The sequence below is a fragment of the Euprymna scolopes genome, chromosome 12 (assembly GCF_053919585.1).
Source record: "Euprymna scolopes isolate OS-2025 chromosome 12, ASM5391958v1, whole genome shotgun sequence".
Classification (NCBI taxonomy): domain Eukaryota; kingdom Metazoa; phylum Mollusca; class Cephalopoda; order Sepiida; family Sepiolidae; genus Euprymna; species Euprymna scolopes.
Window position 1 is genome coordinate 130,274,143 of NC_136493.1, and position 144,179 is coordinate 130,418,321.

The 144,179-nt window shown below is 36.2% G+C and overlaps 1 protein-coding gene and 1 pseudogene across 1 annotated transcript; both read right to left on the minus strand.

Moving 5' to 3' along the window:
• Positions 1-26,029: 26,029 nt before the first annotated feature.
• Positions 26,030-93,462, minus strand: LOC145291478 (small ribosomal subunit protein uS9m-like). Its single transcript, XM_080137360.1, has 14 exons — positions 93,307-93,462; positions 77,857-77,989; positions 74,768-74,871; positions 72,654-72,716; positions 68,556-68,586; positions 65,395-65,474; positions 62,440-62,525; positions 57,623-57,698; positions 55,422-55,547; positions 42,097-42,139; positions 39,880-39,985; positions 34,812-34,981; positions 29,820-29,898; positions 26,030-26,109 (listed from the first exon to the last, which is right to left on the minus strand). The coding sequence occupies exons 1-14, from the start codon at positions 93,397-93,399 to the stop codon at positions 26,097-26,099; spliced, it is 1,203 nt and encodes a 400-aa protein (XP_079993486.1). The 5' UTR covers positions 93,400-93,462; the 3' UTR covers positions 26,030-26,096.
• Positions 76,628-76,764, minus strand: LOC145291754 (U2 spliceosomal RNA; annotated as a pseudogene).
• Positions 93,463-144,179: the final 50,717 nt, after the last annotated feature.

Here is a 144,179-nt window from a genome sequence, read left to right on the forward strand (position 1 = left end):
GATGGCAAGGTCATGTTCACAGTCTCCTGGGAATCAGACGGAGTAACGATGACTGATTTCCTGGTAAACGATACTACAATTATAGGAGTCTATGATGTTTCACTTTTGGGGGAAATGAAAAGAGAAGATATCAAAATCTCAAGGTCGAGTTCAGCAAAGATATCTTCCTCCTGCAAGATAATGCTCCAGTCCACAACGCGCATGTGACTAGATCAGAAGCAAGCGTGCATGGCTATAACATCCTATCTCATCTTGCCTACTCTCTTGACTTCTCACCCTCCGACTTTCGCAGCCATAAAGTTGTTTTTAGAAAGGAAAGCGTTTCCCAAATGATGTAGCCTTGATTTTAGGAGTCACATCGTGATTGTAAGGCCAAAAAAAACAGTCTCCAGAACTGCATTAAAGATGTAAGAAATGCGTAATCCTAGATAATTCCTATACACTCGTCTATCTGAAACCACTGTCATTAATTTTCCCACTCTTTATCTGTGCCTAAATCAAAACGTAGATTCCATGAACAAAACTTCTTTCTTAGAAGTGCACGCCTGTGGAACTCTCTTCCGTTTGTCTGTTTCCCACCTGACTACAACTTGGATGTCTTCAAGTCCAACATAAACAAATTCCTGATGAATCGCCCCCTTAAGTAAGACACTTTATCAAATTTCCAATACTAACGGTTACTACGATACTATCCCATTGATTACTGTACACGCATTAACCCTTATCCTCGAATGGCTTCCGGGCCTTGATAAGTGGTGACATCCATGTAAAAAAAAAAGAATGACTAATAACTGCCAAGCTTTGTTGCTCTATTGCTATGAGACGTAGGTCAGGGGCATTGTTCCTATATACTTGCCTCCCCACGAGGGTAGATTTAGACACAATGTCAGTTTTTAATGTGGGTAAAATCCAGGGTCTCAAAGTGGGGCACTCTGGATATGAACAAAAATTAAAATTGTCTCAGTTACGAAGGATTTCTTTTCCACTGACAGAGGAAAGAAAAAGTGAAATGTAACATCAGAACAGATACTACACTGTGATCTTGGCCCGAAGGTCGGGGCATTGTTTAGTCAAAACAAATTTTGGTAATCAGATGATTTCCTGACGTGATCATTTTATCTGAAATGTTATATGCAGTATTTCAAAAATTATGAGAATATGATATACTGAACGTATTGGCGTTAAAACTAAATTAGTTTGGTGTATGAAATAGAGGTAAGGGCGTTTTTTACCGAATAAACAAGCCGACATATTGACAGATTTCTAATATGATTATCTGTTTTTCGAATTGATCTAAAATTCGGAACGGATAATAGACTATTGGAATATTGAAATGTCTAACAAATCTTTTTTTATAGATCTAACGTTAAAAACTTGCGAAAACAAAATATTTGTTGTGAAACAAATATTTTCAATAAATATTTTAATTCTCTTAAATACATCATTTTTATTTATTTATTTATTTATTTTATTATTTATTTGCGGACTTTTACCTTCATCTTTTATAGTTGTCGTCCTTTAACGACGTTTCGGCCAACTATTCCTCTTTCCTATTCCTTTTTCCTATTCTTTCGTCAGGTTGACATATCCCACATTCCGTTTCAATCTTTACATTAACTAGTATTGACTCGCAAAACGGTATGAAAAGAAACTGGAATCTTAGGAAGATTTCCATCATTCCAGTAATAATAGGAGCAACCGGACTCATGAAAAATAATTTTAAAAACTCTTCCGGTTAACTAAGTGTAAGAGTGATACAAACAATTGCACGTAAAGGGCGATTAGAATTTGAAAAAGATCTACCGGTTGGAATGTATGAAATAGCGAGTGAATGTTTGGTATTCGGTAGGATGCACCATACTTGATTAGAACAAACTGGCTACGTCAGTATCATGGTGTGTTTACGTCCGTAAATTAGACGGCAAAATAATAGGTCTTCCTATTTCTATACTAGCACAGCCCGGCATTGCCCGGTCGTAAAATATGCTTAAATATGATATTTTGATTAATGTAGATTTCGTATTTATTATTATACTAGCGGGGGGTACCCGGCGTTTCCCGGGTGTTTGGAGGTGTGTGTGTGTGTGTGTGTGTGTATGTGTGTGTGTGTGTGTGTATGTGTGTTGGGGGTTAGATCAAAACAAACCTGTTTAAAAAAAAAAAAAAACGTTGGCGGGGTGTTTGGAGGTGTAAAAGAAAGAAGGTTTAGTAGAAAGGTAGGCTTGAACCCCGAACCTTTGATGCGGAGGTGGAAAGGAAATGAAAAAAAAAACCTGCGACCTAACCATCTCGACCACGGAAATAGATGAACTGAAAAGTGTGTTAAATTGGCGTTAATAAACCGAAATTAACAGGTGCGAGAACGTTAAGTCGCGTGATGTTTGTCCTAGTTTTGCGCTGGAAGCCAGTTTCTGTTTTCCCCGCTACGCGGCGATCAAAAAATATCTCGAAAATAGCTTGTAAAAGTCGGGTAAATTAACGATAGCTGCGACCAGAGTTCCTTAGTCGTATATATTATTATTTAGACAGCATATAAAAAGTTTTAAGAAGGAGCGAGCCAACCGAGAATCACGACCAAAAAAGCCTTTTGTAGACATACACAAAAAGCGAACACATATACATACATGCATACATACATACACACACACATTTTCGCTTTTATATATATAGATTATATTAAACCCAATATATAGTAATGATTTTTTTAGATTATATTAAACCCAATACATCGTAATTATTTTTTTTTTAAATGATTTTAATTATTCATGCGCCACTACCGGGAATTGAAACTAAAGCGTTTAACTTACGATATACTTTTTTCTTTGATGTTAATGTCTGGGTTATGAAGACATCTTTGCTGCAAGACTAAAAATTAAAACATGAACCAATAGCTATTATGCTACGCGTGCATATTCGTAAGGCCGTCGTTTGACCTTCACCTGGCAAATTCCATTTTTTTTTTATCTTCACACTTATACATCGATTTTCGCCGACTAAAACCCAAATATGAAGTTTCGCATGGTTTCGAATACCTTATATATGAAGTTTCATATCCGTAGACCAAAAACTGACAGAGGAGTTTGGTAGGCAATTTTTTTTAACAAATATGTATACGCATACATAAATATATATAGAAAAAGGTTTGTGTTTCTATAACCTTTTTATGCAAATATTACGCAAATATAAATCATGTAGAATATCTGCATGAATATAATTACGCGTAATAGTAAACTAAAGATGATTATCCCATAAGAAAACCGAAAAAAAAACTAATAGGAAATTAATTCAAATGAATGTTTAAAAGAATATGCAAATTAGTTAGATCTTCTGCAGGTTAATTCAATTCCACGACCCATATATAATAAAGTTGCATTTTCTTTTTAAATAAATAGAAAAAAGCGTTGAGTTCGGCTGTGTTTTCGTTTTGCTGCTGTCCAGAGACCGGCTGCCGGTCCCTGTTGGGCGGGTGAGCCTTGTTTTTATTTTTCTGCCTCCCCGCGAGGCCATTATTGACTGTCTTGTTTACAAATTATTTCAGGTTGTCTCTTTTTCCGACTCGACCGGTCTGCGTCTGAGGTGGTTGTTCGAAGTCATATCCAACGGAAACTTCAGCCGGGCCAACTGGGAAGAAGACGCAGAGGAGGAGGGTAACTTGGCCGGGCTCCGGTAGTGCAGACATGTCTAGCCCGGGGTCCGGTTCCCAGAAGGGGCTTCGGCCACCTCTGAGCACAGGGTTAGGCCTTGGAAAAAAAAAAAATTCTACCGCCACGTGGTCCGAGTTCCGACCCCCCCGCCTAGCCCGGTTTCTGGCGTTCGTGTCCCCGACACGCCCGCCGGTTCAGGCCCAGTAGACAGACCACTAGGATGGATTAGTGTTGACCCCCGCACAAAACTCGGTGTTGTCCCCCGCACCGCTAATTTAGGGGAATCGTTTGCGTTAGGCAGCGACTCTCACGTAACTAGTCGTACTGCTGTTCCCGGCAGTAATAGTAGTAGCAGTAGATTTAGGCCAGCTGAAAGAGGTGTTCCGACTCGGTGGAATCACCCGAGGAAGAGGGCTTTAACTGTCAGCCCTCCCGCCCATGGGAGAACGGACCCCCTAGGGTCGGGAATTAAACCAGCAACCTCTGGAGATATCTCAATATGGAGAAGCACCGAGTCGGTACAGACGTTTTCGAACGGGTTGCCAGACGACATGCCAGACGACAGGGAAGAGGCCATTAACATGTTAACGCTTTTAGACGAACAGTTGAACGCCGCGAAGCAAGCCGACATAGAATTTAGTAGCAGCGACAGTAGCGCTGATGAATGCAACAGACAAGAACTGCTACTACGACAAGCGAGAAAGTCGCGTCAACGAGAAAGAAAGGGGGCTGCTCAGACTGAAAGAGAGAATGGGGCAGCTAGTGCCACAGCCACAAAAGAACCGGCACTGACCCCTAAACCGTCGTCCCCAAGGGAGAAGCCGGGAGAGTGGCCGACGTTGCCAGGGAGTTCACAAACAATAGACTCGTCCGGTTCTATTATTGCCCCGGGACAGAAATCACCGCTGTTAACAGTGTCACAGACGATAATATCAACACCGCAGACGGCCGCGGCGGCAGTGGTAAAAGACTGGGGCCCCCAGTCGCAACTAACTCCCGGGGATTACCGCCGGTTATTCGATACAAAATATAAGGATTTGACCGACGGAAATGTTATTAGAGTAGAACCGAAAACTATGAAAGAACTTTCAAAGAGAATAATATCGTTAGTCTCCATAGACACAAAGAAACGAGCGCTAACCGGTGTGCCGAAAGACGACATGGCGAAAATTCTGGGGGAATTAAATATCCCCGCAACCTATATCTGCCGTAGAAGCTATGCAGTGTGGGATTTACTACTGCCCAAAGAGGAAGACGCCGCCAATATTTTCAAATCGGAACACACGTGGCGACATATTCGACTTAAGCCGGAATATTTAAGTAAGACGCGGACGAACGTGTCTATTTTGGGAGTCCCCTGTATTCTCGGCCCTGAGCAATTAGGGGCCTTTATGAGTCAATATGGGGACGTAGAGTCCGTCATTCCTGTCCGTGGTCCCCGTAACCTTATGGTAGGGGACTACAACCTAAAAATGCGTGTTGACAAGGAAGGATTACAAAACATCCCCCCCATGCTCAGGTGCGACATATGGTCGATGAGCATTATAGTAGAAGGTCGCAGGCCCCACTGTTGGAATTGTCAACAGCAGGGCCATATGGCACGGGAATGTCCGAAAAGAAACCCACAGACAGTAGTAGTAGTAGCAAAGCCGGCGGCAGTGGTACCAGCAGCCCCTGAGAAGCTAACCGGAGGGGGCAAAGAAGCAACAACGTCGGACGGCTGGACTACAGTGGTAAAGAAGAATGGCAGAACCACCAAGACCCCCTCCACAAGAGAGGAGCCCCCTGAGGTACAAGGTCAGCCGGTTCCCACAGTGTCGTCAACGGTCTCTTCCACCAACGTTACCACTAAAGAAGTTGTTAGCGGCCAGAAAAGAATGCATCCGGTCTCCTCGTCTGACTCAGAAGGGGAGCACGATAAGGAAACGGCTACTGTGATAGAGTACCAAGTGCCGAAAAAGGAAACTAAAAAGAAGGCGAGAAAAAACAAGGAGGCAGGGTCCCGTTCCCCGTCCCCTATGAATGTAGAGAAGACTGTCTCTACGGTGCAGCCACCCAAAACCCCTACCCTAACCTCATCGGCTGAACCAAAATCCCCATCCCTTTTCGATACCCCCCCAACCGGTGCCCGCTCGTTGTCCCAGGAGAAGCCGGCGACAAAAACCAACAGCGGTAGAAGAGCCGCCTCTGTATCTCCTGCAAGGAGTGAAAAGACGAAAAAGCTCCCCTACCTTCCTGGAGACCGGATTTGCGAAGTAGACCCCCTTCACGCTGACACGTATATAACGCAGCGCCATAGGGGCCTGATTAAGCCGCTTAGAGAAATGAAAATAATCGATGGGAAAAGTGTTACCAACCCTAAAAACTTCCCAGACGCCCCCCTAGTCATGACCTTTGTGCGCCATACAAAAACTGGACGCACGAAGGCCATGTGGAATATGATCGACGACGCCAGGGGGGCGATTCCAGATTTAAAGTTGGTGGAAGAGAGGCATGACTCCCTCGATCAGCTGGCGCCGAGATGCGAAGGTAGGGTTCCTATTTACGTCCACCCTTGTTTGTATAGGGCCCTTAAATTAACGTTTCCCCTGGATGTCGGAGGTATTGCGCGAGACGGACGAGTAACGTCCGAGTTGCTTTCGGGCAACCTCGCCCAGTCCTGCGGCACCCTTTCTAGCAAAGACTTTAGGTCGGTGGTTGCGGATATCTAGACACAATGGCCACGTCCTTGAGCTTGTGTAGTTTGAACGTTAGGGGCATGAGGTGCCGAAGCAAAGCCGCTAGGGTACTGAGGGACCTCATGTCGATGAATATAGATGTGGCTGCGTTACAAAAGACTCACTACGATTGCGTTGACGATCATCAGGTGCTGGAGGAGCATTATGATGTCTTTTCAACATACGGTGATAGTCAAAGTAGGGGGGTTTCTTTGTTGGTTAGGCGCACCCTTTCTGCAACGGTTAGCGTTGTTCACGCGGATGCTGATGGTAGACTGATCGTGGCCGATGTTGCCGTGGCAAATAGAGCGTTTCGAGTCGTCGTGGTGTATGCGCCCAATTGCGTACGGGAGCGGGTTTCCTTTTTCCGGCGGTTGGAGGTGTTTCTCGGGGGTTCGGAACGGTTAATACTAGTGGGTGATTGGAATGCCATCCTTGACCCCAGGGCAGATAAGGTGGGCGGGACTAGCGGGACGGATGGGTGTGAAACCAGTCTGTCGGACCTGATGGCTAGATGCGATCTGGTAGACAGGTATCGGGTGGATCACCCGGGGCGGGAGACGTGGACGTGGCTCTCTAGCAGGCCTTCCGCTTCAAGTACTTACTTGGATCGGTTGTTAGTTAGAAGAGGCAACATAGAATACATATCTTGTCCCACGTTCCACTGATTAGGCCACTCTGACCACAAACTACTTGTGGCCAGGTTAGACTTAGATAGCAACCCCAAGCTAGCTGGGTACTGGAAGTTAAATACCTCCCTACTGGAGATAGGTGACTTTCGGGAAAGGCTAACTAAACACATACAGAAGGGATTAGTGGGGGCGGTTACCGGGAGTAAGTGGTGGGTAAACGCCAAATCTAGCATTAGAGACTTCTCTGTCAAATATGGCCAACGCCTCGCGCTAGATAGGGCCAAGGCAGAGAAGCGTCTAGAGGATAGACTATCCCGGGCGGTGGCTGGGGGGGATTCCCTAGAAATAGGGTTAGCTAAGGCGGACCTGAGTCGTTTGGCTAGCGAGCGATATCAGGGCCAGGTAGTTAGGGTTAGAATTAAAAAGATGCCCAACGAAGCTGTGAATGTTGACAAAGCCGAACGAGTCTTTTCGCTCGGGCGCAAATCGGATAACTACATTCGTAAAATTCAGAGCCCGGAAGGGGACTCCTTAGTGTCGGCTCGGGGGATTTGCGAGCGGTTTTGAGTGCACTTTGAAGATCTCTTTGCGCAGCTGTCCAGGCTCCGCGTCCAGGAGTTTGGCAACTATTTGGCTGGCTCGCCCTGCCTGGAGGCGGCCCGAGCGGCTGGTTGCGATGGTCGGGTTACAGAGTGTGAGGTCATAGCTGCTATGAAGCAGGTCGCCTATAACAGATCACCAGGACTGGATGGACTACCCTACGAACTTTACTTGAGGATGTCGCACATGTTTGTTCCGATTCTGACGGGTGTGTTTAACCACTGGTTTGACACGGGATCTATCCCGAGTCAGGTTACCAAAGGAGTGGTCACACTTCTGAAGAAGAACGACACACATGTTGGGGGGATAGATGATTTTAGGCCAATCACGTTGCTGAATACGGATTTAAAAATCCTGGCCCGAGTGCTGGCGAATCGTTTGCAAATTGTTATCGCTGACTTGGTCGAACCGGATCAGAATTACGCTGTGAAGGGAAGATCAATTCAAAATAATTTGCATTTGATACGTACAGCCATAGAAAATTTAGAAGACGACACTGAAGCCGCACTGATTAATTTGGATCAGTCCAAGGCGTTTAATAGGGTGGATCATCGTTTCCTGATGGCTGTTTTAGAGACCGCCGGATTTGGATCCGGCTTCTGCAGATGGATTTCCATTTTGTACGCTCGGCCGACGGCAGTTGTGCAAGTCAACGGGGTGCGGTCGGCGCCGTTCGCGGTTTCTCGGTCGGTGCGACAGGGGTGTCCGTTGTCGCCCTTGCTGTATGTCCTCGCGCTGGAACCATTCCTTAGGAAAGTGAGGACCAGGGTGGCTGGACCGGCCCTGCGCGGAATTGCTCTTCCTGGCGGTGCGCGAGCCAGGGTTTCCGCGTTTGCCGATGATGTCACCGTATTTGTTTCGAGCGTCGTTGATATTATTCCGGTGATTAAGGCTCTCAAGCGTTATGAACAAGTTACAGGGGCCGTAGTCAATCTCAGCAAATCCGTTGGCCTGAGGTTGGCCGCTTGGCGGAGCTCGAATGCTTTGCCTGGCGCATTTGTCTGGACGGATGGCCCGGTCCGTATTCTGGGTGTTTGGTTTGGACCCGGTCTATGTCTAGATAAGAACTGGTCGGAAGTACAGAGCAAGGTCGAAGCGTCTGTCAGGGTTTGGCTTCGAAGGGGATTGTCCCTTAAAGGTAGGGCGGAGGCATGCGCCACTTATGTGTTTCCGCTGATCCTTTACCGATTGGCTGTACTTCCTCTGCCTGCGGTCCGCATGGCGGCCTTAACGCGTGCGCTTTTCTTACTGTTGTGGAATGAGCGACGGCCGCTTGTCCGTAGACAGGTCTGCACTCAACGTCTTGAAGATGGGGGCCTGGGGATGCCTGACCTGGCTAGCCACAAAAATGCCGAAAGGTTGGCGTTCCTGGGTAGAACTCTGATTGAGGAGTCTGATTGGGGTCCCGCGGTCGGTGCAGCTTTTCCCGACCTTATCCCCAATCATTTAATTGAATGCCAAAGAAGGCCGAGAGGGCAATCAAGATTCTTCAACGAATGCCGAAATGTGCTTAGAGCGATGCCAGGGTCCTTGGACCTTGCACAGCCTAGAAGGGCATTATATCGGGGATTAGTGGTGGGGACCGCTTCGGACCCGCTTGGGGAGCGGCTGCAGCTGTCGGAGGGGGAGGTTCGCTCTCTGTGGAATTGGGCGCCAGGCCGGGGATACCTTAACAATTCCGAATTTTCCCTGACCTAGCGATTGGTTAGAAACGCTCTACCCCTCAATGACATATTGTTTAGAATTGGTATGGTATTTAGTCCCTTTTGTCCATGGTGCGACGAAGATAGCTTAGAAACCGTAGAACATGCTTTTTATACTTGTTCCAAGCTCCGTGAATTCTGGGAGTATGTCAGTGAGGTCACGGCTCGCATCGTCCCCGATCAGGTGACAATCCTGGATTTAGCATCCGTTGTCTACAACGCAGATCCCTTGTGGCCTAGGGAGGAACGAATGGTGTTCCTAGCGACCTTGGCCGTAGCTAGACTGGTAGTGTGGGTTTCACGCATAGAGATAGGGCGTGGGGGGGAGCCACCTTCTCATCGGGATCTGATTTTGTATTTTAAACACCAACTTAAAATCAAAATCAGATGCGATAGAAGGAGGTTATCTCGCTCACAGTTTAGTAGGAGGTGGATTCACACCGCTAGTTTATGTGCGTTTGTACGAAACAAGCTTGAGTACGTGTTCCCTGCCTAGGCATGGCACACGCCGACCGTAAAAGCAACCCCCAGACCAGATCAAGATAATCCCGTAGTGGATCAGTCCCTTAGCTAGTTGGTATAAATGAGTTCCATGTCCCCAATTTTTATTTTTAGGTGTTAGGATACCTCCAAAGAAGCCCAGTCCTGATTAATTTATTTTAGTCCCAACCCGTCCCGATGTTATTTTTCTTGGAGGTCACCGAATATCCCTTTCCCCCCCCCATTTATTTTGTCCGTAGCTGTGCCCACTCCCTCTTAGGAAGTGCTCCCTTGTTTTCGGCCGATACCGGAAAACAGGAAGCATTTCAAAATCAAATAGGTAAGGGTGGGTCAATACTAACACATTCACCGTTTAACGTTTTATTTGGTTCATTTATTTTTTATTACTGTTATTTTTCTTTATTTTGGGGTGTTTTTAAGGCTCTCATTATCCCCGCCCATCATCCGCATATATCATACACATCACAATTTCATCCGCATATATCATACACATCACAATTTCCATTTTGTCATTATTTCATTGTAAATATAAAGTCAAAAAAAAAAAAAAAAAAAGCCATTGTATATAATTTTATTGTTAAAAAAAAAAAAAAAAAAAAAAAAAAATTGTACATATTGTCATCTGGGGCTTTAAGTAGATCCAACCCCTAGAGTGAATGCGGTATTGTGGTGATTGCAACTAGTGATAGGGAATAGACAAGTGGACGACCCCCGACACCCATCTTCCCCCCCACACCCTTTTTGGCCTCATGCCACATTTAAAAAGAATTAGTTGCCTGTTTTATATAATTTTAACCCTAAAATTCTGTAAAATTTGTGATTTTTCTTCTTAAATAAATATTTAAATAAATAGAAAAAAGGATTTTAAATATAAATCTCAATACACAAAAAAACGCAAATTTATAGGAGTATAAATTATTCATGCAGATAAGGAGGTGACGGTGGCTAAGTGGTTAACTACACGGACTGACAACCTGGGTACGCCACGTAAGAATCCAGTTAGTTCAACAGAGTCAGTTAGAAACATTCACGTGGCCCCTCTCCATAGTTATCTGATGTTCTTCCTAGAAGTCTTTTCCCTAAGATCTCACCACTTATCAAGATCAAAAGGCCACTCGTGGATAAGAGTTAAATGAGTGCCAGGTGGACGGTAAGATAACATCTTTGTGATTGGTAATGACGGAGGCTACTCGAGGGTAAGGGCTAATGTGTTTATTGTAGTCATTGAGACATTTATGCAATAATCGTTTGTAGTAATTTGGTATAATTAGATTATTTAAAAGGGCGGCTGAACAAGAACTTGTTTACGTTGGACTTGAAGATAATGATATTGTAGTCAACTGAAAAGCAAACCAGCGGAAGAGTTCCACAGGCATGTAGTTCTAGAGAAGAAGAAGAGGCTGCTAGGAGTTCCCAAGCACCTGCCCCTTTTACTCCTGTTTTAAAAGCGCACTTTTCACAGGAATTTATTACATGCCTGTTCCCCACCAAGTCGGTGTTCATTACTATATTTTCTTGTGTTTTGTTTTGTTTTGTTTTTCACTTGAGCCCATAGTCCTGGAAAAGGTTCTCTGCATGTCACAGCTTCAATCTATGGTACCCTCCCGGCAAAACGTTTGCAACAAATACACGCCTAGCTACAATAACTGTCAATAAACTACATGCTTGGCACTTTTGGCCAAATCTGTTCCGGCAGATACTACAAGCAAAGACCATATGTGGGGGAAACCCCACATATAAGACCTTGGTCAATGTAGGGGCAACCCTTCATACCAATTGTCACTATCCAGCTCCCCTACTTCCCGGGGAGTTGGTCCCCATTTCCCCTTCACTCCTCACTTTAAAAATCGGCCTTGTGCCTAATTTGCTCAGTGGGGGAGAAAATAAATACCATCTGTTCCGGCAGATGCTGCAAGCTATGACTAGCTATGACTAGCAAAGACCAGATGTGGGGGCAACCTCACATGCCTGACCTTAAACCAGCTCCCATTTCCCACCTCTCGGGAGCTGGTCCCCTTTTTCCCTTCCTCCTCCCTTCACTCCTCACATTAAAAATTGGCCTTGTGCCTAATTTGCTCGGTGGGGGAGCAAATAAATACCATCTGTTCCGGCAGATACTGCAGCTATGACTAGCTATGACTAGCAAAGACCAGATGTGGGGGCAACCCCACATGCCTGACCTTTAACCAGCTCCCATTTCCCACCTCTCGGCAGCTGGTCCCCTTTTTCCCTTCCCCCTCCCTTCACTCCTCACATTAAAAATTGGCCTTGTGCCTAATTTGCTCGGTGGGGGAGCAAATAAATACCATCTGTTCCGGCAGATGCTGCAAGTTATGACTAGCTATGACTAGCTATGACTAGCAAAGACCAGATGTGGGGGCAACCTCACATGCCTGACCTTTAACCAGCTCCCATTTCCCACCTCTCGGGAGCTGGTCCCCTTTTTCCCTTCCCCCTCTCTTCACTCCTCACATTAAAAATCGGCCTTGTGCCTAATTTGCTCGGTGGGGGAGCAAATAAATACCATCTGTTCCGGCAGATACTGCAGCTATGACTAGCTATGACTAGCAAAGACCAGATGTGGGGGCAACCCCACATGCCTGACCTTTAACCAGCTCCCATTTCCCACCTCTCGGGAGCTGGTCCCCTTTTTCCCTTACTCCTCCCTTCACTCCTCACATTAAAAATTGGCCTTGTGCCTAATTTTCTCGGTGAGGGAGCAAATAAATACCATCTGTTCCGGCAGATACTGCAAGCAAAGACCATATGTGGGGGCGACCCCACATATAAGACCTTGGTCAATGTAGGGGCAACCCTTCATACCAATTGTCACTATCCAACTCCCCTACTCCCCGGGGAGTTGGTCCCCATTTCCCCTTCACTCCTCACATTAAAAATCGGCCTTGTGCCTAATTTGCTCGGTGGGGGAGCAAATAAATACCATCTGTTCCGGCAGATACTGCAAGCTATGACTAGTATGACTAGCTAGGACTAGCTATGACTAGCAAAGACCAGATGTGGGGGCAACCCCACATGCCTGACCTTTAACCAGCTCCCATTTCCCACCTCTCGGGAGCTGGTCCCCTTTTTCCCTTCCCCCTCCCTTCACACCTCACATAAAAAATCGGCCTTGTGCCTAATTTGCTTGGTGGGGGAGCAAATAAATACCATCTGTTCCGGCAGATGCTGCAAGCTATGACTAGCTATAACTAGCTATGACTAGCAAAGACCAGATGTAGGGGCAACCCCACATGCCTGACCATTAACCAGCTCCCATTTCCCACCTCTCGGGAGCTGGTCCCCTTTTTCCCTTCCCCCTCCCTTCACTCCTCACATTAAAAATCGGCCTTGTGCCTAATTTGCTCGGTGGGGGAGCAAATAAACACCATCTGTTCCAGCAGATGCTGCAAGCTATGACTAGCTATGACTAGCTATGACTAGCAAAGATCAGATGTGGGGGCAACCCCACATGCCTGACCTTTAACCAGCTCCCATTTTCCACCTCTCGGGAGCTGGTCCCCTTTTTCCCTTCCCCCTCCCTTCACTCCTCACATTAAAAATCGGCCTTGTGCCTAATTTGCTCGGTGGGGGAGCAAATAAATACCATCTGTTCCAGCAGATGCTGCAAGCTATGACTAGCAAAGACCAGCTATGACTAGCAAAGACCAGATGTGGGGGCAACCCCACATGCCTGACCTTTAACCAGCTCCCATTTCCCACCTCTCGGGAGCTGGTCCCCTTTTCCCCTTCCCCCTCCCTGCACTCCTCACATTAAAAATCGGCCTTGTGCCTAATTTGCTCGGTGGGGGAGCAAATAAATACCATCTGTTCTTCAGATGCTGCAAGCTATGACTAGCAAAGACCAGCTATGACTAGCAAAGACCAGATGTGGGGGCAACCCCACATGCCTGACCTTTAACCAGCTCCCATTTCCCACCTCTCGGGAGCTGGTCCCCTTTTTCCCTTCCCCCTCCCTTCACTCCTCACATGAAAAATTAGCCTTGTGCCTAATTTGCTCGGTGGGGGAGCAAATAAATACCATCTGTTCTTCAGATGCTGCAAACTATGACTAGCAAAGACCAGCTATGACTAGCAAAGACCAGATGTGGGGGCAACCCCACATGCCTGACCTTTAACCAGCTCCCATTTCCCACCTCTCGTGAGCTGGTCCCCTTTTTCCATTCCCCCTCCCTTCACTCCTCACATTAAAAATCGGCCTTGTGCCTAATTTGCAAAGTTTCTCTTCTAGAATTGCCTGTCTATAAAACACAATACCCTGGGGGAACTTCCCAGCTGACTAAAACATGGTCGTTTTCAAATCTAATATAAGAAAGTTCTTTTGAGCCGTTCTCTTAAATAATTAAACCCTACCCAAGTTCCGCAATTACTGATCATTTAAGTGATGTCTCACAATCCATCCGACACTCATTAAACTTATCCTTGAGTGGCTAGTGGGTCGTGATAAATGATAATCCCCTAGTAAAATATTTTAACAAATTAAGCATGTGTGTGTTTTTGTTGTTTCTTTTTCACTAGTGCGTTACCATTTCTCAAGGTCAAAACTCGTTCTAGGTTAAGGATTATTGGAATGAATGTATTGTCAGTTTAAATGATGAAGAATATTATGAGAGGATTCAAATAGATTAATAGAATGAACAAAGTTAGATTACGTATGAGAACAGATTATGTCAAGTAATTTTGCCATCTGAAACATGAGAGGCCGATGAACATCCCAACTAATTCAAATTTCAAAATCACTTATTCAGATCATATATATATATATATTTCAAAATATGTTTATTAACACAAACATTTCTACATAAATAATTAATATTGAAAGTAAAATGCTTTTTAGGTATAAAATAAATGAAATTAATGAATATGAAATTGAATGTATGTTTAAATGAATGGGAAAAGAAAATGAATGGATGTTAACTTAATCTAATTTAGAAAATATATGAATTTTTGTGCATATTCAGATTGGAACTTATAACGATAAACAAAAAGGAAGAAAAACTTTTATATTATAAATATTTGTCATGGAGATTGTATATTCCAAAAATCACAAAAATTGATCAGGCAGCTTTTTTTATATTTATGAAAATCAAATTTGTCGTTTTTGTATTTGTATGTTTGTTTGTTTGTTTTTTGCCGATACGTGACAGACGAGCACATATTTTTGTAGAGAGTGTAATAAGGGGAGGTAATCAGTGATTATTTTGGCAGTTTCAACGTGTATTAGGTTTGTCTGCTCTTGTCTACAGATTTGTTGAACGCTTTTTTCACCCTCATCGAAACAGAGTAAAATTGAATTTACTTGAATATAAAAAAAAAAAACTTGATCAAATTACGTGATTTTTTGGAATTTTTCATCTTCGTCCTATGACTGGTACATTTTCTTTAATTTTAAATGTCGCCATGAATGTCAATCTAGATAAGCACCTGGTTTTTCACATATAATAAATTAAATTTTTAAAAATGTAATTAAAATAATTCGCAAGTGATTAAATAAATGAACATGAGCAGGGGAGTGATTCAAATTAAATTAACGAACATAACGAGGCAGAGATCTTCAAATTAAGTTTCACCGTTTTCTTCCGTTGACTTTCAAAACAGGAACTTGTTTGGGTCGGTAAAGACGCGAAATATCTCTCAATTTAAACGTAACCAATGCGTTTCTAGAAATGCGTATGGGTATCTTAAAGAAGATAAATCTATTTAATCTATGCGTTTATCGCTGAAAAATGTTATTTAAAAGGTGAATGTGACAGTTTGACTGAGAAAGCAGGTATTTCTTTTTTACTGTAAACAACAAAATAAAACAGAAAATTAAACAAAATACTTCTAGAAACCCAATAAATATTAATTAGATGGGTTTCTACTAGTACGTTCTTTAATTTCCTATTTTCGAGCGATTATAGAGATTTCAAACATATGACTCTCTCATATCAGACATCTTTTTGTTCTCACACTTGGTACTATGTATTTTTCGAACTGAATAAACACGTTAAAATAAGTTAAAATACAATCAAAATTATCCAGTTAGGTAAAAGAGTAACTTGACTTGCCTTTAATACCTTTGTTATATAATATATATATATATATATATATATATATATATATATATATATATATATATATATATATATATATATATATTCTTTCATTCTGTTTTGTAGAATTGACTGACAAAGTCTCCCATCGACATGCAAGGACACCGCTGAAATCACTGGAGCAAAAGCAATCATTAAATCGATCCTTTCAATCGTGCTCACAGGAGGAGAAAATTACTACTGCTCATCTCATGATATCAAAACAAAACCATGCGACAGGAACCACGGTATTTGTGAAATGGCCCCCAGCTGGCTCTCATCAATTGTGTCCATAATTTCCCCCACACAAACAATCACAGAATAGCATGTACCCCATACCTTATGTGTATATCATTTGCTAGTGAAGGTGGACTCGTCTTTCATTAAGGAGTTTTCACTGATTAAGAAGTGGAAGGGGCATAATCTTTTCGCTCAGGAATGACCCTCTAATTAGAGGTTCCTAACTAGAGCAGGCAATCAATCGATTTCATTAATAAAAATGAACGATTTGGCAATTATAGTAAGGGAGGGTAGGACATTTGTTTATCTTCATTTAATCCCGGACAACATCACGTCTCCCTGCATGTATATATATATATATATATATATATATATATATATATATATATATATATATAGGTATGCGGGTATACATAGCGGGGAGGTGAAGGCCTATCACTTGTATAGTTCCAGGTCACCCTTGGCAAGATGTAGTACCTATTACCCTCCCTCTCAAGTTCTGAAGGGTTACTATACTGTGAGAACTAGATATATATGTATATATATGCATGTTTGCTTGCTTATGTATGTGTGTATACGTACAGCTGCCAGAGAGGTTAAACTCTGTGACAATAAAACGTGCACACCCTGCAGCTGCTCAGTCATTTTACTATTTCGGTTTGTCACTGTGCAATCAGTGGTAAGGTTCGAGAGGGTACAATACGTGTAGCACAAGCATGTTGTGTTGCAGTCATGTGCAGATATCTTTCTTTCCAAAAGTTCTATGGTGAAAGGTGAGTGGTGACATGCAAAGGCTTGGTGGGCTGGAAATGCATAGCTGCAAATTTACACATAGTCAGTGATTTATCTATCATCGTCAACTAAATCGTTTATAGGGTGGAAGCAACTCCGGTGGATGATCTGGTGTCTGAGCAGCAACTCCGGTGGATGATCTGGTGTCCGAGCAGCATTCTCTAAGGATACACTGCTCACCCATGAACTTGGGGAGGGTCTAGAAAAGGTGACCTAAACATTGGAATAGGAATAACTTTACTGTTGCTGCATGGAATGTGAGAATTTTGTTAGATGTCCTAGATAGTAAAAGACATAACCGCAGAACAGCTACTGTTGTAAGAGAGCTTGCTAGGTACAAAACATATATTGCAGCGTTGTCTGAAACACGCATGTGTGACGAAGGTTAATTGATGGAAGTGGGTTTGGGGTACACTTCATTTATCAGGGCTAAAGCGAGAAGTTGGGATTGGCTTTGCAGTGCGGCCTGATTTAGTAAGGAGGATTGAACAGTCTAGCTGTGTAAGTGACAGAATCGTGATAATCTGCCTCCCTCTTGCACACGGTTGGTATATGACGATTTTATCTGTATATGCTCCTACCATGGGTCATGGCGAAGACATCATCACGGCATTTCACCAATATCTCAGCCGTACTGTTTCTTCTATTCCTTTATCTGAAAAGATCTTACTCAGGGTGATTTAAATGCAAGGGTGGGTAAAGATTGCCATACCTAGGACTCCTTCGGCCAGTTTGGTATGGGTAAAGTCAACAGTAATGGTTGGCATCTTCTCCATATATGCACTCTGTTTGACCTTGCTATCTGTAACACTTTCTTCAGCCACAAGGAGTCCATTGTTTTCTTGGCCCATCCTCATTCAAAACAAGGTCACTTGATTTATTACATTATTTCCACAATGGCAGAATTGCAATCTGTAGTGTGCATGTTATGCATGGAGCTGAATGCAGCACAGATCACTTTTTGGTACATGGGAAGCTGAAACTCTGTATAAGGAGGAAGTGTAGGTAAGGTGGTGTTAAGATTCCCAGTCGGGTTGATGTATCCAAACTGGATGATCCAATTGTACGTGAAAAACTTCAATTCGTAGTTAATTCTACTGTTTTCAATGGATCATGGATGCATTTTAAAAATACACTCTATGATATAAGAGTAGATGTTCTTGGTTTCTGTAAATCTAAATTCAGATGTCTTTCGATTGTAAATACTCTAAATGCATGTATCATTTGCTTAAAAAAGCATTCAGTCCTCAATCATTGTCAGTATATCACCCTACTTTCGAATGATGGAAATACTTTTATAAAGGATCCCAACAAGCTTCTCTTCCATTGGACGGAGCATTACTCTGATCTCCTTGACAACCCCTCGGATGTTGCTGAAGATACCATCAATAGATTTTTACCACAACAGAAGCTGATCCATGAAATGTCTGAGATCCCATCTGAGAACGAAATCAGACATGCAATCAAGGAAGTAAATATTCGGAAGGCTCCAGAACTTGATATTATTCCTGTGGAAGTCCTCTTACATGGGGGTGATAAGCTTGTTCGTGAAATTCTTCATCTTATTACAGATGTCTGGAATGGTATCCCGTCCATCAGGACTGGGTTGATGCAATTCTCATATCATTGTATAAGACTGTGCGAGTTATCATGAAGATAATAGACTTCGTGGTTTAGTGGGGGATGCCCTTTTCTCTACCCTGCAACCTCTCTCCCACAGAAGAGACGTTGCGAGCCTATCCTTGTTTTATCGTTATTTTCATGACAGGTGCTCGTCTGAGCTCCAATCTCTGGTCCCCCCTCGCCAATCTTTCACGAAAAACACCCATCTAGCTGAATTCACTGTGAAAAATTTCCCCCACTCTATATCTGTGCCTAAATCAAAACGCGGATTCCATAAACAAAGCTTCTTTCTTAGAACTGCACGCCTGTGGAACTCTGTTCCGTCTGTCTGCTTCCCTCCGGACTACAACTTGGATGTCTTCAAGTCCAACGTTAACAAATTCCTAATGAATCGCCCCCTTAAGTAAACACTTCATCAAATCTCCACACTAACGTAATGTACTTGCAATAACCCTTATCTATGAGTGGCTTCCGGGCCTTGATAAGTGGTGATCACTGTGTAAAAAAAAAAAAAAAAAAAAAAAGATAAGTTTGTTGGAAGCAAAGTATTTTCCAAAGTATATTTGTTTGCCTGTCATTTCAGAAAGTCAAAGTGGTTTTCGTCCGAGCAGAGCAACTATGGACATTATTTTCTCTGTCCAGCTGTGTTTTGCTTTATCAGGTTTTTGTTGATCTGACCAAGGCATTTGATACGATGAATAGAAATGCCCTATGGACAATTCTAGGAAGGTTGGGATGTCCACCTCTATTTATACCGTTACTCAAGGAACTCCACACTAATATGAAGGCTTGCCTAGACTTCAATGGATGTCTATCAGAACCCATCTCAGTTGACAATGTCGTAAAGCAGGGTGATATACTAGCACCTACATGTTTTTCTATTTATTTCGTAACTATGCTTTCTTATGCCTTTTATGATTGTTTTTTTTTTGGTGTTTATTTGAGTTTCAGAACCACAGGTAAAGTCTTTGATCTTTGTCATTTTCATGCTTTTACAAGGATTTTCAGCACCTGGTTCGTGAATTGCTCTATGCAGATGACACTGATCAAGGCGAGGAGGATATGCAGAGTTTTGTGGATTTGTTTTCACACGCCCGTACATCTTTTGGCCTTACCATTAGCCTTAAAAAAAACTAAGGTCATGTCCACACCTCCACTCGGTAGTTTGTATGTGGAACCAAATATTTTCGTCAACAACCAGAGGCTTGCTGTGGTTGGCATTTATTTCGATAGCACTCTTGCCAGAGATGGATGCTGAGGTCAACTACAGTAAACAGTGTGCCACTAAGGCTTTTGGTAGCTTAGAAAGACGAGTATTGTCTGACAGAGGTATAATCCTTTGTACAAAGAAGTCCATCAATCTTGTATTTTTCCATCCTTATTTTACTCTTCTGAGGCCTGAACAACTTATGGTAGACACATAAAGGTTATGGAAAGAGTACACCAGAAATTTCTAAGGCACATTCTGAGCATCAGGTGGAACCCTTTAACATGGATATCCTCATATGAGCTGACATGCCATGCATTAAAAAATTGATAATGCATAATCAGATGAGGTGGGCTGGACATTTAACAAGGATGGATGATGAGAGATTATCAAAGGCCTGTTTTATGGCGAAATTATACAAGGAAAGCGTCCGCAATACAAACCAAAGAAACACTTCAAGGACAACATCAAGGGTAATCTAAAAGCTCTGGGTATCGACGTGTCTAGCTGGAAGAGTGCCTCCAGTGATCGTGAAAATGGCACTCCATGGTTTATCACTTATAGCTTTTAGAAGAAAAAATATGACTATGCAAAAATTAAGCATGATATCCGGAAGAAAAATCTGTCAGAGGCTTTTGTGCTGAACCATGTTTGTGATTTATGCAGTAAAATCACTTTATATGGGGCCTGTCTAGCTAGTCATAAGCGATCACATGGGAATAACTCTGTCTTGGATGAGGAAAACACTACGGAGCACAGATGTTCTATTTTCTCTATCGCCTGCAAATAAAGAGGAAGTCTGAAGCATCATATGAATGTCCACAGTGAAGCAGTACCGGTTGGCGTCCCTCAATCTCAGCATAAGTGTGACCTCTGCAACAAACTGTGTAAGAGTAGAGCTGGTCTGAAGAGTCACATTCGATTCAACAGAAGATAGAAACTGCATCTTGATCACATCTCCACATGTATATACGTATGTGTAAATAATTTAAATAATACAAATAAAAAGAAAGTATAAAATAAATGAAATAAAATTACAAAAGTACAATAAAAATGATAATGGAAATGGATAAATTATCTACAATAAAGAAAAGAAAAGATGGTCTTCTTCTGCCAAGAAGTAACAATCACGATATATATATATATATATATATATATATATATATAACTGCTTCATTTAATCACATAAATTAATATACGAACATATAAATTTATGCATAAACTTTAAGTATTTACTTTAACAGTGCTCAATACGTAAGTAGAGCTAAGTAGTAAGTTATAAAATATATATGGTGATTAAGCTACACAGAATATTCCGCATTTCATCCACGCTAGGATTCATCAGGCTTAGGCATAATCCTGATGAATCCTAGCGTGGATGAAACGCGAAATATTCTGTGTAGCTTAATCGCCATATATATTTTATAACTTACTATATATATATATATATAAACTTCATGCCGTTTCCTATGGAAAATAACTGGGTCGATTTTTAAATTTCATGCAAATGTATTTTATGTGCCTAAAAGTGTTCTTAGATAGATGTTGTATCGAAATACATCCGATAAGTATCAAAAATAGATCGATAATTGAATAAATTCAATTAAAGAAGAAACAGTTAAATTTTGATTAAAGTTAACAATTTTATACAACTTAACATTACAAGTACATTCGAGAAGTTTTATCACTGCACAAGAAGAAGAGACTAGCATGTAAAAATCAACTATAAGTTCTTACATAAGACAGAGGTGCCTTTTTTTAGATGTAGCTTACTTGGACATGGATCAAACATTTTAATTTGATTTTATCCCAAAACAATGAATGTTAAGGGGGTCAAAATTGGAGTCGAAGTTTTTAAAAATTTTACCTCTGCGGTCTCTACCAAATTACTCAGCCAACTTTTGCTCTAAACATTTGAAATTTTACATCAAGTGTATTCAGACATAGGGCAAGTTTTCTAATTGGGTTTTGGCCGAAATTTTAGCTGCCAAGGGGGTCAAAGTTCAAAAGATTTTACCTTTGCGGTCTCTAGTTATTCAGCCAATTTTGGGTCTAAACATTTGAAAGTTTGCATAAAGGATATTCAGACATGCAGCAAGCTTTTTAATCAGTTTTTGGGCGAAATTTTGGCTGCCGAGAGGTCAAAGTTGAAAGAGTTGACCTTTGCAGACTCTACCAAACTCCTCTGCCAATCTTAGGTCTAAACACTTGAAATTTTAGATGTAGATTACCTGAACATGAGTCAAACTTTTTAATATATATATAAAGTTATGAATAGTACATAGAGCCCAAGCAAAGTCAGGTTGAACTGCTAGTATATATATATATATATATATATATATATATATATATATATTGAATTACCATTAATTTTTAAAAGACCCATTCTGGATTTTTCCTGTTCTGGATTATGTCATCTTTCCCATTTGATTTTTAACATATCCTTGTTCTTCCTTTTTTCCGTTTCTTTTGTCCTCAATCTCTTTGAGTCCCTTTAAACTGTCACAACCTGTTGAATGACTTTTTATGCAAATATGATAAACTTCATATTGCTTGTTTCCTGTGATGCATTAATTTGCAAAATTTATTGTATATTTTGCAAACCGCTTCCTTCTGACGAGAAGATTTGCATTCTTCAAAACTCCATGGAATAAGATTTTTCTTGTATTATTTGTACTGCTTGTCAGATAATTAAAATGTTGTATATTTTCCTTATAACTTTATAAGATTTTTTGAAAATTTGAATAAATGTTCTTTCTTTTCCAGTTTTAACAATTAGTCCTTTACTTTTCCATGTGTAAGCTTAACCATGAAACATTTACTGCTCGCATTTTTCTATTGTAATCCATCGTTTTTCCAGGCTTCCGATAAATTCACTTGTTCTTTGCTAAATTTCAGTCTTATTTTTTTTTGCCCCCATAAACACATATGTAATAACAATGTGAGGCACTAGTCTGCTTTCAATAAAATACCCCCAATTATCTCCCTTTCATGCTTTCATTCTCTCTGTTTCACTTGTTATTTCTCTTTCCGCGACAGCAGTAAATTAGTAGCAATAGTAGTCGTTAAAGCGATGTGGCTGCTATAGAAACCAGTCATAAAAAAAAAACGTTGCTCGCCTCCTTACATATTTTTACGATTTTGAATACTAGAAAATTCATCATAACTTTTGTTTTACTGAACGAAAATTGAAAATTTATTTTTCACAATATAGCTGAGAAAGTCATCTCTAAACTGTTATAATTGCTTGAAATTTGGTCGAAAAATGAGTGAGCGGTGAAGCTTTAAAGCAGTTCTAAATGACTAAAGCTGCCATTTAACACTCACATTACACAGCCATTGTATCATTTTAGAAATATATCATTTTTATACATCTATCTACTTATATATAAAAGGTACTTCGTCTCTGTGTGTCTGTGTGTTCATTCCTTATAGACTCCCAAATGACTTGGCCAATTTTTATGAAATTTCACACAAATGTACTTTATGCATCTGGGACTGTTCTTACATAGGTTTTATACTAGAATACATCTGATAAGGATCAAAAATCGATAATCGAAAAAATCCCGTTGAAGGAACAGTCCAATTTTGATCAAAGTTAACACTTTTATGCATCCTAACATCACAAATATATTTGAGAAGTTTTATCACCACACAAACAGAAGGGCCTTACGTTTAAAATCAACAATAAGTTCTTTCATAAGACAGGGTGTGTTCGAAATGAATGTTTTTGTTTTGAACACAATTGAAGCATAAAATTTTTTAATTGTAATTCAAGTCATTAAATAAAAATAATTTTATAAAATCAACAGTAGGTTCTCTACAGTGCAATATAAACCAAAATGTATTGTGGACCACGTCACTTTGGAGAGGCATATGAAATTTCCTCCTGGTGCACTGCAGTGGTTCACAACTAGAACAGGCAAACAATTGATTTGATTGACGAATGTAGAACTTCGCTGATTCCAATGACAATAAAAATATTGGAAGTGTGAAATATTTGTTCATCCTCATTCAATCCCAGGTAATTTCGGGTCTCCCTGCTGGTAAATTTTTAAATACTATTTTTTAAACACAGTAGTAATAGAATAAAGGCAAAAGTGATGTTAAATGAACAGAAAAACAGAATCCCCCGATTGGGTTTTGTAGAACACTTATGCCTATCTCTCTTTTCTTTTTATATGGGAGTCACCACCAATCAAGGCCTAAAGGACACTCGAGGATAAGTGTTAATGAGTATAATGTGGTCAGTGAGACAACAGCGGAATGATCGGTAGTGGTGGAAATTGGATAGAATTTAATTATTGAAGAGAACGGCTCAACAAGAAATTGTTTATATTAGACTTGAAAATGCCTAGAGCTGCTTTCCAGCTGGTTACAATATTGTAGCCAGCTGGAAAGCAGCTCTAGGCACGTAGTTCTAGGAAAGAAACTTTGTTCATGGAATTTGCTTTTAAAGTTAAGCACAGATAGTGAGGGAAATTGTAGTAGTTGTAGTTAGACGAATGTTTGCTGTGAGTGTTTTGCAGAGGAGGACCATAGATTGAAGTTCCTACGAGGAAAACAAAGCTAGAACAGAGATAGACTTGCAACGTTGCTTCTGCGAGAAAGAGATTGCAATAAGAAAAAGACATTACCTACTTGGTTTCAAAGTCAGTTTTGCATACTGTCAAGTAAAGAAAGGTTGCTCGCAGCAGTTTCTCGCCAGATGTGGCAACAGTACTCCATCTTAGAAAGTATTTAGCTTTTGTGAAAATAGAAGATTGAGTCAGGTGTGAGATACCTTCTGGAGCAGTAGAATGATCCAACCATTTTTCCAGTGACCTTGGCATTACAACCCTTTTACAATTGGAGACTTGAGTATCATTCTCCTTTAATTAATATAAATAAAACAGTAGATGTAAGTATGTGTGAGTGTAAATATTTAACTGATAAACTCTTAAACTACTAATCACATAACACTTAAATTAACAGGAAATGGTAATCATGCAGCAAGGATGGTTTATAACAAGAAAAATCTTTACTTGAATGGATGAATAATGTGCACAGAAATATGTTGGCAAGTTATAATGCAAAATGCTCATTTCAACTTGCCAACATAATTTTACACATGCACAAATTCAATTATAGCTAGTAGTTAAATTTTAAATCTTTTTATCTATCTGTCGGATTAACTCGAACATTAGGGAATGCGACTGAAGTGCTAAATGTTTTGGTTTTGATTCTAGCTGATGGCACCCATTTTTTTAACTTTCGAAATCAGTACTATATATAAGTACTATATATATATATATACATATATATATACATATATATATACACATACATACATACATACATACATACATATACACATACATATATATATACATATACACATACATACATACATATACACATACATACATACATATACATATATATATATACATATACACATACATACATACATATACACATACATACATACATATACATATATATATATACATATACACATACATACATACATATACATATATATATATACATATACACATACATACATACATATACACATACATACATACATATACACATACATATATATATATATACATATACACATACATACATACATATACACATACATACATACATATACACATACATACATAATACATATACACATACATACATAATACATATACACATACATACATAATACATATACACATACATACATACATATACACATACATACATACATACATATACACATACATACATACATATACACATACATACATATATATATATATATATATATATATTTCAATAGAGAATTGGCTTTGTAAACAAAGATACAAAATCTGTGTGAATTAAAATATATTTAAGAATAAAGAATAAAATACGTATAAATACGTTTGAAGCCAAAAACTGCAACGCAAAATTTTTTATAAAATAAACGAGTGTTTATTTTTTAAGAAATATATTTCAGAGTAAGACTCTTTTGTCAATATATTTTTTTCCTCTTTTTCTTCGACATGATGTAGAGTGGAAGATAGTTCGATGAAGAGTTCACGTGATGTTAACTGCGGGTTTTTTATGAAGCCGGATAGGTGACGCGTGGTCGCGCATTTGGAACATCTGGGTAGTTTTTTTTTTTTGTTTATATCCGTTTGAAGCACTGAGTGAAATTTGAAGAATAAAATACGTCCTAGCAAGGTCAGGCATCTCTCGCTAGTATCAAACAAAATAATTTAAAAAAGAACAAAAATAAAAACAAAATACAAATATTTCAGACTAAATTTTATTTCTTCAAACATTAAAAAAAAATATCTTTATTCTATACAAAAGCAGTTTTCACCTCTTTTTCCTGGAAAAAAAAAAACAAAAAACAAACATTAATAGGATCAAAAAGTGCTAATCATATTTTAAGACATCAAAATAAAATAAAAGATAAACAGATTATTTTTATTAAAAATAGTATTTTTTTTAGCATGTTCTTTTTGTTTGTGTTTTTTTTTTAGAAAATAAGACAAATACTTGGCCTTTTGGCTAGGAATAAAGTGTAGTATCTGTTCTGATGCTACATTTCACTTTTTCTCTCCTCAGTCAGTGGAGGAGGAATCCTTCATGACTGAGACCATTTTTATTTCTGTTTCTATCAAGAGTGCCCCTTTTTGGGGAGCTGGATTTTCCCCACATTAAAAACTGATGTCTAACTCTGCTCTTGTGGGGAGGTAAGCAAATACGAATACTGGGATTGACTTTTGATTCTTTAATACAATACCCTTAGTCGACCTTAGTCGCCGACAATAATTCAATTCAAACAAAGGAATGAAATAAACTAACTTAAAATAGACACATTAGTTTCATTGTCAAAAATGGAGATCATATTTTTGTCTACATCGAAGAATAAAAAATGGGGCTAAGATGAATTTAAATCAAATAAAAAAATGACCAAATTCCCACTGAGGTTCTTAAACTTTTAGTTTTACAGTCCAAATAGTTTTTGTTTATTTTTTTTAATGAATCCCCACTTATCAAGGCCAAAAGCCACTCAATAATGAAGGCTTATGAGATGGATGGAGTGCCAGCTGCAGTTGGACGATAAAGAATATCATGAGAGGATTGAAAATGGTGAATAGTGAGAACAAAATTTTATTATTTGTGAGAATATGTTGATAACAGGTATGTATTAGGTGCATTACAATCGCACTATGGGCGGCTTTCCATGTAACATAATGCATATGAGCACATGGGAAAATAGCAGCAGCAGCAGCAGAAGCAAAGGATGGCTGGCTTGCAAAGAGATTAGCAGCAGCTGAAAAATGCGCATATGCAAATTAGGAAGTGTGCTCGAAAAGGAAAAAAGGAGAAAATAATGGACCACATGATCGGCAGAAGCAAAGTGGTGCGTGTCAAAGAAAATGGATGTGTAAGGTCGAAGATAAAAATGAGCCAGCTATGACCAGCATGCCGTCGGGAGAAAAAGAAATGCGGGTGCTTCTACACTTTATCGCCAAAATTGGAGACACCATTTTATTTCATGCACCTGCTGTCCAAATCCAAAGGAAAATTAGTATTTTAAACTATGGCCAAAGTTAGAAATAAATAACAAAAAAATTAAATTTCTGGAAAGAACTATGAAAAAAGTAAATAAAGAAAGTGAAAGAGAACATATATCCACAATTGTTTAATTGGAAATGTTTCGATTTAATTAATGAAAACAGAAAAGTTTTTCATGAAACATATTTTTTTTATTAAAAACAGAAAATGAAATGACATATTCATAATTGTTTAAACTGAGTGAGCGCCAGTGGAAAACCAAAGCATATATTGTATCAAAATTTATCAAAATATAATTGGAAAAACATTTATTGAAAAGTTTGCGTGAGAAAATATAATTTTAATAAAACAATTTTGTAATGAAATCAACATTGGATTTTTATAAAATAGTTTTCTTTTGTTTTGTTTTGTTTTTTCAAACAAATGAATAATTTTAAATATTAAATAAATAAATAATTTTAAACATTAAATAAATAAATAATTTTAAATATTAAATAAATAAATAATTTTAAATATTAAATAAATAAATAATTTTAAACATTAAATAAATAAATAATTTTAAATATTAAATAAATAAATAATTTTAAACATTAAATAAATAAATAATTTTAAATATTAAATAAATAAATAATTTTAAATATTAAATAAATAAATAATTTTAAATATTAAATAAATAAATAATTTTAAATATTAAATAAATAAATAATTTTAAATATTAAATAAATAAATAATTTTAAACATTAAATAAATAAATAATTTTAAATATTAAATAAATAATTTAATAAATTAATAAATGTTAATTTTACGTTAACTTATTCTTTCCCGAAGCAATCGTTCTCCAGTTTAATTTTTTTGTTATTTATTTCATGCTTTGGCCATAGTTTAAAATAATAATTTCTTCCTTGCATTTAAACTGCAGTTTTTTTTTGTTTGTTTTTTTTTGTTTTTTTACACAGTGATCACCACTTATCAAGGCCCGGAAGCCACTCAGGGATAAGGGTTATTGCAAGTACATTACGTTAGTGTGGAGATTTGATGAAGTGTTTACTTAAGGGGGCGGTTCATTAGGAATTTGTTAACGTTGGACTTGAAGACATCCAAGTTGTAGTCCGGTGGGAAGCAGAGTTCCACAGGCGTGCAGTTCTAAGAAAGAAGCTTTGTTCATGGAATCCGCGTCTTGATTTAGGCACAGATACAGAGTGGGGGAAATTTTTCACAGTGGATTCAGCTAGACGGGTGTTTTTTGTGAAAGATTGGCGAGGAGGGACCAGAGACCGGGTACATGAAATAAAATGGCGTTTCCAGTTTCAGCGATAACGTGTAGAAGTACCGAAATGCAAGCCAGGCTAGATGGACATGTCTCTAAGAATGGTTGGGTTAATGTTTCACTACTTGAGGTCTTCTGTGTTGACTTTAAAGTTTAGTTTCTCTTTGTTTGTTACTTCCAACAGCCATTCAGTCATCCATAGAAAACGGCAGGTGGTATGCTTTGTCTTGTGTTAATGTTCGTTCACCATGTTTTTTGCAGATGTTGTTTGTCATATTTAGGGTGTGGATCATTCAAAGCTAGGCCCAAACAGCTTTTGAACGCACTGGATGTGAAAGGGTTCCAAGCTGTGATGTGTCGCCTGGAAGACCAAACTTCTGTTTCAAGACGTAATGCCCCTTCCTCCACCATGATGGTATACCTGTATGGCTCAGAGTTTATAATGAAGCAAGGGTTGCACAATTCCTAAACCTATACTTCCTCTGTCACTGCTTAAATTTAGTAGCAAGAAATTCTCTGGAAACAATGCCATAACAAGCAGAAAAAAAGATATCTATATCTTTAATTTTTCTGCTTATTCTGGCATTATTATTCTGATAGCATTGTTTCCAGAGAACTTGTAGTAATAAGCAGTGAGTGTACATCTAAAAACAGAAATAGGTTTGAGGTTTCCAAACAAAATTCATACTAGAATTGTCCGCAAGAACCCATGACATAACAGATAAAGTAAGAGTTAAAATTCAGTTCTAACAAAGTAATGTTCAGTTTTAAGTGACACTCTTCTGGCGGTTAAAGGTTCAATCCTCAGTGCAGGCGATACTGAGAATACAATTGCGAATTACTTAAGACTTGTGCTCGGTCATGACTGACGGAACGAAAGCATGCATTTGAAATGGTTTTATTCAAAATTCTGTGCCGAATTCAACAAAATATACCTGAAGAAGGTTGAAGGTTACAGCAACCAAAACATTGTGCTAATAATAATCAAGCTGAGAATAGTAGTCAAAATAATCCAAAAACTTTGTTATTTTAAGATTTTTTTTCTCTCCAACAATTTCACTAGAAAGGCTTTAGAGTTTAGTTTACTCTATTTGATTTATAACTGGGGAGAAAAGGATAATACATAGATTTATACTTTTCCCAAGGATGTTAGTGAAAATAATGCAGTAGTTACAACAAATTGAACCGGTAACCACCACACACACACACACACACACACACACACACACACACTTTGTTTTTCTTACCATGTCTTCTTTTTCCTAGCTCTTGGTTGGCCGGGCTTTTTACGTTCCTTGCGCCGAAGGTCTCTTGTTAATAAACCAGCTGAAAAACATTTGAAGAAATAATCTTTTAATTCTGTCAGTAACCAAAATTATGTCGCATTTTCAAGGATTTTTTAACCATATTTTCAGACATTAGATTTTATTCTGCAACATTGGGAATTGCTCCATATTAATAATAATACTGCTGTTGTTACTATACATAACATTGAGATAGATTTGATTAAAATCAAACCGTCACTAATATTCACTGTTGACATGCAATCTTTATTATTAACTAGACTACCCGTGACCCGTTGGGTCAGTATGTTATAATAGCTATGGAATTCATGTATGAGCGTGACACTTGTGACGTCAAGAAAATAGGGTTTTTTTTTGACATAAGAGAAATATTTCTATGAAAGTATATTAAAATGAAAAATCATGGATGGATGAAAAAAAAAAATCCTCCCTATTCGTGTAAAGTTACCTATTTTTCTGAATAATCGCTCAAAAATCGAAAATTAAACATGATTTTCCTACGACTCGAATGAAAGTCATTTAGCAGCAAAAACGCACATGAACTTATCGATGAGAAATATAAGAATGAAAAACCCATATTGGAATCCTTCAACCAAGTTATAGAAACTTAAAATCTAAAAAAAAATAATTAATAAAACCTGAAGCAAAAAAATAAAACCTAAATAAAATAAAATAAAAATAATATTGAAACAGATTAGTAAATGTGTCAACAAATTCACCGTTCTCACACAACTATTTTGTATTTAGAAATGTAAACAAAAAATAAAAAAGGGAGGAAGGAAGGAAAAGGGACGGATAGAGAGTAGTAGTAGTCTTGGCTTTACTACAATTGTTCTTATGTTTGTCAACGGGTTAAAGTTATTTAAGTCAGGTCTGGAACTTATTGAGTGATGTATTTTATATATATTAGTGATGAGTAGGGCTATGACAACAGAATATTCTTTTCATTATTTGACTCCCGAATATATATCCGACATTGTTAGACACAGTTAATCAACCGAGATCCACATCACTCTATATAAAAGCATATAAGATATCAACAGATATATACTCGAAAGTCAAAACAATGAAAAGAATATGCTGTTGTCATAGCCCTAGTGATGAGACGATTCCAATATTTTTCCTGATTCTGATACAATTACTGATTCCGTACTAAATTCCTGATTTCAATACAATTATCGATTCCGATTCTTTATCAATCTCCAAATATTTAACTGTTGAATGTGCATATATTTTCTCGAAAATAAAAACACACTTGTGGGGGCTTATCTAATGATTTGAGCTTTGCTGATAGTTTTAAAGCAATAAATATTTATTTTATCATCATAGCTACTAACAGTGGAAGATTTTGTTTGAAACAAATTCAAATAATAAAAAGATCATTATAAGAAATCATTTTTGGCATCGGAAAATAGACACAAATTTCACTGATTTCTGAGATTCGTAAAAGTTCCGATTTTTCTGATTCCCGATTCCAATCAATCATCCCAACACTTTATTATATGCTTAGCAATGCCTCCGTTCAGTCTCAAAAGATAAAGGGGCAGCTGTGCGTATAATTGTGAGGCAAGGGTCGTGCAATCCCCAACCACACCTCTCCTGAATCGGCACTGCTTGAGTCCAATGGCAAGGAATATATATGTACACATTATATGCAAGAAAGAGATAGACATTGTTGTCTGAAACTATGCTTATGGTAATCAAACAGAATGTATCAGGCTTAAATGCAATTATGCTTGATAAGCTCTGAGTGAAATGCTAATGTTTCTGTGTAGCATGCTTGCCATAAGTATATCTTCATACAACTACGAAGATCTCGAAGCTCTACTTTTATATTTACTGTTGACATGCGCATTGCGATACGTTTCATTTTTTTTTTTTTTTTTTACATGACACTCCGGTTGATTTCAACATATGAGCTCCGCTACAACAACTAAGTTGTTCGGAAATCCACACAGATAATTTATTTATAATGATGAAACCAACCACACTTTTTGTTGCAACTTCTAATCTCAGTCAGTGCAACAGCTGCAAGACAGAGCAGACAGCAGACCTCAAGTTTTACATCAGTGTTCCTTCTCTGAGATGCAGGTCTTAACGAAGACTGAGAGTGCATCTCAGTCAGTGGATTAAACGCCCTCCCAGATACCAACTTGGAAATTTCTACATATCTGCACAGTACATACAGTGCCTAGCATTCCTAAATGGTCACCCATCTGGTATTGATCAGGTTCATTGCTGCTTAACTTTGGTGATCTGGCAAGAACCGGGGTGTCAACGTGATTTTGATGTACATAAAAAAATGATAAAAACATGTATATAAATAAAAATGCATCCCATGAAAAAGAGCAACTCAAGATATTTGTGTACAAGTGAGAAAAGTCGCTACCACTTAAGTAAATCAAATTGAATACAAAGGCAGTGTTCACATACTGCTGCTGCTGCTATCACTAATAAAAATAACAAAATTAACTTAATACACTATGTCTGTATAAAAAAATAATCAAAAAGAATTTTGAAATAAAAATAAACATTTTTTTTTTAATTACTATTTATAAATATGTATGTATATATACACACATAGCATATTATGTAATATATAAGTACTTGGAAGAAAATCAAAAAATGTCATATCATGGCAAATAATTGATTCAAATTCAAACTAACATACAGCAGAGTCCTGTTGCCACACATATGTCTTTCTTACAGCCAATGTATCAAGTGTTTGACAACGGTGGACAGCAACTCTATATATCTATCTGAATCGACTCCAAATCGTTTTTTCAAAAACATGGGACAGCATGACGTGATCTTCACTGGAAGACAAAAAAAAAATAAATAATTTAGTCTTGATGACATGCAAGATATTCTTCGTGATTCTGTGCATTACACACCGTTTCTGACAGAAGAACCGGAGCATCTTCGGTCGATTGGATGTTTGACCTTGTTAAAAAGGTTTTCGACTTTTATAAGATGGCACTCATGGACATTGACAGTATTTACTTTCTTTCCCACTGCAGGAAGACGTGACAAGATCAAAAAGGTGAGGAAAATCAAGCTAGCACCCCTAAATAGGGAACACTATGGTCCATAAATATTCAGCATTCCCTCATAGGTGTGCTTCAAACTTACTCCATCTGAAGGGAGGGAAAGCCTGGGAAAGCGTATCTAATAGGACCACACAAGACAAATGCTTCAGATCCCTAAAACCTACTCTGCCAAAAGATAAAGGTTCCTTAAAAAGAATAGGCTAAATTTCTCAAACAGCAACTTCTGGATTTTTTTCCAGGAATGTGACACAGAGATGGGTTTTACTGTGACCCTATGTTCACTTCACAGAAAACACACCCAAAGATCATAATTTAAAAGCACTTGGCCTTCATAGCATGCAAAATATTTGTGTGGACTGTGATTCTGTGCATTGTGCAACAGGTTTTTGGCAGAAGTTCTTCTCGTCTGGAAAAACTAAAGCATCTAGACCAAGTATTTGACCTTAGCTTTTGTAAAACTGTTTTCTTAAGCATTGGCATTAAGTATTTGGCCCTTGAGATTCTTGTATGAACTGTAGCAAAGATCCACCTACAACACTTTCTTCAAAGTTGCGATTCACATGTAATTTTCCTGCAGCTTCACAACAAATTTGTCCAGACACAATCAGAATATCCGTTATAATCGTTCCTACTAGCCACTTCCACATCTCCATCACACTTTTCCAGCTCATATATCATATATCACAGCATTATTGATATTCAAGGAGAAGTGAATTACAATTTCTTCTAATATTTCTATGTTTTACATCCACAATCTCTAAATCTACAAACCAGCAGCTATCGATTACACTTCACCAGAAATAATTACTTCAAATAGTTCTAAAATAAAAGTTTTAAAGATCATAAAATTAATTAAATTGTATTATTTAGACCATTTGGATTATTTGTGGCATAAAATACAGCATAATCATGTTGATACACCGGTTTCTGCTGGATCACCAAAGTTAAGCAACATTGAACCTGGTCAGTACTAAATGGGTGGTCATTTGGGACTTCCAGGTGCTGTATGTGCTCTCTGCTTATCTCGGCATTGTTTCCAATCGTCTTGGACTTCTCCTTGCCACTGGACTCAAACAGTGCCGATTCAGGAGAGATGTGGTTGGAGATTGCGCAATCTTTGCCTCACAATTACACGCGCAGCTGCCCCTACAGGGGGGTATCCTTTGTCTTTCAAGACTGAACGGAGGAATCAAATACATAAAATGCAGTTGTAAAATGAAACTCTTGTGGAGGTTGAAGGTTCAATTCTCAGTGTGGGCAATATGAAGAATACAATTACGAATTACTTAGGACTTCTACCAAGTCATGACTGAGGAAAGAAGAGCATATGCTAATCCTATGGATTATGTAAAGAGTCTCATTTGAAATTCTATACAGATTCCAGAGCCCGACAGAAAGATTCCCAAGTTCGACAGAAAGATTCCAGAGTTCAACGAGACACACACAAAGGCCGGATGTTACATCAGCCAAAACGTTGTGTGAATAATACTCAAGATGGGAACAGTAGCCCAAATCATACAAATTACCAATCCTTATCTATAAATTCAGAAACCCTCCTTGTACATTATTATGTCACCTTCTTAGTTATTTAACTCTTTCTTTCTGTACCCTTCCACTATTCCTTCTAGATATACTTTGTTCACTCCAACTGTTGATTTTTTGTTTTCTCATCTGACCTCCAGAACACATCTACAGAATCACCATAATGAATTATTGTTCAAAGCATAGCATTAGCTAATCTTTAAAAAAAAATCATATCTTCTTTTATCATTATTTCATGCTCAGTCGAGGCCTGTAAATATGTCCATCTTAGCACCGAACAGCAAAAGACAATAATGATCAAATTATAAGAGTAAAAGAAACATTTTTGGCCAATTTAACTCACCAAGTCTCATCTTTTCCACTGTTGATTCATCCATAAATGATGCCAAAGCACGAGATAAAGCAAGACGGATCGCACCAGCCTGTCCGGATGTTCCACCTCCATTGACTTCAGCCTTGAAATCGACTTTTCCAATCTTTTGCAGAAACTGAAGTGGGAAAAGAAGTTGATTCCTAAAATGAAAGAGAAAAGATTTTTTTTTTATATTAGTATTAGTCACAGTTGAAAATCGCATTTCATGTAAAAAACATTTTGATGTACTTACATGGCATGCAGAAATAAGTAGCCTCACCAAAGATTTGAAAAAAAAATAACTGTAAAAGATTAATTACAAGTAAAAATCAATTTTATTGTAAACTAGCCTGGGTGCCTGGTGTTGCCCAGTAGGTGTTTGGAGATGTGCGTTGAACAAAAAAAATTTTTTTTTAAAGTGGTAGTAGGCAGGCAGGCTCGAACCCGTACCGTGAAGGAGGAAAAGAATGTGAAAAAAAAAAAAAGTGACGTCTTTGCCTTTGCGCTCATCGCCAAACCAGAAGTGGTGAAGGTTTAAATTAAGGCTAGTCAATCGAAAAGAGGGGATGACTTTCAAAAAATATCAGCGAAAAAAGCGACCCCTTCTTGTAGAAAAGTGCTGAGTTGAGGGTGAAAGAATTAATGTTTTTAGCCAATTTTTAGACATTTGCCTCCGAAGGGTCGAGCTTTAAAACAATATCGATCTTGTAAAAATCCGTCACCTCTGTCAAAAGTGTTAAGCAGGCATACAAACATACAGACATTTAAACAGACAGGTGAGATTTATATTATAGATAAGCAATACAGCCAAGTACAATATGCTTGTGTTCAAGTTTAATGTAAACAAATACTTGTTGACCCCCCCCCCTCCTCGCAAGTAATCTTATGCTCATAAATCTGTGTGTTTCTCATCCTTGTGTGATGCTGCTCATTGTCCAACCACAATCCATTACACGCTTATCCTCAAATGGTATCTAGGTCTTGATAAGTTGTGATCCATTAATAAAAAAAAAAATAATATCAATATTGATGTGTTGATGGTAATATAAGTATGGCAAATACAAAAAAACAATACTTTGCATTTCTGATGAAGACGCGTGAATGGAAAAGAATAATTCAAATATGTTTATTAAAAAAATCTGCATTTTCATTAGTCACTGAAGCATTAATTTTTTTTCAAATTTCAATGCATTCAAGCAGTGGAAATACTTTTACTACTAATTTGCATTCATTCGTTCAAATCAATCTTTTGTGGTTTATTTAATGTTGAATCATAAAATAATTCATTACATGCAATTTATTGGACATTTACTAGGTGAGGGTGGGTAAAAGTTCATAACTTTCCGAAAAGTTAGAAATTTTGTTGATTATAAAACTCTGTGGACTGTCCAGCCATACTTGCTAGAATCTTGTCTTTGACTATCAAGCGATTCCATCTTTAAAAAAAAAAAATGACATATATATATATATATAGTATTGTACGACCGAGCAATGCCGGGCGTCCAGCTAGTGGGTATATATATATATATATATATATATATATATATACACACACACACACACACACACACACACACACACTAGCTGGACGCCCGGCATTGCCCGGTCATACAATACTCTTAAACATGATATTTTACTGTATTATTAAAGAATTAATCCTGTATTGATTATTATATATTAACAGGAATAATTTTACTGGTGGACTAATTTGCAAAAAAAAAATGTTTTGTAATGATAACAATGATAATATCATTCATCAAATTCCATCTTTTTGTTCACAATATCACGTCAGCTGACAAATTAGGCTTGACGATGAATGCTGTGGAAAAGTCACTTCTGATCAATGTTTAGTTTTAAACTATGCAAAGAAATGATTTGTGGCAATTTTTAATGGTGTCTCTTCTTTTATAGGAAATTGAACTCATTAATAAGAAAAAAATAGAATAAAAGGATGAAGTACACCCGGGATCATTCGATCTGTAGTCGAATATTCTGCAACTGAGCTATATCTCCAGATGTCAATTTTTTTCTTAAAGGAAAAAATCTTTGATAAGATTTTATTTCCCTTGCCCATGTTATATATATAAAAATTCCCCTGTAAAATTGTTATTTTTATCTATAAGAAAAAAACTATTTTTAGAATCAGATTTTTTCGATTTTCGATACTTATCGGAGGAATTTCTGGACAAAACATCTACGAACACTGACAGACATATAAATTACCTTTGTGTGAAATTTGCAAAGATAGGCTCAGCCGTTTCTGAACCTATAAGGAAGGAACTTGCACACATACAAAGATATCTTTATATAATAGATATATCTATATATCTATAAAAGCGAATGTATCTGTCTGTATGTCTGTGTACATTTCCCTACGCAATAACTTTGTCAATTTTCAGTCTACAGACTGGAAATTTGATATACAGGGTACTGAGATTTGGGAAAATCTTTGTAATCGATTTTCGGCCAGAAATTTGGTTGTTAAGGGGGTCAAAGTTCAACGATTTGACCTTTGAAAACTCTACCAAACTCCTCTGCCAATTTTGCATATAAACAATTGAAATCTTAGATATAGGTTCCTTGCACATGGATCTAACTTAATAACTTAATTTGAGCCCAAAACAATAACTGTTAAGGGGTCATAATAGGGATCAAAGTTTTTACAAATTTGACAACTGCGGTCTCTACCAAATTACTCAGACACTTTCTGGTCTAAACATTTGAAATTTTACATAAAGGGTATTCAGAGATAGGGCAAGCTTTTTAATCGGTTTGGGTTGAAAATTTTTAGTTACCAATATATAAATGTATGTATGTATGCATGTTTGCATGTCTGCCTAAAAATTTCGACAGAGGCGACGGATTTTTACAAGATCAGTACGTTTTGGAGTTCGACCTTTCAGACGACAAATATTGAAAAATTGATTAAAAACATTAATATCTTCACCTTCAACTGGGCACTTTTCTACAGGGGGAGGGGTCGCTTTTTTCGACGATGTTTTCGAAAGTCATCCTCTCCTTTCGATTGTCTAGCCTTAATTTAAACCTATGTCACTTCCGGTTTGGCGGTGATCGTAACAGCAAAGACGTCAGTTTTTTTTTCCGCTCTTTTCCTCCTTTGCGGTACGGTTCGAGCCTGCCTTTCTACTACCATTTTTTTTTTTTGCTCAACATGCACCTTCAAACACCTGGGCAACGCCTGGCTGAAATGGTAATATATATATATATATATACACAAATACTTCTAATATAGAGCAGTGCCCTTTGAACAGAAACAAAAATAAATAAATGTATAGAAAAATGAAGAAATCTATCAAATATATGAAAATAAATGGTTAATTTTAACTAAATGGCAGTCATAGAAGTCAGTTAAAACATAGAAATATACATAATAAAAATATTTGTGTAATAATTAGGTTATAGCTAAGCAAATATTTAAATCTGACAAAATAAAATATTGTAAACAAATTCAATAAATTAATAATTAGTTTTGTAAAAAATAAAAACCTAAAAACGTACATTCTAGATTTAACTACTGTTAATATCACCTTAGAAAATAAATATAAACTATTTATAAATAATAAATTAAAAAAGTATTATATGAGATATTTTTAGTGTTAATTTTAACAATATGATCACATTATATTAATACGTTTGTATGGCATTAATGACTTTAAATTAAAATCAAAAATTGCGTAACTATCACGAGACACAATTGCAACAACTTTTCGGATTTTTTGGATTTTTGTAATCATGCCTATATTCCTTTTATTTTCTTTTAAAGCTGACGAGTTTCTATTCTTCTGATGAGTCATGGCAAAATAGATTCAAAAATTGTATGGATGATTCTGCACTACAAAACAGGTGCTGTAAAGAATTGAACATTTTAACATGCTGAAAGAAATAAACAGCAAGATGGACAACCTTTTGGAATATAGACTGTCATTTATTTGTATACCACCCTGAATGCCTAGCGTTGCCCGGGTGTTTGAAGGTGTGTGTTAAGAAAAAAAAAAAGTGGTAGTAGGCAGGCAGGCTTGAACCCGTACTGCGAAGTGGGAAAAGAAAGTGAAAAAAAAAAAAAGAATGTGACATTGTAGCTGTTGCGCCCATCGCCAAACCAGAAGTGACATAGGTTTAAATTAAGGCTAGACAATCAGAACAGAGGCGATGACTTTCGAAAATATCAGCAAAAAAAAGCAATCCCTCTCTGTAGAAAAATGTCCAGTTGAGGGTGAAGGAATTTATGTTTTTGACCAATTTTTCGATATTTGTCGTCCAAAGGGTCGAGCTTCAAAACGATACCAATCTCATGAAAATCCATAGCCTCTGTCAAAAGTTTTTGCGAGACATACAAACATACATACATTTAAACACACAGGTGAGATTTATATCACACATACATACATACATTTTCGCTTTTATATATATAGATGTTCTGTAGTTACATCGAAAGTCATAAATTAAAAGATTGGTATAAATAAAGGGTAAAATATAATTGAATAAGAATATTTTTCCCATATATACATATGATATATGAATATATGCGTATGGGCATGGCTAAGGGAGGAGGGTGTAGACTTGTAGGTTTTGGTTTAAGCTCATGGCACCCAAATATATATTTTTCTTTTTTAGTTTTGATCTCACTAACCATATATCAGTTTCAGCATAATAATCGATAGAAAATTGTCTCCATAATAATAAATATGTAATCTGAATGAATTAAAACAAGCTGCGCATGTGTGGTCCCTCTCCGGTGCTGCATGTGAGATGACGCCACAAAAAATAGTGAAGAAATGATGAATGTGAGAAGTGTGAAGGTTGAGTTAGTCCTAAAAACAAATATTACTTCCGTCGTTAAAAATTGAGTAATTTGAAATCATGACTATATATTGGGAACAATAGAATATGAAATAATTGACTCTCTAATAATAAATACAAAATCAGTGTAAATAAAAATATCATATTTAACCATATTTTACAAGCGACTAATGCTGGGTACCCCTCAAATATGAAACTGAATTATCTTTTCAAATCAAGAAATTAATAGATTTCTTACCTTTCTTTTGTTGATTGGAAAAATGACAAATCTTGACCGTTGATCTCAATCTTCCCTGACCCTTCAATCCACAAAGTCAATGTTGCTTCAGCTTTCTTCCGTTTACCTGAAACATATTGTTTTTTGTTGTTTTTTTACAAATAGCAAAAAAAAAAAAAACTTTGACAACTATAATATGAAAACAGTAAAATAAAATCTCATGGGATTCATCAAATTTTTTTTAAAACATAAAACCCTTCTAGATGTCTAATGTAATACCTCCTCACCAATCTGTACCATTTTAGATGACAAGTGCACTTGAATGGGAATGGCAATTTCTACTGAAGTCAATCACAGACAGATTGATTTTTTAGTGGAACCATTCGGGAATCACTGGCCCTCGTTCATTCATTGCATTTGATATTCCTTCAGATGATTGGAAGGATTGCTTCACTAAATGGTGTGGCTGTTATGGCATGTCTCACACACTTTCACTATCATTAGCATTATGCTTTGAAGAGGACATGCACGAAATCGTTTTGCTATTAATAAAATATATTTATGACAATAATGAACTTGCATTTCTGAAATTTTTTTTTAGATGAGGATTGATTATATTATTTCGATTCTTCGCACTACTGTTCTCGTCTTGAGTGTTATTTGCACAACGTTTCAGTCGATGTAACCTCAGACATTCTTCTATTCCTATGGATTAAATAAAAGGCTCCGTTGGAAATTCTGTGCAGATTCTCAAGTTCAACAGAAAGATTCTGGAGTGCAAAAAGATACACCTCAAGAAAGTTGATGGTTACATGAACTAAAATATTGTGAAAATGACACTTAAGATGAGAACAGTAGTACAAAAAAATACAAATAAAGAACTCATCGGATTTGTTATAAAATCATATCCTACAAAAAGTTGGATTTAACTTTTGTTGTGGTGTCCACCTTACAGATAACAATGAACTCTTCCACTTACTATAAAGAATGGGAGAATATGTCTCACAGTATATGCACAGTTGACAGTCAGACTGACATAACCATTTTCTTTGTTGTATTTGCTTTCTTTTCAATACATTTTGTTTTCACTAAATACAGAGTTGTGTCCTTATTCCAGACCATTATAGGTCCACAACAAATTTGTTGTTATAAGACTTTATGAATCAAATAAAATAAAGTGAAAGATCTTTGCTGTTTACAGACATTCAATGCAAAAGACAAAAAAGAATCCTAATGAAAAAAGTCATGCACTCATTCGATCTCAAGAGAAATTCTCTTTAATCTTGGTATAAAGGTTTGGGTTCTTGTCCAGAATTCCCATTATGTTAAACAAAAATAAAGCAAAATCTATATGATTTACGTATTCACTGTGAAACTAAAATATCATTTTAGAAATGACATAAATTGATCAAGTAGTTTTATTTTCATAAAGAAAATCATTTTTTAAATAATTAATGAGAATCCATAGGCATTACAATATAAATCTACTAAGTATTAATTATTGTTGAATTACCTCCCTTGTTTCTTAAAATTGTTTTTAAAATAGCAAGTGAGAAAGTCAGACTTCGGATATTCATAAAATTTGATTTTCTAATTTAAGGATAAAAGTACTTAATCATGTGACGGGCATGTGTGGAAACGCCCAAGAATGGTGTGTGCATGCTTTCGCTGATTGCCTCTTGAGGTAAAAAATTTATATAAAGTACAATGTAAGGATGACTTGCGAGTCATTCGGGAATAGAATGGCAGATCATTCATAGCATGTACAGATGTACAGCGAATTGAGTTACAAGGAGTTGTTGAATTGTGTTACGAAGAAGTATGATGTAGCAAATTGCAATTGCAAAGAAGTTCCAAAACTGATTTTGCTTTTATCTAAAAATCAACTTATATGATTTTTGGAATATGAAATTTTGATTTTGTCAAGAGTATGTACATCATACAGATTTTTCTTTATTTTTGTCTTTAAATATAGGGGGGGGGATTCTGAACAACGCCCAAGCTTTGTTTTCAATTGCATTCTCAGAAGACAGAGATGTCACAATCAAAATATAGATTATATATAATTAAATACAAAACATGGTAATTTAGTCCCCTCAGTGAAAATTTTAGTTATGGAAGAGTGGTTTGCCAAAGTCTTTAAATAAACTAAACTTCTTTTAATCAACAGCAGCGTCAGAAAGAAGTAAAGTCATTCCTTTCTTAGGACATAAAAAGAAACACTAGAAATGTTCTTACCTGTACTTATGCAAAACTGTTTTCCATTTTCAGTCGTTTCAATCTAAAAATTTAAATAGAAAGTTTCATATTTTATATATATAGGAAACAAAACCTGCAACAAAGCCAGATGCAAAGTGTGCAAACACATTAATACTAACAACACATTTACACCTCCAGGCACAAACATCCAACAAACTCTCTCTGCTCATCTGCAAAAGTCTCAATGTAGTCTACATAATATATTGCACCAGATGCACGAAGGGTAACTACATGGGGGGAAAACAGCCCGAGAGTTTCGCTTACGATTTAACAACCACAAACAAACAATTAGGGACAAATCCATACAGCACATAATAGCAATGCGCTACACCCTCCCAGACCACAGCATAGACAACGTAAAATGCGTACTTACAGCCTCTAACTTTTGGACATCATGAAAAAGAAGATAACATGAAAAGAAACTCATTCTCAGGCTTAACACCTACATCTCTGGTCTAAATAAAGACTTCGGACCATTAAATGAGTACTCTTTTCATAAAATCTAAACCAACCAAAGACATTTTCTTGCAGGGCACAGTGAATATGCACGGTGGAAGAACGGCTTAGCATTCCCCACCAAGAGTTAGTTTTTGTTTCCGCAATGCTTTTTTATTTTTAGCTTCCACATATTTTAATTTTCAAGATATATTTAATTCTATTTTCCGAGCATGCATACGCATGCACACAAATGCACAGGTGTCTACATGGGTGCATTACCCATTCCCCCTCACAAACCATATATATTATAGTACCCCTCTCTGAAGATATATGGGATTAAGTATATTATAGTTATTTTTATTATTACTATTATTTGTATTATTATTATTATTATTGTTGTTATTTTTACTAACTCCTTGTTTAAGCATTGCAATATATCTAACTTTCGGTTTTATTTCAAACATTAAATGTTATTAACCTCTGATTTCTCTAACTGGTATATCGAGCTTCCAATTTTTGTGATGGCTTCTAATTTAAAAACAATGCTTTTCCCCTATATCTGCCATTTTATGTATGTATGTATGTTTATGTCAGGCCATGTCATATGCTACTGGTACCATGTAACCCAGTACTACCTGCCTCATGGTCGGGTCACCGGCGACTAAACTGGTTCCCCCACCAGAGTTGTTTGGTGAGGAGGGCGGCTAGTCTCCCTGAAGGATTAAAAACAAGACCTTCCAAAGGACGAATGAACTCTTTTTCTGGGTCAACGGCCAACTAGCACCGTGTATATTTGTGTGTGTGTGTATATGTGTATTGGGGTAGAGAGGGCTCCCGTAAGCCGTGGTGAAGGCAACCTTTCTAGGAGAAGCAAATCTCTGATTTAAAAAACCATAAAGCGGAAGACCAGTACCCGCATTAAGCTGGTCTGCAGTTTAATTTGTTGCTGGCTATCTTGCTCTTGCTTGTTGCTGGATCTCAACATTTTGAACCGAGAGAGAGACTTAGCTGTCGTACAAAGCTAAGACTCTGTAACATCATATTTGTATAGATACTCTCTCAGACATTTGGGCTCATGGATTTTAAATGTCTGAGGGAGTGGCACTCGTCTGACAAGACGTTGCAATCATCATGTATGTATGTAAGTATGAGTATATATGTGTATATAGGAGTGTGCGAGAGAAAAGATATATGGACACATAGACGGACAGACAAACGTTATGCACAAAACAGTCCAAAATCCAAGAAGTTCACACTGATATTTTAATATGTTTGGACAAAAATAGGAATAAATTAAGTAAACAAAAATTAACATAAAAAAGAATTTTTCTCATTTATTTTTTTTTTAAAACATTATACATACGTATATATCAATTAAGAAAAAACACTAGAATCTACAGTAAGCGGTTAAAAAATAAATAATCGCGTGTGTAGACAATCCAGACAAACAGCATGTCCTTTCACCCCGTCTCACACCTAGAACCATAATAAATTTATAAGTCCAAGCTTTTGTTGAGAAGATTCCACTTAGCTTATCGTCTACATTTGTTTATCTGTCTCCAAGTGTATATGTGCGTACGTCTATAAACATGTGTGCATATCCTGTGTGTGTATAGGTACGTGTAGAAGCATATGCGGTAGTGTGCGAGTGTATATGCATGTATGTTCACATATGCGAGGATGTTCATGGGGTGCGTAGGTGTCCAATTCAAAGTTTTATGAAAGACTTGGTTTTGAATAGCGGCCACACAAGTTGCTGACCATTCCAAGTCCAAAATGTTGGAAGGGTCATATATTCAAATAGGTCTTAACCTTATTGGCTATACCGTGCCCCTCCTGCTGCTAACCCTTTTAAAGGAAACATTCTTGTTTTTTTTTGTTTCAAAAGACTTTTTTGTATTTTTACATGTCAACATCTAGGAAATAAATACAGAAAAGATATAAAACATTTATATATTTTTTGTATTAATTTTTTTTATTCATATATATATATATATATATATATATATATATATAGTTTTCTGTTACACTGATTTCCAGTAAACATGTATGTTTGCATAAGTACTACTATTTTTGAATGACATGGCTAATTGTTTATGGGGTTAGAAATTTATTCAATGTATTTTTCAGTAAAATCTATTCAGTATATATTTCGTTTCAGTAAAATTTATTTGATATTTATTTCGTTTCAGTAAAATGTATTCAATATATACGGCATTTAAACAAAACAAATACATTCTTCATGCATAGCAAAATAACTGATAATGAATTAAGTATATATTTAAATAAGTTATTCTAAGAATCTATAAATATGTTGAATCGAAAAAAGAAGAAACAATTATTGTTGAGATAATAAAGGAACAAAAGGCACCCTCTTAATAATAAATAAGATAATTTAGTTTCTATCATGACAAAAGCACTTTTAGTAAATTTTTATTAAAAAAATCATATCAAATATTTTTCTTGAAATAGTTTTGACCTTATTGTTTCAGTCACAGAACACTATATTATTTTGCAATGTACAATATTTTAGATGCACTCAAGGATGTATGTGTTTAACTGACTTACTTGTATTTTTATTCTTATTTTTATAAATTGTACCTATTTACTATGCCTCCCCACGGGACAGAGTTAGACACCAGGGTCGTTTTTTAACGTGGAGAAAAGGTACAAAAATAAAAATTGTCTCAGTCGTGAAGGATTTCTCCTCCACCGAAAGAGAACAAGAAATAGAAGTGCAGCATCTGAAGAACAGATGGTATTTATTTGCTCCCCCACTGAGCAAATTAGGCACAAGGCCGTTTTTAATGTGAGGTAAAAACCAGCTCCCCTAAAAGGGGTCACTCTGGTTACCAAAAATAATAATTGTCCCAGTATAGAGGGTTTCCCCTCCATTGACTGGTACAAATTATCTTAAGTACAGTATCTGCCGGAACAGATACTACACTTTGAGATATTAAATCTTTTATTCATGTTAAAAAAAATACAGAAAAAAAATCAACGATGAACAAAAAACTTAGGCACATGGCCAACTCAAAAGGGGGGATTTTGAGGGTCGTTGGTCATCCTTGTCACTCCAGCACTAAACAAAGTCAAAAGTTTCTCCCAGCTAGTATCTTCTTTCACCATAATACCGCATTCACCCTTTCATATTGGGGGACGTCCTAGTAACTCCCAATTTTTAAAACATTTTTTATTGACGTGTAAAAACAAAAAAGATAACAATAAAATGGTAACAATAATTCATTTGTGTCGAGGGAGGGGGAAGAAAAAAACAAAAGGTGATTAGTAGGACCCTCCCAACCCCGTCTAGTTGATAGACTGCCCGTTCCACTAGGTTTGTAAAAGGAACCTCGCTTCTGCGGGTCAGTCTCTAGGTGGGGATGCCCTCTAGATGGGGGTGAATGGAGAAAAGAAAATTTTGTGGGTAAGGGATGGAGGTTAGTTTGTATTTCTTTTTCTCCAAGATGGGTAAAATTTAGAGGAAGGGGTGAAAACAAAAATTGCAGGTAAGAGGGGATGGGGATCTTGGAGGCTTCCTAATCGGGGAGGGATGGAACACACACTCAGCTAGCTGAGAGACTACTTGTTTAATTTAACTTTACAGAACTGCGCGTTCCACACCTAGGCGGGGAACACGTATTCAAATTTGGCTCCTCTTCGTACACACAGACTTGCCACATGTATCCATCTTCTGTCAAATGCCGCGCGATGCAGCCTTCTTCTATCACATCTGATCTTCACCCGTAGTTGGTGTTTAAAGAACGCGATCAGATCTTGATCAGAAAAAGACAACACCCCCCGGCAACCTTGCAGACGCGACGTCCAAATCACCATTCTCGCCACGGCCAGAATCGTAACGTAGACCATTTGTCTTTCCCGGTCCCACGGCGGCCTCACGTTGTCCACAACATTGGATACAGTAATTGGGCGAGGATGCTCAGGATCGATGCGAGCCGTCACCCCACTGACATACGACCAGTACTGGCGGAGTTCGCGGCAATCGAAGAAAGCGTGATCCGTAGTTTCCACAGCCGTTGTCCCACAACGGGGACAATCAGGCGACTCCAGAAACCCAGAACTGCATTGTATGTTGTTGAGTGGAAGTGCATTTCGGGCCAATCGCCAGGTCAGAGAGAACTCCGAATTGTTCAGATGACTCGAACCTGGCGCCCAGCTCCACGCGGAGCGGATCTCACTCTGCTGCCACCCCAAACGCGCGCATAGCGGGTCGTCAGCGGCCTCCTTCACTAGATCCCTGTGGAGTTCCCTACGGGTAGCAGTCACAAGGTCACTGGACCTTGGTAGTCGTTTTAGCGCGGCTCGGCACTCTTTCATGTAGGCAGATTCTCCCCGCGGCCTGCGACGGCTCTCGATGGAAGGGTCGAGAACGAGGTCGGGGAAGGCGGCAGTAACCACGGGGTGCCACGGTTGGTCCTCCTGCATATAGTGGCTCAGGAAGGCCAGCCTCTCAGCATCTCGATGACACTTCAAGTCCGGCATTCCCAAGCCTCCCTCACACGGACGTTGAATACAGACCTGTCTGCTCACCCAGTGTCTTCCTCTGTCCCAAAGGAGCGAGGACAAGAGTTCGACAAGAGCTTTTAGGTGTTCTGCAGGCAGGGGAAGTACGGCCAGTCGGTAAAGGATGAGAGGAAAGACGTAAGTGGCGCACGCCTCAGCTCTACCCTTTAAGGAAAGTTTCCTAGGAAGCCACGAATTGACTGCAGCCTCCACCTTTGACCGTACCTCCAACCAATTCTTGTCAAGCTGGAGACCCGGTCCGAACCACACGCCGAGGATCCGGACCGGGCCATCTGTCCAGCTGAAGGGCGCAGGGAGGTTTGCGTTGCCACTCCATGCGCCCAACCGCAGTCCTACCGACTTGTTGCGGTTTATCTTGGCCCCTGTAATTCTTTCGTACTGTGTGAGTGCCTCCGACACGACCTCAATGTCTCTGAAGCCCGACACGAAGATCGTGACATCATCGGCGAACGCGGATACCTTGGCAGCTGAGCCGCCAGGCAGAGCCATTCCGCGCAGGGCCGAATTTGCCTCCCCATGTCTCAGCTTGCGGAGAAGAGGCTCCAAAGCCAGGACATAAAGCAGGGGCGACAGCGGACAACCCTGACGAACCGACCGAGAGATAACAAAGGGTTTCGAGCGCTTTCCGTTCACTTGCACGACAGCCATGGGCTGTCGATACATTATGGAGATCCACTTGCAAAAGTCCGGTTTAAAACCGGCGGCCTCTAAGACAGATGCCAGGAAACGATGGTCGACCCTATCGAAAGCTTTGGACTGATCTAAGTTTATCAGCGCGGCTTCCGTGTCGTCATCTATTCCCCCCTCTAGGATCATGCGGATCAGGTGCAAGTTGTTCTGAATCGATCTCCCCTTCACAGCGTAGTTCTGTTCCGGTTCAACCAACTCGTCGATAACAACCTGCAGCCGATTCGACAGGACCTTGGCCAAAATCTTCAACTCTGTGTTTAGCAGAGTTATGGGCCTGTAGTCGTCTAACTCTTCCCCTCCATGCCCGTCACCTTTCTTCAGCAATGTGATCACTCCCTTGGTCACCTGCCCTGGGATGGATCCCTGAGCAAACCAATGGTTGAACATATCCGTCAGAAGAGGCAGAAACATGGGCGACAGCCTCAAGTACAGTTCGTATGGCAGACCATCAAGTCCTGGCGATCTGTCACAGCTGACCTGCTTCAGCGCAGTAAAGACCTCCCGCTCCGTCACCCGGCCCTCGCAACTAGCCGCTCTAGCCGCCTCGAGGCGGGGAGAGTCGGCCAAATAGTCGCTAAACTCAAGGACCGGAAGATCGGGCTGCTGCGTAAAACGCTCCTCGAAATGTTCTCGAAACCCCTCGCAGATCTCCCGAGTCGATTCCAGGGTTCGTCCATTCGGATGTTTGATTTTTGCAATGTATTTGTCCGAGCCACGCCTAGAAACCTCACGGCGCACGTCTGCATCAGAATTGACTGCTTCGTTGCCTATCTTTCTAAGCCTAGCTCTAACTACTTGGCCTTCGTAACGCTTGCTAGTCTCGCGTAGAAGGTCCTGCTTAGCTAGTTCCTGACTAACCCTATCACCCTCCCCCGTAGCCTGGGCTAGTTTCTGCTCTAGCTTCTTCTTCGTCTTGGCCTTATCTAGTGCGAGGCGCTGGGCATACTTGACGGAGAAGCTTCTGATCTTGGCTTTGAGACCTAACCACCACTTACTCCCGGTAACCGCCCCCACTAGTGCCTTTTTAATCAATTCTCTTAACTGATCTTGGAAGTCTTGTATCTCCAGAAGGGAGGTGTTTAACTTCCAGTACCCCGCTAACTTAGGCCTATTTCCTAGCTTCAGCCGGGCCATAACTAATTTATGGTCCGTCTGGCCTAGCCAAGTGAACGTGGGACAAGATAAGAAGTCTACTTCGCCTCTCCTAACTAACATCCTGTCCAAATAAGTATTTGGATAGGAGGAAACGCTATTGGTCCACGTCCACATCTCCCGCCCTGGATGCTCGACCCGAAACCTGTCGACCAGACCGCATCTAGCCATCAGATCAGCCAGGCTGGACTCGCACCTCTCCGATCCTCTAGCTCCGCCTCCTACCTTATCTATGTCGGGGTCTAAGATGGAATTCCAATCCCCCATTAGCACTACCCGCTTCCGACAATCTACAAACGCGTCAAGCTGACTGAAGAATGAGACCCTCTCACGAGCGGTGCTGGGCGCATGAACCGCAATCACCCGAAACACAGAATCTTTTACGGCAACATCGGCCACAACCAGCCTACCCACTGCATCTCTATGGACAACGTCGACCGTCGCCGACAGGGTACGTTTAACCAGCACGGAGACTCCCTTCCCCCGCGGGCTGCCATATGCTGAGAAAACCTCAAAGTCTCGGGCCAGCACCTGACAGTCCACAGAGGAAACGAAATGCGTCTCCTGAATCGCAGCGACATCCACTCCCAGGGACAAGAGGTCGTGCCGGAGGCGAGCCGCCCGGCCCGATGACCTCAAGCCCCTCGCATTCAGACTAGCCAAATTCAAAGCCATGGTACCTACCTTAAGGTGTGTTACACTCAGCTCCGAAGTCAGCCGGGGAAAGGACACCGACGTTGTGTGCAATGCTCAAGGTGGTCAGGTTTTTCATGTCCTGACCTTCTCTCACAATGCCGCCGACATCCAAAGGGTAAGTCAATTTAAGGGCCCTATAGAGTGACGGATGGACCAACACTGGGACCCTTCCCTTGCATTGTTTTGCGAGTTCCTCAAGGGAAGGGTCATTTTTCCTAATCAGTTCAATTCCCGGACCAGCCCCTTCAGCGGCTTCCAGCATTGTCCACACGTTGGTTTTGCAGGCCTCAGGAAGCCTGACGAAAGTTGTTAGCCGTGGGGCGTCCGGGAAATTAGAGGGGACATTAACGTCTTTTCCCCCTATCTGTTGGCAGTCCAGCAGAGGTTTTAAATTTTTTTTTCTGCCGGTGTGGTACGCCCATTGCCACAGACAGGGGGTCTACAGAACAAAGTTCCTCTCTCGTTTCGAGGGCGAGAGTCCCTGTTGGAGTGAGTCCGTAAGTGGGAGAATCTGAAGGGTCTCTCCCCCTCCCGGGTTCATTCTTTTCTTTCTGGGATGGCGGCTCAATTTGCATTGGTGTGGGGACGAGTGTCTGTGTGGTGTCTGGTGTTGGTGTTGGTGCGGTGTCTGGTGTTGGTGTGATGTCTGGTGTTGGTGTTGGTGCGGTGTCTGGTGTTGGTGTTGGTGCAGTGTCTGGTGTTGGTGTTGGTGCAGTGTCTGGTGTTGGTGCAGTGTCTGGTGTTGGTGCGGTGTCTGATGTTGGTGTTGGTGTTGGTGCGGTGTCTGATGTTGGTGTTGGTGTTAGTGCGGTGTCTAGTGTTGGTGCAGTATGTGGTATGGGGGTGGAAGTGGGTTGTGTTGTTGTTAGAGGTGGTGTATGCTCACAGGGAGTGGGGGCTGCCTTTTCTTCCCCTTTCCTTTTCTTTTTTATTCTTTTGAATGAACCGGGGAGTGGTGAGGTTGAGTTCCTCTCCCTCTCACTAGCAGATTCATCCTCAGAGGAGCAGTGTTTTCTTCGCTTGATCCCCGTCTCAATTGGTGTGGGGACCGTTGGTTGTTGCTGCTCCTCTAATTGTTGTTTCTCCGGTTGATGCTGTTGCTTTTCTGGTTGCTGCAGCCGTTTTTGTTGCTGCTGTTCTGGCTGTTGCTGCTGCTGCTGTTTTTGTTGTTGCTGCTGTTTTCGTGGCATTGGTTGTGGAATTGGCCGCGGCAGCTGATGTTGTTGCTGCGGCTGGTTCAACGGCTGGTTTGGCTGCTGCTGCTGTGTCTGCTGCCATGGCTGTTGCTGCGGCTGTTGTGGAGGCTGCTGTTGTTGTTGCTGCCTCGGTTGTTGGGTTGGTTGTGGGACGGTGGCAGATGGGATTGTGGGCTTCCGTTTCCGCCTCATTACCGTAATCCATTCCTCCCCTTTGGGCTCCTGCACAGTTTTGGGTTTCCTCGGTGCTGGGGTTGGTGCTCTGGTTGCAGGAGTTGTGACAGCCTGTTTGGACACTGGTGCTGTCTCAGAGGTTGGGACCGCCTTTAGTGTCACTTGAGTAGGATTTGACCTTTGAGGGCAGCTCTTGGCCATGTGACCCTGTTTTTGGCAAAACCAGCAGTGCGGACGACGCCCCTCCACTACTACTGTCATAGTTGCCTCCTTAAATGTCAGCTGTGCTGGTATCGCCTGGAAGCCTTCCTTCTTTAGCCTCATGGCCACAGTGTAGCTGCCCAAGTGCATGCCGGTTTTCGACCGCACTGGGGTTATTTTTTCCACCTCGCCGAACTGTGTGAAGAAGGATCCCAGGATTTCTGCTGATATTTGCATAGGTACATTGAATACCTGCACCCGGGTCCTTGTCCTGCCCTGGTATTCGGGCTTTAGTTTTGTTCTCCCATACTTAATTTCCTGTAGGGAGAGTCTCTCCGCATCTTCCTTGGTGGGTAGGAGGATGTCCCACATGGCGTAGCTCCTCTGGTACAGGTATAATACCGGGATGTTTAGCTTGTGTAGGAGCCCTGCCATGTCTTCCTTTTTCATCCCTAGGAGGCGGTTTTCCGGCATATCCGAGATGATGAGGGAGAGCACTCTGTCTTCGATTGCCTCCCAAGCGCCTGGCACTGGTTTAATTTCTGCCCCCTCTATGTATTGTCTATACTTGGTCAAGTACAAGTCTCTATACTCTTGAGGGGACAGTTGCTTCTCTACAGTCTTCCCCCACGCCGACCCTCTTGTTGGTGTTGGATCTTTGGTGAGGTTGGACTGTTTTTGCTGTTCCTTGGCGGAAGGGTTGCTATTTTGAGGGGCATTTTCCTTTCCGCTTTCCTTTGGGACCGACTCTCCCTGCTCTATACTTCTTCCAGGAAATACTTCCCTTTTTGGGGAGTCGGCCTCCTGGGGAGCATTGTCCTCTTTATTGTCTTTGGGAGCTTTTGCCCCTTTTGTTTTGGGGAGGTTTAGGCTGTATGCCCCCTCGTTTTCTTGATTTGCTCCCCTTTTGGGGCAGTAGCCCTCCTGGGGAGCACTGTCTCTCTTATCGTTCTTTGGGGCTACTGCCTCTTGATTTTTGTTGTCAGAGCGGGATGCCCTGTCCAACATTGTTTTTTCTCCCCTTTGTGGGGAGTCGCCCTCTTGGGGAGCACTGTCTCCCTTATCGTCGTTTGGGGCTACTGCCTCTTGATTTTTGTTGTCGGAACGGGATGCCCCGTCCAACATTGTTTTTCCTCCCCTTTGTGGGGAGTCGCCCTCTTGGGGAGCTGCTGGTGAGTTTTCTCCTTTCTGAGGGGCGTCCTTTGGTTTGGTGTCCGGGCGGTATGCCCCGTTGCTTTTTGCTTCCCCTGTTGGGGAGTCGTCCTCTTGGGGAGCAGTTTTTCTTGTGGTAGCCCCCTGGCTGGGGGTATCGGTATTTTTCGATATTTGTCGTCCAAGATGACAAGCTTCAAAATGATACTGATCTCGTGAAAATCCGTCGCCTCTGTCGAAAGTTTTTGCAAGACATACAAACACACACACACACGCACATTTTCACTTTTATATATATACTAGCGAGGGGTACCCGGTGTTGCCCGGGTGTTTGTAGGTGCGTGTGAAAAAAAACAGGTGTAAAATAGTTGGAAAATAGTAAAGTGTGAAAAAAAAAACAGATGTGCGTTTTTGATTGACGTGACAGCGATAGCTATTCAGCAGTTAGCATTTTGTGTGAGACAGTTTTTAATGAGGTCAATAAATCGGTTTGTTTGTTTTTAAAAACCCGCTCCCTCGTCTCAAAATGAAAGCTACCGTCTGATATGACAAAGTCGACATTGACCAAACGTTACTTAGCTCTCTAGAGACCACTGGCTCTGGGCCTGTGATTAGAGTAGAGTTTCGCTTTTTGTTTATACCGAAAACCGAATGTAACGCGTGCCCATGCGGGAAATGTCGAATAATTAACGTTTGAAAGTCAATAAAATTAAATAGACAGGCGAGCTCCGTGGTTAACTGTGAGATATTACAATTTATAGATGATATAAAAAGTTTTAAGAAGTTGTGAACCGAGCGAGCGCTTCTCTGAAAGAAGCCTTTTGTGGACATCGAGGAAAAGCGTACATACATACATACATACATTTTCGCTTTTATATATATAGATAGATGATGAGTAATATGTGATGATGATTATCATCATCATCCACTTTTGGTATTTTAAATGCTACAAGTGTTTTGGACTCTTGGATTGCAACATCAGACCGTCTCATGCCTGATCTCCATGTGGACTGATGGAAAAGTTTGCTGTCAACTATACTGCATGCAGTTAAATCACATATGCACTCAAACGAAGCTTTTCTTAATCTAAAATGTTCCCTAGTGACAGAGGTATCTAGGCATGTTATGAAGTTGATACAAATTGTACGCTGTAGTGTACATGGTAGAACTAGCTAAACCTAGCAAGGCCATTACATAGAAGATCAGAAGCAATTGAGCTCATGTCTCACTGTGATGTAAGGGAGACAAATCGACTTCTCCTTTTGTATCTTAAAAAAAACGTTCCCCTTTATATTGATATCAGTTTAGGGGGTGGGGCTAAGAAAATAAGCACAAAATGAAATGCATTGCTGGTTGTAAACAAAAGAAATATTTCTTGTTTTAGATTTGGTAAAACCTTTTTGATACGTTTTTGGCCAAATATTTGGCTGTTAAGGGATCAAAGTTAAATGATTTGACCTTTGAAAACTCTACCAAACTCATCTGCCAATTTTAGGTCTAATCACTTGAAATTTTAGATGTAGGTTACTTGGACATGGATCAAACTTTTTAATTTGATTTGAGCCCAAAACAATAAATGTTAAGGGGTCAAAATTGGAGTCAAAGTTTTTTTTTTAAATTTGACTTCTGCAGTCTCTACCAAATTACTCAGCCAATTTTTGGTCTAAACATTTCAAAGTTTACATAAAGTTTATTCAGACATAGGGCAAGCTTCTTAATTGGTTTTGGCCAAAAATTTGGCTGCCAAGGGGTCAAAGTTCAAAAGATTTTCCCTTTGCGGTCTCTAGAAAACTATTCAGCAAATTTTAGGTCTAAACATTTGAAATTTTACATAAAGGGTACTCAGACATGCAGCAAGCTTTTTAATCAGCTTTTAGGCGAGAATTTGGCTGCCAAGAGGTCAAAGTTGAAAAAGTTGACCTTTGTAGACTCTACCAAACTCCTCAGCTAATTTTACCTGGATAGGAGTTAAACTTTCTAAGATATATATATACATATGCACCTAAAGTTATGAACAGTACATAGGGCCCGAGCAAAGCCAAGCTGAACAGTTAGTATATTTCTAATTTTACTTGTCCCTTTTCAAAATTGCTTGATTAATTCATTTTATTGCCCATTGTCCGATGATTGTCATCATATAAAAAGAATCCACCTGAAGACAATTGGGTTTTACAAATTCTCAAGCCCATTGTGTTTAAGATAATCTTTACACATTTACATACAACATACTTATGTTGACACACGGATTCTCATTAGATCACCACTGAGCCTGGCCAGTACTAGATAGGTGAATATTTGAGAATACCAGATACTGCATGTGGGAGGATGTCAGCTTCTACATCCTACTTTGCTTCCAACTGTTTTGACCCTGTCCTGCCGCTGGATCAGGCTGGTTGGGATGAGAGTGAGGCTAACTTTACAAAAACTAGCTTCACTTTAAACAAACCCTCAGTGCAAGTTATCCATCATCCCTAAGATGAGCAAATGGTAGTCATCATTCTGACAGATGAATGACTTTTTTTTTAAACGTTTTATCATAATTTTTTTTTTTTTTTGATTACATGGCTTCAAGTCGATATGCTTTTATCTGTGTTTTTTTTCCAAGTGTACATTATATTGAAATAAGATGCAACCATTTAATTTTCACATTTGCAAACTTAAGCACAACCAATAAAATTTTTCATATAGATGCAAGGATGAAACTAGTAAGTCTAATTTTCAAAAATAAATACTCATAAAAAGAATACCAAAATAACTAGACACAGTTAAAAATGGAAAAAGTTATAGATCATGGACTTAGAATGAGTGCTTTATGCCAAATTGATGGTTGAATATGGTTAAATCTTTGCACATTTTTGTATTAAGTACTAACCCCTATTAGTCGCTAAGTGTATCAAAAAAATGTCATAATACTTAGTTCATTACACCTTATCATAGCATACAAAATTTCAGCCAGATCACCCAGTAATTTCCAGGAAAAACTGGAACAAGCTAGCAGACAGACTAAGAAAAATATAATATAGACTAGAGTTTGAAAATAAAGGAAAATATTTTACTTACTTCAGGAAAATAAAACTGTGACAACTGACTCTCGTATTCCTTTCTGTATTTCATGATAAAATCTTTCTCTTTGTAACTGAATGGCTGCGCAACTAAATGCTCCATGAGCAGCACAAACCTCCGATGCTGATTTCAGGAAGAAAAAGACAAAAGAGAAATTATATTTTTAATCAAACAAACAAAAAAGAAAACATGGATATTCTTAAAATATGTTCTTTTCAAACAAAAAAGCATCCTAATATTTCAAAAGTCAATCCAACACAAATGTCAGTCATATTTGATCAATTGTCACAAACGATGCAATAATTTTCACTCATGATTCTGTTTGCTTCAGAAGACAAGAGGACATATTTCTATAATTTGTTCTTGAACTGAGAGGGATAACTTTACTTTTACTAAGAGATTCGGTCACTTTATACGAGAATTTAGGATATTGAAGCCAACGCAACTTTGAGGAATTGTAAGAAAAGAAAGATGCAACAACTTTTTTTAATAAATATTATCCTTAAAAACCAATGAATTAAAACATTACAAACTAAAATTTATCATATGTATATATCCATACTAATATAATTTTGTGTGTGTGTATTGATATTCACATTAAAAACCCTTTTTTCTATTTATTTAAAAAAGAAAATACAACTTTGTTATATATGGGTCGTTGAATTGCATTCATCTGCAAAAGATCTAGTTAATTTGCATATTTTTTTAAGTATTCATTTTAATTAATTCCCTATTAGTTTTTCAGTTTTCTTATGGGATGATCATCCTTAGTTTACTATTATGTGTAATTATATTCATGCAGATATTCTACATGATTTATACTTGTGTAATATTTGCTATATAAATACGAAATCTGCATTAATCAAAATATCATATTTAAGCATATTTTACAACTGGGCAATGCCAGGCGGCCTTTTCGTATATATTTGTGATGGGTTGATTCAAATATTTCCCCCTCCCCGATTCCGATACAATTACAGATTCCATATAAATTACCAATTCTGGTTCTTTATAAATGATTCTTTATAAATACATTTAACTATAAAATTGTTATTGTTTTCTCTATTGCCATAAAAACACCCATTAGCTACGCAGATATTTTTTCAAACATAAAAACACACTGATCTACAGATTTTAATTTTACTGTTAGTTTAAAATAAATATTTATTATTTTATCATTACTACCAGCAGTGGAAAATTTTGTTTTAAACAAAATCAAATAAAAATATAATTAAAGAAATCGTTTTTGGCATTGGAAAATAGGCACAAATTTTTTTCTGATTTTGATACCCTCAAAGTCTTGATTTTTCCAATTCCCAATTCCAATTAATTCTCTGAACATTAATATATATATATATATATATATATATATATATATATATATATATATATATATGATAAGCACATTTGGATATGACATGCAAAATTGTTAATAACTCTGACACACATTTATAAACTGATTTGTTAAAAAAATGAAGATGTTCATATTGTGGGAACTGGAATATAATTACAACCGCAAATTCATTTGGAGGAGGAAAAAATTGATGAAGATTGAAAAATTGATACATTTAAGAAAATGTCACTTTGTAATATATTCGGGACTCTATGTCAATAGTGATTAAGTTAGCCAGTGTGAATTTTGGCAAGGGTCACACTTAGTGCATGTCATGATAACCCATATCTGCAAAACAGAATCATTTCCAGGGTTGAATCAAAAATGGCTGACATGTAAGGTCAAAGTCAAACAGCATAGTAAAAAGTATGGATGAACAACATTATTTTTTTCAAGTTAGTCCATTTGTGAAAGTTGTCAATGTGAATCCACAATAGGTTGCGGAAGGCAGTTGGCCATTAATGTAGAAAACTTTGATAATCACTAAGTGCGAAATTTGACCTCAATGTCTCTGTACATATGTCACTTATTTCAATTAAATTAAGAAGTTAACGAAAGCATTAGCTAAGAGAATTTAAGTCATTCTCTTTCCCCCCCCCCCCGAGTCAATTCTATCCAAAAATAAAACCTTTAAGAAAATGCTCAGCAAATATCTCCTTATGTCTTCTCTGCACGAAAAGAAGCTTACTGTATAACAACCACTAGATAAAACTATGATGCAAAGAAAGAAGCAACTATAAAAGAGAGAATAAACACCCCCACTCCATTCATATATAAAAATATTTTGTTATTGAAAACAACTTGCCTCATGTTCATTGATTTTTTCCAAAACTTGGGCTTTTAATGTTTCCAAATCAATCCAGGAACTGCCTTTCAAATTTCTGAAAGGAAAAAAAGAATACAAAATTTAATAAGAAAATTTATTTTTGTTCATCATAAATATATGATTACTAAAAAAAAAAAACAAAAAAAAATCATATGGAGAATTTCAAGAATTAAATCTTTTATGTTGAAATATATTTTGCTCGTACTATATAATATACTAGCATTTCAGCTCGGCGTTACCTGGGTGCTTGGAGGTGTGTTGAGCAAAAAAAAAAAAAAAAATTGGTAGTAGGAAGGCAGGCTCGAACCCGTACCGCAAAGGAGGAAAAGAACGGGGTAAAACCTAACGTTTATGCTGTTACGATCACCGCCAAACCGGATGCGACATTTTTTTAAAATTAAGGCTAGACAATCTAAAGGAGAGGATAACTTTCAAAAATATCGGCGAAAAAAGTTAAACCCCCCCCCCCCCCCGTAGAAAAGTGCCTAGTTGAAGGGGAAGATATTAATGTTTTTAGCCAATTTTTCGATATTTATCGTATGAAAGGTCGAACTTTAAAACGATACTGATCTTGGTAAAATCTGTTGTCTCTATTGAAAGTTTAAGGCAGACATGCAAACAGACATACATACATGCATTTATATATTGGTAACTAAAACTTTTCGACCCAAACTGATGAAAAAGCTTGCCCTATCTCTGAATACCCTTTATGTAAAATTTTAAATATTTAGACCAGAAATTATCTGAGTAATTTGGAAGAGACCGCAAAGGTCAATTTTTTTAAACTTTGACGCCTATTATGCCCCCTTAAAATTTATTGTTTTGGGCTCAAATCAAGTTATTAAGTTAGATCCATGTCCAAGGAGCCTATATCTAAAATTTCAAGTGCGTAAACCCAAAATTGTCGGAGGAGTTTGGTAGAGTTCTCAAAGGTTAAATCGTTGAACTTTGACCCTCTTAATCGTCAAATTTCTGGCCAAAAACCGATCACATCGATTTTCCCAAATCTCAGTACCCTGTATATCAAATTTCCAGTCTGTAGACTAAAAATTGACAGAGTTATTGCGTAGGGAAATGTACACAGACACACACACACAGACACGTTCACTTATATATATATATATATATATATATATATATATATAGATATATCACTCATACTATATATATTTTAAATATATTTCTTTTATATCAACATAAAATGATGCAATCATTCTCATGTAAATGAAAAGGAAATTTTTTTTTTTAAATTCTTTTTTCTGATTAAAATTTTTTTAATATACTAGCAGTTCAGCCCAGCTTTGCTTGGACCCGATGTATTGTTCATTACTTTACGTGCCTATGTATATATTAAAAAGTGTGAATATGTACGGTAATCATCATAATCATCATCATGACGGGCTCCTTGCCCGGACCAATGTGACTCTTCCTCTCCAGAGTTTCCTGTCTTCCATCAGTTGCCTCAGATCTTCAAGTTCACAGTTGGCATTGTGTGCTATTTGTTGGATGTATGTGGATCTAGATCGTCCTCTGCTTGCGCATCCATGTCGTAGAGTCTATAGCAATACATCACTCACCAATTCATACTTGCTCTTCAGACAATGACTGGCAAATCGTAGGCATCTTTCTCTGATGGTATTAGATATGGCAGATTAAGACAAAGTTTATGACTTTCAATGTGAAAGGAGAGATCAGGGTTTTGGTTGGATCAACACTGAAAGAAGTCACTGAGTTTACGTATCTGGGCAGCAACATAGTTTCCACAGAGAGAGAGATATCGGAATTCGCATCTCAAAAGCATAAACCACATTGGATGGGCTACATTCAGTATGAACTTCAGGACTGGCTGACAAACTGAAAAGGCAGTTCTTCAGGACAGTGGTAGAGTCTGTTCATATTTACGGTGCTACAACATGGACACTCACCAAAAGATTGGAAAGAAAACTAGACGGCACATACACCTGTATGCTAAGAAAAATATTAAATATATCTTGGCAAAATCATCCCACGAAGCAGCAACTTTATGGCAACCTACCTGCCATATCTAATACCATCAGAGAAAGATGCCTACAATTTGCCGATGTACGGTAATGGCTTTCCATATAATAGGCTTCCTTAACTACCATAGAGAAAAGTTGGTACAGACTGCAAAGCTCAACATTTTTTTAACCTCAATTTTGATCCCTTAACATTTCTTGTTTTTGGGCTCAAATCTAATCAAAAAGTTTGACCCATGTCCAAGAAACCTACATCTAAAATTTCAAGTGTTTAGACCTAGAATTGGCAGAAGAATTTGGTAAAGTCTGCAAAGGTCAGTTTTTTCAACTTTGACTTATTGGCAGCCAAATGTTCACCCCAAAACTGATTAAAAAGCTTGCCGCATGTCTGAATACCCTTTATGTCAAATTTCAAATGTTTAGACCAAAAATTGGCTGAGTAGTTTGCTAGAGACCGCAAAGGTAAAATCTTTTGAACTTTGATCCCTTGGCAGCCAAAAATTGCTTGAGTAATTTGGTAGAGAAAGCAGAGGGCAATTTTTTTTAAACTTTGACCTCAATTTTGACCCCTTAACATTTGTTTTGAGCTCAAATCAAATTAAAAAGTTTGACCCATGTCCAAGTAATCTACATTTAAAATTTCAAGTGTTTAGACCCAAAATTGGGAGAGGGGTTAAGCAAAGTTTTCAAAGGTCAAATCATTGAACTTTGACCTCTTAACAGCCAAATTTTGGGCCAAAAACGGATTAAAAAGGTTTTCCTAAATCTCAATACTCCTTAAATCAAATTTCAAGTCTATAAACCGAAAATTGACAAAGTAGTTTGGTAGGGAAATGTATACACACACACACACAGACAATTTCACATAGCATTTCAGTCCGGCATTGCCCGGGTGCTTGGAGGTGTATGTTGGGCAAAAAAAAAAAGTGGTAGTAGGAAGGCAGGCTCGAACCCGTACCGTGAAGGAGGAAAAGAATGGGAAAAAAAAATTGACGTCTGTGCTGTTATGACCACCATCAAACCGGGAGTGACATAGGTTTTAATTAAGGCTAGACAATCAAAAAGAGGGGATGACTTTCAAAAATATCGGCAAAAAAAGTGACTCCTCCTTGTAGAAAAGTGCCGAGTTGAGGGTGAAGAAATTAATGTCTTTAGCCAATTTTTCAGTATTTTTCATCTGAAGGGTAGAGCTTCAAACGATACTGATCTTGTGAAAATCTGTCAAATCTGTCGAAAGTTTTATGCAAACATACATACATAGATTTATATATTGGTAGCTCAAATTTTCGACCCAAACTGATTAAAAAGTTTGCCCTATCTCTGAATACCCTTTATGTAAAATTTCAAATGCTTAGACCAGAAATTGTCCGAGTAATTTGGTAGAGACCACAGAGGTCAAATTTCTTTTTTAACTTTTATCTCTATCATGAACCCTTAACATTTATTGTTTTGGGCTCAACTCAAGTTATTAAGTTAGATCCATGTCCAAGGAACCTATATCTAAAATTTCAATTGTTTATACCCAAAATTGGCAGAGGAGTTTGGTAGAGTTCTCGAAGATCAAATCGTTGAACTTTGACCCCTTGACAGCCAAATTTCAGGCCGAAAACGGATTACAAAGATTTTCCCAAATCTCAGTACCCTGTATATCAAATTTCGAGTCTGTAGACTTGAAATTGACAGAGTTATTGTGAAGGGAAATGTATACAGACACACACAGACAGACACCATTCACTTATATATATATATATATATATATACACAGAGAGAGAGAGAGATTGCAAACAATATTTATTTGCAATTTTATATTTTTTCTAGGTTTATTTTTTACTTTCATTGATAGTCTTCATCAATCAATTAATCCTTATCCTTGAATGTTCTCCAGGCCTTGATGAGCGGTGACTATATGTTAAAAAAAAAAAAAACAATTATATATAAGGTGCCACAAGTATCTCAGCCTCAGGGGAGAGTAACAAACATCTCATGCCTGCTCTCTATGTGGACCAATCCAAAGGGTTGATACTAATCATGTTACAGGCTATCAAGCTAGGGCTGTTGATCTTCCACATGTTATTGAGTTGGTGCACACTGTACATGGCCAAACCACCCGAGACACCAAGCATGTAAGGCAGTGATTCCCAACCATAGTGTCAAGGCACATTAATATGAATACTGGTGTGCTGCAAAGAGATTAAAAAACTATCAAAATCTTGCTGTATTTCCCAACTTTGTATGTGAACTGGAATTTTCTAACCTAAACATTAAAAATAAAAAACGTGAAAGACTTAAAAACATTGAAGAAGAGTTAAAAGTATGTTTCTCTCACATGTGCCCATTTACGATTGCAGTAGTAAAGAAGCACCAGGTGCAACTGCCTCACTAACATTCATCGTTATTTTTCTATACCAGGTATTCAATACAGGATATGTTTTATTCATGTGAATAAAAATTTTCCTTATATGATCGTCTTTATTTTCATTATTTAATTCATAAGTTGAAAATATTCATTTGTGATAGGTGTGCCGCCATGTAAAAAAGATTGGGAATCACTGAGGTAAAGTATCCAAAAATCTGAATAATACCAAGTTTTGATGCTTGTGCAGTATGATGAAATTTCAAATAATTATATTTTAAGTAAAAACACTATTACATACTTATGTGTCATGTCAAAATCCAAATATTACAAAAAAGATTTTTCTTCATTTTCGTTTTTAATATAGGAGGAATTCTAAACAAGAACGAAAGAAAAATATATAAGGTTACAGTAAAACAATGAGAATAATGATAAAACATATTTACAAGATTGGCGGATTTCTGAAAACGCCACCTCTTTGATAACTTCGGTCTTCTTCTTTCTTCAGTTCTTCAACTTTCCATGCAATATTCTGCGAGGCAAAAAAAAAAAAAAAAGAAAAATACAAACTTACTTATAATGAAATCAGGAAAGAATTTTTTTTTTTTTTTTTTTTTTTTACATAGGCATCACCACTTATCAAGGCCAAGAGGCCACTCGAGGATAAGGGTTAAAGAGTGTACAGTAGAAATTGGACAATATAGTAATCGTTAGTAATGGAAATTCGGTAAATTTGTTAACTTATATGGAACGGCTCTTCAAGAACTTTTTCACGTGAGACTTGAAGACAACCATATTGTAGTCAGCTGGAAAGCAGGAAAACGGAAGACAATTCCACAGGTGTGCAGTTCTAAGAAAGAAGCTTTGTTCATGGAATCTACGCTTAAGTTTAGGCACAGATAAAGAGTGGGGGAAATTATTGATAGTGTTTTCTGCTAGAAAGCATCCAAAATCTGACTAATACCAAGCTTCGATGCTTATGCAGTATAATGGGATTTCAAATAATTACATGTCAAGTAAAAACACTATTACATACTTATATGTCATGTCAAAATTAGTAAAAATTCCAAATATTACAGAAAATTTAATTTTAACAGAATTTTCAATAAGATTTTGACAAGTTTTTTCGGGGGCCATTATTTGCCTTGTTGTGGAGTCAGGGTTAGTCACATTGTAAAATGAAAAAAAAAAAAGCTAAGCTATAAATAAATAATCAAAGTGGACACAGGTCAAAAGTGGGAGGTCATAAGCTGATAAAATAAAAAGGAGTACAACAGAAACTGGAAGTAGCAAAGGTAAATTATTCGGTTGGTGTAAAAGATTTTGGCGATTTAAAATTTCATCTTGAAAATCCAAAGTTTGTGCCTTTGAAAATCTTTACTCATAACAATAACTTGATTCCCTCTGTCAACGAGCTTTTAAATGTCTCGTTGATAAACTTCTTTAGGTTTTGGTTGTTTTACGGCATATCAACCGTTTTCAGGTTATTTAATGCCGAATCCAGTGATTTTGAAGAACAATTTTTTAATAGAATAAATTTGTTTTTTTCAAGTCGGTTTCTATTCAACCCATAGTTTGGACCCTAACAGGTACTATCACTCTGGGTTAGAGTGGACCTGGGAGCAACGGCAATTAAAGGGTGGCTCCACACTCCCCAAAGCCCGCAACTTGGGGCCTCACCATCGGATATAGTTTAAGGTCATATCCAGGACCCTCTTTAGGTTTTGATGTGAAATATAAATCTAATTCATGTTCTCCTCTCGTTATTTTATCTTAAGGTTTTATAATCCTCAAACTAAGCGAGGTCAGGAGAATATGCAGGATGACGCAAGATTTCCCAACCATATTTTCCTAGGTCTTTGACCAGTGCTATGTGAAGATGAGCCTTGTAATAATGGAAGATTACTCTCTTTTTGTTGATTAATATAGGTGAGAATATTGCAGATCAATATAGGTGAGAATATTGCAGAAAAATAAAAAATTGATGCTTTAATAATCTAAGACAATTATGGAAGAACATCATGGTGATAGGTTAAAGTCATAACTAGGACTGTGACAACAGCATATTCTTTTCATTGTTCTTGAGTATATATCTGTTAATATCTTATGTTTTTATACAGACTGGTGTGGTTCTCGGTTGATTAACTGTGCCGGATATATACTTGAGAGTCAAAAGAGTATTCTGTTGTTACAGACCTAATAATAACAATATACACAAAATAAATTAGAATGGCTTCAAATGTCCCTTAAAAAACAGCAAAAACTTTTGCAACAAATTGATAAAATACATTCATATAATAAGAATTTTATGTTCTTATACTTCCTACATTTATACATGTACAGGTTAAATTAATCATTTTTTATTTTTTGATATAAATATTTTATGATGTACATAACCATGATAAAATGAAAATATCATATTCTAAAAATCATGTAAATTGATCAAGTTATCTTATTTTTATAAAAGAAATCATTTTTAAGTGATTAATGAGCATTTGTAGATATTATGACGGAGATCTCGTAAGCTTGAATTATTGTCAAGTTATCTTCCGTGTTTCTTGAGATTATTTTCAAGATTGCGGCACCAAGACAGCAGCTCCTCTCTTACTCATAAAATTTGACTTCCTTAGTTAAAAATAAAACTAATTCATCATTTTAAGTGATTTTTGGAATATCGTATTTTTGTTTTGTCACAGATACGTACATTCTAAAAGATTTTTTTCTTTATTTTTGTTTTTTAATATCGGGGGAATTTTGGGCAAGAATCAAATTTTATATTGATTTACTTCCTACTAGTGATGGGACGATTCCAATATTTTTCCTAATCTGATACAATTACCGATTCCGTACTAAATTTCTGATTCTGATTCTTTATAAATCTCAAAATATTTAACTATAGAGTTGTTATTTTCCCCAAGTTCTGTAAAAAAACACATGTTAAATATGCAGATATTTTCATGAACATAAAATTACACTTGTGGAGGATGACTTTTAGCTTTACTGGTATTTAAAAATCAATAAATATTTATTATTTTATCATTATTACCAGCAATGGAAGATTTTGCTTTAAACAAAATCAAATAAAAAAAAGACAAAAGAATAGTTTTGGCATTGGAATATAGGCACCATTTTTTTGGATTCCGATACCCCAAATTGTTGATTTTTCCGATTCCCGATTCCAATTAATCGTCCCAACACTACTTCAAACATTTATAGATAAAATTAATTTTTTTTTTTTTAATATAATTTATGTAATAAATTATCAACAAAATATCATCTGTCTGTGATAGTTCACAGTAAAACATAACTTTTTAAATTAACCTTTAATTTAAAACACTGGCTCACTGTTTCTCAAAATGAGTCGTGTTGAATAATTCTAAATGTTTGGATTTTTAACTTACATGCATCAAGGAATAATAATTTTGTTTTGTTGTGTAAAAAAGATGATGAAAAGGTCGGCCGTCAGCTCCAAATTGGGCCACTGAAAAAGAAAATTATGAAAATTAAAAGAAAGAAAAGGTCTTGTCCAGAATTCTCCCTATATTAAAACAAAAATAATAATGTCATATTCCAAAAATCATATAAATTAATCAAATAGTTTTATTTTTAAATAAGAAAATCAAATTTTGCGGCTAACCAAAGTGTGGCTGTACTGTTTGGAATTTTGAAAACAATCTAAATTTTAAAAAAATAAGGGAGACAACTCAATAATTTAAATTTGTAATGCTTATAAATTCCCATTAATCACTTGAAAATGATTTTCTTGATAAAAATAAAACTAATTGATCAATTCATATGATTTTTTGAATATGACATTTTTGTTCTGTTATGAGTATGTACATCATACGGTTTTTTATTTTTGTCTTTTAATGTAGGGGAATTATGAACAATAACTGAAAAATATATATATATAAAAGTGAACGTGTGTGTGTGTGTCTGTGTGTGTGTACATTTCCCTATGAAATAACTCTGTCAATTTTTAGTCTACAGACTCGAAATTTGATATACAGGGTACTGAGATTTGGGAAAATCGATGTGATCGGTTTTTGGCCAGAAATTTGGCTGTTAAGGGATCAAAGTTCAATGATTTGACCTTCGAGAACTCTATCAAACTCCTCCGACAATTTTGGGTCTACTGATTTGAAATTTTAGATATAGATTCCTTGGACATGGATCTAACTTAATAACTGGACATGAGCCTAAAACAATAAATTTTAAGGGGTCATAATAGGGGTCAAAGTTTAAAAAAATTGATCTCTGCAGTCTCTTCCAAATTACTCAGACAATTTCTGGTCTAAATATTTGCAATTTTACATAAAGGGTATTCAGAGATAAGGCAAGCTTTTTCATCAGTTTGGGTTGAAAATTTTTAGTTACCAATATATAAATGCATGTATGTATGTCTGTTTGCATGTCTGCTTTAAGCTTTCAATAGAGGCGACGGATTTTACCAAGATCAGTATCATTTTAAAGTTCGACCTTTCATACGATAAATATCGAAAAATTGGCTAAAAACATTAATATCTTCCCCTTCAACTAGGCACTTTTCTACAGGGGGGGGGGTAACTTTTTCGCCAATATTTTTGAAAGTTATCCTCTCCTTTAGATTGTCTAGCCTTAATTTAAAAAAATGTCGCTTCTGGTTTGGCAGTGGTCATAACAGCATAAACGTTAGGTTTTACCCCGTTCTTTGACTCCTTTGCGGTACGGATTCGAGCTTGCCTTCCTACTACCACTTTTTTTCCTTTTTTTTTTTGCTCAACATACCCGGGCAACGCCGGGCTGAAATGCTAGTATATATATATAAATTCAGTAAGAACAGATATCATATTAGTGTTCATTTAAATGTTATCTTTTCAGATTTCTCATGTTAGACTGCAATAGATCTGACAAATTGATATTTGATTTTGACTAACCATTTCTTCTTTTTTTCCTTGCATGTATACTAAAAATGCAATTTGTTTCAGTTTCTTTTTGAAAAGAATTATTGCAGCAAAGATTATTACAATGGAAACAATTTTAAGTAATGATCTAGAAAAGCTCAAAATGTAAGGGAGATAATTTTGTACTTAAAAAGATAAGATTATGCGTTATCTCTCTCATATTTTATATATATATATATATATATATATATATATATGAACATAAAATGCTATAAAGGAGATATGTTTTATGTAGCATTCCAAGTAAAAATTCTTGTATATACTTACATACCAAGCAAAAATTAGTACCCTCGGCCAATATTGGGAAAAATTATTGAGTAAAAGTTTAATTAAAAATAAAAATTAATTTTTGTATTTAGCCAATCTGTCATTGTTAAGAGCAAAAATATCCATAAAAATAATATGAAGGAGATAATCCGTCTGTCATTTAACCAAATAATAATGAATGGCAGATTCGCAAAGTACAAAAACTGACGTTTATTCTTAACTAGCCTGGGTGCCCGGCATTGCCCGGGTGTTTGGAGGTGTATTGAGCAAAAAAAAAAAAAAAAAAAATCCGTAGCGCGAAAGAGGAAAAGAATGTGAAAAAAAAAAAAATTTGACGTCTTTACCGTTGCATCCATTATCAAACTGGAAGTGGCAAAAGTTTTAAATTAAGGCTAGTCAATTGAAAAGAGGTGATGACTTTCGAAAATATCGGCGAAAAAAGCAATCCTTCCTTCCTTGTAGAAAAGTGTCCAGTTGAGGATGAAGAAATTAATGTTTTTGGCTAATTTTTCGATATTTGTCGTCCAAAGGGCCGGCTTCAAAACGATACTGACCTCGTGAAAATCCGTCACCTCTGTCAAAAGTTTTAAGCAGACATACAAACATACATACATACGTTTAAACAGACAGGTGAGATTTATATTATGGATTAAAATTTTACTCGATTATTTTTCCTAAATTTTGATCAAGATACTTATTTTTGCCAGATACGTACATCCATGCAAGAATCTTTATTTGGAATGCAATTTTCAGATGTGCCCCATATTGTAAATGTACCACATAATTCTATGTGAAAACAAAATTTGATCTTTGTCTAGAACTTCCCAGATATTAAAAACAATTTTTTTTTAACTGTATGATACCTGTATGATATACCTGTTAGTGAAAAAAAAAAACATTGTACACCAAAAATCACATAAATTGATCAAGTAGTGTTATTCTTAGGCAAATTAAATTCCTTAACCCTTATCCTCGAATGGCTTTCAGATCTTGATAAGTGGTGCTCGATTTGGAGTTATCTCCCTTGTTCCTTCAGATTGTTTTTAAAATAGTGTTGTGATAGTTTAGCCATAAAATTTGATTTTCATATTTAAAAATAAAACTATTTGATCAATGTACATAATTTTTGGAATACGATTTATTTTTCTATCATGGGTACATACATCATCATACAGGTTTTTCTTTATTTTTGTTTTTTTTTAATAAAATTGGAATTCTGGACAAGCACCCAATTGTTTTTATTTAATAAATAAGCATCAGGATCAAATATATTCATGAAAATAGTAAAACTGTCACATATGAATAAAAATAAAAATAATTAAAATTATTAGAGATCATGTGGAATTACTTACTTTTTTTCTTGGGAAAAATTTCATAGGGATGCTGGGGAAAAAGGAAAAAGAAAATTACAAATAAAAACGAAGGCGTTTATGTTGGTTTATATGTGTTTTCTTGGAATTTTCAAATAAAAACAATTTTCTTTTTCAATAGTAAATCTTAGGTACGGGCAATTTAATGGCTAATTCGGTAGGGTGGGGGGGGGGGCATGGTTTGGAACACTGGCTAATCATAATACTTTTTTAAATTTTCGATTACTTCTTTATTGTTTGAAAGATTATAGTTTTAAGTTAGTTTCTCCAAGAAAAAAAAAGCGTGAAATAAAAAATACATGGAATAATTTTATCTCAAATTTGAAAAACCTTACATTTCAAGTAAAAATTCATTATGACAAAAATCGTGTTTACATTTTTCAGGCAGGAAAAATATAAGTTTTCTGGAATTATTTTCAAGTTAAGTATTAAGTTAAAGTCTTAAGATAATGAATTAATACAATAAATGTACTTTACTTTTGCTAAAAAAAGTAATAATTATCCAAAAATGTGACAGCGGTAGGAACAAGACCTGTTTATCGTGTAAAAAAAATAAAATAAAAAATAAACTATAGCGGCAAAATTCAAATATGTATGGAAGGACAAATTAGACATAATTTATTTCTTTATTAATCATTATTCCGGCATACTGAGCGACTTTTTTCTGTGTCGCAGACCCCTCCCTTCATTTAAAAATGCATAGAAGTTAATTAAATTCATTTACTATACTACTGACAATTTTTTCAATGAAACAAAAAGTTAGCACCATTACTTATTAATATTAATACAGAATTACAATTGGTTAAGAAAACAATTTATGATCATTGAAAAAATTACACACTAAAAAAATACAAACTTACGTTAAAATTTATCAGAATGTCTACATGAAATTTAAAGTTGATAAACACAAACAGGCGGGTAGTTAAACAGAGGAGGAGGGTAGACAAAACAGACTGGTTTTCTTTTTAAGTCTTTGCGTCCGTACTTACCGACATGGAACGTTTGTATAAGTTTTACCATTTTTTAATTAAATTATTTTTCTAGGTTTCTGTTTTTAAATTTAATTTTTTTTTTACTTTATTTTCCAAGATTATATGAACATTATCTTAAGTTGATGATTATATGTTCATGCGTGCAATGGAAATATTAGAATCTTACATATAAAGATTATGTAAAAATTGTATCCATAAAAAAAGTAGAAATAATTTTTGCAATTATAATTTTTTGTTGAAAATATTAAATAAACAATGCTTAATTCAATGATAATATTGGTAGTTCGAGAAATTAATTTTTTTAAGTTATATCGATTTCATTAATACGGACTTTAGGGGCTTTTTTCGTAATGTTCCTGTGAAAATTATTTTATTTCTTTTTTATTGTTACAATTTATGATTCTTTATTTATATAAAAAAAAAAAATAAATAAATTTATGCATTTTTAATTTACTACTGAAAACCATAACTTTAGTAAAGGTATTTTTTGTTTAAAACAAAATAATACATTTCCTCTACGATTTAAATACAATTTTGAATTTTCTGTATTGTGGATACAAGAATTACGTCCCTTATCACGAAACTACGCAATGTTGTTATATGGAAAACATGAGATAGTTTTATGATAAAGGAATGTAACTCTTGTATCCACAATAATACAATGTAATTTCAGAACTATTTATTTCGATTTTATTTTCAATATTTATGGTATTTTTATTAATAAAAAATCATTTAATAGTATTTATTTTGATATTATTTTTAATATTGCAACACAATTTTTTCTGAGCATAAGCAATACGATTTTCAAGGCCTTTTCAAGACATTTTCTAAATTTTCAAGGATTTTTCAAGGTAATAATAGAAATAAGGCCTTTTCAAAGTACGAGTAAAAAAATCAAGGACTTGTGCAAACCCTATATATATATCAGTTCTACTAATAGCTAGTGTTGGAACGATTCCTAAATTTTTTCCGATTCCAGGAAAATGTTGCTTAACGATTCTGATACCAAGTACGATTCCGATTCCCGTGGAATTGTTGCTTTGAAATATACCATTATATAATCAAAAGTTTTTGAGTAGTGAAAAAATTTGGTACAGTGAAAAAGTGGAAATACAATTAAGGAAATTTCGAAAATGATTTGATTTTTTTCGTAAAATTTCTTCCATTGAAGATGAAAGTCAAAACAAATATTTTAACCATGAAATTAGTAACAATCAATTTCAGGAGTTATTTTATAGATTAAAAAAATATAAAGAAGAAGTCCTGATTAATTCAACAAAAATACAATAACATCAAATTCCAAGGGGAATAACATGTTTTATTCATCTTTTGATATTCAGTTTTTGTTTTATTTTCTCTTTATCTTCGATAACTTCTTAAAATTTAACATTTTTTTTTGCAGCTTCAATTGCTAACTGATTTTTATTCCACTTTCTAGAATATTCTTATTTCTAAATGAAATTTTAAAATAACTAAATCATTAATTATATTTTTAGCCTATTATTGTCAATCGTCTCAAATTATACCCATTTATTTATTTGACTTTAAAAAATATTTTTAACAACAATAATGTTATTTTTTAAATCTAAATAAATTGGTTTATTTCTATATTTATTTTTATTATATAATTATATACGGTAAATATAGTGAACACCGACCACTCTAATTTGTTTGTTTTTTTGTTTTTTTAGAGGTAATCGAGGTCACTGACAATGAATCTGATAATCAAACCCATTGCAAATTTACCGTTTGCATAGATTAACCCCTGAACCGCGGGACTATTTTCAGCCATTTTACAGCTTCTGCTTATGCTGCACGCGAGCGCGCAGTAACATAAACGACGGCTGTTGAATGTGCCTTCACATAGCAAACTGCCTTTTTACATGGCTTACGAATCTTTTGTGGAACATTTAAAATTATATAAAAAAGAAGAACGGAAAGACTTTTTTTTTTTTTTTTTTAAGAATGGGGGTTGTGTTGGTGCTTATGTTTTTGTAAACCGCTCGTGAAAACTTTGTTTAAAATGCATTAAAAACTACGTAAAAAAAAAAAAAAAAAATCCCCTCCAAAAGTACTATAATGTATTTTTTTAAAATTTTGTTTTAGACTTTTTCTTTAAATTTTAAATTGTCCGCCAATGAAAAAAAAAAAGTTAAAAATTTTATGTTCTGGAAAAAAAAAAGAAGTGTTTCTGACATTACCCCCTCCCCCACTTGGAGTGTTTTTCTTCTTTTTCATATAATTTTAAATGTTCCAAAAAGATTTGTACACCATGTGAAAAGGCAGTTTGCTATGTGAAGGCATATTCAACAGCCATCGTTTATGTTACCGCGCGTAGCATAAACAGAATCTTTCAAATGGCGGAAAATAGTCCCTGGGTTCAGGGGTTAATACCATGCAAACGGTAAATTTGCAACGGGTTTGATTATCAGATTCATTATCAGCAATCTCAATTACCTCTACAAGCCAAATTAGAGGGGGTTGGCGTATCGCTATATTTACCTTATTACTTATCGCCCTTTATTATGTTTATTCTTATTTAATGTCTTAATTTACTTCTTTATTTCTATACTAGCGGGGGGGGTACCCGGCGTTGACCGAGTTTTTAGAGGCATGTGTGGTTGGGTGGGGGGGTTGTAAAATCCCAAAAAAGTGGGGGGGGGGGCTCAAACTCGAATCATTGAGGCGAAAGCAAAAAAAAAAAGAAGAAAACGTGATGAATTAACTAAAAAGTGAATTAGGTCAAATATCTATTCCACAGTGAAGTTTGTTTTGGTTTAGTTTCAGTAGTCTCGCGTCATACTTGAATTTTAAATGAATTTTTCTGTTTTCTCGAAATCTAAATGAATGTATTTGTTTTAATTTTAATTTAAGCGTCATGCAAGTGCATAATATCGTTGCATTGTAATAATAAACAGTAAAGATTGAATTCTGTGTGTCAAAATAAATGTTTAGTTGCAAGCAATAATAAATAATGGTATAGTTAGATTTCAAGGTTAGAGTCGTTAAAACCGGAAGTAAAAACCAGTTAGTCTCGCAGGTCGCATCCTACACTAACTAAAAAAAAAGCAAAAAGAAATTCACTCACCTTCATCAGCGGACGTGCAGCTTTAGCATACAGACCAGATGGAAATAAATATGCAATGGCTTTCTGAAAGAACAAATGAACAAAAAAAATTTAATCATCTTAAATATCAAACAAAATTTATTCTATATAAATAAAAACAGTAGATGTATGTACATGTGTGTGTATTTATTTTTCCAGCAGCCTTAGAAATAGATTTTTTTTTATTATTACATTTTCACCCCAAACAAGGCACAGTGCCACTTTGATATAGGGAGCTACTATCAGGGGCATAAGTTGCAGGGAGACTACGTAGGGAGTTGAGCAGCAAGATGTCTGTTTATACTTGAACTTCTGCATGTCAGTACAGTTGGGGAAGCAGGGACCCGGAAGGGAATTCCAAAGTCTAGCAGTTCTGGGGAAGAAACTATTAGAGTAGAAGGTTTCCTTACATTACATTGAATATAAGCTTTTTATTTTCATTTTAGATCTGAAGTAAAAGTCCATCCTTGGAGCTTATAAAAGCAAGGAGATCCTTCAAAGGAAGAGCTATTCATTTCAACTGGAGCAAAAGAAAGATATGAGCATTGGTAATAAAAAGGTTGGTGGGTAGTTTTTTTTTACAGCATATCAACTCTTTTAACCCCAAAAGAATCACCTTTACCTCATTATTTAATGCTGAATTCAGTCATTCTTAAACGTTTTTATGCTTCAAGTTCTTTATATCTTCAAATATTTATTTGTAGAGTTTGGTTTGGTTGTTTTGTTTTACAACATATCAACCCATTTCAGGTTCTTTAATATTTAATCCAGTCATTTTTGTAAAAGTTTTTACGCTTCAATATCTTCAAATATTTATTCATCCTGTTTGGTTTGGTTGTTTGTAGAGAAAAATTGTTTTTGTTTTTGGCTTCGCAGAACATGATTGAGTTTTGTAACTGGATAGGGAAAAAAAAAGCAATAAAATGGTGTATTTTAAATCAGGAAGCTAGTATCTTTAAACAGCAAGCAATAAAAGGAGAAACGTTTTTTAGAGGTTTTAAAAATAAGTCATTTTTTTTTCATTGTACTACATGTTCCATACCAATAGAGAATTAGTAAAACTTTGCTCACTAATTCTCTTTGAAGTGCTACTATAGACAGTTGCCAACAAAAAAACATGAAAATAAAGTTTAATGTAAAAATGGAAACTGGGTGAAGTCGAAACGAAATACGAAATCAGCATACTAAATTGTAGTGTAATTATTTAAAAAATTATTTCATTCAAAATAGAATTCTTTATTAAACTTTTTTAAAATCTTTAAATATTATTCAAAACCTAAGTCTTTAATTGAAGTATTAAATTTCAAGCAATTACACAACACTTTCATTTCAAAATTTTTAAAAAATATTTTGCAATTTGTGTTAATATATTAGAATGATACTAATTTAAAAGATGAATTTTGGACACTAAAACCTATGCAATTGAAAAAATGATTTGAAATCCAACACCGGCCTTTTTCTTCATAGACATTGATTAGAATTAATAGACATTGATTAGAATTAAGTTTTAAGAATAAAACTGGAAAGTGGAAAACATTGTCTTCTTAAAACTATATATAATGAATGTCCATATTTGGTACTGTTCTAATTCATTAGCACCATGGTTTCTAATACTTTTCTTCAAAGTATATTTTTATACTTCAATTAAAGACTTAAATTTGGAATAATAATTACAGAATACTTTTTTAATAAAATAAAAAATTTTCTTTTGAATAAAATAGTATTATGTAAGTAACTACACAACATTTTCATTTTTATTTAGTTTCATTCAGTTTATTGATTAAGTGTGCCGGTTTCGTACTTCATTTCCGTTACTCTCCATTTTCATAGAAAACTATTTCAGACAGCCATTTTGTTTCTAAGCCAGGACATGTAAACTTTACCACAACATATAGGTAGACACAAAAGTAGTGCAGTCTTTAATTGATCCGTCTCTTTAGTATAATGGAAAGGGACAGGCGTTTGTAACTCGTAGTTAATATCTTCCCTACCAGTATACGCCATCATGAGTGTTTTTCTTGTTTTGTGGGGAGAGGGTACTATCCACTTTAAAAATCAGAAAAATTTTTTAAAGTTTTTGCTCATAAAATACTTACATCAATGTCATCTTGTGAGAAAGTTTCTGGATCTGTCCCCATAATGTTAGCCAAATGACGTCGCCCAATCTCATATTGGGAAATTTCTTCAGCCATCATGGCATCTACAGTGTTTTTTCAAAATAAGACGAAAAAGAAAAAAAAAAAGCAATGAACAAAATTGATTTATGCAAATTTCTTCTTTTTTTTCTTTTTTTTTTTTTTTTTTTTTTTTTTTTTTTACAAGGTGGTCACCACTTATCAAGGCCCGAAAGCCAGTCGTGGATAAGGGTTATTGCATGCACAGTACGTTAGTGTGGAGATTCGATAAAGTGTCTTAATTAAAGGGGCGGTTCATTAGGAATTTGTTTATGTTGGACTTGAATACATCCAGGTTGTAGTCAGGTGGGAAAACAGGCAAACGGAACAGAGTTCCACAGGCGTGCACTTCTAAGAAAGAAAATTTGTCCATGAAATCTACGTTTTGGTTTTGGCACAGATAAAGAGTGGAGAAAATTTTTGACAGTGGTTTCAGCTAGACGGGTGTTTTTCGTGAAAGATTGGCGAGGGGGGACCAGGGATTGAAGCTCAGACGAGCACTTGCCATGGAAGTAACGACAAAAAGACAGGCTCGTAATGTCTCTCCTGTGGGAGAGAGGTTGCAGGGAAGAGAAAAGGGCATCACCCACTAGGCTACGAAGTCTATTTTTACTGTCAAGGCAGGATAGGCTGTTTTTAGCAGCTCCTGCCCAGATGTGGCAGCAGTACTCCATCCTTGGACGTACTTGGCTTTTATATAGATAAAGAATTTGCATCAGCAATGAGATATCTTCTGGAGCGGTAGAAGGATCCTACCATTTTTCCAGCGACCTTGGCAACAGACTTGATGTACGTGTTCCATTTCAGGTCAGGAGTAAAGGTCAAGCCCATAAGCTTATCAAAACATGGAGCTTCCCCTAGACGAGAGCCATCCATTTCAATTGATGCCAGATGTTAAATAATAAAAAGTACAATTTTTAAATATACTCTACACAAGCTGAAATAGTTAGTCTACATGAGATAAGGTATGTAATCCTACTCACAGAGAAATCCTGACAATCTTTAGCTCACTAAACACTCATCTAACTACAACCAGTAAATCAGTAATTTTCTTTACTCTTTATCTGTAACTAAAACTAAATGAAAATTCCATGAACAAAGTCTCTTTCCTTTTTCCATTTTTACATAAATCTCTATTTCAGACAGCCATTTTATTTCTAAGCCAGGACATGTAAACTGCTCATCTGTGAAACTATACCATGAGCCTCTTTCCCAGCTGAATATAACATGGTAATTTTCAAGTCCAATGTAAACAAGTTCTTATTGAGCATCCCTCTGAAACAATCAAATTCTATCAATTTTCACCATTAACAATCATTACAGTGTTTTCTTACCAGCTACCTGACACTCATTAACTCTTATCCTCGAGTGACTTTTGGACTGGAAACTACGACTAGACTGTAGTTTAGTCGTACCCTAAGTACAATCTTTTAAGCCTGAAATTAGCAACCACCCCTTTAAAAAAATAAATCAATAACCATTTTTCATTAATGAATTTGGTTAAGAGAAAGTAATACAAACAAAGCCGATAGCCATTAGTCGTGTGCTCTCGTGTAATGAATGAATGCGTGACTGTAGGATTAACATGAAATTCTTAAAGATAAACTTTAATGATTTAAATAAATAAAAAGTAAATGACTTAGAATGACTTTAATGAACTTAAGGATGAATTGAATGACCTTAAGAATGAGTTAAATGCTTAAAAAATAACTGGAATCCTTCAAAAACAACTTGAATGATCTGGAGAATGACTTGAATGGCTTTGAGACTGACTGGTTGTAAAGTGGGTGATCATTTTACATTAAATTAATACAGAAAAGTGATCCCCCATCTTATATCACAAAGTTGCAAACATAAGTACAGCATGTAGTGAGAACAGATACTAGACTTTGATCTTAGCCAAAAGGCCAAGAAAAGCTTAAAAAGCTAAGAACAGCATCTATTAACAACAGACCTTTGATCTTAACCAAAAAGGCCAAGCACAAAAGTGTTACGGACAGACCGACAGGCGGAGTGACTTATAGAGTCGCTTGCACATAATTAAAATTAAAATAACAAAACTAGCAAACACTTTCAGAAGTTTAAAACTATGAAAGTCGACAGAGAATTAAATTTTCATGCATTTGGTAAAAGTTATGCATTGTATATCTCGTTTGGTTTTTATTGACTGTTAACTATATTTTTTTTTTTTTTTTTTTTTTGCTATCAGTTGTTTGTTATCCAAAAAGTAATTTTTTTTTATTAATGTAACTTACCTTACAATGAATGGTTTCTTTATTTGAATTTGTATTTTCTTAAAGTTTCCTAAAAATTTTTCATTAATTATTCATTGCATTTTCATCGTAACAACAAAAATATTTTCATTTTTTTCATTTTTCATTGCATTTTCTTTGTAACAACAAAACAAAAAAATTGTTTTCATTTTTTTAATTAATTTTTCATTAAATTATCTTCGTAACAGAAATATTTTTTTTTTTTTTTAAATTGGCCAGTAAATTGGTATGTAAAAAAAATGTCCCCTCATCATAATATTCATTTCACTCCCACGATGGAAAGATGTAACAAAGGGTCAGAAAGTAGGATTGAAGAGCCAGTGCCCTAGAGGAGTAGCCCTGCAACCTGAAAAAATACCTTGTCAGCATTATCCAGCAGGGGCTCCTCAGAAGATTAACAATAAACTAACTCTTTCTCAAAGAGAGAAGGCAAAGCCTTGGCGCATGAACCTCCTAGAACTGCACAGGACTAGTAATATACTGCATTTCAAAAATGGCATTGACTATTTATTTTGGGGGCCAAAGGAAGCGATTATAGCCTCTTATTCAGCAAGAGAATGAATAAGATTTTCTGCAGCATCAGCAATAAATACTACCATTCGTTTCACGAAACACAAAACTGACAATGCATATTAATAGCGTTTCTATCTAGCATTCTTTATTTACACACATTTTTTTTTTCATGTGTGAGCTTTAAAAATAAAGAAAAAACAGATGAAAGAAATAAAATGTACTAACCATATTTACGGGTTTTTTCAAGGTAAGCCATCATAGCCTTGCTTATCTTCTCTGCTTTCTGTTGAATCTTCACTGGGGAATCAATTAATTTCAAATCTGTTGAAGAATCACCAGTGACTGAAGTAGATTGGAACTGAAAAAAAAAATAAATAAATAAAAAATACATGTGACCATTTAAATAACTGGAGTAGTAGTGAGCCTTGTAATCTCTCACTTCCCTACTGTTTACTTTGTGATGTCGTCCCTGGCCTTGGTAGTGGCCGTTTAGGATGACATCAGCATCTTTGGGTTGTGCCAAGAACACCAACAATGACTATAAATTGTCTATAAATGTTATGTTTTAGCAAAAGATGAAAATGAAAGATATTATACAAACAGAAATAAATAAAACATTGAGATTATAAAAGGGGTCACCAGTTAGTAAGTGCTAACTAAAACAAACAGGATTTTGCAAATGAAATTTTTTTTTTTTAAATGATATAGATTAGATGCGAGTTTGTTCTTGAATCCTTCATCACAAAATCTGATATATGTCGGGGGGGGGGGGGGATATAATCAGTATAAATCAATCAGATGAAATGAGACTCAACTCAAGTTATAACAGGTTTATTATACAAATATACAATGTAACGAATAAGAGATGGACACTTCAATGTATCTTGTGTACTGGAGTATCAAGCTTACTCTCTCCCATTGGTTATCACTTGCTAGTGTCTTTTATAGTCTGAATATTCCATTCTCAGGAGGTGTTAGGATGTTCCACTATGTCAAAACCGAAATCTTTATAACAAGACATTTTTATATTACAATTTTATAAGAAATAAAAAGTATTTTTAATAAGTAAATGTTCATTTATACAAATTTGTGTCTGGTAAAGGAAGTTGAGTAAATACTCAAGTGAAAATGTTAATAGTGTGAATAATGTGTGTATGTAAGTAATATATATATGAGTATTTGGCAGTGTGGCATTGTGTGTGGGTGTGTGTTGGTTTACCGTGTTCTTGTTACTGCATGTATGGCTGCAAGTAGCAATTCGTTTCTGTTCGCCTGATTCTTGTTAGTGTGTAAGACTGTGCACGACATGAAGAAGGCTTGTATGCAAATCATTGAAAATTTATTTCCATCTGGCCTCACTCCCCCCTCAGCTAAAAGCATGAGGGGCGAGTAATTAAACATGAGCATACATTCTTGGGATCCTGTTCTATGCAAGGACAGTTGGCAGATATCTGGGAAAGATCTCATTTGATCACTGTCTTTATAGAAGTTTCTAAGTTCATGTCAGCTTATTATTTTTTACATAGACTTGTTATTTTGGGGTTTGAAATGATTTAACATATTCCTGTGAAAACTTACTTGCTTTTGGAGTGACAGATAGGGCAAAACAGAAAAAAAAGAGGTTAAGCAATCAAAGTTATTTGCTTTTTGCATCTGAATCTTACAACTTTTTGGCTAGTCTGTTTGGAGTCTAGGAAATTTAATGATGGTGATAAGGTTTCTTTCAGGCTGGTTTTATTTTTAAAATAATTCTAATTTCCTTTCCCTTATTATTATGATTAAGTCCTCACATAAAGTGGTGCTTAAGGACTATGCTTTCATCGGAATTTTCCGTAAAACGTCAAACAGTGCTAAAACGTTGAGCCAATGAAATCGCAGCAACCAACATCATTTATTTGCTGCCATTGGTTTCTTATATAAAAAAAATAACTATCTTGATTTGAACAAAAAACAATAAAAAAGAAAATCATTACATGAAAAAAATCTAATCTTTCTTTTGTTTGCTAGCAGTTGTTTGTTTTGTTTTTTAGTCCTCACATTTGATAAACTATGTTTCTGACAAAGAGGGATGAATTGCTGTTTTCTGGGTCAGAATCTATTCCATCTAATACTTATCATTGGCAAGTTTTTGACCTTGGGAGTTATAATTCTTTTTAGCTCCTTACATCAAGTGGCTTCATGCCTTGTTTGAAGTGTTTTCCATAAAAAGTTATTATTTATTCATGAGATTTACCTTAGAGTAAGTGCTATTTTTTTCATGATTTTAATTTTCTTAAAATTTCATAAAAATTGTGTAATAATTATGCATTGTATGTTCTTTGCAACAGCAAAAAGAAATATTGTATCATTTTTCATAGGATTATCTTCGTAATAACAAAAAAATATATATTTTTTATTGAAAAAATTGGCCAGTATTTGCGCAAAAAAAAAATAAAATAAAATAAATAAATACAAGGCAACATTCCTTCGGCACCTTCTGGCGCTTTATGCAAACTGAAAAATTCCAACAATATTACAATCCTTATTCTATATAAGTACTCAAAGTAATTTCAAGAATAAAATTTTATTTTTTCGAAATTTTTGAAGATAAGGATTGATAAATTGAATCAATAGTTTCTTCTTGTTTAAAGTTACCTCCCTTTGTGTTGAGAACTCTTCTGGGTGAAAGTTGGAGATGTCACATCACAAATCTCAAAAAGAGGCACAGATGTTGAAGTTGTGACAGACACTGTTAATCTCTAAGGAAAAACAGACATTTCGTTAAACTATACTGATTAAACCTTTTTATCAGAGTTAAGATTCGTTTTATATAAAATGGAAGTAGAAAACTGTCCCGTTTTTGCATGTTTCTTCATAATTCCATTGTCATGAAAAACAAAAAACACTTCTATTTTTTTAAATATTTTAATTTTTGTTGTGGGTATTCAAATAGTAATTTACATTAAAAATGTTGATGAATTTTGATTACAAAAATTTTTTTTTTTTCTCCTTTTGTTTTATAGCCTTACTAGCAAAGATATATGCGCTTCACGGGCACCCTTGCAGTAAGTGGATGTTGTAAGAGCAAATATTGCTTAAAGGTGTTTAAAGTTTTTTTTTAACTTCCATCCTTAAGTGACTCCCCAGAATAGTAGCGAACCCTAACTTGGTGTGCACCATCCTTAGGTGTGGAAGTTTATGAAGAGCCACACTAAATATGATATTGGCCTTGAAAAATGGTATGCACCATCCCTAAGTCGGAGACCATCATCATGCCAAGTTTGGTCATCATCAGTCCAATGGTGTGGGTTGTAGGAAAGTTGTACACACAGACACACACACATGAACATCACTACTTTATATTGTTTTATGATTTTGTTCTAGTTTGAATAGGGCATCCTACTGGATGCCAGACAACTACCTACATTCCAACTGAGAGATCTTTTTAAGATTCTGACTGTCTTTTTAAGTACAATTGTTTGTATCTCTATTGCACTTGGTTCACCAGGTATATTTGCCAGGTAGTTTTGGAAATTCTTTTTCATGAATTCGGTTGCTCCTATAATTACGGAATGATGGAAATCTTCCTAAAATTCCAGTTTCTTTTCATGGTGTACATAAGGCCTTGGTATTTTGCCCCATCTTTCCCCTTCAGCTTCATTTAACTGAGCACCGTTTGGGACACTAACTTCTATTAAAGTTGCTTCTTTCTCTTTCTTGTCCCATCTTAAGGAGAAACGCTTCCCAACACCTTGGAAAATCTCATCAGTATGCCCTGTATTTAAGAACAGGGGATAGGTCATCTCCCTCTCAGTAAAGACCAATAAGTCTCCTGTGTGTCATGAATAAGCTGCTGGAATCCATATTGAATAAAGAAGTAATCAACCATCTCAGCAAAAACAACCTTCTTAGTAACGTGCAATATGGTTTCCATTCTGAAATAGAACACATATATCAAATCTGTTGCCAATGTTGCTGGAAAAATGGTGCGATCATTCTACCGCTCCAGTTGATATCTCACTGCTGATGCAATTCTCTACCGATATAAAAGCCAGGTACGGCCAACAATGGAGTATTGTTGTCACATCTGGGCAGGAGCTGCTAGAAGCATCTTATCCTACCTTGACAGAGTTCAAAATAGACTTCGTAGCTTAGTGGGGATGCCATTTTCTCTTCCCTGCAACCTTTTTTCCACAGAAAAGACGTTGCAAGCCTGTCTCTCCTTTATTATTTTCATGGCAAATGCTCAGCTGAGCTTCAATCTATGGTCCTCCCTCGCCAAACTTTCACGAAAAACACTCATCCAGCCAAAACTACTATCAATAATCTCCCACACTCTTTATCTGTGCCTAAACCTAAATGTAGATTCCATGAACAAAGCTTCTTTCTTAGAACTGCACGCCTGTGGAACTCTCTTCCAATTGCCTGCTTTCCAGCTGACTACAATCTGATTGTCTTCAAGTCTAACATAAACAAGTTCTTGATGAACCGTGCCCCTAAGTAATCCAATTTACAAAATTCCCACTACTTATGTTTACTATGCCATAATCAAATTGACTAATGTATACCGATTAACCCTTATCCTCGAGTGACCTCTGAGCCTTGATAAGTGGTGATTCCTGTGTAAAAAAAAAAAATAAAAATATCACTATGCCAAGTTTAACATCTCCATTTTCTTAGTTGTAGGAATTGCATAAGAGACCTTGTATGGCGTACTAGTAATATTTCGGCTGGTGAATATCTCATATTGCTAGTCTCAGTTTCTTCTATAAGTATTATTATTGTCAGATTTATTCGTTGATTTTTTTTGTTCCTGCTCAATTGACATGCTGATTTTATTACCTCATTGTTATACAGCTTCTTTTTCAAAAAAAAAAAAGAAAAAAAAGAAAAAAAAAGAAAACAGTGTCGAGCATTATGTGAGAGCAAGAAAAAATTGGCCGTGATATAACTCTTACATCTTTGAAGTTTCAATAATGCCTTAAAAATCCAAAATCAAAGAAAACACTGGTAGAAATCCATCCATTAAATGTCAAGGTAACATTTATTTTTCTATTATCAAACCAAATACACGTTTTAATGTAAGCAAAAACACTAAAAACTTATCCAGCTATGTAAAAGAGTAAATTATCTTGCCTTTGATAATATTTATAGTTTTTATATATTTGTTTTTTTCTACCACTGTTTCATCTGTGTGTTTATTGTAAAAAAAAAACCCTAGTTCATCCGATAAAATATCGCAGCCTTTTGAGAGCTAACCACTTCAATATATCCTCGTTTGTCGCTTTTACATCTTTTTCAGAGCTTTCGAATCTAAAACTATTTCCAGATTCTTCATCGATACTTGAGACTGCCTACATAAGTATGAAAATCCTCTGGATACCCCTCCACCATTCCTTACAAGTATCAAAATGCAGAAACCCATTTCATTCTAAATAATTTAGGTGACTAACCTACAAATTGATATAAGTGTCTACTTTGGGTGCTTATCCAGAATTCCATGGGTGACTCGTGACAAAATCAAATTGTTCCTGAAATTAATAAATTTCACCCGTTTATGTAACGAGTGACTTGATTTAGCTGGTCACTACAAACTTTTCAATCAATACGTTAATAAGGATAATTGCTATTCTCCTAAATTCTTGATTTGCCTCAGTCAAGAAGGATAGGCTATTTAGAGAAGGTCTATCAGTCCTCATGGCATGCTAAGCACATCGCTTATGCAACTACAGATTGAATTGAGAAATCCATTCAAAAGGCTTGAGAATTTCGTTTCTTCGAGGGTCTTCCATTTCTGTAGATTTTCTTCACAGTAATTCAGAACAGCTTCTAACTTGTAAACATTTATCAGAAGGGACTTTTTCAGGGCATTCATGTGAGAAATTCCATATACGGCAGCCATGTTTTCTTGTTTGTTTGACTGCCCACGCAGTTATCGTGGTCAGCTGTCATTGGTTTAAATTTGAATGTGTCAGGTGATTGACTTGGCGCGCTTTTGTATCATGCTTTCTCTTTCAGTCTACACAGAACTCGGCATCGGGATAGACTCAAAAAACCCAGCAGCTGCCACTGGAGGGAGGTAAGACAATCCTTCAATGAACACCAAACAATTGGTGAATGAAGGACCACATCTCTACAAGCAGAGACAACTTATGCTGCTGAATTTATCCAAATTAAGGATGACATTCAAGAACTTTTCTGCATGTTTATTTTCCAAATATTGGATCTTATCTCAATTCATATTGAGTCCCAAGGGGCTCACATTATGCCTAATTATAGGCGCCATCATCCCACTGAGTTTACCATGAAATTCATGGATCCTTTCGAGGAACAACGAACTAACATTCCGACAATAGGAATTCAAACTAAAGGCTCCATGCGTATGGGGAAAAAAAATCAGGCTACCGTTTTGCAAAGGGACTATACCAGAACCAAAAAACTTTCATTGCTGTTACATTTGAATAAATTTGGAGTTTGAAAGGTATGACTTTTGTATTTGTGGATTCTTTTGCCTCTGCAGGGAGGAAATTCAGATGTGAGAAATAAATTTTTTTACATTCTCTTTTTTTTGCAAAACGTAAGGATTAGTTTTATATAATTTGTGCAAATGATTAGTTTTATATAATTTGTGCAAATGATTAGTTTTATATAATTTGTGCAAATGATTAGTTTTATATAATTTGTGCAAATGATTAGTTTTATATAATTTGTGCAAATGATTAGTTTTATATAATTTGTGCAAATGATTAGTTTTATATAATTTGTGCAAATGATTAGTTTTATATAATTTGTGCAAATGATTAGTTTTATATAATTTGTGCAAATGATTAGTTTTATATAATTTGTGCAAATGATTAGTTTTATATAATTTGTGCAAATGATTAGTTTTGTATAATTTGTGCAAATGATTAGTTTTATATAATTTGTGCAAATGATTAGTTTTATATAATTTGTGCAAATGATTAGTTTTATATAATTTGTGCAAATGATTAGTTTTGTATAATTTGTGCAAATGATTAGTTTTATATAATTTGTGCAAATGATTAGTTTTATATAATTTGTGCAAATGATTAGTTTTATATAATTTGTGCAAATGATTAGTTTTGTATAATTTGTGCAAATGATTAGTTTTATATAATTTGTGCAAATTCTTCAGCAGATTTTTTCTATAATTTGAGCAGATTATTGTTGATAAGTTTTAACGTAATTCTTAGAAACCGTAGTTCGTTAACTTAAAAGAAAGAAGGAAAAGATAAAATACTTTTTTTTCTGTTTCGTTAAATTAGAAAAGTAATTTATTTTGTTAATGTAACTTCTGTCGCTAAAAACTAATAAGACATTGATACGTTCCGATTGACGCTATGTTTGCACTCTTAAAAAAGTAAGTAAGAAAAAAAAATTGGAATTCTTCTTACATTTGAAATTGCGTTAGATAATAATTTAATTCGACCTTGAAATTGAGGTCATAAGTTACTAGCGTATATACGCATTTTTTTTTTCGATTTAAGATCCCACGTGGATCATTGTATGTGACTAAATTGGAAAAAAAAAAAAACTACGGTTCAAATTCTGTAAATGTAAAAAAAAAAAAAAGAAAATAAAAAAAAGAAAAAACACGAGTAAAGAAACCGTTAATAATTTTTTTCCATAATTTAAATGTTTAAATGTGAAAGTCACTGTTTGAAGATGTTTATCTTCATGCATTGGATATTAATTAGATTTTAATTGAGATGACTAATGTTTGATTTGTAATTGTGATGCCATGTTTATGTACACATTGAATATTTTCTGCTTCTGTTGTCAGTTTTCAAAATGATAATGCGAGTTGAAATTTTATTAAAAAAATTAGTGGGCAGGAAAGAGTTTAATTCTCCCTTCCCCCCCCCCCATTTTTTCAGGCATCCTTGGTGTAGCTTGGGAATTTCGAATTCAGTTATAAAGGTGTAACTTGTTCATATTCCTTAGAGCATTCGCCCTAATTTTGAGGTAGATTAATCGCTGGCGGCCACTTTGTTAGCGTGGGTTATTTGTGATTATAATTCCGTTTTGATATAATATTGGCGGTTTTCGCCACCTTAATATTTGCAGATAATTATATCTCTGTTATTTTATTAATTGTTCCAGAAGGACGAAATATGGCCCTAAAGGAATTAATGTCTAAATGGGAAGCCAAAAGGGTTCGCATAAATCGTGTTGTGAAGTGGTTAGAAGTTAACGACCCTTCGCCAGATTTTTTCAGGTCCCGAAAAGCAGTAATTAGAGTTTGGTTAAGGAACTTGGATGATCTGTTAGACCTCATTCTAATCAAGACTCCAGAAGAGGAGAAATTGCAGCTTTGCGAGGTTTCGGAAGGGTTTTCTTCGGAAATCGAAGAAAGATTGCTTTTGCTAAAATTAAAATTAGATGCACCTCAAGTTATTCAACCTTCGACGGTTATGCCAGTGAAAATGCAATTGGACTGTCCAAGGTTTTCCAGAACGTCCATGGATGATAAGTTTTTGTTCAAAACATTTCTGAACAAATTCGAATTTTGCACTGATAATTTAAATAAGGCTAACAGACTGTTAGTGCTTAAATCAAAACTGGATGGGGATGCATTTGATATAATCTCCAGTCTAGATGTAACATCAGATAATTATCATGGAGCCCTGAAATTGTTAAGGGAAAATATTTAAACTCTGATTTAATTAGAAATCAGTTTTTGAGGAAATTATTCCTTCTCCATCTCTTATAATGGATTTAAAAAATTTGAAGTCATTTCTCGAAAAAGTTAAGAGAGATTTGACCAAACTTGATAAGTCCTATGGGACTGATTTTTTTGCTGAGGGTGGAACCTCAGGGACATTGATAGCCCACATATTATTTGCTAAACGTCCTAATGTTATAAGGAGAGAATTGATGAGTAGAAGTCGTGAAAGATTCTCTGAATAATATTATGTCCCATGTGTTTGAAATTATGGAATATTTATTAGCCACCCCGCTCAATATTCGGCGGGAAATTTGTGGGCCAAAATTGGCACCTTCTTCACCTAAGATGAAATCCAATATGCCGTCTTCTTCCCCATGTGGGGCGAAGACCACTTTATTATGCAAGCTGTGCGAAGCTACAGATAATTTGATTAAGAACTGTAGTAAATTTCCTTCCTTCGATGCGAAATGCCGAAGAGCTAAACAGTTAAAATTATGTAGTCGGTGTCTGGGTGAACACTCAGATGCAGTTTGTCATAGAGGTAAGGGAGTTCCTTACCCTTGTGCAGTCTGTGGTTTGAAAAGCCATTTTAGTGTTATGTGTCCTAAGGGAAATAAGTCCTTTGTGGGCCGAACAACATATTCTGAACAACAGTATTTTTCCTGTCCTTAGAATATCGATGAAAGCACATGGACGACCAATCTATTTTTTCTGTTTGATTGATATGGGAAGTCAACGATGGTTTTTCGCTCAGGAAATCCTATTCAAATTGTGTTCTGCTAAAACCATAAACCACAAGAAGGTTGATATAACTGTGAACACATTGATTGGCAGTGACTCCTTGAGATTGCAGGAGTACAATATATCTATAAAATTAGGTGATAAAATCCTTTTAAATTTGCGGCATTATTTTCCAGGGATTCAAATTTAAAATTCAAAGCTGATAATTTTGATTAAGTTGTCAATAACTTATCTCAAGACGGATTCCGGTATCTGTCCTGGTAATAAGAATTTAAACAGAACTCCCATTACAGGGATTATTGGTTTGGACCTTCTGAATAAAATAATCTTATATTAGTTGATTGTCTTAATGGCAACACGGGGATTACATAATTCCGTTTGGTGAGAGCCAACATGTTTTGAATAAAGATTTGAATAAGGTAGAGTCACCTCCCTTTAATAGCGTTGTGAAATCCCTTCCTCAATGCAATAGCTATTTAATCAATTCTGTTCTAAATCTGACACTCTCTTATCAAGATGGATTGAAGCCTTTCTTCTCCGAATCCACAGTTGAACGAGGGGTAGAGACGTTGCTCACTCTCGACTCATTAGGAATTGATGAAGAGGTTAAGTTATCAGCCATGGACAAGGAGAAGATAGAAGAATTTAAAGACTCCATCGCATGGGAGGAGGGGAAAATATTATGTAAATTTACCGTGGCATTATGATAAACTCCCACAGGTAAAATGTAATTTGTGCCTTCCTTAAAGGTAATGGATAGAGTGGCAGAGTTCTTAGAAAGGAAGGGGATGTATAATGAGTACCTCCAAGTGTTTGAGGATTATGAGAAATGTGGAATAATGGAGCAGTTTTTTGTCCCGCCTGGAAAGTATGAAGATTATATTTGGGTTCCACATAGACTCGTTATTAAGGAGGGTCCTGGAGTGACGACAAAAATTTGTCCCATATTTAACTGCTCCCTGAAACATCGAGAGGGGACATCAATTAATGACGCTGCCTACATGGGCGTGAACTTAACTGCTAAATTATTGGATTTATTGCTGGGATTCAGGAAAAACAAATACGTCCTAGGTTACATAAGGAAATTCACCTTAAATCGGAAGAGGATAAAAACAGATTTTGTTTTTTCCTTAAAAGGGGTGACAAATTATGTACATACAGGTACAAAACAATTATATTTAGGTTCAATGCTAGCCCCTTCATTCTGAACTTCATTTTGAAATTCCATGCGGAAAAATATGCAAAGGATGCAGCATCGCATGCTATTTCCAACAATTTTTATGTGGATAATATTGTCATCACCAGTTGTGACGGAGAATCCCTACTTGCTATTTATAACAATGTTCATAGCAGATTGTTAGAGGCAGGCTTCGATTTACGATCCTGCAATTCTAACTGTTCTAAAATACAAGATAAAATGTTGGAGGATGAAACTATTTCTTCTCCCTTCCAAGCCTTTGAAAAGGTATTGGGATACCTATATGATCCTATTCGAGACATGTTCAAACTTTCTCCCACTTTAGTGAACCCGAAGTCAATACGAAATGTGGGATTCTTTCACAAATATCAGGAGTATATGACACCTTATCTATGCTTATCCCCGTCACGATACAGGGGAAGATCATTGTCAGCTCGATCTGGAAAAGAAAATTGTCGTGGGATGAGCAGATACCCGAAGAGCTCAATAAGCTGTGGCAAACCCATGCCAAGGATCTAAATAACTTGGGGAAGTTTGAATTTCCCAGGCGTGTATTGTCAGAAAATCAGTCTGTCGAATTTATTTGTTTCTGTGACACATCGAAAAACGCGTACGGATTCACCCTGTATGCGAAACAGGGAACGAATTGTTCTCTGTTGTTCGCAAAGGCCAGAGTGGCCCCAATTAAAGGGAAGTCACTTCCCACTTTGGAACTATTGGCTATGTTTTTAGCCCTTAAGGTAGCCCCTCAGGTTTTGGGTGCTCTGTGGCCCCTTAACATTGATACTTTTTTCCTGATGTCCCATTCCCAGGTTGCCCTCTCATGGGTCCTGAACGGTAAAGGATCCAAGAAAAATATATTTATTGAAAACAGGATCACAGAGATCAAAAAATTTTCAGAAAATATTAATATTAAATTTGGCGTTCTACCGAAATTAAAATATGTTTCTCAGTCGGAAAATCCATCAGATCTACTAACTAGAGGTATCAACACTTCTAAATTTTCCCAGTTATTCAATTTCTGGATGTATGGCCCGGAATGGCTCAATAGAGATGGCATTGATTGGCCAATCTCACCCTTACCTTGTTTAAACGAAACTAATATAAAAATTGTATCATGTTTGTACTCTCAGGAGACACGTCCTTCTGAAAATACCTTCCCTGTTGGATATTACAAGGTATTCCAGCTTATTTAAGGCAATCAGCGTCTTAGAAAAAGTGTTGAAATTTTATGATTTGTTACATCAGCATAGTGCTGACAATTTTAATAGGGCCAAATTATTATTTGCTAATATGCAAATGGAGGCTTTCCCTCATGAGCTAGGTTACTTGAAACAACCTTCCAGTAAAGTGCCTCCCCATAGGGTAACTGCCTTAGGGTTATTCCTTGATAAAGATGGGTTAATTAGAACCAGAGGTAGGATACAGAATTATGATATTCTGACCTTGGAGGTCAAGTTTCCCCTTTTGCTAGGAAAAAAAGTCATTATTTAACAAAACTGGCAATTAAGGAAGCTTATCTTAACTGTTGCCACATCGGGGTTAATTCAACCCTCAGTAAGTTAAGGCTGTTTGGGGTTTGGATCCGTCAAGGGAGACAAGCCGTAAAAGCCTCCATGCATACTTGCATTGTATGTAAAAAAATAAATACTCTACCTTGTAAGGCACCTGCAGGGTCAATATTGTCTGCTCATAGGGTGAACTTTGTTCGCCCATTTAAACAAGTGGGTGTGGATTTCACAAGTCAATTTTCCATAAAGGTTAGAGGGGTAGAAGTTAAAATGTACATATTACTCTTTACATGCATGAGTTTGCGTGCAATTCACTTAGAATTATTGCCCGACATGAGCACCCGCTCTTTCATGCTGGCCTTCGTTAAGTTTATTAATTTATTTGGTATCCCTATGCATGTATATTCTGATAACGCGAAATCTTTTGTTGCGTCCAGAATATTGTTATCAAACGTGCTCGAATCGGACAAGCTGAAGGAACAATTTAAATCCATTCACATCGTCCATCGAACAATTCCCCATTACTCTGCCTGGCAAGGGGGAGCCTGGGAAAGACTAATTAAAACTGTTCAGCTATGTTTGAGGAAACTGTTGGGCAGAAGAAAGTTTTGAATTTCTGACTGCACTTTCTGATGTGTAAAAGGCGATACATAACAGACCCCTCACTTATATTGCTTCTGCCGACAGAGATTTTAGCATTTTAACTCCAAATCATTTTCTTCAAACAGGCTATCAACCTCATTTGCTTATTAATAATTATGATTCTGAATTATGTCCTGCCCCCTCAAATAAGACTGCCTTTTTACATTTCTTCAAAATAAGGAATAAATTTGTTGAAAAATTCAATCGTATCTGGCATAATGATTACATCTTGTCATTAAGAGAAGTTGATGCCAAAATTGGGAGCAATTGTGCTCCCAAGTTATCTGTTGGAGAGATAGTACTTATTAAGACTCCCAACAAAACCAGACAATTTTGGAATCTTGGTAAAATAATTAAATTAATTACTGGAAGCGACAATAATATTCATTCCACGGTTGTTCTTAAGGATGGGTGCAAACAGGTCCATTCCTTAAAAAATCTTGTGCTCTTGGAAATTAAGGCAATGATGATATTGCATCAACTGAGTTTATAGAAGAAGGATGTCCCTTTTTCTGTCCAACCTGTTCTGTTCCTAATGATGGAACATCACTAATGGTGTGCTGCGATTCCTGTAACAGCTGGTACCATTTTAGCTGCGTGGGAGTTAATCAGCAAGATACCTTAGGGGAGTGGCTTTGTTCTAATTGTAAGGATGAAGCTCCTCAGGTCAGTCCATACAGTGGAAATTAGCTAATGTCTGGATGCATGAGAATTTTGAAGTTTAAACTGAAAATTGACAACAGACATTGGCACAAATATATTAATATTAAGAAAGTTTAACTGAATTAAAGTTTTGATTATTGAATCTCGATTTGAATTGTCAACAAACAAACACATTAAAGTTAAGAAATTTAACTGAATTAAAATATATTAAAATTATAAATTTGACTGACATGTTTATTGGATTAGCTTGCTATTTGTCGTTTATCCAACCGTTTTATTAATTACCTTGTATTGGGAAAAAGTAATGATTATCCATTACTTTTCCTTCTCCTCCTTGGCAGTGTGTGAGAAATTCCATATACGGCAGCCATGTTTTCTTGTTTGTTTGACTGCCCACGCAGTTATCGTGGTCAGCTGTCATTGGTTTAAATTTGAATGTGTCAGGTGATTGACTTGGCGCGCTTTTGTATCATGCTTTCTCTTTCAGTCTACACAGAACTCGGCATCAGGATAGACTCAAAAAACCCAGTCCTCATTTCCAATGAGTGATGTTTCTGACAAAGGGTGAAGAAAAAGCTGCTCTCCAGGACGGCAGTACTTCGTGAACAGTAGCCCGAGATGTCGGAAACTTTCTGTTCCTATGTCTATCCTTATGGCCATGTCACTAGTACGGATGCTGGAGGTAAACGTGTCATCTGGGCTTACGTTATCCGCCTGATAGTCAGGGACCTGAACCTTGGATTAACCACTAAGGAGGCCGTCCTATCAGCAGGTGCAAAATATTGGGGCTGCTGTATTGCCATCTGGTGAATGGACTCTGGACCATACAGTAGTTTCTAGTGGGGCCTCTCGATGCCATACTAGTGGATAATTGTTACAGCTTTACCTTATGGCTACAAAAAAAAAAAAAAAAATTTCCTGTTTCTCTCTTACTTTCCCTCTCTGCCCTGCTCTAACCAAGTCTGTCGACCTGTTCCACAAATCCCAATCCTCAACATGAAATATCTCCAGAAAAATAACATGTGTAAACCTAAAACCCCATCCTCCAACATAGACTCCTACTACCATGTCTCCTTCTCCAACATCAGGGATCTACGTTCCAACCTTCCAGAGGTTGAAACCCAATTATAGGAGATGAACCCAGACATATTCTTCCTAAGCGAAACTGGCATAAGGCCGACCAGACCATTTCCCTTGACGTATTCATAATTAAAGGATACTCTAACTTAACATCTAAATCTGACCCCCCAAGATCGTCATGGAAATGGAATATGTGCCTACATTAAAGATGGCTTTCCGTGTGGGAGGGATATCTCCAGAGAAGACCATAATTTACCTTATATGTGCTTCCAGGTTGCACTTGCTTACACCACTGCATTTATATTTGCTCTCTATCGCCCCCCACAACAGCAGAGTTACTATCTTTAAGAGCATATCTGAAAAAATTGACCATATCCTGTCTGCTAAACCCTTCAGCTAACATCTACATTTGTGGTGACTTCAATGTCCACAATGTGGAATGGCTGACCCACTCTAACAAGAGCGCGCGCCCCAACACCACCACCCCCTGCTCGCGCCGCCAATGTAAACAGTAAAATCTTCGAAAAATGTTAAATGTTGGTGCGTTACTTTTTGAAAATTAGAAAATCTATGTTCTGAAAAAAATAAAATAAAATAACGTAGTTTGCTGGGTGAAGCTGTCGTTTATGCTACAGCGCGCATGCGCGTAGCGTAAACGGAAGCTGCAAAATGGTGGAAAGTAGTTGTTCAGGGGTTAATACAATGCAAACGTTAAATTTGCCCCAAGTTTGACTATCAGATTCGTTGTCAGCGACCTCAATTACCTATCTAAAAAAAAAAAAAAAAAAAAAAAAAAAAAAAAATTAGAGTGGTCGATGTTCTGTTGTAGCGGATCTGGATATTTACCAAATTCTGGATAAGGACCTAACTTTCCCATCGTGAAGAAGCAGTAAAAAGAAATTAAGAGAAAAAAAAATGATTTCCTTAACACGTCTCTCAATTGACGAAAACTACACAAACACCGACATCAGTTTAACAACAAAAGTAAAATATAATAAAATGAAAATAAACAAACGAATATTTTTCATTTTGAAAAAAGAATTTAAACAAAAGTCGGGAGAAAATGAAAATGACCCAACGGATGCCCTTGAAATCAATAATTGGCTTCGATTTATTATTGATTCCGACTTAGACGAATAATATCATTATCTTGATAAATATTATTTACTTACCTTTAGACAACTTAGTATGGAAATTCTTGATTGAGAATAAACGAGTAAACGGCAACATCGTCCCCTAACGAAAGTCAATGTCGACGACGCCATGTTACCGGTATTAAGTAACCGGTGTCAATAATTGATTGTCCCCCAAAAAATAATAATCCACTTTCTAAAAGATAAAATTATTTGCATCTATTTTTATTTTTATTTTCATCATAAAAATTAAAGGTGCTAGTGCACTTATTGATGCCCGCAATTTTTTAAATAGTATTTTTAAGTTTAATTAAAGTTTTATGATATCTGTTATTTATTAAATTGTAAGGTTAGGGCGAAGTTGTATAAACCATCACTCCCAGCGTAATTTGTATACTGATAGGTTTTTGAATTTTTTCCCTAGATTATTATTGATTTTCTGAAAAAAATATGAAAAAAATCATTATTTCAACATTTGAAAGGGGTGCTCACATTTTAGTTACAACGTTCTGGTAAATCAGTCACCCATTTTGTAACCAATAAAAACGCGGGTAAAACCATAGAAAGTAAAAATGACATGAGCCTACCGACCGCATTTGTTAGTCAGAAATATTTTTGTTTCTCAAAAAAAAAAAAACAGATAGAATGAACATGACTTTTTTTATTGTTTTTTATGAAAATAAAGTTTCGAGTTTTGGGGGAGGGGTTAACTTATTTAGTTTTTGGGGTTTATACATATAGATTCGAAAAAGTTGTCAAAAAACAAATATATAACAAATAAATGTTATCAGAGGCAAGATAAGTTAATTTTCAACCTAACTGGATATGTTTTTAGTGTTTTTATTTAATGTAGCATGTTTTTTTTTTAATTTTTGTAAGTATTATAAATTTCACTAACATGCTGGAGAAATGTTTCATAATTTCCCATCCCGTTGTCAATTTTCATATCGTACGCCTCTCGGTACATTGCTTCGTCAACATGGGACCATTTCATATCTCCCGAAGACACTTCCGTATTAAAAAAAAAAAAAAAAAAAAATGTGTGATTGATTTACCAGAACATTGTAACTAAAAAGTGAGCACCCTTTCAAATGTCGAAATTTTTTTTTTTCATAATCTGGTTAATTAGTGTCCAATCAATAATAATCCAGTGAAAAAAATTCAAAAAGCCTATCAGGATAGAGATTACGCATGGGGGTGATGGTTGTACAACTCTGCCCAGAATAGGTACAAAGCATACTCCCTTCCCCATGCTAAGAATGGCTTTCTAAATAATAACATTATTTCAGCACGAATCAATAACTGCACTAGCACCAAATTAAAATATGAAAAAGTAAAACTGGCAACCTGATAATTTTAGGTGCTTATTCAGAATTACACTTATTTAAAAAAAAAAAATGCAGAAAAATCTTTATGATGTACCTACTGGTCATGGAATGAAGAGTCATATTCCAAAAATTACATAAATTCATCAAGTAGCTTTGTTTGTTTTTTTTTCTAAAAAATAAAAATTTACGATTTTTAGCGATTTTACCACTAAACTGTATCGAACATAAGGCTAATTGTGACCTTAACACTACGAACCGAGTTGTCTCCCTATTATCTATTTCATAAAATTTCATTATGGCTGACGAAAATACTGGAAGTTCGGAACATTGAAATTAGGCAAAGTCAATCTGTAGGAGTGAACCTAAGTGACCTCAGGCCACATACTACTACCATGAAGAAAAGACATTGTTTCTTTAATCCTCTCTTTCTCTAAAAGAACTCAGCTAACCAAGATACCCAAAAATCTATTCTCTTTTCTCTTCTGCTGTTGCTGCTCGCTCACCCACACACACACTCACACTCTCTCTCTCTCTCTCTCTCTCTCTCTCTCTCTCTCTCTCTCTCTCTCTCTCTCTTTGACCAATGATTGACCTAAAAAGGATTGGACAGTCAGTCTCCAGGCTTCTACGTTTCTACGTTGTCACACGTGTCCTGCGAAGAGCAGACACAGAATTCTAAAAGTATGTAAAAACTAAGAAAATAAAATATTCCTCTCAAGCTAATATTTGTATCCACTTTGTCAGTTATAACAACCAATAAACAAATATTACAATGGTGACCCAACAAAAAGGACATTACAACCTCAAGAAACAAACTAATTTTACCCAGGACTGAAAGGAAAGAAACATTTTTTGGAGTTTTCAGGAAAATTACAAGTAACTGTTATTTCACGTCACAAACGTTTTCAAAGAGAACCTTCGACGTAAGTAAAACAAACTATATGTTTTTTCCACCTTTCTTCGGTTAAAAGAAAAAATACTAGAATATATTTTTACATACACAAAAAAAAAATTTTTAAATGGAAGAAGCCTCCTTACAACAAATTACAATAAAACCGCCGGAATTCATGGAAACAGCAGTGAATGGCTGGTTTTCCATTCTGGAAGCGCAATTCCATCTGCGGAACATTACAAATTCGACAACAAAATTTTATACGGTCATATCAGCTCTGCCTGCAGAGATGGTAACAAAAATACCGCTTCATATTTTAAACGAAAAGAACTATGAGGAACTGAAATGCTCCTTAATTGAAACGAATGAAAGAACGAAGCCTGAGTTGCTAGACAAGTTAATGTCTACAAACACAATAACAGGCCGTCCATCAGCATATTTACAGGAGATGCTCTCTATAGCAAAAAGGATAGGCGTCGGCGAAGAAATTGTACTCCATAAATTTCTTCAGCCCTTACCTGCAACAATTAGCGGACGAATTAATGCCCTTATTAAATAACATGAACGGAACAGCAATAGCAGAAGAGAAAAGGGAATAGATTTTGGGGTATCTTGGTTAGTTGAGTTCTTTTAGAGAAAGAGAGGATTAAAGAAACAATGTCTTTTCTTCATGGTAGTGGTGTGTGGGGTGAGGTCACTTAGGTTCACTCCTACAAATCTAACCAATACGATGACTTGCAAAAATGGCTCACAAAAATTTTACCCCTCCTTGTAGAAAACTGCCCAGTTGAGGGTGAAGGAATTAATGTTTTTTGGCCAAATTTTCGATATTTGTCGTCTGACACATCGGGCTTCAAAATAATACTGATCTCGTGAAAATCTGTCGCCTCTGTCGAAAGTTTTAGGCAGACATACATACATACATACAGACATACAGACATACATGATGATGATGATGATTGCAACGTCTTGTCAGACGAGTGCCACTCCCTCAGACACTTAAAATCAATGAGCCCAAAAATGACTTTTTCTTTTAGTCCTACTGGTGTATTCAAGCAGGCATGATACTGAAGATGGTCATTAAGATCAATTATTACATGCTTCCAGCATTTCAAGCCTCCATGCATCACAACTTTTCCATCGCCACAGAACCACTTTTATAGACAAATGCCCGAGGGAGTATCTATACACAGATGATGTTACAGAGTCTTAGCTTTGTACGACAGCAAAGTCTCTCTCTCGGTTCAAAATGTTGAGATCCAGAAACAAGCAAGAGCAAGATAGCCAGCAACAAGTTAAATTGCAGACCAGCTTAATGCGGGTACTGGTCTCCCGCTTTATGGCTTTTTAAATCAGAGGTTTGCTTCTCCTAGAAAGGTTGCCTTCACCATGGCTTACAGGAGTCCTCTCCACCCCAACACACACATACACACACGGTGCTAGTTGGCCGTTGACCCTGAAAAACGGTTCATTCGCCCTTTGGAAGGTCTTGTTTTTAATCCTTCAGGGGGACTAGCCACCCTCCTCACCAAACAAGTCTGGTGGGGGTACCAGTTTAGTCGCCGGTGACCCGACCATGAGGCAGGTAGTACTGGGTTACATGGTACCAGTAGCATATGACATGACATGACCAGACATACATACATACATACATACATATATACATACATACATGATGGCAGCAAATTCGTTTCAAACATTGCCATTACTTGATATAGCACAAAAAAAAGGTATACAGAAACACAAAAACATTCAGTGATGGGCTGCACGAAGGTGGCTTTTAAGCTCCGCCAAACTCTGACATTCCTTGGCACACATTGTGTAGACATGTGTGCCACTAGCAGCACGTTCTTGATGTTCTCTTCTATGTATAATCAAATCCCACTTCAAACCACCTGCTGTTTTGTATGTCCGCCCGCAGTTGACACAGGTTAGCTCTGGCAACACAAGACTGCTTTGTGGCCCACTGCGCCGATGAGTAGTCTGGTGGCTCATCAGCCCAGCTCTGCTCAAACATAATCTCCCGCACACCTCACAGTTCAGCAACAAAAAAGAAAGCGCGGCAACTTTTTTTTTTATTTTTATTTAATTAAAAACTAAATGTTATGGTGAGATTTTTTAAAAATTAGTCTTTAACCTTAAAAAATACAAAGACTGAAACTCTTCAATAAAACAAGGACGAAACTTTTAAAGCTGCGTTTACAATTCCTCTACAACTATCGTTGCATTTTCATTTTTTGTAATCTTAAAAACTCGATGTTGGTGTTATTAATATTATATAGCTATGGGCAATTTAATGGCTGCTTCGGTAGGGGAGCATGATTTTTAACGCCGGTTAATCATAATATTTTAAAAAATTTTTGATTACTTTTTTATTGTATTTGAAAGATTATAGTTTAAAGTTAATTTCGCCTAGAAAAAAAGTGTGTGAAATAAAAAATACATGGAATAATTTTATCTCAAATCTGAAAAACCTTACATCTCATGTAAAAATTCATTATGACAAAAATCGCGTTTACATTTTTCTGGCATTATTTCCAAGTTAAATATTAAGTTAAAGTCTTAAGATAATGAATTAATACAATAAATGTACTTTACTTTTGCTAAAAAAAAAAAGTAATAATTATCCAAAAATGTGACACTGGTAGGAACAAGACTTATTTGTCATATAAAAAAAATCTGGTGGCAAAATTCAAATATGTATGAAAGGACAAATTAGACATAATTTATTTCTTTATTTAACATTATTCTGGCATACCGAGCGACTTCTTTTCTTTTTTCTTTTTTTTTTTTTTTTGAATCGCAGACCCTCCTTCCTTCATTTAAAAATGCATAAAAGTTAATTAAATTCCTTAATTATACTACTGACAATTTATTCATTGAAAAAAAAAGTTAGCACCATTATTTATTAATATTAATACATAATTACAATTGGTTAAGAAAACAATTCATAATTATTGAAAAAATTACACACTAAAAAAATACAGACTTAAGTTAAACTTTATCAGAATGTTTACGTGAAGTTTAAAGTTGATAAAACAAACAGGCGGGTAGTTGAAGAGAGGAGGAGGGTGGGAAAAACAAACTGGTTTTCTTTTTAAGTCTGTGCATCCGTACTTACCGACATGAACATTCGTATAATTTTGACCATTTTTTAATTTAATTATTTTTCTATGTTCCTATTTTGAAATTTCATTTACGTTGATGATTATACGTTCATGCGTGCAATGGAAATATTAGAATCTTACATGTAAAGATTACGTTAAAAATGTAAGTGTAAAAAAAGTAGAAATAATTTTTGCAATTATAATTTTTTGTGTGAAAATATTAAATAAACAATGCTTAATTCAATGATAATATTGGTAGTTCGAGAAATTAATTTTTCTTCGAGTTATATCCATTTCGTTAAACGAACTTTAGGGGCTTTTTACGTAATGTTCTTGTAAAGATTATTTTATTTTTATGTTACAAATTACGATGTTTTATTTACATTAAAAAAAAGCAAAAATAAATTCTTGCGCTTTTTATTTACTACTGAAAACCATAACTTTAGTAAAGGTATTTTTTGTTTAAACAAAATAATACATTTTCACTAAGATTTAAATAAGAATAACTAGTTCATTATATTCCACAATGATTATTTGATAAATACTGAAAATTTCATTAAAATTGGTTAATTTCCTGATTTTTGGTGATTTTTTTAAGTAAAGGGAAGGGTCAAAATGTTTATACATTTTGAGCATCGGCATTCATTTTGCCCGTACCTAATATTATAAGCTTAGTTGCAGTAAAAAAAAAAAAAAAAAAAAAGTCGCCACAGCTTTCTTTTTTTTAATGTTTTGATTAAATAAAAGTATATCGTCGCATTTAGCGTCCTAAATTATGAGATGAAAAAAAATGAACGAATCTTTTAGTAAAAGAGAGTTGTCTCCCTCTGCGCAGGAAACTACCGTAAATCAGTGCCGATTTATCAGTATCACTTGTGTCAAATGCTGGCGTTACATTCAGTCATCACATATCTGTACGAATTTGACAAAATACCACGTTACTTAACCCTTATCACTTGTTAACAAAATATAAAATAAATACGTTTAGGATTTCTAGTTAAGATCAAAACTATTTACAATAATAGATCATCACACAAAAGTACTACAGAAATAAATCTAATATTAAATCGAAGGGGCGCAACTTTGGAAAATTACCTCCCTTATATTTAAAACTGATTATGAGCAAGACACGAAATTACAGAAGCACGATAATAATGACGAACATAATCTATCTATATATCTATAATAGTATGTGTGTGTGTGTGTGCGTGCGTGCGTGCGTGCGTGCGTGCGTGCGTGTGTGTGTGTGCGTGCGTGCGTGCGTGCGTGTGTGTGCATTTCCTTACCAAACTACTCTGTCAATTTTTAGTCTACAGACTCAAGATTTGACATAAGGGTAATCGTGAAGAAAGAGAGAGCCTGTTTCCTCCGGCTGACTATAGGTGGCGTTCCTTACTGTCTGTCCACCCAGTTACGGAAGCACAAAATGTATATAATGGCACCCTTGAAATAAAAATGAATGTTTTTGTTATATTTTAATTTTAAACATGTTTTTTTTTTTCAAACATATTTATGTTTTTTCTTGTTTGTTTTTGCAAACAAAGTTAAGTTTTATTTTTCCAAACATTATCGGCAGCTCCTGTTACTCTCGCTTCTTCTAATTTGTCCCTCAGTCCTCATTTTTTAATGAGTGATTTTTCTGACAAAGGGAGAAGAAAAAGCTGTTTTCTAGGTTGGCAGTATTTTGTGCGAACAGTTGGCTGAGATGGCGGAAATTTTCTGTTTCTATGTCTATCATTGTAGCCATGTCACTAGTAAGGGTGCTGGAGGTAAACGTTTTGTCTGGGCTGACGTTATCCGCCTGATAGTCAGGGATTAACCACTAAGGAGGCTGTCCTATCAGCAGGTGCAAAGTACTGGGGCTGCTGTATTGCCATTTGGTGAATGGATTCTGGACCATGCAGTAGCTTCTGGTGGGGCCTCTCGATGCCATACTAGTGGGTAATTGTTACGGCTTTACCTTATCATTAGCTACAAATAAAAATAAAAAAAATTCTTCGTTTCTTTTTCTCTCTTAATTTCCCCTCTCTGTCCTGCTCTAAGTAAATCTGACGACCTAGTCCACAAATTTCAAAATTTCATCATGACAAGTTTCAAGAAAAAATACACGATTAAACCCGGTTCTCCAATTTCCAACGTAGACCCCTACTACCATGTCTCCTTCTCCAACATCAGGGGTCTACGTTCTAACCCAATTACAGGAGACTAAACCAGACCTTTTATTTTTAAGTGAAACTGGCATTGGACAGGCTATTTCCCTAGAAGAGTTCGCAATTAAAGGATACTCTAACTTAACCTCTAAATCTGACCCCCAAGATCGCCATGGGCATGGAATTTGTGCCTATATTAAAGATAGCTTTCCATGTGGTAGGGACATCTCCAGGGAAGATCCTAACTTACCCTATATGTGCTTCCGGGTTGCTTTAGCTTTTTATTTACTCTCTATCGCCCCCACAACAGCGGAGTTACTATATTTAAAAGCATATCTGAGAAAATTGACCAAGTCCTATCTGCTTATCCTTCAGCTAACATTCACGTATGTGGAGACTTCAATGTTCACAACGTCGAATGGTTGACCCACTCAAACAAGACCGATGATGAGGGGAGGTTCTGTCATGATTTCTCCATTGCCTATGACCTCACTCAGATTGTTCAGGAACCCACCCGTGTGCCCGACAATGACGGCCAGTATGCGAGCCTACAAGACCTTTTTCTCACAACTTGCCCTGAACTATGTTCAGTTTCTGTTCTGTCGCCTCTTGGATCTTCCGACCACTCTGTTGTATCAATTAAGATAAAAATGAAATGTAATAAGTCCCCAGACGTACCTCTCCATCGTACAGTATATCGATACACTAAGGCTGACTGGGATGGCTTCCGTACATTTATAACTGATCTACCTCTGCATTCCATATTTAAAAAGGATGTGTCCTCTATAGTATTAGACCTGACGGAATGGTTAATTGTAGGTATTGATCATTTCATACCCTCAAAAAAGTTTCAGCAAAAACCTAACAGCCAGCCATGGTTCTCTCCAGAATGTGCTGCTGCCATTGCGCACAGAAATCACTTTTTCAACTGTTTCCAACGTAATAGATGTATGAAAACTAAAACCACTTTCAGGACTGCCAGCAACCATTGTAAGAAAGTAATAAAGAGCGCAAGATGGTTGTATGCTCAATCTGTTAAGTCCAAAGTAGCTGAGCAGCGGCTTGGTTCCCACCAGTTTTGGCAAATAGCAAACAGAATTCTGAACAGAAGTGTGCGCTCCATTCCAACTATCATCAATGGACCTGAGGTAATCTCGTCAGCATCAGACAAAGTCAAACTCTTTGTCAAGAACTTTGCAGCTAATTCTACCTTTTGCGATCAAGGCCGCCAACCCCCAATATTTCCTCCTGTATCAGAAAACACACTATGTGATATACGTATATCTGTATGTGATGTTGCCAAGCTAATCAAAAACCTTGATTCCAGTAAAGCAACTGGCCCGGACGGTATTCCAATTATAGTACTCAAAAAACTTCAACCTGAACTAGCGCCCATACTTACAAAACTATTTAAACGTTGTCTTAAGGAGAATAGTTTCCCATCTCCCTGGAAAATTTCATCTGTATGCCCTGTATTTAAGAATTCAGGTGATCGCTCATCCCCCTCTCAGTACAGGCCAATAAGTCTCCTGTGCGTCATGAGTAAGTTGCTGGAATCTGTGTTAAATACAGAAGTAATCAACCATCTCAACAAAAATAACCTTCTTAGTGACACTCAATATGGTTTCCGTTCTGCTAGATCTACGGCAGATGTGCTTACAGTTATATCTCATAGGATTAGCAAATCTCTCGACGGAGGCAACCTTTCTAGGGCAATTGCTCTTGACATATCTAAGGCCTTTGATAGGGTATGGCATAAAGGTTTACTTCATAAGATCTCTAGCTATGGTATAGCTGGAAATGTCTTCTCAATTATTAAATCATTTCTTTCTGATAGGTTCATAAGAGTAGTAGTTGAGGGGCAAAAATCAGAAGCCCACAGTATTAATGCTGGTGTCCCTCAGGGGTCCATCCTGGGCCCAACTCTTTTCCTGATCTACATTAATGATCTTCCAAATCACATCCTTACATCATTTGTAGACATTTATGCTGACGACACTACCATTTATGGTAGCACATCTAAGACAGTAAACGACCAAGTTCTCTCCAATTCTCTCTCCTCTGATCTTGAGCATGTAGTACAATGGGGAAAGGAGTGGCTGGTTACTTTTAATGCATCTAAAACCAAGCTTCTCTCTTTACATCATCAACATTCTGATCCACATCTGGCATCAATTGAAATGAATGGCTCTCGTCTTCAGGAGGCCTCAAGTTTTGACAAGCTTCTGGGCTTGACCATTACTCCTAATCTTAAATGGAACACGTACATCAAATCTGTTGCCAAGGCCGCTGGAAAAATGGTGGGATCTTTCTATCGATCCAGTAGATATCTCACTGCTGATGCAATTCTCTATCTATATAAGAGCCAGGTACGTCCAAGGATGGAATACTGTTGCCACATCTGGGCAGGAGCTGCTAGAAAGGACTTGTCCTGCCTTGATAGAGTTCAAAATAGACTTCGTAGCCTCGTAGGAGATGTCCTTTTCTCTTCCTTGCAACCTGTATCTCACAGAAGAGATGTTGCGAGTTTGTCTCTGATGTATCGTTATTTTCATGGAAAGTGTTCGACTGAGCTTCAATCTATGGTCCCCCCTCGCAAAACTTTCACAAAAAACACTCGTCTAGCTGTAAACACTATCAATAATTCCCCCCACTCTTTATCTGTGCCTAAACCTAAACGTAGATTCCATGAACAAAGCTTTTTTATTAGAACTGCACGCTTGTGGAATTGTCTTCCGTTTTCCTGCTTTCCGGCTGACTACAATATGGTTGTGTTCAAGTCTAACGTAAATAAGTTCTTGATGAGTCGTTCCATATAAGTTATAAAATTTACCAAATTTTCATTACTAATGATTATTATATTGTCCAATTTCTACTGTACACTCTTTAACCCTTATCCTTGAGTGGCCTCTTGGCCTTAATAATGAGTTGATACCTATGAAAAAAAAAAAAAAAGAAAAAGTCCAATGTGAACAAGTTCTAATTGAATCGTCCCCCTAAGTAATCCAAATTACAAAATTCCCACTGTTTACTATGCTAAAATCACAATGACTAATGTATACCTATTAACCCTTATCCTCGAGTGGCCTCTGGGCCTTGATAAGTGGTGACACCCTTGTAAAAAAAAAAAAAAAAAAAAAACATTTACATTTTGTTGCTTGTTTATTTTCAAACATTTACGTTTTTTTTGTTTTTTGTTTACGTTTTTTTTTGTTTATACGTTTGTTTGTTTTTTGTTTTTACGTTTTTTTTTTTGTTTTTTTTTTTGCAAGCATAAACTAAATGTTTTTGCTATATTTTTCTTTTTGAAAAGTTTGCTTATGCAGTTATTGTACCGCGCTACTTTTTTTAATAGTAGTTTCAAGTAAGATTCAGGTTTTACTATATCCTTTTTCAAATATATACATAAATACACGCGGAAAAGTGCAGAAAAATTAAGAAAAAAGGGGGGGGGGCATAAAAAAAGATAAAAGAAAAAACGTTAATTTTTTTTTTTAAATACTCGCGTAAAAACGGTTGTACCCATAAATATGTTTAAAAGAAAAATATAGCAAAAACATTTAGTTTATGCTTGCAAAAAAACAAAAAACAACGTAAAAACAAAAAAAAACATAAATGTTTGGAAAAATAAAATTTAAATATGTTTGCAAAAACAAAAAAAAACGTAAATATATTTGAAAAAAAAAACTTAAATATGTTTGCAAAAAAAAACAAAAAAAAACATGTTTAAAATTAAAATATAGCAAAAACATTTATTTTTATTTCAAGGGTGCCATTATATACATTTTGTGCTTCTGTAACTGGGTGGACAGACAGTAATGTCACCTATAGTCAAACGGAGGAAACAGGCTTTCTCTTTCTTCACGATTACCCACATAAGAACTATTGAGATTTGGGAAAATCTTTTTAATCGGATTTCGGCCAAAAAATTGGTTTTCAAGGGGTCAAAGTTCAATGATTTGACCTTTGAAAACTCTACCAAACTCCTCCGCCAATTTTAAGTCTAAACACTTGGCATTTTTGATATAGGTTACTTGGACATGGATCAAACTTTTTAATTTGATTTGGGCCCAAAACAATAAATGTTAAGGGGTCAAAATTCGGGTCAAAGTTTTAAAAAATTTGACCTCTGCGGTCTATACTAAATTACTCAGCCAGTTTTTTGTCTAAACATTTGAAATTTTACATAAAGTGTATTCAGACATAGAACAAGCTTTTTAATCGGTTTTTGGCCGAAATTTTGGCTGCCAAGAAGTCAAAGTTCAAAAGATTTGACTTTTGCGGTCTTCAGTAAACTATTCATCCATTTTTGGGTCTAAACATTTGAAATTTTACATAAAGGATATTCAGACATGCAATAGGCTTTTTAATCAGTTTTTGGGCGAAATTTTGGCTGCCAAGAGGTCAAAGTTGAAAGAGTTGTCCTTTGCAGACTCTACTAAAATCCTCCTCCAATTTTGTGTCTAAACACTTGAAATTTTAGATGTAGGTTACCTGGACATTAGTCAAACTTTTAATATATATATATATATATATATATATATATATATATATATATATATATATATATATATATGCACATAAAGTTATGAACAGTACATAGGGCCCGAGCAAAGCCGGCTGAACTGCTAGTACAGTACATAAAATACAATATTTTATTTTAAAAAAATACAAGGTAAAAATTTTATTTTAAAAAAATACAAGGTAAAAAATTTTCACGTCATTTTAAAAATACATTTTTTTTTTTTTTTTTGCTTTTAGAATTCAGGCTTTTCATTTTTCATTTTTTTTTTTTTCTGCAAGGCGTTAAGATTAAGTCCTATATTTTATTAGCATGCAATGAAAACCGCCGTACGAAAAGAAAAACAAGAACAACAAAAGGATTTATTCAGTTACCATTTGGCATAGGTGGAAAAAAGTTGGACAGTGTTCAAGTGAAGAAAGAAATAAAAAGTTCTTTGGAATGTTGAAAGTTTGTCAGCAGTTCTCTTCAGGCGAAGATAGTTGTGGGCGTGGATAGAAAAGAGTGAGCGTGACATCTTTTCTCGCTGCCTTGTGATTCCCATTTCCCCAAAACGCTAAAGTAGTTCTACAGAGGACCAGTGTGTAACCAAATCACCTAACAGGGACATTCCTCCGCGAGAGAAAATAAGTTTTTATTTATGACTCCTACATGTCTTCAAATAATTTAATAATTTGAAGATATGTACGAGTCATCCATTTTAATAATTATTATTAGAATGGACAAAGCGGAGTGCTCTTTTGTTGTTTTTGTTTTGTTCTTTATAGAAGTTGCTCCAAACAAGGCATGACACCATTTTTTTGTAAGAGGCTAAAAAGAATGAAAGATTATTAACGGGCACAAGTGTAGCATAGTTAACAACAATAAATAAATAAATTAAAAAGGAAGGAAAGTTTAAAATTTAATTTTCTGTCAACCTGCATATTTATAAATTACTAAAACTGTTTGTTTTGTTATTTCAAAAATAGTTTTGTTGCTTTCATTTAACTGATATTATTTACTTCCTACCCACCGCAGGAAGATGTGATACATCGTCAGAAGATGGGCAGAATCAAACCAGCGCTCCTAAGAAAGAAGAATATTAAAACTTCCTTTGGCAGCCCTGTTAGTATTCGCCAGTCAAAGGGCCTTAGGCACTAAACATTAAACTTACTCCTCCTCAAAGAGGGATGACAAGGCCTGAGAATTTGAACCTCCTAGGACTACCCATTTCCAATACCTTAGCCTGACAAGTAAAAGACCACTGAAATGGATTAGTTCCTGTCAGATTTATTGTCAAGAACAGATAGTGAATCGGAAAAGTCTGAGCCGCACAACAATGTTCGCTCTACACAGGTCTGAACGCTTCTTTCTTAGAGCTGCCTGCCTATGGAACACTGTTCTGCTGGCTTGCTTCTTGACCGACTACACTATCGTTGCCTTCAAGTTCAATGTAAACAAGTTCGGAAAAGTCTGACAATGTTTATTCTACACAGGTCTGAATGCTTCTGCTCACTCCCCCCAGTAACCTGCTTTTATGGTGCCCGAGCACACCTCAAAATCATGTGTGAGACACGATTTTTCAAGAACTGTTTGAGACCGTGGACATTAAAAGACCACGGTCGCCATCTTAGATCTTTTCATTTTTCCTTCTACACCAGCACAACAGGCAGACATGAGCACGTTTTTGCGGTAAGCCTTCTCTATTTTCCCCACACTTCCCCCTGATCTCATGATCACAGCAATGGCACGGAGGTGGTAGTAGCCTCCGCTGGGTGCTGCTTCGAAGTGGGGGGACGACACATGCCTCATCTTCACTTGTGCTCTTGTCTGTAGTCTGTGGGCCGAAAAAAAAAAACTGCGTCCGCTGGGAGGCTACTGATGTCTGAGTCACTTTCGGATAAAGCTGGTGTGAACCAGAGCAATACCTCACTGATCTCCGACACTGGTTAGCTTGTGTCGTCCAGGGATGGTTGCAACTGCGTTACCAGCTGCAGGTCCCTAACGTAACAAAATCAGTAAAGTTTGAGTCGCATGATGATGTTTGCGTTTTTGTGATAAGCCTTCTCTATTTTCCCCACAGATAGTCAACTAGTATTTAGCAGTCTAGAGTCTCTAAGCAATTGAAATTTTCCGTTAATACACGAAAATGATTGATGATTTTTTCTTCATTTTTTTTTAGATGGATGTAGCAGTAATAAACATTCATATTTATTTCTCCATGCAGAGAATAATCCTGAGAGATGATTGGGTTGTGATAGATTAGAAATTGATGTGCAAGATGAATGAGCATAGGAAAGTTACTGATCTGATATAAACAACTCCTTTTCTTCTTCTTTTTTTTTAATTTCATTTGGCTTACACTTTCTTTTTCTTTTTTTCTCATTTCTTTCATGGCAGTTTGGTGTTGGATTTTTAAATCGAGATGCAATTCGGACAAACACTAAAAAGCAAATAGCTCAAATTGCTACCCTTTTTTTTTCTTCACTTCGTTTGGATTTGTTATCTTTCACACTTCTAAAGGCAAGTAAGCTTTCACATGAACATGTAAACTCAAGTATTTTCCAATCAATAAAAATCGTTTCAAACTCCAAAAGTAACAATCTTGTGTCAATGCGAACTTAAAAACTTGTATAAAACAGTGGACATAAATCCAGAGTCTTTCTGTGGTAACACTAGCCACATGCCTCAACTCTCAATGTCAACAACACCCATCTTAGAAATACTGAAATTCCTTAAAACCTGCTACTATATGCATATAATACATATATATATAGGTACATGCACAGACACGCATACATAAAACAGAACTTAAAAATAAATTTTCTGACGCTTTTGTTTATTTCTTGTTCAAGAACTTTAAAACTTTTCAACAAACTTTGATCTTTCAAAGTATATTTTACATCTCTGTAAAATTGTTTACATAAATATATTTTGTTCATTAATTTATGTTTTCTCACTTTCATTTGAAAATTCTTATTGTTGCATAAGAACTTGCTAACTGGTGACCATAACATTCATTTTTTTATCCATCTTTTTTATTCGCGAATTAAACTAGATGTATATTAACTGTAAGCGCTGTTCTTAGCATTTTTCAAAGGTATAAACTATCAGCAAAACACACAACCTGTGGCGAGGAGCAGAACTACAGAGTCACCCGATAGCTGATTAGCTCTCAAAGCATATTAATTTCATCTGCCCCGAGGGGGACTAATTCAGCCAAGTCCAGATTGTAAGATAAATGAACATAGAGTTTCCTGGAATCAATTAACAAACACGTTCCCGTTCTCATTTTTTTTATCAAGGCCTGGAAGCCATTCGAGGATAAGGGTTAATGAGTGTACTGTAGTCAATGGGAAAATGTCGTAGTAATCGTTAGTAGTAGAAATTTGGTAAATTGGATTATTTAAGGGGAACGGCTCATCAAGAGCTTGTTTACATTGGACTTGAAGACGACCATATTGTAGTCAGTTGGAAAGCAGGAAAACAAAACAGAGTTTATATCCACTGGAATCCTGAGCACCAAAGATAAAAACTTTGACTTCTTACTTCATTTCATCACTTGAAAACTGTCCTAATTTTGACAACTTTTTAGGTAACTTGAATACATACATGTCCATTGTTTATAAAACTATTTTGTTTCCCTTTCATGTAACGTGTAAAATGTTTTTGACTTGTAATGGGGGTATGAGACGAATGGATTCGCCAATCATTTTTATAACCAACGGCTGTGCTAAACAACCAATGAAAACGTCGCAAAATTATTATAAAAATTGTCGAATTTTGGATTCAATCAGTTCGCCGTTTGCTACGTCACGGACCGCATTTAATTCTTCGCCGCCATCTTGGTAACTGATCTGAACTAAGCTGCCATCTTGGTTACTGATCTGAACTACGCCGCCATCTTTGTTCAACACAATGTCTCAAAACTTAACATTTTCATTGTTTTCTTTTCTTTTTATATATAAAAATATCTCGATTTTTCTGCTAAAAATTCAAAACTACTGTTTTCATCTTGAATGTTATTTTCACAAAGTTTCAGCCAATGTAACCTCTGACCTTTTTCAGGTGTATCGTGTCGAATGCATGGATTTTCAAACAAAACCCTTCTTTTATTCCACAGGAAGTAACATGCTCCTGTTCCATCAGCCATGACCAGTGATAACTCCTAAGTAATTCGTAATTGTTTTCTGTGTATTGCCCACACTGGGGATTGAACTTTCAATCTCCAGAAGAGTATCACCTACAACTGCATTGCAGGCAATTCTAGTATGAATTTTGGAAGCCTTTAAACCTATTCTTATTTTTAGATGTACAATCTTAATACTTACAATATAGACCACTACTTATTTCTACTGATTACTATATATATATATATATATATATATATATATATATATATATATATATATATATATTACTATTTCATTTGCTCACATAAATTAATAAAAGAAAATATAATTTTATGCATGAATTTTCAGTATTTATTTCAACAGTGCTCAATACATAAGTAGAGCTAGGTAGTAAGTTATGAAAATATATATGCCAATTAAGCAACACAGAATATTCCGCATTTCATCCTCATGAGAATTCATGAAGAACCATTGCTCAAAACAACGAGATATTACAAAAAGGCTGATTGAGAGGCCATTAGGGAACTCATCAGAGATGCCCCATGGGGAAATATCTTCTCTCTTCCCGCTGAACAGCGCACAAATGAGACCACTAAATGGTTAAAAACAGCAATTGAAGCACATGTTCCCATGCGGAAGTTTTATAGCAAGCCCAACTCTCCTCAATGGTTTACTTCTACTTGTGCAACTGCCACTGCACAAAGGCAGCATGCATACCACAGATTTAACCAACATAAGTCCAGTTCAAACAGACAGAAGTATATAGAAGCTAGAAGTAACTGTAAGAAAGAAATAGCGACAGCTAAGAGAGAATTTACTGAAACCACCAAAAAACGCATTGAAGCACAAAAATTAGGTACCCGTGATTTCTGGAAAATCTACAACAGTGTAGTAAATAATGGATAATCAACAATTCCCCCACTATCCAACAACCATGAGGTTGTTTTCTCAGCAATGCTTGCCACTTGGTTTGCCTCCAACTCCACACTGGACCCTGCTAACCACCCCCTCCCTGATTTTCCTTTGCAGACAGACGCCATGCTAGACGATCTGAAAATCACCCCTTCTCAGGTGCATGCTATCATAAAAAACCTTGACACTTCAAAAGCATGTGGACCTGATCTCATCCGGGCTGTGCTATTAAAAAAATGCTGCACTGAAGTAGTTCCAGTTCTCTCTAAATTTTACAACAAATGCCTTAATGAATCTTGCTTTCCAGACTGCTGGAAAACTGCGGTACCAGTTTTCAAGAATTCTGGTGAAAGAACTGACCCATTAAATTATCGCCCCATTAGCCTCCTCCCACTTTTTGCCAAAATATTTGAGTCCATAATTAACCAAGCTCTAGTCCATCACTTTACAGATGCTAAGCTTCTGACTGACAATCAATATGGATTTAGGCAACCCCATTCCACAGCAGATATCCTAACTGTAATCTCTGAACGTATATACCATTCACTGGACAAAGCAGGGGAAGGTAGAGTGGTAGGCTTTTGACAGGGTATGGCATGAAGGTCTCCTCAGGAAAATTGATCATATGGTATCACTGGATGAATACTTAACATAATTAAATCCTTCTTAGATAAGAGAAAAATCCAAGTTGTCTTCGACGGTCATAAATCTAAACAATATGATATAAATGCGGGAGTGTCTCAGGGGTCTATCTTTGGACCTTTATTATTACTAATATTCATAAATAACCTCCCCGATAAAATTGTGTGTGCGATGGGTATATATGCTGATGACACCATGCTCTATAACAGGCACAACAGGAAAACAAATGAACACATATTTAAAGAAATGGCAAAAACACTAGAGAATGACCTCCAATCTTTAATGGAATGGGGACAAAAATGGATGGTCCCATTCAATGCTGCCAAGACTAAACTGGTTTCCTTCAATAATTACAAGAAACCTTCTCTACCACCAATAGCAATGGCCAAAAATTCATTATCTGAAAGTACTTCTTTTAAACTCCTCGGCCTAACGTTCACAGAAAACATGAGTTGGAACAATTACTTTGAAAGCATTACCAGGATCGCTGCGAAGAAGGTGGACTCTCTCTACCATGATAGAAAACTACTAACGGCCAAAAGAATTCTGTACCTCTATAAGGCTACCATTCGCCCATGTATGGAGTATTGTTGTTATATTTGGGATGGCGCATCTGCTACTAGTCTCTCGCTCCTAGACAAGGTTCAAAAGAGAGTTGCCAACCTGATAGGTCCTGAACTCTCATCTAAGCTTCAGCCTCTCTCCCACCAACGAAATGTTGGATCCCTCTGCCTGTTCTACAAGTATTTTAATGGTGAATGCTCTGACGAACTGCAAGCACTTGTGCCCCCACGACGTAAACCCCCTCAACAAACCTGACAAACAGCTAAATCCCACCCCTACACAGTAGAGATCCCTAGATGTAAGAGAGCCTTCTACTAGAGTAGTTTCTTCCCCAGAACGGCTAGACTTTGGAATTCCATTCCAGGTTTCTGCTTCCCCAACTATACTGACATGCAGAAGTTCAAGTGTAACGTGAACCGACATCTTGCTGTCCAACTCCCTACATAGTACTCCAGTAACTTATGTCCCTGATAGTAGCCCTCTACACCAAAGTGGCAATGTGCCTTGTTTGGGATGAAAATGTAATAAAAAAAAATTTTTTTAAATAAACCTGATGAATTCTCACGAGGATGAAATGCAAAATATTCTGTGTTGCTTAATTGGCATATATATTTTCATAACTTACTACCTAGCTCTACTTATGTATTGAGCACTGTTGAAGAAGTAAATACTGAAAATTAACGCATAAAATTATATTTTCTTACATTAATTCATGTGATTTAATGAAATATATATATATATATATATATATATATATATATAATATAAAGCTGAATGTGTGTGTGTGTGTGTGTGTGTGTGTGTGTGTGTGTGTGTGTGTGTGTGCGCACACTTGTGTCTGGTCACGAATAGGCTTCTATATGGTTGACTATTTTAAAAAACTGCTTCCATATAATGGCAGAAGATGTATCGAGACACAGGTATGGGTATGTTTGATCTGGCAGAACGGTGGTTCATTAAAATTGTGGGGTCTGCGTTCACGCATGGTCCACAAAGTATGGAAATAAAAAATTTAAAAATTTAAAAAAAACGTTTACAAGTGTTTTTGATATAGATGTACATAAGAATACTTTGATAAGTATGTTTTAACTTAAATAGGGATGGTATAATAAAATTGTGGGGTCTGTGTACGCGCCTGGCCTCCATAGAATGGAAATAGGCACAAAATTTAATAAAGACTTTTCATATCTATCTGCGTAAGTATACTTTGATAATTATGTTTCAGTTTGAAGAAATATGGTATAATAAAATTATGGGGTGTTCGTTCGCGCCTGACCTCCATAGAATGGAAATATATCACAAAGTTTAACAAGGTTTTTTTCATATAGATCCACAGAATATTGTGATAAATGTTTCAGTGTGAACAGGTATGGTATAATAAATTATGGGGTTTATCTATTTTATTTTTACTTTCATCATATTTTGCTTTGGTTTTGATACCCCCAAATTCGAAGTTATCTCTTTACAACCCTTCCTTTTCATAACCTATCATACTTTCATAAATCAGAGTCCATTTTCTGTAGGCTGTTTTTGAACCCAGTCAACGACGGGTACTTTTGCTAGTATATATATATATATATATATATATATATATATATATATAGTGTGTGTGTGTGTGTGTGTGTGTGTGTGTGTGTGTGTGTGTTTATTTCAACCTCGAGTGTATTGACTTAATCCATTACAAGTTGTTTCAATAAACGGGATAAAGATTTAAGTTAAAATAAAAGTAAAAAGGAAAGATATCGTTTTATATATGGATATAAAAAGCCAGGAGAGTAGAAGTAACGGATAGAGAGGGGAGGAGGGAAAAGGGAGGAAAGGAAAGAGGGGGGTGAGACATTAGAGAAAAAAATAATAAAAAAAAGAAAAATACATATAAAGAAGAATAATAAAATAAAAAATTATACTAAACATATTTGACTCTACTAACGTATTGAGCACTTTTATCCTTGTTTTTTTTTTTTAACAAATATAGCTCTTAAAATATATGTATTGCTGTAACATGTTATCGATAATTTATAAATACATAAAGAAAACAAACCAGATATGATAGAGACAGAAATGACAGCTAGAATAATAGAGGAAAAGTTGAATGGATTCCAGAATTACAAAAAGTCTGGCACAAATAACTGAAGCAACTAACAGCACATCATAATCATTATAGTAGCTGCTTCAACAGACTATTGAGATGTGAAGAGGTCACACAAACATAGCCGTTAAAAGATGATACAATCCTCATAGCAAAACAAGTAAAAAACCTTAGTAAGTGCAGACTAACCTGCTGTCTCACTACAAGTTCTTCACTCGCCTGATTGCAGACTGCATCTATCAACACATCTCCTCCGGAGCATACCTGGAGAAGGAACAAGAAAGAAAATTACAACTACCTTGGCATTCTCTTCTATGCCAAGGTAGTTTTATTTTTCTTCAATTCAGCATGCCAAGATGACAGAAAAAAATTGGCAGTGATTATATATGTCGTGTCAGGAAAATCTGTAAAACAGAACTTACAAACAAAAACAAGCTAACTGCCATTAACCAACTTGCCATGTCTGTGAAAACATACAGTTTTGGCATTGTTGATTGGCCACAAAAGAACATAAACAGACCGAACACTAAAATGCAGAAAATGTTGAAACTATACAAAATAACATACAGAAATCAGTGTCTGCCTAGAGGAGCAGGAGGTATGGGTCTCTCAGAAACTGACCATCAGCATTGTGCCAATATTGTAAACACCAGGAAATATCTGATGAGTTCCCGAAATCCAAACCTCAAAATGATGTATCAACATCATGAAACAAGAGTCAGCAGAACAACCTCAAACATTAAACTTTTGGCCAAAAAAGTTTGGACAAAACTTTCTTTCTTTTTTTTTTTTTTTTTTTTTTTAATTACATTTTCACCCCAAACAAGAGACATTGCCATTTTGATGTAGGGGGCTACTATCAGAGACATAAGCTACAGGGGTACTATGTGAGGAGTTGGCCAGCAAGATGTCGGCTCACATTACACTTGAACTTCTGCATGTCAGTATAGTTGGGGAAGCAGGAACCTGGAAGGGAATTCATAAGTTTAGTGGTTTTGGGGAAGAAACTACTGGAGTAGAAGGCTCTCTTACATCTAGGGATCTCAATTGTGAAGGGGTGGGATTTAGCTGTTTGTCGGGTTTGTCGGGGGTATTTACGTCGAGGGGGTACAAGCGCTTGCAGTTCGTCAGAGCATTCACCGTTAAAGTACTTGTAGAACAAGCAGAGGGATGCTACATTTCATCGATGGGACAGAGGCTGAAGCTTAGATGATAGTTCAGAACCTATGAGATAAAATCAGAAAACAAGGTTGCTATGGAAATAGCCCTGAAAAGTCGCCAAAAACTTCCATCGTAAGACAATGGAAAAACAGACGATACAGATAAGGAAGATTGGCTAAAAAAAGATGATCAGGAAAGGATTATCATCATCATCATGACGGGCTCCTTGCCCGGACCAATGTGACTCTTCCTCTCCAGAGTTTCCTGTTTTCCATCAGTTGCCTCAGATCTTCAGGTTCACAGTTGGCGTTGTGTGCTATTTGTTGGATGTGCGTGGATCTAGGTCGTCCTCTGCTTGTGCGTCCATGTCGTGGAGTCCATAGCAATACATCACTCACCAATTCATGTTTGCTCCTCAGACAATGATCGGCAAATCGTAGGCGTCTTTCTCTGATGGTATTAGATATGGCAGGTAGGTTGCCATAAAGTTGTTGCTTCATGGGATGATTTTGCCAAGATATATTTAATATTGTTCTTAGCATACGAACGAAAGGATTATAATGCCTGCCTAAGATCAAGGCTTGAAAACCAATGCTTTTAAGAAGATAAGTGCAGGTTCTGCCATGCAAAAGTAGAGAGTGTGAGCCACCTGACATCTAGCTGTAAGGTTCTGCTGGGGGATGGCTACTATTGTTGCATACTGGGGTCTTTTTAGATGAGAGAAATATTATATTATATTATATAGTTGAATGTTTATATTATAGAGAGACAGGGTACATTTTAAAGAGTGACAGGGACATGTAATACACGATGAGAGAGGGAGAAAAGAGAGAGGCATTCATACCATTCTGTGAATGTTTCTTCTTAACACATGTTTTAGAAGAGGGATGAGTTATCAGTTCTTTTATCACAGAATGGAACAGTCATTACTTCTTATGGTAGCTGAGGAGAGGACACATTTCTTTAGATGGAGAGACACATTACTTAAAGATGAGTGTGGGAACAAAGTTCATATAAATACAATTTCACTTTAACTTTGTTGAGAATGACACAACACAAGACGCAGTTACAAAATGATGATGTGTCTTTATTTTTCCGACCAGTCAATGAAGAAACATCCAGAAATTCAAATTTAAATAGAAATATTGATATATTTACAACTGACATTTATCGTACTTTATTTGTTGTTTGATTATTTAGAATTTCATTCTTATTTTGTTTTTGTGTATTTTTACAGGACCTGTGACAAATGGTATACTCTCCGTACTATTGAATACATAACTGTAACTATTTTGTGTATCTTTTTATTTTATCTTTATTTTAAATCCACCCTTAAAATATCGGATTTAAACTTTTTAAAAGTCTAACAATCTTGATTTTATCAAGAATATTTTGCTAATTGGAATATTCGTTTTTAACGATTGGATTTTACTTTATAAAAGAAAACGTTTTTCTACTGATATATTCCATCGATCTTCCGCCACCAAAAAATGAGGCAGAATAAATCTATAATTCTCCATTCCCAAAGGATCATTATCAATTACTCTGGATACTACATCGAAAAAAATTGGTTGGTTGTTTTTGTTTTATGGCATATCAACCCTTTTTCAGGTTGTTTAATGCCGAATCCAGTGATTTTGAAGAAAAATATCTTAATAGAATATATTTGTTTTTTTCAAGTCGATTTCTATTTAACCCATAGTTGGGACTCGAACAGGTACTATCAAAAATTAAGATATTTGCACAAGCGAAAGCCAGTCAGCTTGCAAGAAAAAGCTAGTTTTTTGTGCAAATATCTTAATTTTTTCTCATTTTCGTTTATAGTACATATTTGAAAAAGAATTTTATTACTGTGACCTAAAAATTTCTCTGTCGATAGTCTGCATGATTTTCATTTTCTTGATAAAACAACAAGCAAAAGAAAAAACAAAAGTATATCAATTCTACAAAGGATCGAACCCGCATTCACTCAATTATGAGAATTCAGGACAACAACGTGAATACTCGACCAGATTTTTGAGAAGCAAAAGGGATTTCAATTCGTTTTATTATTCCAAATAATTCTGAACTCCAAATCCTTCGTTTTTTTTTTTTTGTTGTTGTTTTTTTTTGAGAGAGTCAAAATAAATTCTTAATTGTCTTTTGTTCTCTGTGGAAAATTGAAAGTTTTTTCTGTTAAAAACCACATGTACGTGATTTTTTTTTTCTTTGTGAATATATATTTCTTTCTATTGTGAATATGAATAATTTGGCATATCTTCTCTGTAAAGTCGCGGTTTTTCTATTTATCATTTCTTAGATTCGAATTTGTCTTGTGAGAATATTTATTTTTGAAAATGGAAGAGCTTTTAAGACAACTACTTGAAATTATACGCTTACAGCAGACTCAGACTTTGCAATTTCAGAAACAGAGAGGAGAAGAAAGAAGAGAAAGTGGAAGAAAAGAACAAGAAAGAGAAAGAAAAGAAGAAAGAAGAGAAATAGAAGAAGGAAAAAGAGTAAGAGAAGCGGAAATAGAAGAAGAAAAAGGAGAAAGAGAAGCAGAAAGCAGAGAAAGGGAAGAGGAAAGAAGGCAATTCAGCGAAAAAAATACTGGAAATGCAGACACAGTAATAGCGAAGAAAGACAGAATGTTTTTTCCCAAACCGCGACCTGGTTAGAAACGTTTCACTATTGTCCTGAAGAGAAGTGGAATTTTGAAGCCTATTTTTGCAGATTTGATGGTAAGTCATGGAGAAAGCAGATGAAGGTTCGTCTTTTATTACAAAAATTGCTGCAGAACAAAATAAGTTCGTGAACTACATCATCTCTAAACAGACGAGCGAATTGTCCTTCGAAGAGATAGTGAAATCTTTGATGGAATCATACTATCCAGAAATCAGCTTATTCAATATAAGGTGGAGATGCAAAGGAGACCAAGATTGCACCATATTTTCTTCAGTCATAAATAAACACAGTAACGACTTCAGACTATCCCCATTGAGAGCCGACAACTTTAAGGTCTTGATTTTCATTTAAGGTTTAGTGTCAACTAAGGGCGCTGAACTGAGACGCCGGGCACTAAACAGATTGGAAAAGAAACCAAATACAACCCTTCAACAATTGGTTGAGGAATGCCAAAGAATCATCTCAGAGAAGCAAGACTCCAAAAATATAGAAGAGGCAGGTGTAGCACACATTAGAAAGGTACGAATCTTACTCTCCAAACAGTCAAGCGAAAGCCAAACATAACCCCCCGGGAAATACCCCAAAAAGCCTGAATTACCCCGTTATCCATGCTAAGAATGTGGAGAACTCCAACAGCAGAAGGATTGTCCATACCAGTCCCGGAAATGTGATCGATACAGACACAACGGACACAAAGCTTCACATTGCAGATCAAAAGGACCCCACAGGAGCTATGTAAAAACAACGGGGACTGAAGTGGAGAACGAAAATGTATGGGAGTACATGACGGTAAAAATTGGGGACAAAAATGTTAGACTTCAACTTGAGAGAGATTCGGATTTTTCTATCATAAACCAATATACTTGCTGCAAAATCGGAAAACCAAAGATGATAAAAACCAAAAAAGTTGCTCGTTTAATAACTGGAGAAAGAATAAGATTTGAAAGGTGAGGTTACCACTAATGCAACGTTAAAGTGAAAAACACTGAATCTGAAGATGTTTGTATTAAAAAACACTAATAACCTTTTTGGGACTGACTGGATTAAAAAGTTTGAACTCTAGGACTCGTCCATTAACGATTTTGTCAAAATGTGGACAATCTTACATCCGAAGCTGAAAAACTAAAGAAAAACCTGAATGAGTCATTCCCCAATGTTTTTTTAGACAAACTAGGTCTCTGTATAAAAATGGAGGCGAATTTCAAGTTACAAGACAATGCCATCCCAATCTTCAAAAAGAAACGCAGCGTACCGTTTGCCTCTATACAAAAGACTGACATAGAACTGGACAGACTCGTCAAAGCAGAAATTTTGACCTCATTTGACTACAACGAGGGGGCTGCCCCCACCGTGTATGTAAAGAAAAAATCGACTTCAGATTGAGTGCAGTACTTAAGGATCATCATTATCCACTAACCAGCCCCGAGGAAGTATTTACTAAATTAAATGGAGGGAAAATATTCTCGAAAACAGATCTGAGTGAAGCGTACCTACAGATTCCCTTTAGGAGAGAAAGCTCAAAACCTTTGTGCATTACAAGGGACTATTTAAGTTTAATAGGTTAGCTTTTGGGATCAAAGTCACATCAGCTATCTTTCAATAGATAATCGACACAATATTGAGCAGTCTTGATTTTTCCATTGAATATCTGGATGATATTCTAATGAAAATCAAATCTATAAAGCAACATAGAAAACATAAAAAACATAGAAAACACTTTTTTCAGGTGTTCGAAAAGATAAACGAGTACGGCTTCACACTTAAAGAAACCAAATATGAATTTTCCTCGAACAAATAAAAAACTTAGGGCAGATAATAGATAGGAATGGTAGACGGCCGATGTAGAAAGGTTCATAGCAATAAAAAAATATGCCTGAGCCACACAATATAACAACACTACAAATTTTTTTAGGTTTAGCTAATTACTATCAAACCTTAATTCCTAATATGCACACATTGTGCGCACTTTTAAATAAACTACTTAGAGAAATCAAGGTTTGGAACTGGACTATGAAATACAAATTGGTATATGAAAAGCTAAAAGAGGTGCTCACATCGCACTTATTCCTGACCCATTACAACCCAGATTATGTATTATCGTCGCAAGTGATGCAGGTGCATATGGAATCGGTACGTGTATCCTGCATAAAATGCCCGACGGTTCTATGAAAACCGATAGCACATGTGTTGAGAATTATTCCCAGATAGAGAAAGAATCCTTAAGCATCATTTTCTCGGTAACAAGCTTCAAAACGACCACAAGCCGCTGATCTCTATTTTTGGCTCCAAGAAAGGATTGCCTACACATACGGTGAACAGGCTCCGAAGATGAGGAACAATCCTACTAAATTATGATTTTGATATGGAGTTCCTTCCATCAAAGAAGTTGGGATATGCAAACGGGCTATCCCAGTTAATATCAAGGAATGGTGAACCACTCCAAGATTCCGTGATTGCATCACTATGATCAGAAAGAGATTATAGTTCGATCCTATGCAACACTTGTAAAAAATATTCCTGTTACTCTGGATGGTATAAGGACAGAAGCCAAAAGCGACGATTTTATAAGAGAAATCAAGGAAAAACTGTAGACTGAACAAATAGCAGAGGTTTTCTCAACATGCAACCAGGTATTATCATATAGAGAGTGAGGAGTTGTTCTAGCGACCCTCCAAAAGAAAATCTTAAAGGATTTTCACACAGGACACTCTGACACCACCAGAATGAAGTGTACTGAAAAAAACATGGACAAGGATATTGAAGAAAAGGTGAAATCTACATCAGTGATCTTCCAAATCATATCCTTAGATCATTCGTAGATATTTATCAAAGACCGTAAACGACCAAGTTCTCTCTGATTCTCTCTCTTCTGATCTTGAGCATGTGGTACAATGGAGAAAGAGGTGGCTGGTTACTTTTTATGCATCTAAACCCAAGCTTTTGTCCTTACATCATCAACGCTTTGATCCCTATCTGGCCTCAGTTGAAATGAATGGCTCTCGTCTTGGGGAGGCTTCATGTTTTTACAAGCTTCTGGGCTTGACCTTTACTCCTGATCTTAAATGGAACACATACATTAAATCTGTTGCCAAGGGCGCTGGGAAAATGGTGGGATCCTTTTATCGATCCAGTAGATATCTCACTGCTGATGCAATTCTCTACCTATATAAAAGCCAGGTAGTCCAAGGATGGAGTACAGTTACCACATCTGGGCAGGAGCTGCTAGAAAGAACTTATCCTGCCTTGACAGAGTTCAAAATAGACTTCGTAGCCTAGTAGGGGATGTCCTTTTCTCTTCTCTTTCTCACAGAAGAGACGTTACGAGTTTGTCTTTGCTTTATCATTATTTTCATGGCAAGTGGCAAGTGCTCTTCTTATACCACGGCGCCTCCGCGTAGAAGTTGTTGTTGTTGTTCTTTGGTCGAGTGGTCAGCGTTGATCGTCTTTGGCGTTGACTCGTCGACAATCGTCCACCGGTCTGCCTTCGCCGTCCGCAACGTGGGTACCAGACAGCTCGAGTTCCTCCAGTGAAGTGACCATACACTGCCCCACCCCACGCTGTGTTTCTTTAAGTGTTAAGGCAGCGACGTTTCACACCTGCAAGGAAAAGGTTAAACACACAGACGACCGGAGACGCTGGCACAAAAGTAAAATAAAACAGAACGCTGTTTTATATATGTAGATAATAAAAGAAATCTTTATCCTGTTTTTTTTTTCAATGTTCAAATAACTGCACAGTCAACGAAGGGAGTGAGTGTGTAATTGGTAATATGGCGACTTGGCTGGGCTCCGATCTCAAGGCAGCTTGTCTTTGGAAAATGATCGGAAACGATTAGGATGGTAAATTCGTTTCTCAATCTAACCGACCGGGAGGCTGGCTGACCAGTTCGAATGTGCGCGCAGATCTGAAAAACGGGGTGTTTAAATAAGAAAACCCTGTTTGGTAATTCCTTTCAGATGTCATTTTCTTGCCAAATTACATTACTCAGGGCTCTTATCAGATAAATCTGCTTAGGTAACCAAAACTCTCGGTACGGAGGGGAATTCCCTCTTAATGGTTATTTGCGTCATAGCTCTAGGGGCGATCCCCTCACCTCCAACTACCATGGAGTCGATCCTCTTACTATCACTGGTGACGTATTCTAGGGGCTGGTCCTGGTTCTCCAACCACCTTGGAATTAATCCTCTCACTATTCCCAGTGACGTCACCCTGGCGTTTCTCTACTTCTCCACCTTAGATCCTCGGATCGTGTGGGTGAACGGCGGGGTCTATATTAATACTAATTAATATTTCTTTATCTATTTCCGCAAGGAAATACAGTTTCCCCAAACAACATTATTCAGTGGCCGACATGTGGCCATTACCTGTCAACACGCGTCGACTTATTGTAACTTCTGGCCGACGAATCTTTTCCCAAAATATCTTTCTCAAAACAACATTGTCGCAGTGGCTCTTCTCTGGGCCATTAATTATATCAACACGGGAACATATGTCCCAGGAAAACGAAAAAGTCCCTTTTTCAAAACAGTCATTATCTATAACTTTGCCAACTCAGCATCTGTCTCGTCAAATTCTATTTCCTCGGCCATTCATCTCAACTTCTTATCAATACGGGAACATACGTCCCAGGAAAAACGAAAGTCTTTTCAAACAGTCATTATCTATGAATTTGGCTAATTCAGCATTTGTCTCGTACAAATTCTATTTCCTCGGCCATTCATCTCAATTTCTTACCTTATTTTATTTACCCAGGATCGGCAATGGTTACCGCCATCCCGTTCTGTCTGTACCTAGTAACCCAGCCAAGTACTCACGGTCTGTTAACTCTTTCAGACCAGAGTCCTATCCTAATATTGTCACATTCTGAGCTCCAATCTATGGTTCCCCCTCACCAAACTTTCATGAGAAATACTCGTCTGACTGAAAACACTATCAATAATTTCCCCCACTCTTTATCCGTGCCTAAACCTAAACGTAGATTCCATGAACAAAGCTTTTTTCTTAGAACTGCACACCTATGGAAATCACTTCCATTTGCCTGCTTTCCAGCTGGCTATAATATGGTTGTCTTCAAGTCCAACGTAAACAAGTTCTTGATCAGCCATTCCTCTTAAGTAATCCAATTTACCAAATTTCCACTACTAACAATTACTACGTCACTATCCTCTTGACCACTGTACACTTATTATCCCTTATCCTCGAGTGGCATATGGGTCTTGATAAGCAGTGACTCCTTTGTAAAAGGAAAAAAAAAGCATGCAGAGAATATGCATTAGCTGCTAAAGTGCCACCAATTTAATTTAGTCCATCGCCCAAAGCTGACTACTCATGGTCACGGATACATGTGAACTACACGGGATCACTTGATGAACAATACTACCTCCTAGTAGTGGACAGTTTCTCGAAGTGGCTTGAAGCCTTTAGGTGCAAAATCTCAACTTCAGAATTCACTATAAAAACTCTTCATGAGTTATTTGTATGGTTCGGAGTAGTCGACTGCTTAGTATCAGATAATGGCACTCAGTTTACATTCGGGGACTTTAAAGAGTTCATAGAGGACTTTCAAGTGATCCACATCACAACTCCAGCTTACCACCCAGGTCAAACGGACAGGCTGAAAGATTTGTGGACACTTTGAAGAGGGCTTTAAAGAAGGCAACACACTCTATCCGAAAAAGCATTGCAACAATTTCTTCAGGGGTACCGCATAACGCCTAATGAGAATACACCATCCTAGATGTCTCAGGTGGAAGTGATGTTCGCGAGAAAAATACGGCCAGTTTTTGACAAATTATTGCCAAAACAGGTAAAACCTTCAAAGACAACTGTTCTGAAAAAGAATTTTGTGCCGGGAGAAAATATATTCTTCCAGAGGCACAAAGATAATAGTACTTTCGGGGAGCAGGGAACAATTAAGAACAGAATTGAACTACATGGATCTACATGATGGAAGGACCACATTCCACGCATAGGAAACACTTGAACTAGATCCACAAATGCACTTCGAACGAGTGAAGTAAAACTGTCAGAAGAAAAGACATTGGACCTATTGTATGATGCATTTGTCCTGGAACCCCCTAAAACTAGTTCCGAAATATGTTGTTCCTGAAGAAAATGAAACTGAAGGACCCCTTTGAGATCAAGCCGAGAAAGAAAAATTATATTTTGGGGAAATAAATCTTCGAAGGGGGTGTCCTGGGGTAGCTAACACCCCTATATCTATGATAGTATGAATTCGTCTGACACTATGTAAGCCAGACATTTTTGCCTTCGAGCAGAGAGTACACACATAGTTTAACTGTTCGCAGTGAACACCAGGACTCTTTCACCTTAATATTCTGACCCCCTAAACAGGACCAAAATAGTTATGATAAGATGCAGTGAACTAATTATTATGGTATTCGTTCGATGCACAGTTAGAGTTTAATAGAGATTCATATTTAATGCAAAGTGAACACATATTTGACCCTATTCAGCTATCAGTTTGGCATAAAGCACTCATTCTAAGTAAATCGGCTATAACTTTTTCCCCATTACTATTAAGAAGGTAAGTCTCGTGTATATATATATATATATATATATAGTAAGTTATAAAAATATATATGGCAATTAAGCTACACAGAATGTTCCCGTTTCATTCTTTTAAGAATTTGTCAGACTTATGGGAGAATGAAACGCAGAATATTCTGTGTAGCTTAATTGCCATATATATTTTTATAACTTACTATCTAGTTCTACCTATGTATTGAGCACTGTTGAAGTAAATACATAAAATTATATTTTTGTATATTAATTTATGTGATTAAATGAAGTAGTCATATATATATATATATATATATATATATATATATATATATATATATATATATATATATATATGACTTTTTGTCACATCTTACAAGATATTTCTTTGATAAATTAAAATTAGTTGTAAACCAAGAAAAATCAAAGGAAAATTTTTATTAAATGATAAAATCATCTTTTTTGTCTGAGATTTTCGGTGTTGACACACACCCTTATCAAAGAAGAATGTTGCTTTTCGTGTTTTTTTTTAATTTTAGATGTTAATATCTTTGGAGATTAAATCCGCGTAGAGTGAAGAAAAAAAAATCTGTTTTTATTGATGAGGATAGTCAATCTGAGTTGATGTGTGCATTACGCGGCATTAAGCAAACATTGTTGAACACAGGAGAATTCTTTACTTAATGATACATTTTAAAAAAAATTCTACTGATCTTTTTTGTATCAAAATTTTGAAAATTCAATATGCATCATGAATGTTTTCGATTCTTCATCGAATCATCTTCAATTGATAAAACTACTGAAAAGAGCTAGATAAAATAAAAGGATTTAACAAACCAGTCAAGAACATGCATGTGAAGTCAGTTACACTCAAAGGAATGAACCAGTACTGTTTCAGGTAAAAATGTTAACGATTAAAATTTAAAAAAATTTTTTTATTATTACATTTTCACCCCAAACAAGGCACATTGCCACTTTGGTGTAGAGGGCTACTATCAGGGGCAGCAACTACTGGGGCACTATGTTGGGATTTGGGCAGCAAGATGTCGGTTCACGTTACACTTGAACTTCTACATGTCAGTACAGTTAGGGAAGCAGGAACCTGGAATGGAATTCCAGTATCTAGCGGTTCTGGGGAAGAAACTACTGGAGTAGAAAGATCTTTTACATCTAGGGATCTCTACTGTGTGGGGGTGGGATTTAGCTGCCTGTCGGGTTTGTCGAGGGTGTCTACGTCGTGGGGGCACAAGTGTCTGCAGTTCGTCAGAGCATTCACCATTAAAATACTTGTAGAACAGGCAGAGGGATGCAACGTTTCGTCGTTGGGACAGAGGCTGAAGCTTAGATGCCAGTTCAGGGTCTATCAGATTGGCAACTCTCTTTTGAACCTTGTCTAGGAGCGAGAGACTAGTAGCAGATGCACCAGCCCAAATGTGACAACAATACTTCATACATGGGCGAATGGTGGCCTTATAGAGGTACAGGATACTTTCAGGTGTCAGTAGTTTTCTAGCATGGTAGAGAGAGCCTACTTTTTTTTTGCAGCGGCCCTGGCAATGTTTTCAATATAATTGTTCCAACTCATGTTTCCTGTGAACGTTAGGCCAAGCAGTTTGAAATTTCGGAATACCAGAAGTAGCTTCACAATATGAAATGTATTACGCTAAGAATTTGAAAATGTTATTACCGGTTTCATACCTAACGCTATTATGAACAGATAAAGACAAGATTTAGTTTCTTATGTAAGATAAAAAAAAACAGGTTCTTGTTGTAATATCAAAGATACATTGTACGGAAAGCCTACTATGAAAGTTGTGCCATTTGATCTGAACGTATATCTAAATGTCCTGCCATATCGGCCAATCTTTTGATATTATTAACGTACTAGCAGGACGCCCGGCGTTGCCCGGTCGTACAATATGCTTAAGCATAATATTTTAATTTATGCTAATTTCGTATGTATTATTATAGAATCAATCATCTGTTGAATATTATATTTTACGAGGAATAATTTGCTCGGTGGACTAATTCGCAAAAAAAAAAAAATAATAATAATTAAAAATAATAATGACAGTGTCATTCATCAAATTCCGTCTGTGTTAGTTTACAATATCACGTCAGTGGATATTTGGGGTTGACAGTCTTAAAAAAGTCTTTCTTTTCTTATAGATAAAAAAGAATTTTTACTGGAGACTATTTATGTTACACCGGCCAAGGTTACACCGGTGTAACGTAAAATATTCCCCTGTAAAAATTCTTTTATCTATAAGACAAGAAAGACTATTTTTAAGATCTAATTTTTTTCGATTTTCGATACTTATCGGATGAATTTCTGTACAAAGCATATCTAAGAACACTGCCAGACATATAAATTACCTTTGTGTGAAAATTGCAAAAGATGGGCTCAGCCGTTTCGGAACCTATGAGGAAGGAATTCACACACAGATCATGACTTTAATATGATAGTAGAGGTATGGCTGTATATCCTTATTTACTTCTCTTTATAAGGGTTTCATGTATTCAAAGGGACTCTCGATGAGCGTTTTAATCAACTTGTTCTCAAACATGTATGCATCCATTTGTTCCTGTGCTGTTTCTTATTTTATTTTTCTAAAGCACACACATACATTAAAATTTATAAATTCATTTGCGCGGGAATTACAGCATTCACCCACACTAAATCTTCTGGGTCAAAAAACAGGACGCTTGAGAAATGGCCGACGTAGTTGAAAGCACGTTTTCTTGTTGTTTTTTTTTGTTTGTTTTTTTTCGTCAAAAATATTAATTTTTGACCAATCAAAGCTCGATTTAAAAACTTATTTTTGCAAGCCTCTGGGAGCCTCTAAAGAAATATAAAAGGCAAGAAGAATTAAACACCAGCAGAAAGCCGCAAGTCGGACGCTCACCGAGCGAATTCAGTAGCTAAAATGACAGCTTTTCTCGCACGTCAAAGAGCTTGCTTGACTCTCTCGTTCTCTCGCTTCGCCACATGACGTAGCGGACTCTTTCTCTCACGCTCTCAAATCTTCACCTTATTCCTCCCTTCCTTCTTTCATACAGATTGCCACTTTTACACACACTAAAAAAGTAATTTCTTTTAACGAAAATAAACAAAAGTTTATTTTACATTATTTAGTAGCGTATTTCTTTTTATTTATTTGTTTCATGACACTTATGCAAGTCCCCAACAGTCGTTATAACTCATTTCAGTTTAAGGAGCAAGCGCTTCTTCCTTTCAAAGGTTAAAGGAAACTAGCATGGCCTGGAACATTTTGATGTTTGGCGATCAATTTCACTTTCTTTGTCTACACAGGTATATCTCTTTCCATACTACAGATTTGTACGACGTTTCCATTCGGCAGCCTCCTTCTTTCCGATTCCATCGCGCCGAAAAAAACGGGATGGTCGATAGGAAAACTGGAAATTTGTCAAACGTTATTTCATTATTACAAAAGCAGGAAATCCGTGTTCTTTTTACCGATTCCTTTTGGGGGGGGCAAATAGAAGTTACTTCAGGGGTCTGTCGTTTCAAAGTAAATAAAATTATCAGACTGATGCGTGGTAATAATCAAAAGAAGAAATACAGCAAGATATTGTGGTAGTCTTCAAGTTGTATTTTCACTTTTGAAAAAAAAAGAAAACCTGCCTTTAGAAACCTGAAAGTTGTCTGCCGTCTCGGTCCATAGTGTAAGTATCAAAATCGAATAAGTAGATAATCAAAACGCAATAAAATTAAAACAAAATAAAATTTAAACAAAATAAAATTAAAACAAAATAAAATTTAAACAAAATATAATTAAAACAAAATAAAATTTAAAAAATATATAATTTAAATAAAACAAAATAAAAATATAAGCAAATTAAAATTTAAACGCTATAATATTCGTACAAAAATAATTTAAACAAAATAAGCTTTAAATAAAGCAGTATATAAACAAATTATTTTTTAAACAAAATATAATTAAAACAAAATATAATTGAAACAAAATATAATTTATACAAAATATAATTGAAACAAAATATAACTGAAACAAAATATAATTGAAACAAAATATAATTAAAACAAAATATAATTTAAACAAAATATAATTGAAACAAAATATAATTTAAACGAAATATATGTAAAGTACGTCAATCCACATTCTTTTCATTCATTTAAACCACAAATCATATTTTATTTTTGAAACAGAGTTCTATTTTATGGGGTTGATTCACAAACAGCATGTAATGGGATTCAGACGTCATTCTAACAAATGCTAAAACCAAATGGCGCTAATTGCTACTCTCTTTCTTCCCCCGCTTCGTTTGGATTCGCTTTCTTCCTCGCTTCCAAAATCGAGGAGGTTTCACAGAGACGTTTTAATTCAAAATATTTACAACCAATGAGAATCGTTTTCAATCCCCAAAGTAACACACATATGTGAAAGTAATAAGCCAGTGCGAACTTAGAAACTCCCATAAGACAACAAAATAAATTTTCTTCATAAAAACTTTTTCTTGCTATCTCCTGTATAAAAATGTTTCGCTATAAAATTTCGTTGTTCTCAATTGTTCATTCACAAAACTAAACTCTGTTCATGTTTGCAGGTTAGCATTTGCTAACTGGTGACCCTTAATGTTTAATTTACTTTCATTTATATATGTGCTACATATATGAATGCACTATGATCATCACGTTTCTCTCAGGCGTATAAACGAAAAGTGATTTTCGTTTTAAAATGAATACGAGACACTTTTTATGATTTCAATATGGGCTTGTTTATTTACACATCAAAATAAAAGTAACAATTAAAGATCAGAGCGCAGTGAGGATTAGTGGAGTAGAGTGGGGGTTTCAGAACTCTGTGTCGACCTGTATTTGTCGCTCTTTCTGTGACTGTCTCTCTAACTTCGAACCTTGTCTCAATATATTGAAAATTCTCTTCTTTATGACGTTATAGGCGTGCTTCGACACGTGAAATTCATTTACATGGATTTCACGTATGTATGCCCAAACACGCCCTTGGCAAACACAAAAAAACAATTACTAAATGAATTGTTTCATTTATAACCTATTATTTCATCATTATTTCTAAACTGCATTGTTCATATCTAACTCTGACATAAATAATATTTAGTTATTTCCAAGAACAATGACAATCGTTCTACATTCATAGGATTTCAATATGTATCTTTTAAAAAAACTTTTCTTACTGGGGTCTGTCCGTTTTCATGTAACACTCCTTCCATTTCCATTTAAAAAAAAATGTACGCATTTTTAAATTCCAGTACATTTTTTTCGTTATATCCTTACAACCACGTTGCTAAGAAAGATAAAACACCATCATAAAAACGTTTTAGTCAGTCCTTTTCCAACTGACTCCCTAATTATTTGTTAAGACCAGAATTTCCATCCGATCATCGTGGCATATCTCTTTTGTGTGTAGGGTAGTACCTCCTATGATCCATATAAGCTGCTCAATCCAGCCACCTTTATGCCATAAACCGAGGTCCCATTTTACATCTTCACCAACTCGACGACCCTTCGTCTAAATGTGTCCTGAACCTTTCTTTCGCATGGTTTTTCTACGAATTAGAGCCTTGTCTCATTTTCTATTTTATTATTTTGGGGACATACACCAAAGCTCATTTACTTAAATCTTTGTGGTTGGCTTCTAATTATTAAGATATACCCTTTCATCATACTGATTTATTTGGATTTCCTCGCTTGGACTCTTAAAACTCGACAAAGACATCAGAAAATATCACCCTTAACTAAATAACCCCCTCTCCCCTACACCAAATTCTTACTTACGCACTGAATTCTAACTATGGCCAGGGATTTTGTGAGTTTTCCTTTCTCTTCCATCAGAGTGACCAAGATCTCAAAACAGGGATATCCCACATACATTCATCTCTAAAAAAAGTATAAGGTATCTTGTTATATCTTTTCTTTTTACGTATTTACGTCATATTTACGTCATATTTACGTCATATTTTACTTTTTCCCTCTTATTATTCTGAGTGATTTGCTCTTGTACTGAATTGCTTTCGTCATCTATATACCTGAAGACTTCTGTATCTTCCTAACGTCTGCATTTTTAATTTATTATGTCCAAGTTTACCATTTGACTCTCAGCCGTTATTTTCACCCTGCTTTAATTAAAGCCACATAATATCGCAGATTTCCATCTGTTTTTTTTTTTTTATGCAGGTGCACCCAGTGTTATTCCCTAGCAAGTAACTGTCTCGCGAAAAAAGTTATGGACAAAAAGACGAAAAGAAAAATTCTATCTTTTGGCTTATCACGCCCGAAAACTCCTAAAAATTACCCGTTTACGTATTTTTCTCTTGTCCCCTCTCTAAAATTATAAATTATTTCTATGCCTACCATTCGTCTAAATCATCGTTTCATTTTTTCTTATAACCTGTGTTTCGTTTTAATTTATATCTACTTAATTATGGCTTGAATTCCTGAAGACAAAATTTACAATACATTTATACATTCAAATTATTTTTTTTTCAACAATATTTGTTCAAAACATGTCGACAATTTTGTCTAAAAAATACGTTATATTAACCTTTTCACATGCATTAAACAATTTATAGCAATTCAAAATGTTCTCCTAGGCATCCAAAGTTCAATTTAACTTCTCTTCAATTTTTTTTTCTGAAGAAGAACAACAAACAACAATAAAAGTTCTGTTAAACACTAGACCATAAAATTTTACGTAATCACTGGACATCTATATAAACTCACATTTAAAATTGTCCTTTTAAAAAAAAAATAAACGAAAAATATCCAGAAGCTGAAAAGTTCACTATACTGAGAAAAATACTTTTCATTTCTTTGCATCTTTTTTTCTACAATAAAAGTACTTTATTGTCAACAATAACAAACACGCCATTAAAAATACATTTTTTGCCAGTTTGCTATAAATTTTGAATGACAGCTTAAATTAAACAATTCGACATTTGATACAAATTTTCAAAACAATAACATGAATTACACCGATTTCTTTTTTTTTTTTTTAATCTGTGTGTATATAAAAATGTATTTTTTTCACATTATCTGTGTGTGTATTTCAAAACAATTTAATTTACAAACCGAATGTCGGTCTATTTCAATGATGTCTACGCTAATGTACTCATGGATTCTTGTTTTTTGTTTTTGCATTTTCGTGTATGTTTGTTTTTATTCATTTCTCGTCTTTTGCTGTATAAAATATTTTCACAAAAAGAAGAGTCACCCTCTTATGACTTGTTACGAACACTGAAAAGTCACATTGCGACTCTTTACAATCTAAAATCAAAACAATTCTTCCAACACATTGTATTACATTTTTTTCTTTTTCTTTTCCAACATTAAAATTGACACAATAACAATTTCTCATTTTTCAATTATGCTTTAAATAGATATTCGTGCAAGTGTGTGTTTTTTTATTTATTATTATTTATTTATGGTCTTTCGTTTTCAAATCTTTTCAAATCGTTTAGTTTGATTTATACTTTTATTCTGTCAATGTTTTTTTTTACTTTCTGTTTGCGTGTGTGTGGTTTCCTTTTTCAATCATTAAATTTTAATTTGGACTTTTATTCTGTTGTTGTTTTGTTTTTTTGCAGTATATCGTCTCTTTTTTAAAATACAATTTTTCTTTATTGTGTGACTGTATGGTTTTACGTCTAGTTTGTTAGGACCTTTTTTTCTTTACTTGTTTTTTTTTCTTCGCGCTGTGTTTATGGTTTCCCAGGTTCCTTACCTCCCTTGAAAAACGGACTGGTCACGGCAACCAAAACGAAATGATAAATGGTTTTATCTATCATCTTGCAAACGAACTTTCGAGTGTTAACTGTCTGTCCCCTTCACCATCATAAAGAAGTATCTCCTCTCTGATGTAAAATGAAAATAGTTTAAATGTTTTTCCCAGCTCCGTATTAATAATATACACAAATAGAATTATCCACACCGTTGGTGCCGTTTACGCCGTTATATAAACAACTTCTCTTTCTGTGTAGCAATGATATATAAATGCCCAATTCACTTGTTATGAATGTATCCCCGTCATCTGTCATCTCGATATACACTCATCTGATATAAACACACAATATTCACCCCCCGATATATGTCATCAATGATATACACTCTGAAATATACATACACACTCGACGATATATACCCTGAAATATATATACACACTCCGATATGAACCCCCGATTATGCAACACCTTTCTATTTGGTGCCGTGTTTCGTTTATTTCCGTTTATATATGCAAGCATGTTTCATATATGTCCTTCATTTTCTTCCTTTGTAAAAAAAAAATAATTTTTATACCCAATTCAGATTAATTGTTAGTGTGGTTCCGAAAAATGGCCCTGCAAAGGCCAGTAAGCACGCCAGAACCAGAATTGTGTGAAATAAAATTGGGAAAGGTATGATGAAATCACTATAAAATTTTGGGATGGAAGATGCAGAAAATTCGGTTGAAGAATAAAAATGGGCGTGATTTTCATTGCGAGAACATTGAGAACGGGTAGGCAGCATATAAATGTATATACAGGGAATGGGGGTTACGGTTAGTGTTAGGGTAGAACACTTGCAATAAACTTAAATACTTGGAACGGCTAGTATATTTAGAAAGTAAAAATCCGTTGAACAATATAATACCAATAAACTGGTCGTAAGCAGCTGTTATCTTTATGGTATCTTCAGCCGGCAAGGCGCTGAGATAAGACATAATGATTAGTCTAAAATGAACAAATAAGAAATAAATTGTTATTATTAGTTGGTATTTATTTCTCTATGCTCGGTTATGTGTAGACGCAGCGACTTAAAAAGAAAATGGCCGCCGAGTTCGAGTTTTATGCATAAACTGAAACTGGAAGAAATCCTTACGCTACATATAAATTATAAAAGACAATTGTTTGTAAAGAAAGTTTGCTTTGCTAAAAAAACAATTATTTTCATATTGAACGATGAAATCCACCGTTTGAACAATCACATCTCCAACCTTCAATTGACTGTGAATAACGGTTCAATGCGCATGGTGAATTACACTGTTGTTCTGGAGATTTGCTGTGAAAGTTGCTGGCTCCATGGAAAAGCATTCCGAAGAAATTGGCTAGATAAATAAACAAATGACTTTTCTTTTTTTTTAATTCAATTTTCACCCCAAACAAGGCACAGTGCCACTTTGAAGCAGGGGGCTACTATTAGGGACTTAATTAGCGGAGTATTATGAAGGGAGATGAGTAGAAAGATGTTTGTTAACATTACACTTGAACTTCTGCATATCATTGCAGTTGGGAAAGCAGAATCCCGGAAGGGAGTTCCAAAGACCCGCAGTTCTGGGGAAGAAACTATTGGAGTAAAAGGCTTTCTTGCACCTAGGGATCTCTACTGTAAAGGGATGAGACTTAGTAGCTTGTCGGGTTTGTCGGGGGTAGTTACGTCGGGGAGGTACAAGTGTTTGCAGTTCGTCAGAGCATTCCCATAAAAGTATTTGTAGAACAGGCAGAGGGATGCAACATCTTGTCGATGGTACAGAGGCTGAAGCCTAGATGACAGTTCAGAACCTATCAGGTTGGCGACTCTCTTTTGAACCCTGTCCAGGAGCGAGAGACAAGCAGCAGATGCACCAACCCAGATGTGACAACAGTACTCCATACATGGGCGAATGGTTGCCTTATAGAGGTATAGGATACTGTCAGGCGTAAGTAGTTTTCTTGCACGGTAGAGGGAGCCAACCTTCCTTGCAGCAGCCTTGGCAATGCTCTCAATGTATCTATTCCAGTTCATATTCTCTGTAAACGTTAGGCCGAGGAGTTTAAAAGAAATACTTTCAGGCAATGTGTTCTTGGCCATTGCTATTGGTGGTAGAGAAGGTTTCTTGTAGTTATTGAAGGAAACAAGCTTAGTCTTAGCAGCATTGAATGTGACCAACCATTTTTGTCCCCATTCCACTACGGATTGGAGGTCATCCTCTAGTGTTTCTGCCATTTCCTTGGATATGTGTTCATTTGTTTTCACCTCATATCTGTTATAGAGAGTGGTGTCATCGGCAAATATACCCATCTCCGAACTTCAGGCTGGGTCTCTTACAGCCAAAAATGCCTTCAGTGTTTCTTGACTGTTTCGAAATTAAAGTCATTTTAGATCGTTTTGAACATTTATTTACTCTCTTGTTGCAATTTTCGTATTTAAAATTAACCTCTTTTGCTGCTACTGTCATTAAAGGATATTTTATTTTATCGGCTTTAAGTAAATGTGTTATGTAACAGTTGCATACTTGCAATCTATTTTGCATTTTCATGTTCTCACTCACAGAGAAATATATATGTTGAGCCACAAGAACAGTTCGTAATGTGTAGACACTGCGACCTGGAAAGAAAATGGCCGCTGAGTTCGAGTTTTATGTAAAACTGAAACTGAAAGAAATCCTTACTCCACATTTAAATTAGAAAGATAATTGGTTGTAAGGAAAGTTTGCTTTGCTAAAAAAAGAGGGTTTTTTTTTTATATTGAATGATGAAATCTATCTTTTGAACATTTACACCCCCAACCATCAATTGACTATGAATAACGGTACATAGTGAATTACATCTTTCACACCTCCAAGAACTTATTATTGTTGTTTGTAAGGAAAGTTTGCTTTACTCAAAAAGAGTTTTTTTTCATATTGAGTGACGACATTCATTAATTGGCTGCGAATAACAATTCAGTGGTCATGGTAAATTGCAGATTCCACATCTCTAAGAATTGGCTATTAACTGATGCTTAACAACCCAGTAAATAATTTCGAAATTGTCTGACAGCTTCATGACAATTGAAATATTGTTATTTCTTCAGTCCGCACGAAGTCAATGTCAGAAACATTTACAAGACTTATTGGACGCATTCTAAGAACTCAGCCGCCATTTCTAGGTCTACACATATCCTATACTCAATTATATCAGGATAGATTATTATATTTTCGCTTATTAATGTGTGTATAAATCGTTATACGCCCGTGTCAGTGTCGGAAATCTTAATTCTTGCTAATCTGTGGATACAAAACTCATCGAACGCCATTAAAACGCCATTAAAAAAATTATTTAAAAAAAGCTGGTGAGGGAAAGAGAGAGAGATAGAGAGAAGGAGGGAGAGTGAGAGAGAGACGGGCAGACAAACGATCATCAATGTGGATAACTTGTCTCCTTATATTGTACACAATTGCCACTATTAGGGACAGAAGTCCGAACACGTCTTTCCAGCTTGAAGTCGCACCAGCTAAGAGATCAAAAATCCCCCGACCGGGAGTCACATGATTTCGTCAACTCCCGCTTGGGATCCCGGTACATATTAGGAACTTTATGTTATTTATTCTACACCCTAATGCCCCTTGCAATCTTATAGCGGAAATATTTTTTTTTAATTTGACCTAGTAGTTTCCGAGAAAATTTCTAGAGTAAATGTGATATTTTGATGACTAATCTCTATTAATCCCTTACTGTGCATTGAACTGATACTATAATACTTAGTTCGCTGCACTTTATGATGAGAAAATTCCATGCAAAATTTTAGCCAGATCGGCTCAGTAGTTTCTGAATAAAAATGAAGCGTATAAACAGACAGACTAAGAGAAATATTATATAGATTAAATGAGTTTGCCTTAAATATTTCATATTTTCTAACACGTGTGTGTTGTCAACCACTAACTAACGTGAAAATCAAAATATTTGCGCTGCGGTTCGTACATCTTTCTATTTATATTGTTAAAGAAATAGCTTGTGCATTTTTTGTTATATGGGAACAATGTATTCTGTGTATTTGATCTGGTTCTAATACACGAGAAAGAAACTTGAAATATTTTAATGAAATTTAAATCATGCGCATAAAAGTCTCGAATACCTATGTGCTGAATATCTACGCGCCCTCACCTCTAAGTGATCCATTAGGACAGATCACCCTTAGAATTTCACACACACACACACACACACACACACACACACATATATATATATATATATATATACATATATATATATAACTACTTCATTTACTCACATAAAATTAATATACGAAAGTATAAATTTATGCGTGAACTTTAAGTATTTACTTCAAAAGTGCTCAATACGTAGGTAGAGCTAGTTAGTAAGTTATAAAATATATATGGCGATTAAGCTACACTGAATATTCCGCGTTTCATCCGCATAAGCCTGAAGAGTCCTAGAGCGGATGAAACGCGGAATATTCAGTGTAGCTTAATCGCCATATATATTTTATAACTTACTATATGTATATATATATATATATATATATATATATATATATATATATATATATATATATATATATCCGAGTTTAATGAAATGCAAATCATATACATAAGGCAGTAATAAAATCAGAGAGTTTTAACAGTTCAGCAGTTCAGTTTATCTCGACTATCTTAGGGGCCGAAACGAGAGATTGGGAACTAAAACAAAAAAAAAGTAATATGATGTTTTAAGCGTAGATATAGTGTACCGAGAACGTAGCAAGTCATGCATTCCATGGTTTTTGTCACACACACACACACCCTTCACCGGTGAAGTGCACCGAATTTTTTTCCCTAATTTAAAGCGCCAGAAGGGCAGTTAGGGATAAGCAGGCAGGCAGATGGACAAGCATTTGCCTTGTCGTAAATAATTTTCCTGCTGATGGGGAAATTATTTACTGCTTGTGAATCGATTTTGTCTGCCATTTCTCAATAACGCCTCCAAGTTTACATTCCTCTAGGGGGGTTCTGCAGAGTTAGATTCTTTTCGTTTCGTTCTGTTTCGTTCAAAATATTTGCTAATTTATTTTCATTTTTTTACGAAAACGAAACTTTTCGTATATTTTCGTTTTGTTAATTTTTCGTTTTGCTCCGTACATCTATAAATATTTAATTACAACCAGAATGTGGCAAAAGTGACCAAGACTTAAAAAAAAATCTATGAAACATGAAAAGTTATAATTAGGGCAATCTAAAAATTGTATTTATTAATCAGGTTGGCAATTTGACAAAGTAATTATATATAAAATTTCATAAATCAATCAAACTTTTTAAATTTCGTTGTAAGACCATTCAGTAAACATTAATTCCAATTTTTACGAACGAAACGTAACTTTACTAAAACGAAACGAAATGAACAAAACTTTATATCTAAATGTTTGCTACGAAAGTTTGGTTCTTCCTGGCTACGCCATTGCAAAGTACATAATAGTGCAGTTAAATGGGCTAGTAAACAGCAAAAGTAAAATAAAATAAATACAATACAAAAAGTTCAGCTAGAATTCGTCACTGTCAACTTTCTCTCTCAAATCCCGGCTACCTCTGCCAATAGGCGTTTTATTAGAAAACTGACCCCATTCCATGTGCATACGTGTGCAGTGGAAGATGAGATCTCGTGAGATTCCACGAGACTGCACATCTATGGCTGCCATCTTTAATCTTTCTCTCTCTCAGATCCCATCCGAAGGTAAGTTGTATAACCACACAATGCACACATATGCAGGCGCTTTTTTCTGTGATTATTACATTCAACTCTACACTCCCCCCTGGTCTCCAGACCACACATGTGGCATGGTGCCATGAGACTACACCTTATAAATCCATGGCTGCCATCTTTAATTTCTTTCTTTCTCTCTCTCTCTCTCTCTCTCTCTCTCTCTCTCTCTCAGATCCCATCCGAAGGTAAGTTGTATAACCGCACAATACACACACACGTGGGCCCTTTCTTCTTTGATTATTACATTCAATTCTACAAATAGTGATCACCATTTAGTCTCGAGCAACGTCAAATATTAGTGCTAGTAACTTTAGATATGTATCACATATTTTTATAAGTTAACATTAACACTGGAATTACTTTTCGAGTTGAGTATATTTCTATCCGTCTGCGCGAACTTTTAATGTGTTCTCGTTATGTAATACTGACTATAAAGCGTCACTGCTTCCATCATAAAGTATATTATTATATTTCATTTATTAATAAAATATTAAAATTGATTATTCAATCAAATAACTTGTTTACTTTGTCGAATACATTTCGATATGGGCGATTCCAAATGCAGCCATGATATTTTTCTTCGTCCCTGCCACGGAACTGAATACAGCTAAAGGGTGACGAATCGATGATTTTATCCACAGGCATTGAATCAGCTCCTCCCCAACCTTGGAATAGACGATGGGGGGGGGGGTCAGCTAAAATAATGCCTCAGGACAATTAAACAGGATACCGAGCTGATCTTGGATTCTCGCTTCTATGGAGTTCGCCGCTGGAATTGTGATTGACTAACACCTGTATCTGCCACTGCGGTTGATTGTCGCGCCTGCTCAGCATCCGTTTGGGATGCGGCAAATTCTCGAGATGGAGCTGGCCCAACCGCTCTAGGATAAATGCCAAAACAGATACAAGTCAGCACTCAATATTATATGATGCATATCAAAGTACTTCTGTGCCTCTACAGTATGTAGTCTAATATATAAAAAGGCGATATGTCGGTCTATCTATCCGTCCGTCTGTCTGTCTCCATATTTTCAAACGCTATCTCTTTCGAAACTAAAAGTCGCAGAGCGGCGCTAGGATCTTCAAATGATTGGATTTCTTATGGACCATTTTTTTATGAGTCTTTAGCCGGTTAAAATAGTTTTAAGGGGTCAAAAAAGGGTAAAAATTGAAAAAATTGTTATACATTTTGTACATTTATCTTAGTTTATTTTTAATCAGTTCATGTGCGTGTCACATTAGTAAAGAGAGGTGACGTCACCAGCTTGCAATACTACAGTTTTGCGTTCGGTTTCGATTCTAGCCGATGGCACCCAAATACTTTTTTTTACTTTTGAAATCACGATTCTATAATAATATATACGAAATCTGGACAAATTAAAATATCATATTTAAGCGTATTTTACGACCGGGAAAAACATGATACCGACCTGATCTTGGGTTCTCGCCTCTATGGAGTTCGCTGCTGGAATTGTGATTTACTAACACCTGTATCTGCCACTGCGCTTGATTGTCGCACCTGTTCAGCATCCGTTCGGGATGCAGCAAATTCCCGAGATGGACCTGGCCCAACCGCTCTAGGGTAAATGCTAAAACAAGTACAAGTAAATTATATGATGCATATCAAAGCACTTTTGTGCCTCTACAGTATGTAGTTATTTTCTATAATTTATAGTCATCAGTGAGTGGCCAATATTCTTCATTAATATGCATGGGTATAGTTGGATTGGGACGGATCTAGAGGATTTTAACAACGATAAAATGTCCCTGTATCTTTTACAGTTAGTTTTTTCTATGGCGATCATCGACAAACGTTTGCTTTTTCAGAGAATGTGACATCATCGGGAATGGTCACCCGCATTGCTTTAGTAATACGTCCAAGGATGGAGTATTGTTGCCACATCTGGACAGGAGCTGCTGGGAAGATCTTATCCTGCCTTGACAGAGTTCAAAATAGACTTCGTAGTGGGATATACCCTTTTCTCTTCCCTGCAACCTCTTTCCCACAAAAGAGACATTGCAAGCATGTTTTGCTTTATCGTTATCTTCATGACAAGTGGTTGTCTGAACTCCAATCTATTGTCCCACCCTCGCCAAACTTTCACGAGAAACACTCATCTAGCTAAAAGCACTATCAATAATTTCCCCCACTTTTTATCCGTGCCTAAATCTAAACGTATATTCCATGAACAAAGTTTCTTCCTTAGAGCTGCACACGCGTGGAACTCTCTTCTTCTTGCCTGCTTTCCAGCGCACTGCAATATGATCGTCTTCAAGTCCAACATAAACAAGTTCTTGATGAGTCGTTCCCCTTAAGTAATCCAATTTATACAACTTACATTACTAGAGATTCCTATGATATTGTCCCATTGACTACTGTACACTCTTTAACCCTTATCCTCGAGTGGCCTCTGAACCTTGATGAGCGGTGACTCCTATGTAAAAAAAGAGCGTAGTGCATCTATAGTTATCCACAACGGTGTCATCGACCATCGAAAAGTCTCGAAGGAACGAGTTAGATCAATCCAAGAACTCTCAAGCTGATTGATTGAATGATCGGTTAATGGATCGATTAATTGATAGATTGATTGATCTATTGATGGATTGATTGAGTGACTGACTGATTGATTAGTTGATTGATTGATTGATTAGTTGATTGATCATTGCTCGATTAATTGATTAATGGATTGACTGATTGACAGATGGATTAATTGATTGATTGACAGATGGATTGATTGATTGCTTATTGATCGATCGATTAGCAAATTGATTGATTGATTGATTAATGGATCGATTGATCGATTAATGGATTTATTAATTGATAGACTGATTGAGCTATTGATTGATAAAGTGATTGATTGATTGATTGATTGATTAGTTGATTGATGGATTGATTGATTGCTTGATTAATTGATTGATTGACAGATGGATTGATTAATTGATTGAGTATTGATCGATTGATTTATTTAAAGATTAACAGATTGATTGATTGATAGCTAGATAGATTGATAGACTGATTGATCGGTTGATTTTTTTGGTATTGATCGATTTATTTATTGATTGAGTGAGTGAGTTGGTACCTACAAATTTTTCTATCAAGTTAAGAAATTATTTTCTCGTCATTTTCTTTCACAAGCTCAATATCAACTGTTTGACTATTTCAATCCGCCATTTGCATTCCATTTCTATTGCTTAATCGTTCTGTCTGTTTCTATTGCTCTCACCAATCTCTTATCTCGTTTGCTTTTCTCAGACAGTTTCTTACTGAAACAACCAATTAAGAATTTCTCACGTATCCATTTTTTGTTATTCCAAAATTCCTACATTCTGTTAATTCATGCAGAGATCTCATGTACATTTTGATTGTTTCGCTGATATGCCGTTTGTGAAACGAGACCCATTCGTAAATTGTTTTTGTTAGATGCACAATACGCGTCAAATTTCGCCATAACTACTTCGACATTATTTTCTGCATCCTGCTTCTTGAATTGGGAGCTGTAAACGTTTTACGCTTCAAATCCGATAGTGTAAAAGAATTTGGTACACCTTTTTTTCTTACTAACGAGATATCAAGGATAAACCCCACTCGAGTATAAATTTTAATGAGATGAGTTAATGATGAAGAATATTATTAGATCATTGGAAATAATGAATGGAATGAACATAATTTGATTTCTTGACATGAAATTTTAATCATTACGCATTTTATCATTACAGCATGATCTCTAGATTCGACAAAAATAACAAGTATGTTTTACAATTAGCAATGTATCTGCAAGTTGCACATTTCTTAGAAGTGTATGCGTTTCTTTCCGCTCTCACAAGAAAAGAACCATTATTTTCTAAAATAAATTGCACAGAATGAACGCCCTTGTTCCAGCCTAGGTTATCCGTTAACTCGTTACCATATTTTGTCTTTGTCTCTGATGACATTTAATTGGCATTTTTTTGTTCTTCTCACGACATACTTCTACTTGAAGTACATTCTTTTATAGTTGAGAAACAAAAATGACAACGAAATAAAAAAAAAACGAAGAAACGATATAAAAACAAAATGGCGAATTACGTTTTAGCAGACGATGCACAAACACGCATGCGCGTACACAGATATGTCTACTGATATGTGTGTGTGTATGTATGTATGTATGTATTTAGGCACTCGAATTCTTTGGCATGAGATGAGTTGGCATCTGAATGACTGACAAAGTTCTATTTTTTCTTCTATTATTTTCATACTTTTTTCTTAATCATCAAGCATACTAGAACAGTTAGATAACAGTGCAGCATACGAAAGACAAAACGCGTACTAATTCTTTAACCGTCATAGCAAAAAAATGGCAATATACCTAATATAATTATTATTACCAGACTTTTTCGCTGCTTTACGATGCATCCTTTTTCTGATGGAAGCTGACTCGTATGACACTAATTTCCTTACGCCACTTTATCATAAAATAATCTGTATTAAGATTGAGGTGTGGGAGTACGTATACCGGTCATTGCAAAAATGATGTTACACTTCGTTCCTATTTATTTACCTCCTCGCGAGGGCAAAGTAAGGCACAAGATCTTTTTTTACATAGGCATAAGCACTTATCAAGGCCAGAAACCACTCGAGAATAAGGGTTAAGAGTGTACAGTAGTCAATTGGACAGTATAGTGATCGTTAGTAATGGAAATTTGGTAAATTTGTTAACTTAAGTGGAACGGCTCATCAAGAACTTGTTTACGTTGGACTTGAAGACAACGATATTGTAGTCAGCTGGAAAGGAGGCAAATGGAAGACAGTGCCACAGATGTGCAGTTCTAAGAAAGAAGCTTTGTTCATGGAGTCTACGTTTAGGTTTAGGCACAGATAAAGAGTGGGGGAAATTATTGATAGTGTTTTCAGCTAGACGAGTGTTTCTTGTGAAAGTTTGGAGAGGTGGGGACCATAGATTGAAGCTCAGTCGAGCACTTGCCATGAAAATAACGATAAAGCAGAGACAAACTTGCAACATCTCTTCTGTGAGATAGAGGTTGCAGGGAAGAGAAAAGGACATCTCATACGAAGTCTATTTTGAACTCTATCAAGGCAGGACAAGTCCTTTCTAGCAGCTCCTGCCCAGATGTGGCAACAGTACTCCATCCTTGGACGTACCTGGCTCTTATATAGATAGAGAATTGCATCAGCAGTGAGATATCTACTGGATCGATAGAAGGATCCCACCATTTTTCCAGCGGCCTTGGTGAATGTGGGAAAAATCTACCTCTTCAAAGCAGTGTATTCTGGATTTGAGCACATGTAAAAATTGCCCTAATCTAGAAAAATCTTTCCTCCATTGACACAGAGCACAGAATATACTAAGTGTAGAAGCAGAAAAGATACTAGACTTTGTTCCTAGCCAAAGGGTCAAGAACTGTTTCTGTTTCAATATCCTAAACTATGACGTTCTGGATATGATCGATTGAATATTCTTTCAAAAGCACACGTAGATCTGATCATCTAATTTTAGACTATGTTCTCTAGTCAAGATGATGGCGTTACGGATATAGAATCCGAGCCTATGAGTATGCGTGTCTTTACGAAAGAGTTGAGGATAGTATCCTTGCATGTTAAATCGATTAGAGGAGATTGAGGGTTAGGGTTAGGGTTAGTTTCTAATATTTTATTAAATGCTAGCATATTGGTATTAATCAATGCATCCGCTCTTAGCCGTAAGAACGAATTTCATTTTTACTAATGAGTCACCATATATCAAGGCCAAAAGCCACTCCAAAATAAACGTTAAGCAGTTGAACGATGAAGAATATTATGAGAGGATTAAAATTAATTAATGGAATGAAAAAGTTTTATTACTCATGAGAACGGTTTATTAACATTGGATTTTAAGACAGTTATGTTGTAGCCTGAAGAGAATCAGTCCAGTGTTAATGCGTTCCACAGCTGAGAAGTTCTTCGAAAGAAATTGTGTTTACGAAAGTTTCGGCTGGGGTTAAGAACAACGAGTGAGAAAGGAAAATTCTTTTTCAGTTGGAATGATTCATGGGCGTGGTCTTTTTTCATCTAGGTCGTTTGGTGGTTAACGAAGAATGTCGATGTTGTTAAAACAAACTTTGCATACTTTTTTTCAAAACGTATTCATATGCTGCAGTCCAATGCGTTCTATATTATTCTGTTTTACAGAATTATCTGAAATTAAATGTATTTATTCATTAGTCATTATTTTAATTTTCAATAGGTTAATTTTAAAAGTTTATGTTTCAATTCGGTATTATTTTATTTCAACTTTTATTTTAGTATTTAGTAAACTCCCTCTTAGTTGTTCGGGTTGGTTTACGCACTTTCAAATTATTTTGACGTTTTTTAGCCAAACTTTTCTCATCAACGTCGCGATTTGAATCGTGTCACCCTTTATCTTTCCATTCCAATTTACTCATTTTTCAGGTTTTCTGGTCTCAAGAACTAAAATTATTGGAATTGTTGTAGATTTCAAATCCCACAAGCGATTTAGTTCTTTAGCGAGTTCCAGATATTTATCTAATTTTTTCTATTTTTCTGTTTTTTTTTAGTGTGTGTGTGTGTGTGTGTGTGTGTGTGTGTGTGTGTGTGTGTGTGTGTGTGTGTGTGTGTGTGTGTGTGTGTGTGTGTGTGTGTGTCTAGTTCCGCTTCACTTTGCGATCGACTGTTGACGATTATTGTTTTTTATCAGTTTGTCCAAGCTGGGGATGGGGCATCCTACCGGATGCCAGACATTCACTATGTCATGTATTCC

Bases quoted from the DNA above. Each gene is read 5' to 3' on its own strand.
- LOC145291478 (XM_080137360.1), bottom strand. From the start codon at position 93,399: ATGGCGTCGTCGACATTGACTTTCGTTAGGGGACGATGTTGCCGTTTA. The intron at 62,526-65,394 runs GTAAGTTAAAAA...TTTGCCTCGCAG, and splicing joins ATTATTATTCCTTGATGCAT to AATATTGCATGGAAAGTTGA. The intron at 29,899-34,811 runs GTGAGTTAAATT...AATGTTTTTCAG, and splicing joins AGTGGAAAAGATGAGACTTG to CTGGTTTATTAACAAGAGAC.